Below are 129840 nucleotides of genomic sequence, written 5' to 3'. Positions count from 1 at the left end.
CTCAGAGCCGACGAACCACCCGACAAGAAAGACCCGAACCACCTCCCATGCATACTACTGAACACTCACTCCTCATGTAAGCATGCCGTCGAGCTCTGGGACCTGCTCGACACAACATCCTTGGACGTCGCCTTCCTGACAGAGACCTGGTTTAACAACTCCTCCGCATCCGACATCACCATAGCCATCCCAGACGGCTACAAGATCACCATCAGAGACCGCATCAACGGAGTTGGAGGAGGAATCGCCATCGTCCACAAGAACAGCATCAGGGTCTCGACTATCACCGACGACGCGCTCAGCACCGCCCAACACATGCATTTACAGATCCACACAGACCCTAACTCCACCCTCAGAGGAACCCTCGTCTACGACCCCCCGGACCGAGCCCCCAGTTCAGCGACTCCATCGCCGACTTGATCAGCAAGCACGCCCTGACCTCCATTGACTACATCCTCTTCGGAGACCTGAACTTTCACCTTGAGAAACACAACGACAACAACTCCACAACCCTGATAGATAACCTCGCCAAACTCGGACTAAAGCAACTCGTCACAACGCCTATCCACTCCGCCGGCCACACGCTCGCCCCAGTCTTCTCAAGCCCGCATGTCTCCGTCAGCCACACCACCGAACTCCTCTGGACCGACTACCGCTGCATCCACTTCGCCTTCCAGAAGCCCACCACACACCACCGCACCCAACAGATCCCCCACCGCTGCTGGAGCAAAATCACCGAAGACCAACTACAAGCAAATCTCGCTCTCACCCCCCCCCACCGAACCCTCCAACACCGACGACCCTGCCCACAGCCTCAGACGCTGGATTGAGGACTGCGCCAACACCCTTGCCCCACTGAATAAACCCCCCACAGAGACACCATCAAGAGGGCTAGCTGGTTCACCCCAGAAATCCAACCTCCAAGCAAGCCTGCCGGAAACTAGAGAAGAAATGGCACAGTGAACAAACTCTGGACAGCCACGCAGCACACAAGGACGCCATCCACAACCACCACCACCTCATCAGGGCGGCCCGGAGGACCTCCTTCAAAGACCGCCTCAACAACAATGCACACAATAGCAAGGAGCTCTTCAACATCGTGAAGGAACTCTCCAACACCAGCTCCAACACCAACGACATCCCGCCGTCGCAAGCCCTGTGCGACTCCCTCACCAACTTCTTCCACCACAAGATAGCAGACATCCATGACAGCCCCAACAGACAGCAACACAACAGACCCTCGGTACACCTCCAACCACGACCCCCTGCTAGCCTGGGTCAGCGTGAGCATCGATGACACCATCAAGACCATGCACACAATTCACTCCGGCTCTCCGTCAGACCTATTCCCGCACCACGTCTTCAACAGAGCAAGCAGCTCCATCGCACCCCACCTGCGCAATGTCATCAATCTCTCCTTCGAGACCGCGACCTTCCCAGAGATCTGGAAACACGCCGAGATCAAACCCTACTCAAAAAACCTAGGGCAGACCCAAGAGACCTCAAGAACTTACGGCCCATCTCTCTGCTCCCCTTCCTGGCCAAGAGCTGCCTCCCCCATTCCGTTCCAAAACCTCGGAGATCATCTGCGGCGTACCCCAGGGATCCACCCTCAGCCCGACGCTGTTCAACACTTACATGGCCCTGCTCGCACACGTAGCCCAACAGCAGGAACTCAACATAATCTCCTACGCCGATGACACTCAGCTAATCCGCTCACTCACCAAGGACCCCATCACCGCCAAAGCCAACCTCCAAGAAGGAATGAAGGCCGTCGCCGACTAGATGAAGACAAGCCGTCTGAAGTTGAACTCGGGCAAGACGGAAGTCCTCATCCTCGGCTCCAACCCTGCAGCCTGGGGCGACTCCTGGTGGCAGGCGGCACTGGGGGCAGCCCCGACACCCACCGACCACGCACGCAACCTGGGAATCATCCTCGACTCAACGCTCTCAATGACCAAGCAAGTCAACGCCGTCTCCTCCTCCTGCTTCAACACCCTCCGCATGCTCCACAAGATCTACGGATGGATCCCGACAGATACAAGAAAGACAGTCACCCAGGCCCTCCTCAGCAGCAGACTCGACTACGGAAACGCCCTCTACGCGGGAGCCCCGACCAAGCTCATCAAATGACTACAACGCACCCAAAACGTCTTGGCACGACTGATCCTCGGCATACCACGCAACGGCCACATCACCCCCCACCTGAGAAACCTGCACTGGCTCCCTGTCAACAAGAGGATATCCTTGAAGCTCCTCACCCACGCCCACAAGGCACTCCACAAGACCGGCCCAGCTTACTTCAACAGACGGCCCTCCTTCTACATCCCCAACCGCCAGCTATGCTCCACCGACCTTTCACTCGCCACCGTCCCATGCATTCGAAGAACAACCACAGGTGGGAGATCCTTCTCCCACCTCGCCGCCAAGACATGGAACACCCTCCCACTGAGCCTACAAAAGACCCAAGACCTACTGACCTTCAGAAGGATACTCAAGACCTGGCTGTTCGATCAGTAGCACCCCCCTCAGCCCCCCCCCCCCGCCCAGGCCCTTGAGACCCTTGCGGTTATATAGTGCGCTTTACAAATTACTGATTGATTGATAGAGATTTTGCTATCCTAGGCAAAAAATGCCCAAGTATACCGAGTCACACCTACCACTTTGTGGGAGGGAGGCAGGGCAACACACACACAAATGCTGTTGATTTATGAATGCATTGCTCCCGTAACTAGAATTTTTGGCAATAAAGCACTTTGTAAGGTATATGCTGCCCTTCTGGCTTTTAACAAGAAAATGTGTCACTGCAGCCACCCTACAGCATGTGGGTATTAATTTCAAGCAATAATGAAACATAGATGTATACATCAAGAGATGTTTTGCACCCTTAATATTATAATCTAACATTCAAACTGATAAACATGATGCCAGGGATACATAAAACACTTAGGACATGGATATGAAATTTATAATGTGTGATTTGCAAATAGTGAAGAATGATACTGTGTATGATAGAGGTGCTGATTGCTACATTTTCATTAGTGTTATGGAGCACCTGTCTCTCTTCTTCTATAATAGATATCGCATAAATATGAACATATTTTGATGTAATGTCACCTATTGTAAGTCTTATGTATTTCTTTCATACTCAAATGAATAATTAATCTTAAATCTCACTCGGTAAAAATGTTTTTTTTTAAACGAAAAATACTGTGGTTGGCACGTGTACTTTTCACTAAAATTGAGTAAATAAATATACTGCTTGTATGTTTTTTAAAGATATGTTTTTGTCAGTTAAGAGTGAGAGATTATTAGGGGCACAGCCATATCTGGCACAGCACTATATGTAGCTCTGTAACCGCTATTTACACGCCCTTTGGAATCAGACACACTAGTAATAAAACAAATTTGCTGGAGCTAAGTAGGTTATCTTGGTTGAAAGAATGTTCCCACCCCTTATTTCCTACCACTCAGAGTGGCAGGTTATAGTGAGAACCAGAACCAATGTATAAATTATTCGCCTCTCTTCTAGCTGGGGTTGGCCCAGTTTACTTTCTACCTTTATTCCGCAGAAAGAGTTAGGCATCCAATAACAATTTTGGAGAATCATTGCATAAAACGTTGGCCATATGCCTTAAGAGTTTGGAAAGATTTAGGATTTCAAGGATAAGGATATAAAGCAAATGTATTACATTCGAGTTTTGATAACAGAATGCTGTGCATACCTTACGTTTTTATGCAGAGATGTGAAGACAACATTTGACTTTTTGCATGATTCAAATAGTTGTGATGCTAATAAAGACTCTTTATACATACAGAATTTAACTTCAATTTGTTTCTGGATCTGGGATTAATCAAGACTTATTAAAACCTCTGGTCACAACCAAATGTTGGTAAACTTCTTTCAAATTACCTTGCCCCATTCCTGGTATGTATGTTAAAGATTACGCTAGAAGTGTGTCAGTTCCTACCAGCAGCGAGGAGATGAAATGAGTGAAGTCTGGTTCTGGGAAGTACTAGTCCATGTAGCTGTTAGGCAGTGTTGTGAAGGTTTTTCTAACATTGAATTGGCATGAAAGTAGTTCTGCTTCTTTCTTTCTCTTGCACAAGCTGTTTTTTAAGAAAAGGATATGAACCACTGGGCTTTTATTTAGATACCATTGAATTATATTGAAATAGTTTCGGCAGGTTCTTTACTCATGTTTTTTTTTTATTTAAGCATTTGATGAAATGTATTAATGTCAGTAATTGCGAAACTATGTAACTGAACAACCTCAAAGGATTCTTTCAATGTTTTGTTTTATATAATTTATTTTGGGCAAAGGTGGAACGCTTTGATTTTCTAGGATTACACTATAACAGCAAAGGCTCTTGGTCTGATTATTTACAGAAAGGAAAGGTACGTCTTATATCAGAGACAGCTTCATTTGCCCACTTTAATAAAGTGCATGAAGATTGTGCATTGTCACTTTCTTTAAGCATCTACTCAGACAAGTGCTGTTCTACTATTTTCGTGGAATTAATTGTGGGGATTGGCGGTATTGCTTTCCTGAACGTTTATAGAGAACAAAATGTATAGAAAGCTATCATACCTCCTTCAGACTACACCAATCATATATTGCACACTAAAATATGTGTAATGATGATATCAGACAGAGTCATTAAGCATCTCTTTCGCTGGCTACATATGTCTTCCAAAGACTCTAATCCATCCCAAAGAATCAGCATTTTCTTTCAAAGGTACCATAAATGTGCTATGTCACAAAAGCTGTAATTGATATTCGAATCGCCGCACTCTGGTATACATCAGTAGTGATTCATTAATAAGATACTCTTTGGTTAAATAGCTATATTGGAATCGGATCATGAACTTTTAGCCACAGCAAATAGATCTTAATGCTTTTACTTCATTTTCCAACAAAGTGAGGGAAAACATGCTTGCATTAACCACTGGTGGTTGCCCTCAATACCACTCTAGACAGAGACCTGCTATATTCAAATCAGCCTTAGACTTGCCAAATTGGCGATGCAGCGAGCGCAAGATAAATAGTTTTATTTATTTATTTACTTACCTTACTCCTGGCTGTCGTATGGCCGACTCCACTACCCCCCCACCCTGCCCCTCCCTTGCCACACCCCACTGCCCCGCAGCACTCCCACTGCGAGCCGCCACTGAACACATGGCTGAGGATATGTTGTGGCAAGTAATTAAGCAGCTGCAACAAGATGCAAGGAGGGGTGATCTTACCAGTCCACTTTCCAGGAAAAAACTAAAATGGATAGACCAACTGGATACGATCAACATTGCACAGAATAATTTAGAGGACTGGAGACAAGCAGTCTTTATTTAGGATGCCCTATGTGTACTCTATAACATATAATATATGAGCTTTGTTTGTTTAATATACATCTTTGGAGATGCAGTATCACAGTGTATGTAATTTAGAAGTGGCTTTGAGCAATTATATCTCTATTTTATTGCCTCGTATTCATTCTAGTTCTTTTACGGGCCTATTATGATGGCGGGAAGATTGCCACCGCCCGACCGGCGTTGGCGATCCGCCCGCCATAACTTCCCACCTGACCGCCATTTACTCCCGCAATATTACTACTCCCGCAATATTACTACGCCGCGGTATATATTACTATACCGCGGCGGACGGAAAGTCCGTCCACCGCTTTTCCGCTGGTCGGCAATCCGCACGATTGCCGGCCGGTCAGAAAAGGCCCACAATATGGTGGCGGTACCCCGCAGGCACTGCCATCCATATTGTGATGCCTGCGGTGGGTATGCCTTTCCATGGTGGAGACTCCGCCATGGAAAGGCATACAGTAAATCACTTTGGGGGCCCGTTGCGGGCCCACGTGGGGTGGGTGGCTGCACTACAAAGCCACGGACAAGATGGCAGGCACTGTGCGGTGTCTGTCGCACAACATGCTACTTTAACATTGTGGCGGGTGCTGCTTACAGCACCACCCACCGCAATGATAAAGATGCTGGATGCAACCATCAGGGTGGCAGTCACATCCTAATTGGCCCCACGGGACCGCCGTACCTCTGGCGGTCGGTCCCGTTTTCCGTTATGGTGGCGAGCAGACAAAGTCCACTGGCCATCGTAATGGGGCACCTAGGGGCGATTAGGATTGAGTTGAATCCGCATCCTCCGGGCCGGCGGAAGCCACCGCCGGGCTGGAGGATGCGGATTCACCGCCTTGGTGAGGGAAAACCTCAACCGCCACATTACGATCAGCGGAAGATGGCAAGTCCATCCGCCGCTGATCCGCGGTGGGTGTACGCATATATGGTGGCGGTGTCTGCAAGACACCGCCAGCCATATTACGATGCAGGCGGAAACATGTTTTTGCACGGTGGCTTTTCCGCTGTGGAAAAGCATGTGTTTTTTTGGTTTTGGGGGCCCATTGCGAGCCCCCAGGGTGTTGGGGGGTGCACATGGGCATTTGCATTCACAATGCGGCAGGCACTGCACGGTGCCTGCCGATTTGTGCATGCAAATGCATAGCATGCATATTTGACTTTGCGGCGGGTGCGGCTTAAAGCAGCACCCGCCGCAATGTTAAATATACGGGATGTGACCGCCAGGGTGGCGGTCACATCCTAACTCCAACAGAGGGACTGCCGCTGCCCCTGCGGACGGTCCCTCCACCTCGGGGGTGGCAGACGGACGCAGGTCCGTCCGCCATCCTTATAGGCCTCCTAGATGGGTAGGTCTCTTTTTTTACTGTAAATAGCTGTTTTTTTCCTCAATTTCTATTAAAGTTTTTGGGAGCATATGTTCTAACACTTTTTTATCATTGGTCTTAAAATCACTTTCCAAGCCACCTAAGCTCAACATGCCACAACTTTTATTTAATGGTACAACTCACTTATTTAGACACAAATCAATATTTTTTAACATACTGCCATGTGCATGTAATGGGTATGAAGGCAATCCTGCCAATATTAAGAAGGGTTGCGCGCTTGAGGTCCCACACTAAGCAGACGGGACACTGCTGAAGCGGCCACAAGTAAGCCCTCTGCTTGCCACTGGGTGCCAATGCCTAACTAGTTTCGGTTTTCCTAATTAGTTTTTCCTTTTTTGACAGTATGTGTAATGAGCGCTGATCTTCTGGATGGTGTCTTGGGTTTTTGGGAGAAACATTGTTTCCCAAACGGGTAAGTGGTTTTGCAGGAGTTAAAAGCACTTGGGGGCAGATTTATAAGCCCCCTGTGCCACCAGTATATCACTTTTTGTGAGGTAATGGTGGTTTGTCTTACTGCTCCATATAGACAAGGACAGGAAAAGGCCCCCTGCATGGCTTTTTTATTTATGTCCTTGTAAATATGGCCCCTTTACATGCAGCATTTTGTGTGAAAGGTGTGTTCCATGGGTGTTCTCACTCAATACAAATGGAACCAGAAACATTTACAGATTTACGAGGAATTGTAAATCTGGAAATGCATATGAATGCTACACCTCCCCAGGGGAGGCGCAGCAAAGAGAAATGTTTTGATTTCTCCTTGTTTATTTCTTATTCAATGCATGCTGCATTCTACAGCAAAGTGGAAGATCCATTGATTTAAATTTTTTTTGGGTACTACCAGTCACCAGTCCTGATGAACAACCTGTTAAAGTTATTTTAGGGGCTCAAAACATAGTCGATTTTTCATGTTGCTTGTAATTAATATGGAATGTACAAACAGAATTTTCATTATTGGTGTGTTGTAAATGACTTCGCCAAACAGTCCACAGCGTGTTTATATATCTTTGCTGGTTTTATATCACTAGTGCACCAATTCTCACTTTTTGTCACTAATCAAGTGCATTGCCCCATATTTTGAAGCACCTACCTTTCTTGTTGTTATTATCTTACCACTGTTATTTCAAAACAGTAGAAATACACTTGAAGGAATATAATTAAATCTTTGTTTTTTTCTTTGTTATTGTGTATTGTCAAGCGAGCATAGGCTAATCAGACCCTCCAGGATATCGCGATTTCGCGGTTTGCTGCGAAATCGGCACTTTTGTAAAAATGCAGCAATTTTTACAAAAGTGCCCGCGAAATCGGCACTTTTGTAGAAAATGCAGCATTTTTGCAAAAGATAATGCATGCCGCGAGATCCTGGGGGTCTGATTAATTTCCCGCTAAGTGTTAAATGGCCTCTGGCAGTCGTGGGAAGTTTTGGGTCAGATATGGCGGGCTCAGCCATGCGAGCGATGCATTTGGAGCACGTGGCCCCCCCTGTGATGGTCCATTGCCTGGAAGTTAAGGCCCAGCTCCCCCGCTGCTAATGGGCGGCGGTTTAAAGCACCCTGCTTGTTTAATTCTCATTGTTATGATTACCCGCGCTAAAAGCCTGTTAAATACCACTTCACTTTATTCAGATGAGGATGGAGCGCGCCTCGCCAGGAGCTGTATATTTTAATCCCATTGTAGCCGCCAAGTTTTGCGAGCAAACCGTCCTCCAGCTAGGACCCTCTGAAGGATTTATTGGGCCCTGGGACCTGTTACCTCCAATTTCATATTTCTCATTTTCAAATAATTCAAGCCCTTATGATGACAAACAATAAATGAAAGTGTCAGACCGGAGGGGGTGAGGGGCACGCAGGGGGTTCATGCTGCAGTGTGGAATGGAGTTGTCTGGCATCCAGGAGTGGCTGGGACGGAGGCTTGACGCGCTGGAGATAGATAGCCTATATTCAGGGCCTTCTGCGGGAAGAGGAGAGCGACGAGGACAGTCTGGATGCATTGCAGAGCGTTCTGGGTGCCTTCTTGGAGGAAGTTTCCTCAGACGATGTTTGTCAAGAAATGTTCACAAAATGGTGTGAAGCAGAAAAATCATCACAATCTTAGGAGGAGAATGAAGATGAGATCAAAGCGATTGCAAGCATGATGGAGAAGCAGGCCTAGATTGTAGAGGAACCGAAGGAAATTTCAGAGGAAGAGAAACAGAGGAAGGCTGCTGTCTTGGCACAGTACGCCAAAATAACTGATGAAGAGGATGAAGCGGCTGAAGAGAAAGGAGCAGCTGCCACTATAGCCATACCTTTAGAAAAATCTCTCTTTAAAAATACAAATGTGGAAGACGTCCTTGGTGCAAGGAGGTTGGAAAAAGAATCCCTTCAAGAGGAATCCCAGAAGAAGGAGCAGGACAAGCAACAGAGAGAGAAGGATAAACTGGTTAAGCAAGAGCGTAAGGAAAAGGAAAAAAAGAGCCAGCCAGCCCTCCTCCTCCCAAATCAAGAAAGCTGGTTTCCTCTCGGCAACCACAGATATTTGTTTGTCAGCAAGGGGATTATGTGGCTAAACAATGTATACTGGACGCGTGTTTGCAGATCAAGCCTCTCATTTCGCCTGAGATTACAACCTTCTGTTATTTCTAAAAATGAATGTGGAGAGTGTGGCTTGGGCCCAGAAGCAACACGCAGCCAGCACTTTAAAGAGGCAGTGTGCTATAATAACTCGGCCTAGCAGCTAATGAAGACATCAGAAACACAAGTATGACCTTTTACTTTACAGCTATCATGTTTAAAAGGCCCAGAAGAGTAACATTTGAGAGAATGTGTGCAAACGTTGATGTTTAACCAAAACGTTATCTTCCAGTGGTGTGAGCAGAGCCCTCTAGTTTACAAGCCCATAGGTGAGTGAGTCATACATACCAAGCTTTTTCTTTGGGTTTTGGAACTTGTAGTTCGTTTACCCTATTATAACTACAGAGCTAAGAATCCCAACATGCAAAGTGAAAATCTGGACTAGTTGATAATTCAAGCACGGACCTGGAAACCTTTTGAGCCCTGATGGGACTTGTGGTCCCAGGGTGCACCACCACTGAATAGGGCACAGCTGCTGCATTGGGGAGGCGTTGACACCTTGATATAAAGCACCGCCTTGCCGCACGCAACGCGGGACGCCTGTAATGCTGTTTTGCTGCCCTGGGCTGCTGACGGGCAGTCTTTTGCTTTTCGAGGGAAACAAAGTGTCTACATTGTATATAAACAAAATATACATAGCTTCATGTTGTTAAATAACTAAAACAACTAAGATATCTGTGTTTGTTGTAGGAAAAATGGGCAAATAAAATGCCGCAAAATTGCAGCTAATTTTCCATAGTTGTGCCGCTAAATTTCCATTTTTGTGCCGCTAAATTTGCTAATCCATGCCGCTATATCCTGGGGGGTCTGGCTAATAGCGCTCTCTGAGGGAATCACAATTTTTTTAGATTACATACCCAGGTTCCCAAAAATAAGGGGTTGCCCTTTAGGTAATTCTGACAGAAACGAAGCTAGGCTGAAAACAGTCTGGGGTTGCGTGTGTTCCTGCTCAAAGAAAACCTGGGCTGGAATAGTGGGCAGAAATGCCCCAGTTAGAGCTGGCCCAGCCTGATTTACATATGGCTGGATCTTGTCTCAGGTGGGTGTCGGGCAAAATAAGTGATGTCCTGGAACAAGGCCCTGAGGAAGTACTAATGGCTGTGATTAATTCAAGAATTCTGCCCATCATTATTTATATTTTCCTGTTCTCTGTATTTTGATCACAAAAATAGTTCATTTGATGGAGCTTTTTTTTTAGATACAGCATAGCCTGTAAACATCGAACCTTATGCACGCATTTCCAATTACTGTATTTTCAGTGCCTGACTGCACTAGCAATTCTAACTTTTTTGGGGGTATTTGTGGCAATAGAAAGGAAACAAAAAAAAATGTCCTTATAGTATGTCCAATAAATGTGCCACTAAGGAATAAACTACTTCTTCCTATATTATGACATTGTGGTGTTAGGAAAGTAGCTGAAGCATGTGGCTAGCCACTTTCCTACAGAAAAACGTACATACCGAGTTCCCAGATAGTTTTCTTTGCATGAACCCTTTGGGTTTAAATACTTATTAAAGAGATGTTAGTGCTTCTCATCTTCGTGGTGTAGTTATACAACCTGTCCACTCACCCTACTACATGTTTTCATTTTTAGTGAACCCTTTAATATATTGGATTCAGCTGCTCCCATATAGTAAGGTGGAGAATAATTATAATTCACAAGTTATTAATCTAGTTTGCAACGATGAGTGCCAACTGTGCTAAAGTTAGCCTACAAGGTAGCAAAGTTCTTTTCTACTGTTGTTAAACTTTACAACTACACTTTGTATTCAGTTAACTTAGACCATTTTGATTGCAAAACTGTAAGAAATTCCTCTTGCAATACCAAGTCCTTAAATATTTGAATATGTGTGATCCATGAGAATACTTTCAACATTCGATATGTAGTTTGTAGCAGTTTTATATGCCATGTGTGAAGACAAGCAGCATAAATAGGAGAAATAAGACAAGAAGAATGCATTCCCATAAATACCTAAACTGTTTGCAACATGTAGCCTTTTTTGCCACAAAAGTGTTAACCTATCTGCTTGGGCTTACTTCCACCTTTCTTTCTCATGAGGAGCCTTCCATTATTGTTGGGTTGGTTTTGACAACATGTTAGCTTGACTTCTGGACCCTTACAAATTAATAGGTCGTTTTTTGATTGTTTTATTTTCACTACCTCACTGACCCCCCACATTCATTGGTCTTTTAATACACTAACCCTTAGTCTCACAAGGCATACTGTTCTGCATTTGGATGAGGAGTTCCATCAGGTAAACTAGTCAAGGGCGGTGTATCTTCAAGCTCTATTGACCCGGATACCTACACCAGCAGATGGTCAAACTCCTGTCTGCCTGGAAGGCCTACATATGTACTTCGGCCCACCATAAAATGGTTTTGAAGGAGTATCCCCTTCCCTTGTCCTAACTTCAAATCATAAATATACAGGTCAAAATATCGCCACTGAAATAAACGAAGAGCTTGATGAGTGCTGATTGTTAAGGGGCAGAATAAGGAGTTGACGTTTGCCATATTGGTTTTGAACAGATTATTTACAAGCTCTTATCTATGTATTAAATGTTGTCTTTTTGTTTTGTTATAACCTAACCATCACTGCATATTTAAATATAATTTAGTTCAACTAACTGAAGCTGTATTACGGAAGGGCCCTGGGACGCATCGGGTTTTAGAGCCCGCTTTGTGTGCTCCTGGGGCACTTTGGTATTATAGAAGGGGACGCAGATGCTTGTGCATCCCCTTCTGTAATACTGAAAGCGCTGGCGCAAATACAGTACCAGTGCTTTCTCAAAAGGGTGTTCCCTCATTTGCATGGTGGCGTGGCCCCATGCAAATGAGGGAATCCCTTTGCCTCTGCGCCTCTGCCATATTATAGACACAGGGGCAAAGGCAAAGAAGATGTCAGGAGGCACACTGACAGTGCACCACTTAAAAGGTGGTGCACTCTCAGTGCACCCACTGATAACAGCCCTCTGGAGGGGGGAAAGGATGTCCTATGGACCCCCAAGGCACTCCCTTGCACGTGGGCGCACTCACTCACTGCACCCATCTGCAAGGGGATCTCTAATCCCCCGCAAAAGTGCAGGCGAGTTGCCACCAGCACAGCCAAACACAGAGTGGCTGCTTCAGAGCCGCTTTGTTTTTCGCAAGTTCGCGGCTGCCCTGGGGCAGTGCATTCAATGTGATAGGGTGCACTTTACCTGTTTGCGCATGGTGCACCTGTTTAAAGGAGCGCTGTGGCGCAAACAGGGAAAGTGCGCCCTGTCCATGATACGACCCCTGGTGTGTTTCTTGGAAGTCAATACATTACGTGTCAATGGAACACCTGATCAAAAAGTGAAACTTTGTTGTGAAAACTTATCCCTGACAGAATCATTTTGCACTTATATATACATTTTGATAAAGGCATTCACTGAGTGTGCTTCTGCGAAGGAGCTCGTTGCCATCTGTATAGCATTTGTAGTACTCACTACCTCATTCCATTGATCCACAGTGCACAGACTTGAGCTGGCTACAATGAGCATCCTTGATGCCTTCATATCAATGGTGATAAATATATTTTCAAATTTATTTCCTATTGGTATTTTTGTTGTATAACATGATGTTATTATTTTTGACGAACACTTGAGACTGTGACCAAAACATTACCTTGCTTTAAATTAATATAGAATGCTTTTGAAATATCTGAGTGCCTTGTAGAGTGTCCAGTTGGATTAAACTCATATAGTTGTCTACGAAACAACAGATCTTTCTCTTTATAATGCTAGTTTATAATGCCCACCAGCCTCCTCACTACTCCTTGTCCACTCCTTTCATCTCCTACTCCTTGATAGACCTATCTCCTTTTAGGTCTAAGGTTTACATTCCAGTGGTGCAGAAAAATAAGATCATGTCTCAATTTAGGTAAATATTTGTCTTCTATTTGCACCAATGTATAGTATTATCTTAGATTTCGACTGCCTATTCGGATACTTGCCTTCTGTTCATTGTAACTCTGAAAATTATTAATAAAGATTTTTTTTTAAAAAGAATGAAAAAACACTAACAGCTACAGCACTTCAACTTTTCCTCCATGTCACGAAAAATTCTAATAAAAAAACTTTACACGGAGAGCAAGAAGTGCCATATTCAAGGTAGAGAACTTTATTGAGATAAATTGAAAAAACAGTTCCTGCAAAATAATACCAAATTACATGATTCTTGGATTTTGTAACAAAACTTTGACGCCCTGAATCTTTAAGGAGAGGAATATCTTCCAAAGAAAAGGATGTTTTTTGATGGGTTGTGCCGGATGAAAAACAAGAAGGGGTGGTCAGCCTTGAATTCCTCTTCCCGGAGCATGCAAAACATTGCAATACCTGCCGTTGCAGCAGCTGCTTCAGTGCCTTCTTCGTTTACCTCCACAAAAGATTTGTGCACAACTTTAGATAGAAAAAGGTCACGTGTTCCTGACATTCCTGACAAGTCGGCCACACCATTCTGGAATAAGTCTACAAGACCCAGGCCGGCCAAAGCTGATTTCAGCTCATAGGAGTCCTCTAGCTTGAATTTGGGCAGATGGACGTGAACATCGATAGCATCCATATTTTCAGGTAAAGTCCATTCCTGGAGTGTTTTTAAGGTAAGTTGACTTTCCAACTGTAGTTCAAAACAGAAAAAGAGACATAATATAACTACAAATCATTTCACCATTAAAGGGCAAAGTGACATTCAAAATGTACAATACCTAAATATAAGAATTTAGTAATTCATTTCATCACAATTCATGAGGAGCTACTTAGACAGGAAGTACTAATGAAGATAAAAGATTCTGCACCCTGTCACCACAAACAAAGGATGTCCCTTATGAAACCCCTTAGTGTTGTATGAGAGTATGCTTGAAAACTCAACACCTGATCGATCAAATTTACTCCAATAGAGATTATGGCAATAATTCTCGAGAAGCAGAGCCATTCCTACTCATGGGACTTTTGAGAATCACTCGTCATTACTCACATGTAACATCCATCTCCTGCTTGTTGCACTTTGATGAAATGTCACAAAGGATCCTGTAAGGTTTCCTTGCCCTATTATAATACATAGGAGGCGGAAATCCCTGTATAAAAAATGGTCTCTAGTTTTCTTATTACAATCTAGTTGGGACACAAGTAGCCAACTGTAATAAGAAAAAAATCATAGCTGCTCAATTGTAGTAAGGTATTACAGTTGAGTTGGGATGTCATAGGTAGTGTGAAAGGCAGGTCAAGGAGAAGAATTACAGCATACATTTAAACAGTGAAAACGTGGTCCACCCTTTCAGCCATTCTGAAATGGTTTCCTGAAATGAACACTCTTCAGCAGAAAGGAGCAATTGAGGAGCAACATGCTTATTTTTAGCACAGCTAAATTTTATTAAACAAAAGAAGAAGTTAGAAGTTCCTCTCCGTTACCTCACATTATAAACTAAAGCAGTTTTTTGACAGTGACTAACAAATTAAATTGCTCCCTATATGTTTTTGCAACAAATAACTGGTTGCATATTGATGCAATGTATATTTTGCATATTTGTAATCGCACAAGTTCATATGAAGGAGCAAGCGGCCAGGGATTTTGGTTTTGAAGGGTAAAGTTCCTTTGCTGTTATTGGAAGAAACCTCTTTAAGATCATCTAGAAAGATGGGTTGTATGACGTTTTTACACATGAATTTACAACGCATGCATTTACAACGCGGTCAGTACAAAAACCGTGTTTTTACCACCCGTTCCATTACAACAAAATTCATTACAACGACTTGCTTTAGGGAGCGCTGGAGTTTGGAATAGTATATTTTACTATTCCAACTTCACTCTGTGCAACAGTAGGGAAGGTGTTGGATTTGAAAATCCAACGCCTAAAGCTCCCCAAAGCAAGTCGTTGTAATGATATGCGTTGTAATGGAGCGCATGGTAACACTGTGGTCGTTGTACTGACCAGGTTGTAAAGGCACTGCGTTGTTCTGACAGCGTTGTAAACTCTGTTTCCTGTTCATAATTATCCATGGGAGGTTGTTCAAGAAAGACTCAAGTAGACCTGTGATATAGTGAACTGGGTGCTAGTGAAGGTTCTAGCTACCTCTGAAGCTGGTGCAAGAGGATGCTATATGCATACATTGTTCATTCAGTGTTATCCATTATTCTAGCAAAAGCGACAGATATTACAGCTTTTGCACCAGCTCACTACTGTAGAGACAGTCACAAGGTAAAAGGTATTCAAGGTGGATGCTCTCATACAAAATCATCTCAACTAACCTAATTTTCATGGCGAGAAAAATTAACCCAGCACAAATCCGGTTTTACAATTCTTAGGAGACATTTCTACTACAAAACCAATATCACAAGATAGAATTAAACAATCTAAAAGTAATATCTGTAGCCAAGTAATTTGGATTCATGTGAAACCACGCTAGAGTAATAAACAAATAAAGCATAGCTCTGCTAGAGAGGCGTGCGGTGTGCATTTGTTTATCAACCTGTAACCACAATAAACATGTTTTGTACAACTGTCTCAAATGTCACTGTTAAGAAATGCAGACCTAGAGATAAAAATATTGACAAGTATGCTGCTTGCAGGCACCTGGAATATGGATGTCATAGGGGACTTGTGGTGTTGAGGGACGCATATTGTTAGCCCGTTGCTGCCAGGAAGTGTGTTATGACAACAGTTAGGTCACTATGGGTAAAGGTTGCTACTCCTGGCTTGGTTTGGTTCCACTGGCATTGCCTTTGTGGTCACTGCCATGTTTAGTTTCCAAAGTTCTCAAACACATACATTCTTGTCTGAGCTACAGATGCTTGTTGAAATAAGGGTTTTTGAAAGATCATTAAAGATATATACACACACACACACACACACACACATATATATATATATATATATATATATACTAACCCACCGGAGGGATACATGGTGCAAAAATAAACTGCAGGTCCCAGAACACTCTGCGCAGGGTAATTGATGAAAAGGCACACCTGAGGCCAACTTGTAAAATTTGCATGGGTGTATGGAGGACAGTGCAGGCGCACGCAATGAAGCTGCTCGTGTGTGGTCTCTGAGGAAAGGGAAGGAATCCCTGAAACGCGTCAGACCAAGGGACGAAATTACAGATTGGGAAGTAGCTTGTATTGAAAATGAAGGCTGTTACCTCTCCTTGCCACGGAGTGCGGCTTCATCTCTGGGCAACCTTTGGCATTCATATATATATATATATATATATATTCAATGAAAAAACCATTGGTTTTAGGCCATATATAGTTAGGGATTTGCATTTAGAAAACCTTATTTTACTCGCATAAAACCATTGAAATTCCATATATAGTTAGAAGCGCTAACTATATATCGCGCACCCGCAATCCACTGCTGATGATGTCACATATTACATCATTCATGACATGGTTAGTGACATCACTGATGACATCACTGATGACATCTCAAATGACATCACTGATGACATCACTGATTACAACATCCAGTGACTGTATGTTTCTGTAAAGTTAAAATATGTTTTACATATTGAAGAATGAGTGGATATATAAGTGTCTGGATGAAGGATTTACTAGGTGCATGACTGACTGATTGAGTGAGTGATTAAATGTGTCTCACTGAGTGCATGGGTTAGTGACTAAACTGTTTTAATTTGTGCATCATTATATCTGTTGTTCTACAAACTGCTGCATATGTTGATCAGTAGCTATATGAGTAACTGTATGGGTTATTGATTGGTTGTCCAAGTATTTGTATGGGAAACTGAGTGTGTGTGTATGGGTGGCTGGGAGGTGTGTGACTCTGTACATAGATGTGTGAGTAGTTGATTCACTATATGTATGGATTCAAAAGTGCATGTGGAAACAGCTGTATGGGCGGTTGACTGTGCATGAGTGTATTAGTGAGTGAATGGATATCTCAGTGCTACATGTCAAATTAAGTACATATGTAAAACACAGTACATGTGAGAGTTGACATCTATAAATAACTGTGCATAAGAGCCAGTGAATGTGTGAGTGGCTGTATGGATCATTGTGAACATGTATCAGAGATTGTATAAGAGAGTAAAGTAAATATGTGTTAGTATATGTTTGAATAAGTAAGGTGTGTATAACTGTATAGTTGAGAAAATGGAGGTGTGATTGATTTTTGGCATAACTGACTAGGTGTGTGAGTAACTCCATGGATGAGTGACAGTCTGTGACTGTCTGTTTACACTGATTGTATCTAAGGTTATATTAGAGTCTGAAGAGGTTCATGGTATTATCACATGAATGATATCATCAGTGATGTGATCAGTCATGTCAAATGAGATGTTATCAGTGATTTTATCAGTGATGTCATTTGAGATGTCATCAGTGATGTCACTAACCATGTCATGAATGATGTAATATGTGACATCATCAGCAGTGGATTGCGGGTGCGCGATATATAGTTAGCGCTTCTAACTATATATGGAATTTCAATGGTTTTATGCGAGTAAAATAAGGTTTTCTAAATGCAAATCCCTAACTATATATGGCCTAAAACCAATGGTTTTTTCATTGAATTTTCAAGGTTTTGTAAATGCAAATTCCTAACTATATATCCACTATAACCTATGGTTTTTTCTGTGAATTTCATTGGTTTTTTAATAGCAAATATGAAAAGCTTTAAAATGTCAAGTACGTGATAGATAAAAACATTTTCGTATTTATGCACGCTGATGTGCTTTGAACGCTGCACCCCCCCCCCTCCCCTCTTTTCTCTTAGTAGTACTCTCTCTTTGCAGATAGTGAACGGTAGTTAACGCAGGCCTTTGCCCCCGTTGTAATCCGTCGTGCCTGCTTGTCTCTCCATTTGATTGATTGTTATCCAAGCATTTACTGTTTTAGAATTGGTTCTCTTTGGATCATTCTCTATTTACAAACAAGCACAAAGTCGCAATACTCTGTTTAGTCTTTGCAGATAGTGAAAAATCGTGTAAAAAAATAAAAGTAATCGAGCAAAATCAGTAGGCCACTAATTGGATCTCTTTTTGACCTCGCTAAAATAGAAATATTAGGAACAACCCTTCATGAGAAATACGAAAATAGTGAGATGAACTGAGCTCCACACCATGAGGGCTGCAAGACAGCTCGACTCCGTCACCCACCCCGCCCAAAATAACGACAAACCCTATGCAAATATTAAAAATATAGACAACACACCAGCAAAGAAACAGGGTAAAACATTTTATTAAATAACTATTTACATAACTATTTTATACTTTTTATTGCACGATCCGGCTAGCTCAATCGATCGAGCATGAAACTCATGCACTCTGATAGCAAGCGTTGTTGCTGATGCTATGCAGACCAAAACTGGTTTTCAGTTTGTACATTTTTCTAGATTTTTCAATCCAAGGTTGGTTGACTTTGTAGAACGATGGCTTCAGATTTTCAACATACGGTGTGGTGGCGCGGACTGGGAGGGGGCGCTTCGCTCCTGCCCCCTCCCCAAGTAAGATTTTCATACGTGAAAGTACGTTAATGGTTTTGGTCCCTGAGTTGCTTCAATGTCACTGCCATTCTCAAATGGCATAAGTTCTGGATGTTGGGTGCCATAGTTAAGAGTTCTGAGCAGTGCTTGTAACACTGTCTGAAGCTTATTTCCACCTACTGCAGCTTCACTATTCTCAAAGTAAGTGAGTGTCGTTTGTGGACCTGACTGCATTAGAAAACAATGTGATATGTTACCTTCCTAAACAGCTTGACGGAGGCCCCTGAGGGGCGGTGTGATGGCCATGGACTCGGAGAAGACGCTTGGCTCCGACACCCTCCCCAAGTCTTATAGCACTGGTGTAGCCTGAGATCGCCCCCGACATAGGCGGCCGGCTCCCGGGGTCCGGCGGAACTTTTTGCCTTTTGATGACTCTTCAATTCTGGACCTTGTCCCACAATCCGTTTGACCTGAAGACACGCTGTAGTGGGGCGCCCCTTTACCGTTTCAGTTGCCATTCCGCCCGCTTTTGCTACACTGTGCCTCTTCCGCCATTCAGCTGTTTACCGCCCGCTCTTGCGACTACAGCGTCTCGCTCATCATGTAGTTCAGTTGCTCCCGCTCTTGCGGTGCAGCGATAGGCGGCTGCCACAGGACTCTCAAAATGGCGGCCGGCTCTTCGGTTTTGGGCCTGGTCCACTAAAATGGCCCTGGGACACCTTTGAACTCGGACGCTTCCCTGATAGGGCTTGAGTCCCATTCTCGAAAGCGTCCCCTCAGCCGTGAACATTCTACAAAAGTCTTGGGGGCCTCCGACTCCCGCAGGCTTCTGGTGGGGAGCGGCTGCCATGATTGCTCGTGGAATGGCCACGACGGAGCTACGAGATGGTAGTGCTCTCATGCTGACGCCAGCTTTAGTCTGAAACATCTAGAAACACTGTAGACTACCAATTCGATCAGTTCCGGTAGCGCCCCAACATGACCCGGAAGAGAAGAACTTGCCCTCCCCTCTTTGACTGATGGTTCTTGTTGCCTGTCCCCTCTGTTTTCATTTAACAGAACTTTTTGGACTGCTGAAAGGGGTTGTGTTCCGAACGCTGGTTGGTGGAGACATTTTGACTATATTCTTGACCTACGTTGTCGCGTAATGCGTTATATGACACGCCGCGTTAGCGCACCCGGAAGTGATCCGAGGCGCGGCGCGCAGCGCGTAACGTAAGCATAACAGGTCATGTGACTTGTTAATAAAACTTTTCATTGGTTCATTTTACTTTTGTTATTTTAATGATGAAAAGCTTGGTCATATGACCTAAAAATTACGCTTTTTATTGTTTTCGAACATTATTTTTTATTAAACATATGTTATAATATTCCAGGCTAATGTACTTTCCCGGAAAATTTACAACTGTCCTGCAAGTAAAATATATTCCTTTTTCGAGAAAAAGGGCGTTTCTTCCTTCCATGACGGAGCCGTTGAGTAAAAGAGATTCGGCCTGCTGTCTTAGTCGCCGATACGCCTGATTATCAGATTCTTATCGATCACTTTATGTTGCAGAAATGAAAAACACAACTGCCCTTGACCATTTATCTTTACTGAGTTCCTACATATTATACCTTTTATCCGTCATGTAATTGGACTGCTTTATTTCACTTGCCTTTTACTGATTCGAAAACAGTGACTAAAAGTAAAAACTTTACCAATGTAAATACTACCACCGTGTTTTGTTTTAAAAACCTTTATTGTGAAAATGTCAGTATACAAATACGGGCCTATAACCACGTGGGCCGGCCTCGGAGCAAACTGAAATCGTATATGATGAGGAGACATTTACACTGTAGAGGAACGTAACGAGCGGGCCATTAGGTTGCAAGAACAAAGGTGTCTAACAGTTGCGGAATCGGTGGACGTACATTTTGTAATTAAAATAAGACAGGGCCACTTACAATAACATTTTCTAGATATACATTTGCGGGCAAGGAGTTACGAGTCCCATTTATACCGGCGCCATTTTGGGCGAGGCCGGGCAGGTCCAAGATATAGTCAAAATGTCTCCACCAACCATAGGCCAGACCAGAACCCCTTTCGGCCCTTTATGCTACAAGATGGTGTCTTCCATTCAGAAAATATTGTTGGCAGCATTTTGAAAGGAAACAGAAACAGCCGTTCTCCTAGTGAGTTTCACATTGTTACATTTAGGAAGAATGTTGAAGAGTAGTATGTGGAAAATCTGAAGCCATTTTTCTACAAACTCTCAATCAGACTTGGATGGAAAAAAAAATCCTGAAGAATGTACAAACTGAAAACCAATTTTTGTCTGTATAGCATCAACAGCAACGCTTGAGTCAGCTTTGTGTCAAGCCGCCATTTTCATTCAATCAATAGCGTCCCCCTGCACACATTCAGGGATCTGGTCGTGTCTTCAGATGAAACGGATTGTAGGAAAAGAAGCAGAAAGGAAAAGGAAAAAAGTTCCGCCGGACCTCGGGAGCCGGCCGCCTATGTCATGTGCGACCTTTGGCCACACCAGAGCAATAGTGAAGCTGCAGCAGGTGCAAATAAGCTTCAGACAGTCTTACAAGCACTGCTCAGAACTCTCAACTGAGGCACTCAACATCCAGGACTTGCCATTCGGATCTTGGCGCCTTGTGCTGGTTCCGACCTATTCACACATCGGTCCACTACTGACATCACCTCATAAGCCAACGGGGCACCCCACGCCGACTTTCGGCGCAGCATTGTAGGATGGCCACACCAGTGCGGCAACTTGCTGGACAAAACCTCGGTGCCATCCGGATCTCGGCGCGTTCGACTCACTGTACCGCAAGAGTGACCGCAACTCAGCTGGACACGCCGTCTTTCGGCGCAGCATTGTAGGATGGCCACACCAGTGCGGCAATTTGCTGGACACCACCTCGGTGCCATCCGGATCTCGGCGCGTTCGAGTCACTGTACCGCAAGAGTAACCGCAACTCAGCTGGACACGCCGTCTTTCGGCGCAGCATTGTAGGATGGCCACACCAGTGCGGCAATTTGCTGGACACCACCTCGGTGCCATCCGGATCTCGGTGCGTTGTGCTGCCTTCGGCCTATTCACACATCGGTCCGCTACTGACGCCGCCTCACGTGCCAACGGATTTTCTACGCTTTTTGTAGCCCTATGCCGCATAACAGGTCATGTGACTTGTTTATAAAACTTTTCATTGGTTCATTTTACTTTTGGTTTCCTAAAGATGGAAGGCTTGGTCATATGACCTAAAAATAACACTTTTCATTGGTTTAGAATTTTTTTTTTTCCCAAACGATGAAAGCCCCACCTTGTTTCTGGATCATTCAGACTGAAGCTGGCGTCAGCATGAGAGCACCACCATCTCGTGGCTCCGTCGTGGTCATTCCGCGAGCAATCATGGCAGCCGCTCCCCACCGGAAGCCTGCGGGAGTCGGGGGCCCCCAAGACTTTTGTAGAATCTTCACGGCTGAGGGGACGCTTTTCGAGAATGGAGCCCAAGCCCTAGCAGGCAAGCGTCCGAGTTCCAAGGTGTCCCAGGGCCATTTTAGTGGACCAGGCCCAAAACCGAAGAGCCGGCCGCCATTTTAAGAGTCCTGTGGCAGCCGCCTATCGCTGCACTGCAAGAGTGGGAGCAACTCAACAACATGGTGAGCGAGACGCTGTAGCCGCAAGAGCGGGCGCAACTCAGCTGGATGGCCGCCACCTGGGGAGGCCCGTTCACGCCGCCTCCCCCACGCCCCCCCCCCCCCCCCGGGCCGCCGCACGCCAATTTTCGGAGCAGCATTGTAGGATACCAAAACCAGTGCGGCAGTTTACTGGACATCACCTGGGTGCCATCAACATCTCAGCGCGTTCTGCTGCCTTGGGACTATTCGCACAACAGACCGCTACTGACGAGGCCTCCCCCCGCACCACCCGGGACGCCCCACGCCAATTTTCGGAGCAGCATTGTAGGATCCCAAAACCAGTGCGGCACCCAGGCGACATCACCTGGGTGCCGTCCAGAACTCTGCACGTTGTGCTGCCTTGGGACTATTCGCACAAAAGACAGCTTCTGACCATTGTTGCTTTTTTGGGTGAAAAATGTTTAAATGTTTTTACAGTTTTTGTTCAGTTCATTATAGTTAAAAGTTAATAAAGTTTTAAAATCTAACTTTGTTGGAGTGCTATATATGTTTAAAAAATCGGGTGAATGGGGCCTTGAATCGGGTTATTGTCATGTGTGGGCTTTGCAAGTGTACTGCTACAAGATCGGACATTTCAAACTCAAATGCACGTTCTTTTTCTTACCTTTCCGAAGCATGGAACGCAATAGCAGGCAGAGAAAGGGTGATGCACGTGTTGAACACTGCCTGGCCTGGCAAGTTGCTGGCAGTGCCCCCCCCCCGCCCGCTCCTGAAAGAGGGCACACACACACCGCCGCCCCGAGTACTTCACTAATCTTTAAAAGACCATGCGCTTGTTCATTCTAGAACCCCTGCATCGACCCTCTGACGTTTCCTGGAAGAATTAGCACGTAACACAATACCAAGCCCTGTCAGCTGAAACCCCCGAGAAATCATGGGGCATATTATCAAGGGGGTTTATTTCCGCTTTTTTGGCTTTAAAAGCCAAAAAAAAGAGATAAAATTATCTCCCTATTACCAAGCTGTCGCTAACACCAGTTAGTGACAGCTAAAAGGAGATAGCGACCATCTTGGGCCCCGCTTTGCATATCAGTGATATTTATCACTAATGACATGCAAAGTGGGCGTGCCAAGATTTTAGCGACTGGAAACAGTCCCTAACCATCGCTATCTCCTATTACCAACTTTTGGAGATATTCGCGCTAAGCGCGAATATCTCCAAAACCTAACACCTGCCCTGAGCAGTTTTAGCCATGTTATCCAATGGGAAGTGGATAACATGGCTAAGAGCATTTGCTGGATAATGCATGAATATCGCTGACTTTTCAACGATATTCATGCATTGCGGCCGTTTTTTATCGCATTTGCGATACACCTTGCTAATAGCAAGGTTTATGTGCGATAAAATTCGCCGATGTGCGGCGATAATTTTTGTCTCTAAACAAGTTAGAGACAAAAAGTATCGCTAGTTGTTGGTAATATGCCCCCGGGTTTTTCCTTGCAGGAATCGGGAAGCGAAAGACTAGCACTGAAATCAGTAGTCTCACGCCTGAATCGGGAGGGTTGGCATGTCTGGATACTCTACAGCTGGGGCCATAAACTACATCCGCAGGGCTAGGTGATAGCCTAGGTCCGGCCTGGACAATCGGACACAGAGGAAGAGGAGTGTCAGAGGGTGCGGTAGTGAATAGGGTGAAAGGGAGGTGTCGGGCGGGCACAGGGTGTGATTCTCAGAGAAGAGCAGCGCAGATGGGGGGAAGTATATGGCCCATGCATGAGAGAAAGAGCGGGGGTGACCAGTGCGTGGGGGAGATGCTTGCGAGGGTGGGGAGCCATGCTGAGGATCGGCGGCGTGCAGAGAGTGGCCCTGGTCAAGGCATCTAAAATGGCTGCCGTGCACGACAAAATTGTGGCATTGGACAAAAACGCAAGATGGAGCAGACAATGTTTATCAATAAGGATTCATTTATAACAAAATATTTACTCGCAGTGACAAAATGGTGGTCAACACTTCCTGATTTCCATCGAATCGAACGTTAACAAACGTCACGCAGCAAAAAAAAAAAAAAAAAGCTCACGCACAGAGCAGTTTTTAGCCATGTTATCCAATGGGAGGTGGATAACATGGCTAAGAGCATTTGCTCGATAATACATGAATATCGCTGACTTTTCTGCGATAATAGCAAGGTTTATCTGCGATAAAAATCGCCGATGTGCGGCGATAATTTTTGTCTCTAAACAAGTTAGAGACAAAAATTATCGCTAGTTGTTCGTAATATGCCCCCGGGTTTTTGCTTGCAGAAATCGGGAGGCGGGAGACTAGCACTGAAATCAGTAGTCTCACGCCTGAATCGGGAGGGTTGGCATGTCTGAATTCTCTACAGCTGGGGCCATAAACTACATCCGCAGGGGTAGGTGATAGCCTGGGACCAGCCTGGCATCTAAAATGGCTGCCGTGCACGACAAAATTGTGGCATTGGAAAAAAGGCAAGATGGCGCAGCCGCTGGAAGAGATGTATCAACATATATGAGCCTCCTCAGCCACCCTCAGGAAACATAGGGGATTAGGATACGTCTCCCGCACCCCCTTATACCTAGTAATTTAATTAACGAAGCACAAAATGGCGAATTCCCGTTTCGCTACCAGTTTGCGGCCCAGTTCGCGGCCCGTGAAGCGCTTCTACCGTGAAAAATCATTTTTTTTTTATTTTCCCCACGGGACCCTTTAATAACCCCAACAACATTCCTAGGGGGTCAAGAGGGGTATACCTTGCCCCCTTTCATTAAATTCCCCCTTCGTTTTTCACCTCTTCTTCTCTCTCGATCCTACCGAGAGATAAGATGGCGGCCGCTCCGGACTGTCACGCAGCAAAAAAAAAAAAAGCTCACGCACAGCCGCTGGAAGAGATGTATCAACATATATGAGCCTCCTCAGCCACCCTCAGGAAACATAGGGGATTAGGATACGTCTCCCGCACCCCCTTATACCTAGTAATTTAATTAACGAAGCACAAAATGGCAAATTCCCGTTTCGCTACCAGTTTGCGGCCCAGTTCGCGGCCCGTGAAGCGCTTCTACCGTGAAAAATCATTTCTTTTTTATTTTCCCCACGGGACCCTTTAATAACCCCAACAACATTCCTAGGGGGTCAAGAGGGGTATACCTTGCCCCCTTTCATTAAATTCCCCCTTCGTTTTTCACCTCTTCTCTCTCGATCCTACCGAGAGATAAGATGGCGGCCGCTCCGGACTGTCACGCAGCAAAAAAAAAAAAAAGCTCACGCACAGCCGCTGGAAGAGATGTATCAACATATATGAGCCTCCTCAGCCACCCTCAGGAAACATAGGGGATTAGGATACGTCTCCCGCACCCCCTTATACCTAGTAATTTAATTAACGAAGCACAAAATGGTGAATTCCCGTTTCGCTACCAGTTTGCGGCCCAGTTCGCGGCCCGTGAAGCGCTTCTACCGTGAAAAATCATTTTTTTTTTATTTTCCCCACGGGACCCTTTAATAACCCCAACAACATTCCTAGGGGGTCAAGAAGGGTATACCTTGCCCCCTTTCAATAAATTCCCCCTTCGTTTTTCACCTCTTCTTCTCTCTCGATCCTACCGAGAGATAAGATGGCGGCCGCTCCGGACTGTTTAGAATGTTGACAGACACCGGGGAGCCAATCAGCTTTCTGCGCGCAAAGTTCCGTTTCGCGAAAAGTAAGCGGACCGGATCGCTGCCCGGAGCGCTGTTACAGATATATATCTTGTTTTGAACGTTAATTTCTCAAAATCTACTGGAGCACATATATTAAGACCTAGCAAAGGCACATCGGGCTAACAGTCCCTACAATTTTGCCAAGTTTCGTGCAAATCCATTCAGCCGTTCGAGCTAAAAGTGAGTCCAACCGCCCTATGGAAAAATGAATGGGAAAAACGCGTTTTGGGACCCCCCTTTTTTCTCGGACCCCCTTGACGAAACCCCCCCAAATTTTCAGGGGCTGCTCAGAAACAAAATGTTCCATTTTCCTGAAAATTTCAGCCGATTCCGTCCACAAACGCCAAAGTTATTAGACATAGAATTTTCAAAAATCCCATAGGGAATTAATCCTAACTATATATACCTACTGGCGAACGCCAGTAGGTAATATATATGTGTGTACATACATATATATATACACACATACATATATATATACATATATATATATATGTATATATATATATATATATATACATATATATATATATATATTGTTGGACTTGGCCTTTCTGGCAGGTTCACCCCTGAACTTTTTGCCTTTTAATGTTACATAATTATAATGATTTCTGATCTTTGCGCACTTTGAAACTGTGTCCCAGTGAAAAGTGTGTGCGCTCTCTGAGTGCGTGTGAGAGTTTGGCCTGCCCTCCCATAGGAATGCATGGGGGTCGAGTTTGGTATGTGCAGACTCGTGAGATTGAATGCTGCGCGATGATGTGTGCGGATTTATTGAGTCTAGTGTGGAAGTGCCACTTTTAGAAGTTAGCATTTCTGTGCAGTTAATGTGAATTGACTGTCTGGCTTGTGATTGGCTGGAGCTGGCTGGTGTGCCTGGCTCCAGGAGTCAGGATGGGTCTGCCCCGGTGGTGAATGGAGAGATCTGCATGTTGTTGGGAGGGAGGAGTGCACCTGAATAGGGCTGGACCTTCCCTCCACAATGCTGGCTCCACCCCCTGTGGTGTGTCTGATGTCCCTGACCCACCCTGTGAATAGGCAGAGGGGCTGAGCAAAACACAGTGCTCAAGAACCAGTTGCGTCTGGTTCGCCCCTTGCCTGCACCTTTGGAAACAAAGGAAACGGTGTATAAAAAGAGGCTGTGACCGCAGGTAAAATGTTCTTGTTCCTGACTTGAATCTACCAGGGGCGTGCTGCTGCTGGGGCCAGGGGTAGGCTTGCCTCCCTGGGCCCTGCCCAGCCCCTGGATGCCTGGAGTTCTGGCTTGGATCCAAACAGGAGGGGGCTTGCTGCTAGTGGGGCCCAGGAGGGAACGCCATGGGGGCTGTCTCCTTAATGGAGTGCCCTGTGTGCTGGCCCCTGGGCCCTGCATTGCCCCTCCTGATGCCCAGGACCTCTTGGAAACCCTTTTGCTCCAGTTGCTTTGTGGGGCTAGGGATACTGTCTCCCTTAGCTCCCAGGAAGCGCTTTGTTTTGGAACTGTCCTGCTCGTGTTTACAGCAGGTGCCTACCCTGCATTATGCCCGTGGTGGTGTGGGGTTAATTACGGGTGCCCACCCCGTTTTTATATCAGAGTCCAATTTCGGGTGCCCACCACGCTGATGGCCGCTTCCTGATATTTATTTTTAAAACCGAGGGTGCCCACCCCTCCTTTATGCCCGAAAATCACTGCCGCGGCCCTCGCGCCGAAAACAGGAAGTCAGGCACCGTAGTGCCTGACGCTGGGCGGGACTTACGGTTTGGAAGGGAAGTCCCGCCCGCCGCCATGCTGGGATTGGCTGAAGTCCCGCGCCTAGGAGAGGAGAAGCCGCCCGGTGGAATCGAGGCGGCCGGTGGAGGCAGCGCCGGTTCTTTGTCCCCTCTGGGGCTCCCGCGGTGAAAAGGGAGTCCCGGTGCCTAGAGTGAAGCAGGACACCGGCGAGGAGCGAAGCCGGCCCCCGCCACACTCAAAAGGAGAGCGCGAGGAGAGAAGCCCCCCCCCCCCCTATGCAGGGGCCCGGTAAGTGAGGGCTGGGCATGGCGGAGGCACGGCCGCATTATTTCTTGAGCGGCCCCCGCCTGATAGGGGGCCGCTCCAATGATGGGGGCATCTTCTGTATTAGGGGCCCCGTGGAGGTCCAGGGGGCCTGTGTTCCCCTAGAGCCCGTGCGTGGCTCCACCGATTGGGGGCATGTCTTTCGAAAAAGGGGCCAGAGTGGCCCAGGGCTAGTTCCAGGCCCCACCATTGCTCCCCGAGCCCCGTGGGGCTCCCTTGTTCAACGGGCCTGAGGGGCCCATGCTTTATTGCCCCAGGCAAATTCAGTCTCCAACCTTTGGGGGCATTATGTATTTGAGGAGCCAGAGTGCTCCAGAGGGCACATGTATTGTTTCGGAGCCTGAAAGGCTCCAACGTTAGCGCAACTTGTCCTGAAGGGCCAGTGAGGGCCCCTGTCGCAGATTTTGAGTCACAGCTGCCCAGCAAGTAGTGGGCAGCAGCACCGTTTAGGTTTTTCTTTCGAGGGACATGTTTTTGGACTCAGGAGTGGGACAACTCCTTCGCCCCTACTTTGGCCTTCCACAGCTGTGCAGCACTTAGTGCCAGCTGCAGCGTTTAGGCCCTGTTCTTGTCCTCAGCTGCCCAGCAAGTAGTGGGCAGCTGCTACGTTTAGGTTTTGGCGCAGTGGCGCCACCTTGATCTTGATGTGAATTATGTGCTAATGCTTTGGGTGTTAGGAAATGTACTGTGTGTAGTATGTTTCGCGCACCCTGTGTCTTGATGCCTCTAGATATGATTTCGGCATAGGAGGTTGTTTTACCTGTTTAGGTTTATGTTAGGGAGATTATACTTCCCTGTGTGATTTATGCCCCTAGTGCAAGGTTTAACCAAGGATGGTAATAATTAAGGGAAAGTAATGCTGAATGGTAACGATCCATAAACTTGAAAATGTTAGGGCAAGGGCTATTGATAATTGGGTGCGGCTTAACTGGCTGATATTAATTGGGAGTGGAAATGCAGTGGTAATTGTTTACCTGTTTGAAGCTGTATCAGTACATATAAATAGTTTTGCTTGGGAATTTTAGGCAAATTACTCATAATCAAATTTCACTATACTAATCCTTTTTGGGCTTCGGAGTAGCGTGCTACTTGCCGAAAAGCACTTCGAGGCCTAGTCAGGGGTAATAAGCGCTAAATAAATACAAATACAATAGTATTTGTGCGCCTGGGACCAATGTGGTTGAGTCTGGGCCTGTGATGCTTATGCCTAAGCATTAAAGACTGCACCCAAGCATGTGAAGCTTTGCCAGGATACGTGAGGCTTTGTGTCTATCTGAAGTTTTGTTTTATATCTGACCATTTGAGATAATTCCAGCCACATGAAAGTTGTGCCTAGGCATTCGAGGCTGGTTGTGGGTACACGAAGTTTAAATAGGCATATGACGGTTGCACTTAGGCATAGGATGGTTGCACCTTGGTGTAGCTGTGGCAAGGCAAACAATGACTGTGCTTAGGCGTTTGGGGCTATTCTAAGACATTTATTGACTGTCCAAGCTTTAATTTGGCATTTAAATCTGTAATAGATCATACAGGGGTGTATCCGGACAACTGAGGTGGTGCATGGGCTTTTGGATAGTGGCTGGGCATTTGATGATCAGGCCTGGATTTAAGTGGGCATATGACGACTAGCATTTGAGGCTTACTTTTGGCATTCAAAGCTGTAATTTGTCAGAAAGGTTTACACACAGGCACATGACCCCTGTGGCCTGGGCATAGGCTTGCCGATCCTTGGTTTATCATGACAGCACCCCGCCTGATATATCTGCTAACTGTACTACATTTTATGCTTTAGTAACAATTTTTTTTTAGGCCTGGGCATAGGCTAGCCGATCCTTGGTTTATCATGACAGCACCCCGCCTGACATATCTGCTAACTGTACTATATTTTCTGCTTTAGTAACACATTTTTTCTAATAATCCTAAAAGTATTGCAGTTTTGAAGTTCTGTGATATCACTTGTGGTGATGCAATCAGGATAGAAGTCAGGTGAATTCATTTTTTGGGAATGCCATTATGAGTCAAAGTGTATGTGATGTCATGCCCACCATTTTTGGCACTTTGGTGAAATGACTCCAATTAGCAGCAACCTGGAATGTTGTAGGGCTCTCACTTTACAGATATTTAAATATAACTGTGAGAACCATCCGAAGCTAGTGTGCTGGGAATTTAGGACTGACACGATTCCTGTTTATGAAGACATAGAGCGACTGAAAGTAGACAGCTAGTCAGCACATGTGGCTTTACCTGTTTAAGGCCAGTTGCATCATCGGTGATGTCATCAGGTAACAAGAGGATCATGCTGAGTTCATCACCAACATAGGGAAGCTCCAGAGCACGGCAGTTGGCCTCCATAATGTAGCGGAAAGGAAACTTCTTCTTTTGATACATCATCTTCACTGTCTTTTGTTCATTCTGATAAAAATTACAGATAATAATTGCAACTTTATTTATTGAGAAAACATGAATCCAAATGAAACACAAGGAAAAATCATACAAAATTAAGCATTTTGTGGGCAAAAATAATTTATGATTCTTGGGCAAGCATTCTTAAAAGTGCCAAAAAGGGAGGACTGGTCAGACAGCAATCTCATTGGACATGGGGATCCAGCCAATGCAGCAGTATCAGATAATGCTCCCATCCTGCCTAGATATTCACGATCAGGGTCGTCAGTATTAGGAACAGAATAAGTTGTGGGGTTAATTTGGGGATTTTCCCCAGGGAAAAATATATTGGAAACTGATGAAGCACTCCTGAAAGGTTGGCATTAAGCCATGGGCCTATTTGATGTTCAAGCACCTGAAGGAGGACCGGGTCAATCCTGCAGAAGCCAAAGAGTTAAGCGGTAACCCCTCTGGGTCTGAGAGCTCTTGGAGGTGGAGGAGGCTCTTGGTGGCTCTACAAGGTCATTGTTCTTCTCCTGAAGCCACCGGCAGTGCACCCATAAGGAGAAGGCCTTGCAAGAGGTACACAGCTGATGGATAAGTGTTATGGCTCCCACAAAAGACCCAAGCTGTTGTGTGAGGTGGCAGCTCCGTACAACAGGCCTGCTAAATATGACATTGTCACAGTGACCACCATTATGTTAGCAGGGCAGTCTGGAAATATGGAATATCCACGGGGCAGGTCATGAGGACACCATAAAACAAGCATTGGCAAAGCCAATAGTTCTTGCCTTTGCAAGAGCTATTGCCTTTGCCAACGGGTTTTAGCCATGTTGTATACTAGCATTGCTGCTGTTAAGCCTGGCTTAAAGTTAGTGGCATAGAGGAGAGTTGTGGCTTGTTATAAAGTGGAAATGCAAAGAGTCGAGTAGAGTGTTGTAAAGTGGAGTGGCATAGAGTGTTGTGTATTGGAGTAGCATGGAGTGGAGTGGCATACACTGGAGTGGCACAGGGTACAGTGGACTGATGTAGGGTGCATTGGTGTAGAGAGTTGCAAAGTATAGTGGTGTAGAGTGCAGCAGCATAAAACCCAGGGGTGTACAATGCAGCACTGTACAATGGAGTTGTGCTGAGTGTTGCACAGTAGAGTTCAGTGGCATAGAGTGTTGTGATGCAGAGTGGTGTGGTATAGAGTGGCGTAGAGTTCAGTGATGCAGAGTAGAGTAGAGTACCATAGAGTGCAGTGGTGTAAAGTGGTGAAGATTTGCGTGCTGTAGAGTGCAGTGGCGTAGAGTGGAATGATGCAGAGTAGAGTGGCGTAGAGTGCACTGGCATAGAATGCAGTAGTGCAATGTAGAGTGGGGTAAAGTTCAGTGGGGTAGAGTTCAGTGGCGTAGAGTGCAGTGGCCTACAGAGTGCAGTGGCATAGAGTGCAATAGTGTAGAAGGAAGTGGCGTTGAGTACAGTGGTACAGAGTAGAGTACAGTGGTACAGAGTGCAGTGCAGTGGTGTACAGTGGAGAGTGGTGCAGAGTAGAATGCAGTGGCGTACAGTGGAGAGGAGTAGAGAGGACTAGTGTAGAGTGCATTGGCGTAGAGAGTTGTAGAGTATAGTGGTATACAGTGGAGTGAAGTAGAGTACAGCTGCATAGCATTCAGGGGCATACAATGCAATGCTATAGAATGCAGAGGCGCAGATTAGAATGGTGCACAGTAGAGTGCAGTGGTGCAGAGTAAAGTATAGTGGCATAGAGTGGTGCAGAGTAGAGTGTTACAGAGAAGAGTACAGTGGCATGGAGTGCAGTGCTGCAGATTTCAGTGGGATAGAGTGCAGTAGCAGTGAGTGCAGTAGTGCAGAATAGAGTGGTGTTAAGTGTGGAGTGACGTAGAGATTAGTGGCATAGACTACAGTGATGCAGAGTAGAGTGCATTGGCGCAGAGTTCAATGGATTAGAGTATAGTGTTGTAGAGTGCAGTGGCATAGAGTGCAGTGACATAGAGTGAAGTGGAGTAGAGTGCAATGGTGTATGGTGCGGTGGGGTAGAGTAGATTGTTCCAGAGTAGAGTGAAGTGGTGTAGAGTGGAGTGTTGCAGGGTAGAGTGAAGTGGTGTAGAGTGGAGTTGTGCAGGATAGAGTGTAGTAGCGTAGAGTGGCATAGAGTAATGACGTAAAGTGGTGTAGAGTGCAGTGGCATAAAGTGCAGTAGTGCAGAGTAGATTAGAGTGGCATACAGTGGATTGGCATAAAATGCAGGGGCATAGAGTGGAATGCTACAGATTGGCATAGAGTAAGGCGTACAGCTAAGTTCTGCAGAGCAGAGTGGAGTGGTGTAGAGTAGAGTGGCGTAGAGTGCACTGGCATACAGCAGATTGGTGCAGAGTAGAGAGGTGTAGAGTGCAGTGGCGTAAGTGGCATAGAGTAGAGTGGTACAGAGTGGATTAGAGTGCTGTGGCACAGAGTGCAGTGGCATGGTGTAAAGTGGAGTGGTGCAGTGTAGAATGTAGTTGCATGAAGTGGTACAGAGTAGATTGGAGTGGCGTAGAGTGGAGTATGCATGGTGAGGTAGCACATTGCCATTACAGACGACATATTTTCAATTGAAATGAAGATTACATATGCACAGACATACAGTTTCACTAATAAAACAATACAGCGCAAAAATGATAATGTGTGGAAATGGCATAACACAGTGTATTGTTTTGTTTTGATCATATTAAAGTGTTTGCTTCCAACACACTTCAGAATTAACAACAATTTGCTTAATTTGTGCTTTGCTAATACTGATACATTCTGAAATACTTGCAGAGTCTAATGTGTGTTGTTGTGCCAGAAGAAACCCTTTCCTCTACCCCCAGTATCCAAAATGGTTGTCACATAAAACATCTCACTTTGAAGTCAGAGAAAGAAATGTAAACACAAATCTCCCTTGGAAGGCAGAGCTTGACATTTGACCTCTGTATTTGAATGCACAGCAAATGTGACAACATACAAACAAGATTTACAGGCCTATATACCGAAAGGAGCGCTAGAGGAAGAATGTGAAAAGGCTTTTCTCCTTGGGAAGGACAAACTGAACTTGAACAGCCTAAAACAAATAAAGCCAGCAGATAGTAAGCCAGTAAATTGGAGTTACAAAGCACAAAGCCAATGGTAGGTGTTAGAACTGGCTATTTCTGGTAGGCTAAGGCTGACGCCAAAGCCAGGCAGAAACCACCATTCTAGTCAGGGCAAGGAAGTCACACGCCAAGATAACCTCTGCTCACCCCCTTGGTAGCTTGGCACAAGCAGTAAGGCTAAACTCGGAGGCAATGTGTAAAGCATTTGCGCCAGCGCACAACAGCAACAACATACTAGGCACACCACAGAAGAGACTCCACACAAGGTTATTATAAAAATAACTTTTGTATTGTAAAAACACATCAGATAAAATCACACATATACATGGTGCCAACTGGCACGGGCAATATTCACAGGGATTATGTACACAAGACAGGGCCACAAGGGCCACTGTCATAGTCAGATATAGCACTTCTAGAATAAGAAATAATAAAACATAAAATGGTAATCACAAAGATAACAACCAGTAACCACTGGTAACAGGAACCAGGACCTTACTAGGACCACCTGTACTAATAAAGAAGAACCACCTAAGTATCACACAGCATTAGGGGTCTAAGAAAGAATACATTACTCATGATGCAATAAACCTACATTCAGAGGAGTAGAAAAGACAACCACCTAAGTATCACTCAGCATTTAGGGGTCTAGGAAAAGGACACATTACCCATGGTGCAATAACCTACATTCAGAGGAGTAAGAATAGAGCACATGATGCAATAAACTACATTCAGGGGTGCAGCGCAAGAAGACACATGATGACTAACCATTCAGAGGTGCAGCGCATGGAAAGGAAGACACATGATGCAGTAACACATTCAGAGGTGTTAAGAATAGGGCACATGATGCAATAAAATACATTCAGGGGTGCAGCGCAAGAAGACACATGATGACTAAACATTCAGAGGTGCAGCGCATGGAAAGGAAGACACATAATGCATAAACATTCAGAGGTGCCTAATAAATCAATAGCGCAAAAACACACAGTAGGCAATTACTATTTAAAAGCATAGAAATCACATTGCGCCAACACTACATAAGCCACTACCTGTGGCAGTCCCTAGGCCAACTGGCCTTGTTGGGGCAAGGATGCCCTGGGTCCAAAGTCAGGGCGCGCTGCCATGCAGCGCCAGTCCAAAGTACAAAAGCCTAAACGTGGCAGTTGCCCACAAAGTGCTGGGCAACTGTGTACATCACAGAAAGGCCTAAACGTGGCAGGTGCCCACAAAGTGCTGGGCACCTGAAGAATCAACAAAACGGCGCCAGCTAAGCCACACAGGCTCTGAAGCCAACACTGCGCACGTTGGAGCCACACAGGCTCTGGCCAACACTGGTCAAACGTTGGAGCCACACAGGCTCTTAGAAACACATATGGCCCCTCTGAGCCACACAGGCTCTCTCAAAGCGTTGGGGCGACCCACTGCCAAACGGGGCCGCCCTGACTCTCCATTCACTTCATAGAATGCCCCCAGCGCCTCTCAGGGCACGAAATACAAAAACAAATGGGGCTGGGAGCCTCTCCGGGCTCCGTGCACGTTGGGGCGACCCACTGCCAACCGGGGCCGCCCATGAAGCCTTCATGGCTTCCTTCTCGCACTCTGTGTAATGTTGGGGCGGCCCACTGCCATCTGGGGCCGCCCTTGAAGCCTTCGTGGCTTCTCTCTCTTGAGCGCGAGCTCGCGCTACTGCGGGGGAGGGGCGGACACCGACAACGTGTCCCGGCGCCCCTCCCCTGCTCTGCTCCACTCCGCCCGACCCCAGACCAGACTCACCGGGGCTCTCGTTGCTGCCGGTCTCTCTCTCTCTCGCCGGGGAGCCTCGCGGTGGGGGCAGGCACCGACAAATGTGCCTCGCGCCCCCTCCGCTTCCGTCCTCAGGCCGCTCCTCTCGTGGCAGGGCTCCCTCCGCTCACGGGAGCCCTGCCGACCAGCCGCCATCACTCGCCCTTCTTCTCTCCCCCGGGCAGCTTCTCTCCTCTCAGGCTGCGGGGGCGGGACTTCCGGCCGGCCGCGCTGGGATTGGCCGGCCGGCCATCCACTTCCGGGTCGCTGCGGGCAGCGCAGCGGCCCTTCTCCTTTAGGCAGGCAGGCGGGCAGGCATTAAAGATATCGGCGTGGGCAGCCGAAATTTAAATAAAGTAACAAATAAGCGAGGTGGGCACTCGCCAGGCTGGCAAAGCGCTCCTCAGCGCTAGAATCAAAAATAAAGCGCTCGAAAGCGCTATGAGCAATAAAGCGCTCCCAAAGCGCTAGAACAAAAAGTACAAAGGGTCCTTCCAGAAATGCAGCTCCACCATGCTGCACAAAGGTCCAGAGAGTCCCAGGGGGCAAAGCAAAGTCCCCCCCATCAGCCCAGCAAGGCAGAGGGGTCCCCCAGGAGTCCAGGAAAGTCCATCAGGTGCCCAGGGCTGGGCAGAGCCAGGGATTCCCCTGAGCTCAAGCAGCAGCAGCCCCTGGCAGATTCAAGTTGAAAACAAGAACAATTTGGAAGGGGATACAACCCCTTTTTATACAGTGCAAAACCTTTGAAGTTCTTTGAAGTCCTTTGAAGCAGGCAGTGTGAGAACCAGCTGGACTGGTTTAGAGGGAAGTCCCCTTCAGTATCAGGGACAGAGGTGTCAGTCGCCCAGCGGGAGGTGGAGCCAGCTTTGTAGTTACACAGGAACAGCCCTTCACTATCAGGTGCCATCTCCTCCCACTTCCCTGGCAGCAGATGCTGCCTTTCATCCATGGGCTGACTCAGACAACCTCCTGGGCTCTCCAGCCCCTGTCATCCTCAAACCAGACAGTCAATCCACAAGCAGGCCCATGCACTCTGGGCCAGGCTCACCAGCCAATCACACGCTAGCACCAACTTACACAAATATGCCAACTTCCAAAAGTAGGACTTCTAGACTAGACACAGCCATGTTGCATACATCATTTTGCAGCATTCATTCTCACGAGTTCTCTCATACCAAACTCGCCCCTGCACTCCCCACGCATCAGGAACTATCATGGGCATACATATTCCCCATTCATTCCTATGGGAGGGCAGGTCACTCACCATTCATCCACAGAGAGCTCAAGCACTTTACACTGTACCACAGTGAAAAAGTGCGCAGAGGCCTAAAATCACCAATCCCAGGTTCCATAAATAGGCTAGGAAAACGCAAAAAGTCTAGGGGTGAACCTGCCTAATGGGCCGGGTCCAACACAACCCCCTTCCAGCCAAAACGCAGGGTAGACCAATCACACCACTGATGGGCTTCACTGCTTTGGGCGACAAAACCACGGACACGGCCTCGCACAGCAGGGACACCGTCCAGTTTTTCGCCACTCTGAACCTACATGGTTTCCTCCAAATAATAACTCTCTGACTCAACTAGGGTACCCCACTGGTACACACTAGTCATCCACAGCCAAGACCAGGCCATAGGCCATCCAAATCACAGGTCCTAACTAATCCACAGAGTGGGGGGTAGTAACCCCTGGCACACAATAGCCATTCTCCACTCTCTCTCTCAGTGTAGCTACAACTACCACTGATCCAACAACCTAGGGACCATACCCTCAGGCTGACCAGAGGTCACGGGCAAGAATGCCCCACCCTACCTCTACTTCTGGGTTTCCGCACCCTCACAGAAAAGCACTTCACCAGAACACAATTCTCCTACCAGATCAGGACCTCACTCCATCACTGGTCTACCACCTGGAAACTATTCTACTTCTGAGGTACAAAGCACACAGCACAGTCCCTCTTCAAGCAGGTGGTGGGACACAGCACACAGCAAAGCCCCCTTTCCTCTACCTTAGTGAAAACAACAAACTGCAGGTGAGCCCCAGAACACACAGCAAGGGCAGCCCCCTCAGTCTCTTCAGCTGATCCACTTTGGTAGAGATTCCTCTTGACCTAGAAGTTTCCTAATCTCCCAACCTAAGATCTAAACCCTCAGGTTACACCGGGGTCAGAAGTAAGGACACCGTCCCTCTGCACCCCCTTCCAGTTCCAGTATGTCTCAGGCTAGACAGAGCACACGCCAGCGGCGTATCAGCGACACACTCTCCTCCAGTACTCCTTCCAGGTCAGGCCACACCCCAACCCGGCTTTCCCCCCTCCTCGGGGAACGACCTCCAGAGGCCCCACAAATGGTCAAGCACTCTAGACGGTCAAATGCTCAGCGAGCCAGGACTTCTGCACCCTCCACTTAGGAGCGGTACTGCCCAACACTAGGACCGCCGGAGTTCTGGTTACAGACACTCCCCGTCCTCTAGACACAGGAAGATCCTCCTCAAATGACCTATGTACAGCTTAGGCCCCTGACCTGGCGCTCCCTTAAGGAACCCTCCAGGCCCTGAGATAGGGTTTCAGGCCAACGTGGGACACACCGTCCCACACTCACTCCGCCTCCACTGAGACAGGGCGTGAGCCCCTACACCCCTACCATACTACTGGGACCTAGCTGGGTTACACATGAACCTCTTCCCCTTTACAGGATCATCAGATACACAAGCCACTCCTTTTGGAACCACTCCCTAATGCCTCTGCAAGACATCTAGCACACCGCCAGACATCCACCTTCCTGTCCAGTGCCTCTGCAGGACCTCCTGCACACCACCAGAGGTACACCTCTCATGCAAGCTCTTTAACAAAAAGAAAACTCACACCAACTCCTCCAGTTCAGCACATCACTCATTCGCACACTCCCCCCCCTCGGACTGGTAAGGCAGTTTCCACCACCCCTGATCACTCAACCTGACCACACGTGACACAGGTACCAAACTCTGGGAGCGGGGAATGGGAATTAACACACTGGACACATTAAAGCTGCCACCACTGGATCCTACCACACTGGGGAATCCAGACACACACACTACACTCAGGGAACAACCACCCTCCTGAGCTAGTCATTTCTCCTCACACTCCCTCTCTTCCATCTACCCACACAGGGACAGGATTTGGGATTGGACACGGGACCCAGCAAGGGATTCCTAATCTATGGGAACCTCCCCCCTCTAATGGCGTCCCGCCCTGTCACTTTCTTTTATCTGCCACTAAACATAAAGCGCAGAAACACATTTGAAAATGACACTCTTGAGGAAAAAAATCAAAAACAATAATCCCAAACATGTGACTATCTGAAAAAAACAATTGCAGAGTTTTGTAATGTAGCCAGTTGTTGCTATGGCACTGCGCAAACACAAGTCCAAAATCCGTACCGCTGACCAACAATGTTAGAACTGGCTATTTCTGGTAGGCTAAGGCTGACGCCAAAGCCAGGCAGAAACCACCATTCTAGTCAGGGCAAGGAAGTCACACGCCAAGATAACCTCTGCTCACCCCCTTGGTAGCTTGGCACAAGCAGTAAGGCTAAACTCGGAGGCAATGTGTAAAGCATTTGCGCCAGCGCACAACAGCAACAACATACTAGGCACACCACAGAAGAGACTCCACACAAGGTTATTATAAAAATAACTTTTGTATTGTAAAAACACATCAGATAAAATCACACATATACATGGTGCCAACTGGCACGGGCAATATTCACAGGGATTATGTACACAAGACAGGGCCACAAGGGCCACTGTCATAGTCAGATATAGCACTTCTAGAATAAGAAATAATAAAACATAAAATGGTAATCACAAAGATAACAACCAGTAACCACTGGTAACAGGAACCAGGACCTTACTAGGACCACCTGTACTAATAAAGAAGAACCACCTAAGTATCACACAGCATTAGGGGTCTAAGAAAGAATACATTACTCATGATGCAATAAACCTACATTCAGAGGAGTAGAAAAGACAACCACCTAAGTATCACTCAGCATTTAGGGGTCTAGGAAAAGGACACATTACCCATGATGCAATAACCTACATTCAGAGGAGTAAGAATAGAGCACATGATGCAATAAACTACATTCAGGGGTGCAGCGCAAGAAGACACATGATGACTAACCATTCAGAGGTGCAGCGCATGGAAAGGAAGACACATGATGCAGTAACACATTCAGAGGTGTTAAGAATAGGGCACATGATGCAATAAAATACATTCAGGGGTGCAGCGCAAGAAGACACATGATGACTAAACATTCAGAGGTGCAGCGCATGGAAAGGAAGACACATAATGCATAAACATTCAGAGGTGCCTAATAAATCAATAGCGCAAAAACACACAGTAGGCAATTACTATTTAAAAGCATAGAAATCACATTGCGCCAACACTACATAAGCCACTACCTGTGGCAGTCCCTAGGCCAACTGGCCTTGTTGGGGCAAGGATGCCCTGGGTCCAAAGTCAGGGCGCGCTGCCATGCAGCGCCAGTCCAAAGTACAAAAGCCTAAACGTGGCAGTTGCCCACAAAGTGCTGGGCAACTGTGTACATCACAGAAAGGCCTAAACGTGGCAGGTGCCCACAAAGTGCTGGGCACCTGAAGAATCAACAAAACGGCGCCAGCTAAGCCACACAGGCTCTGAAGCCAACACTGCGCACGTTGGAGCCACACAGGCTCTGGCCAACACTGGTCAAACGTTGGAGCCACACAGGCTCTTAGAAACACATATGGCCCCTCTGAGCCACACAGGCTCTCTCAAAGCGTTGGGGCGACCCACTGCCAAACGGGGCCGCCCTGACTCTCCATTCACTTCATAGAATGCCCCCAGCGCCTCTCAGGGCACGAAATACAAAAACAAATGGGGCTGGGAGCCTCTCCGGGCTCCGTGCACGTTGGGGCGACCCACTGCCAACCGGGGCCGCCCATGAAGCCTTCATGGCTTCCTTCTCGCACTCTGTGTAACGTTGGGGCGGCCCACTGCCATCTGGGGCCGCCCTTGAAGCCTTCGTGGCTTCTCTCTCTTGAGCGCGAGCTCGCGCTACTGCGGGGGAGGGGCGGACACCGACAACGTGTCCCGGCGCCCCTCCCCTGCTCTGCTCCACTCCGCCCGACCCCAGACCAGACTCACCGGGGCTCTCGTTGCTGCCGGTCTCTCTCTCTCTCGCCGGGGAGCCTCGCGGTGGGGGCAGGCACCGACAAATGTGCCTCGCGCCCCCTCCGCTTCCGTCCTCAGGCCGCTCCTCTCGTGGCAGGGCTCCCTCCGCTCACGGGAGCCCTGCCGACCAGCCGCCATCACTCGCCCTTCTTCTCTCCCCCGGGCAGCTTCTCTCCTCTCAGGCTGCGGGGGCGGGACTTCCGGCCGGCCGCGCTGGGATTGGCCGGCCGGCCATCCACTTCCGGGTCGCTGCGGGCAGCGCAGCGGCCCTTCTCCTTTAGGCAGGCAGGCGGGCAGGCATTAAAGATATCGGCGTGGGCAGCCGAAATTTAAATAAAGTAACAAATAAGCGAGGTGGGCACTCGCCAGGCTGGCAAAGCGCTCCTCAGCGCTAGAATCAAAAATAAAGCGCTCGAAAGCGCTATGAGCAATAAAGCGCTCCCAAAGCGCTAGAACAAAAAGTACAAAGGGTCCTTCCAGAAATGCAGCTCCACCATGCTGCACAAAGGTCCAGAGAGTCCCAGGGGGCAAAGCAAAGTCCCCCCCATCAGCCCAGCAAGGCAGAGGGGTCCCCCAGGAGTCCAGGAAAGTCCATCAGGTGCCCAGGGCTGGGCAGAGCCAGGGATTCCCCTGAGCTCAAGCAGCAGCAGCCCCTGGCAGATTCAAGTTGAAAACAAGAACAATTTGGAAGGGGATACAACCCCTTTTTATACAGTGCAAAACCTTTGAAGTTCTTTGAAGTCCTTTGAAGCAGGCAGTGTGAGAACCAGCTGGACTGGTTTAGAGGGAAGTCCCCTTCAGTATCAGGGACAGAGGTGTCAGTCGCCCAGCGGGAGATGGAGCCAGCTTTGTAGTTACACAGGAACAGCCCTTCACTATCAGGTGCCATCTCCTCCCACTTCCCTGGCAGCAGATGCTGCCTTTCATCCATGGGCTGACTCAGACAACCTCCTGGGCTCTCCAGCCCCTGTCATCCTCAAACCAGACAGTCAATCCACAAGCAGGCCCATGCACTCTGGGCCAGGCTCACCAGCCAATCACACGCTAGCACCAACTTACACAAATATGCCAACTTCCAAAAGTAGGACTTCTAGACTAGACACAGCCATGTTGCATACATCATTTTGCAGCATTCATTCTCACGAGTTCTCTCATACCAAACTCGCCCCTGCACTCCCCACGCATCAGGAACTATCATGGGCATACATATTCCCCATTCATTCCTATGGGAGGGCAGGTCACTCACCATTCATCCACAGAGAGCTCAAGCACTTTACACTGTACCACAGTGAAAAAGTGCGCAGAGGCCTAAAATCACCAATCCCAGGTTCCATAAATAGGCTAGGAAAACGCAAAAAGTCTAGGGGTGAACCTGCCTAATGGGCCGGGTCCAACAGTAGGCAACAAGCGGAATACATTCTCAGGGAAGCTTTCTTAATGTCCCCAAGATGTCTAAAAGGGATACTGGAAATGTAAGCAAAATTAATGGTAGCAGTAATTCCCCAAATGCTGAAGCACAGATCAGACAGGAATACAAATACAATGCAAACATTTCCCCCTTACCCAAACCAGTTACATTTATATGAAATAATCAAATCCTTAATTCATCTTTCATTATACAAGATTTCAAATTGTTTGCAGTTCTTCTTTTCGGAACAAGAATTACCTTATTCAGCCTGAATGGCATGTCCACGGTGCTCTCTGCATTAAATTTCTCTGCCCAGTTTCCCTTGAAATATATGGCATTCACCAGCACCAGGATTGTGGAACTATCAATGGTACCTTCAGGCAGTAGATCCAGAATTTTACCTAAAGCCAGGAGTTGAATTTAAAAGGAAATATCAGTGTGTATTTCAGACGTAACATACTTATAGGCAAGTTAAAGAATGGGTTAGCGCAGCAAGGAAACCAACCCTTTCAAGATGGTTTTGGAAAAGTGGAAGGGGAATGAGGGGGAAGATGCAACTTACTGTATTTTTTGGACCATTAGTTGTTACAACGCACATTTCCACAGGTCCACACCCAGGTCATAAATTCACTGCTTCAGCTTCTTCACAAAAACATCATATTTTGTAGTGACTTGCAGGGACTCAATATGGTAAAGGACCCATTTTGGACTATTCCAATGTTCTAGACCCATTGGTCTCTCACTTGGTTCCCCAAAGGCCAAGGAACAGATCTTCGGATACCGCAACACACAGCACACTCTGAATATTCAAATGTTAAGTGATGGGGATCTATGTATCACTCAAAGAACTATTAGGTACCCAGATTGCATTCATGATATGACGATGCAGAGGATCTGGTGCATATCGCCCAAAGGAGGCAATATACCCTTGTAGACCTTCACCTCTAGCCAATGCCTAACACCCACCCACGTCACAGTAAATCAGACACATTCTGGCATGCACCGAAATCACTGACACATTATGACTTCTTCATTGCACATGTATGATGAAGGAGATGGCCACCCTCAAGGTCACAGAAACAACACATTGCTAATAAGAGAAACGCTTAAGCTGGATTCTTTCTACATGTACTCCTGTGCACGCTTTGGCAGAAAAGCAGCAACAATACACATGATTGTGCAAACAATGGAACAAGGCTAGGACACATTGCATGCTTTTCTAACCATGTTAATTTATGTGTATAAACCAGAATAGAGCTGCATGCAGTCACTTCAGAGCATATCACAGAAAAAGACATGGATGTCTGACTTTGAAAACACTACTTTCATCACCAGATTTCAGTCCAAAGTTACAGTGAGAGCATCTTATGAGTATAGTGAGTTTTAAATATTGTTTTACCTAAATATCGTAGCCAGAATATCAACTACCAAAATATGTGAAGGAAAGAATATACAGGTAAGTATAGATTTACTATATTTATTGCCACATGTATGTACCTTGATAATAAATATATATTCAACTCCCTACTCTTTTGTGCTCTTTTGTGCTCTCTGGAGAAGAGTCAGGATGTCTGCCATCTTACTTTTTTTATCCCTCTGAGAGGACATGCCAATGATAAGATGCACAGATAAAAGGTGGTACATTTCTGGACCCACAATAAAACAGAACAGGCTAAAAAGCAAGTCCTGCTCCTGCTGTTTACACCAGATAGAATATGATGATGTGTCATAAAATACGCGCCACATTTTTGTCAAATGTTCCAACCTATGTGAAATGTGAAGGAAGATATTCAACCACACAGAGAGAACAAAGAGCAGCCCATGGATGAAGCACCACACTAAGAAGATGTAAATGACACTAACTTCAGAGGTGATATGATCAGACGTTCTCCTAATGATACGTGAATCTCAAAACAGATTTTTGATCTATTAAAACACAAAAAGAAAACATTTCTTCTAGAAGTAAGCTTTATTTTGCGGATCATTAATCTTGCCCTATTCCTAAGATCTTCCCAATCCTACCCCCTGCGTTCAGCCAACAGAGCTAGAAATGTACCTTCACATGCCTACCCCTTCTTTAATCCACCACCCAGCATCTTCACTTCATAACCTTCAATCTTCTTATCTCAACAACCGTCTAACATCTTTATATTATCATAACCAACCAATTACAATCATGGGTGGTCTTTTCTGAGATAGCATCAGGGTTTGCAGGTGTCTGCATCACTCCTTATGCACCGGTCGGTCGTCTGAGCTTTAGCATGCTAGCCGGTAGTAGCTGCTGCATCATGGACTCCAAACACTTTTTCCATAGCCAGGTCAGGGTTTGTGCGGGTTTGAGTGGCTCTTTACACTGTCCTGCAGAGTTAACTGTATCCTCTGGTACTGTTCTGATCCAATTCACAGAGACTGAGGCACACCTGTGAACAGGGTAGCTTCCTGACCAGGCTAGGAACCCACTTGATACCCTGGCATTATAGAGGACTCAAGAGCAGCTGGGCCTCACTCGAGACTCCGCATAGTAATGTACACCAACTGGAACTGAATTGTGGTCTGCCGTTCTCTCAAATATATTTTTGAAAGCAGGATCACCAGACTCTGCAATCAATTGGGCTGGTAAGCTAGAAAAATATCTCATAGAAAGCAATTGGGAGGGTAAATCCCTATATGCTTCCCGGCCCACCACATATTAGGGAAGAGGACAGATGTGGTATTCAAACTCCCAGTTGGCTCCAAAGTCCTCCTTTCACTGAGACTGACTGCTCAATCTTACATTTATCCTAGGGAGAGGAAGGCACAAGAATGGCATTTACCCAATGTCTCTCTATCTCTTTGCTGCAGGTGAAAGGCAGAAGAACTGGTGTTGTATTGGCAGAATGTGGCTAAGCTGCACAGCTGCAGCACTGTAGGTGAACAGAGCCTTTTGGCAGAGGGAATTTTTCCAGGTACCACTCGCTAAACACTGACACAAAGCCATAGTATGCAAGATTGTAAACCATCTGGTGCACCTCTGCATGCAAAATATCTTGTCTGTGATCAACAGCACCTCGCTACTGCAAAAATCCAAGACTGTCCTTTCCTTTTTATCACAAGGGGGCTCAGATGAGAAACCTCAAGCTTATCTCTATCCAGTGAGGACTGGCTACTTGCCAGACAGTGCTCTACACAAAGCTGTTCCCTAAATTTCCCACAAGTACCTGAACATTTACACATCTATATCAGTTTTTAGGAACATCTCACGTTCCACTCAATGTTGAATTTGCCTGGATTCAGAGTCATGCTGGAGGATTCCTGTGTGAGAACCATCCTCCATATTGAAATTGCTCACCTGAAATCTCCGGGCCCTTAGTCTTGCACTACCCTTCACTCTGCCCCAGCAATGTATTATTTCTCTTGTAGGATTTTCCTTGACCTTTATTATCATTAACAGGATTCCCAATGGCACAATCAAATTGGATCCAATGCATAGCTCAGAGACACTTCTCAACCTACATCACCACCAATGTTCTGAGACATTAGGGAAGGTAGTGCACTCATAGGTAGGGAACTGAGAACTGAGGATATCATGTGTTTGACCACAAAAATATTTGCTATTGTCTCTCTCCATGATTCAGGAAGCCTCTCTCTCTCTTGGAGACAGCATTTACCTAGGATGATGGTGTGGTGGGTTATTCTTTTTGTCCCCAGAAAGTGATCACTAATTACGATTCCTTTCTTTGCCATACATCTATCTCCAAATAACGGATATTACAAGGTATTGAGCCTGGATTAGGAAATAACATACCAACCCTGTATTACCAGGTCAATTTTCGTATGTCAGACCAGATTCCAAGATTCCAGGTCCTTTTCCAATTCTATTTACCAAGCAAGTGGTAAATGGTATTGGGATATTGCTGTGCGTTGGGGAGATGGGAGGGTGGTGGTGGAGATAGATAGATGTCAGGGGACTGGAGGGCATATGTGAAGCCATTGTGCTGGCAAGGGTGGGTGTGTGTTTGGGACTGGGGGTACAGCCCTTGCCACTCTCTAGTTGTGAATCCACACCTGGTAAAGTTGGGTTTGGTGTTTCCGGAGCATTTTAGGTTCAGAAACACTGGACCGCTATTAGTTTGGCAGACTGATATTCCTCAGGGGTATCACTCCACTTGCCCCTTAATGATACCCCTAGAAGGGTCACAGGCCCTGCCACTCAGACATTGTGCCTCGTTCCGTCAGATTGAATTTTTGGCGATAAATCCTAAATGTGTATAGCACAGAGGACACAATACAATGCATTCACAAACGTGTCTTCTCTGACCTCAGTAGGACGTTAATAAGGGTGTTAAATGACTTACTGATACTTTCAGAGATGTCAGTTGTCTTGCTACGGATTACCAGTTTTGAGGCTGTAAGGCGATTCATGGTCCTGCATACTGCCTGTTCCTGTCTCCTGGTTTCCAGTTAGTCATGCTAAAACTTTGCTACCGCCTTCAGAATACAATGCTCGACCCATCAACTGGATAGCCTAAAACCACTCCCCCACAGAAAATAGGAATGACTGATAATGTGATGATAGACCTGCTGAGAGTATTGGCAGTCAATGGCTTGTATAAGGTGCCAAAGAGTAAGTGATTCAGGCAAAGGATTTTGAGGGCTATGGTTCATGTGTCGTCATGTGAGTTGAAATCAGTGTCAAGGACTTGCCTGACTGGAAGTGCAAACCCTTTCTCTTTAAATTCAAATGAATATTCCTCAGCTATCACCCATTGGCCACCAAGCTTCAATTAATGCAGCACAGGATAATCACAAGAGAGGTTTCGAATGTAAGCCATATACAAACATGTACTTATCTCACGAGAACCAGGACACAATCCACAGCAACTTGAATGTATGTACCTACTTATTATGAATGTGTATGCCCAGTTTCACACTTACCAGAGCCTCCACAGTAAAAGACACACAAACATTGCATTGGCACAAAGCAATCTGGACACAATCACAGCTCTGACCAGGGGTCTTGTCTCAGATGTTTCAGGAAAATGCAGTACATTCAGTATATGAAGTACGCATTAACTAATTCAAGGTGGAAATAACATAATCTTTGACAACCTCTGAGATCTTGTTTTTCACAGCGTGCCAGGTCACTCCGTTGTACCCATCATTTCAGGACATCCAAAAGGTTCTGGGCAGTGAACACCTAACCCAAACTAATAACACCTCTGAACTATTCTTGTCTAAATTGCTTTCCTTTATTCAATGAAATAGGGTCCACAAACTGTTTTGCTAACACTGTGGGCCATAACCAGTGCTTACATTGAGCTGATGGTTGCCGGTGGGTCCCATAGCACTTATTTTTGGGGACCATCGCGTATTTTTTCCACATCAGACATTGACCAAGAGTAAAGGAGAGAAAAACACATAAAGCGGAAAAAGCAGGAAGAGAAAGACAGGAAACTGTAGGAACATGCATGAGTGGGATACAGGAGCAAGGAGTTTCTAGAGAGTGGATCGAAGAAGTGTGAGGTCAATTCAAGACTAGGCAGCCCTAGTATTTGGTGTGTCAACCTGCAAAAGCACCTGCCGTGGGTTTCTGATCAGAGCTTGAGGCACCGGCAATCATTTCCAATACAAATTAAGCACTAGCCATGACCTCTCTTCAGCACTTGCAAAGCCAATTAAGCATCATCACCAGGTAAAATACTATTCAACATATATGCTATGACCACCGTAGCAAATTGCAGCATTTAGAGATTGAAGAGAAGTGGTAACACAACTGTGAGATACCACAGCTCAAAAATTAAAGGCTTTGAGAAAAAATGCCTGAGTTTTATCTGACGGACAAAAGGCTTTCCAAGAATGTAGCAAGCCAATACTTGATTACACCTCTCAATCCCTATTGTCTAGCCTGTTAAAAGGTATTTGTGGTCCATCGAGTCAGACAGATCTGACAGTTTCCCATGTCTTTGATCACTGGCTTACAAGAATTGTCCTGGATTTGAACAAGGACTGCAGTCATCCAGAACTCTAACTTGGTTTGGTCCAGCAATGTCTCCTCCAATTCCAAAAAGCTTTTTGCAATTAACCCATTCTATGGCGTTTGCTGTGGTCAGTAAGTTTAAAATATGCCCCAGTTGTGCTCAGTCTCTAAGTACCAAGGTAGGCTTTTTTAAGAGAGGCCTCACAACAGCATATTTAGACATTAGTGCTTCCTTTTCTTACTGGAGGTCCTGATTCATAATATTGTAAATCACAATTCTAGCTGAAAAAGAGTTCTTTTTAAAATAGAGGTGAGGCATGGATATAATGGAAATCCTGAGCACCCATAGGTTGCCCTCTACTCTGCAATTTAGGCATCTGTGATTTGCTGAACTGCTTTGTACCATATAAAACTATTTTACTAGAGTTTGCGTTGTGACAAATAATTATCAGGATTTGGATATTGAATTGTTTGGTGGGCAGGAGGCTCAATCAGCTGCTGCAGTGTACACATCTTTAGCTGAGATGTGAATCATTTCAGTAGGAGCACTGTATTTACTAACAGCCATAATTACATTTGGATTGCAGGAAAATGAAAAGGCCGTATCCAAACTGGATTCTGGCAACATTAAATCAAAAATCATGGACGCCCCTCCACTGAGAGACATGAAAACACACAACACTTTGCTATCAATTTTTGTTTTAGGTGAAATTGATGTTCACAGAGTTGAGGACTGACTTTGGTAATATAAGAACCAAGTATGAAATCTGTACCTAAATAGTTGGCCATATAGATGCCTGGCCGCACAGATATGGCAACAGACTCGCTGAGATTGAACAAAGAATATCAAACCTAAAGATTGTTCCAAGCTAATAACACCTGAGGTATAGAGATCAGAAAACATGCTGAGTAAGTCTCTCTCAAAACAGGCGAATAAGGGCCACCGATGTTAGAACAGTGGGTGCATAAGGTGAATTTCTGAATCTACTGTGACCTGTAAAATAAAGGTTTGTGAAATAGCTAATGTCTGGCTTCTTACACAGGACACACCTTTCTACTCAATGGAGTGTGGTCTTTGACTCTTTGTTTTTAGTAGCGTTCTTGGTCAGAATCCCCTTCCCAGTGAAACTGCTCTATTATAATGTCCGGGACATAATTCTTAGGCTAGCCATGGAGATTTACCCACTGCCACTTTGAAGAGCATGGACTCTGACACTCTACAACTATTAATTAATTAATTGTGGGCTTCTAACGCGCTAGAATCGACTCCCGAAGGAGTATCTCTGCGCAGTAGACCGCTGGGGAACCCGTCCTGGCTTTCCCTGTGAGATGGTCCCTACTGGGTATCTCCAAGGTGAAACCAGGCATCCCCGGCGTATGTGGGGGGCCGTTGTGGCGATGAGGCAAGCTAATGCCCAGAGTTGCCGAGTGTGATCCCTGGTTCGAGTAGGCACTGAGGTGAGAATTATCGAGTCCGCTGACCCTGGTTCACGACCCTGCCGCGTCGGGAATTGAACCCTGGTCCCGGGCCGTCCTCTGCTCTCGGGTCTGCCGCCTCTAACCAGTGAGCCACACCACTCCTCTATGGCCCTGTCTGCACACATATTCTCCTTCAAAGTGATTTTTTTTGCTTGAGCACAGATGGAGTACACAATTTGATGAAAAGCTGCATTTGCTCAACTTCTTAACTGCTACAAGAAAATACATAGATAAAAATTTGAAAAGCACAAAATCTGTGTTCTGAAAAAAGTGTAACACTTGCTTCCTGTTATAGGCCCACCACCTTTGAGAAGTATCATGGCAGCAGGTTTTAGCTCAGTAGCTTTCTTGTCTAACACCAAATGTGTATCCCACAATTTTGTATTTGTGACCAATTACAATTGTTAAGGGATTCATGTGCTACTAGTAATTTCAGGAAGTCAGTGTTGTTAGGGAGTTTGTTTTTATGTTGGTTATTGTGTTGTGTTTCCTCTGACAAATGCAGTTTGATTGGTGCATGAAACGCACCTCTAGGAAAAATATAGTTTAGGTAAGGTAAATAGTTTGTATTCCAAGCAGATTTTGGCATATATGGGTGTAAGTGCCTTTAAAATAAGCACTGATCTCCCCTAACCTTGATTCTATCATCTCACCTAGTCAGTATGTTTTCTGCACAGGATCATTCTGTCTGGAGATCTTTGGCAGTCTGTATGGTATTGTAAGCAAGGTGTTCACGAACCCATTACTTGAGATTAAGTTAATTGAAAAAGTTACACCTGTTAATGTGAGTACCATCCCCATGTCTGGGCTATGAGCTGACGTTTGTGACACTTGATTATTGAGGGCCTCATTCGGAGTGCCCAGGTAACTCTGCCCTGCAGCAGTAATTGATACAATGGGCACCTGTAAGGAGTTACTGCAGATTATGGGGGTCATTAGGATCGCGGACGGACTTGAGTCCGTCCGCGACCCCAGAGTAGGAGGGAACGTCCGCATGGGCTGCGGCGTTCCCTCCGTGCAGATTAGGATGTGACCGCCAGGGTGGCGGTCACATCCTCTATCTTTAACATTGCGGCGGGTGCAGCTTCAAGCTGCACCCACCGCATTGTTAAAAATGCATGCACTGCATTTACGTGCACAAAGCAGCAGGCACCGCGCGGTGCCTGCTGCTTTGTTCACGCAAATGCAGGGGGATACCATAGGTAACCCCCCCCATGTGAACCCCCCCACCCCCCCTTTACCCAGGGGGCCCGCAACGTTCCCCCGAAGTGAAGGTCCGTATGCTTTTCCACGGCGGAAATGCCGCTGCGGAAAAGCATACATTTTACACCATCCTGATATGGATGGCGGTGTCTGATAGACACCGCCAGCCATGTTAAAGCTTTTCCGCCGCAGTCGGAAGGCAACCGCGGTGGAAAGGCTGCGGACAGATTTCAAGACCCACCGCCATCCTAATATGGCGGTGAGTCTTTCGAGGCTCCGCAGCGGTTTTCCCGCATCCTCTGGGCCGGCGGTGGCTTCCGCCGGCCCGGAGGATACGGGAAAACCGCTATCATAATCCGCCCCTATATGTGGGACTCGGATTGTCCCCATGGAAATTATGAATTAATGGAGGAATCAATAACTTCAGGTCCTATTTCCACTGTAATTCCTCATTACCCCTAGAGTTTCACCTAGAGATCTGGACTGCATAAATTTCCGGGTGAAACCAAATGCATCTGGGGTGTTTCAGAAGATCTCATCATTCTGATAGGGCTAGCAGCTACTTTTTGTCTCCCTTTCGGATATATGAGAGAAATCATAAATGAGGCCTTCCAAATGTGGAACAGGCCTCTTACATGCCGGTAAATACGTTGCAGTGCAAAACAACGAATAGGTTCAGATTGTGAAGCTGTGCAAAATCATTGATTGCCTTGTTTCCGATTCTTTGTACACCTGACTCTTAATTGCTTGTATCTGGAACCCCACAGACAGGATTTCTTGCAGTGTACTTTGTATAGGTGCCTGAAATTGATGTATTAAAAGGCGCCATAGCCTTCTGCAGATGACAAAGTCAATAATCAACACAATGCACAATTTAGTGACGCGCATACAATAAAGATTGTCCAACATGAATCTTCATGAAAAGGTAAACCATAATGCATTCCCTTTATATTCTGAAACATAAATGCCAGATTAAAACAAGACAAATGCAAGACGAAATCATGTATTCTTCTTTTCCTGGACTTCACTTACTTTTCTCCCCAGACTATCTTACTACACTTTTTCACCATTGTAGTTCCTGTTTTGTTTCCGCAGGGTTATTTACTATTGGTCTGGTTGAAAATCTACACAATAAGTGTTACTTTGTACAGGAGATAAAAACAGCCTTTCCCTTCATCTCCATGGTACGTTACCATTGGTCTGCTCCTCCACCCATTTGTTAATGCCCTGGCGTTCTACATCGAAGGCACCAATAAAGTCAGCAGTCGATAACTCTGCGCCATATAATTTCAGAGATGAAGCCAAATATTCCTGAAGAAAGACAACAGAAACATTAGTTATTCCAATCCACAGTAAGCACACAAAAAAACAGTTCACAGTCAGTGGGTGTGTCAGAAATAGAGTAGTCAGGAACTAAATGTATCAAGCCATAGCTTTTACTAATCATCTTCTTTTTATTAAGCTACATACAGCTCCAAATTCTGGAAGTAATGTTTAGTCACTTTTACACCCCTAGTTAAGCGTGCGATATCCAAAAGACATAAATTATATCTTTTCCTTTCATTAAGAGTTGATTTAACAACAAAATCCCAAATTGTTTGCAGATGTAGGATGCTTTAGGGGAACAAACATCCTTGGAGAAAAGTGACTATAGGTGTATGTGTTCCTAAGTAGTGAACAGCTGGTTTTGCTTCAATGGGACTTTGAATACTATTGCACTTGATGATTCTCCTCTTTCAGATGTAGCTCGGTTTTGATACACTGGAGACAAGAGACCTTATTTAAAGTTTGTCGGTAGGGCACTTTGTCAAACCCATCGCCTCACTTTGTTGTTCCACCAAGCTCTACATATGACCCTAGTTCTATATTCTAAGGAGAAATGAATGGCAATATAATGATTAAAACATGAGGCATGCAAGAGTCTTAGGTCTTACCTTACTCTAAGATCCTCCAGTGACAAACTATGCTTCTGACGATCCCTCAAGGTTTGACTGCGGTTTAGGAAACTCATAGCCCATCATGGCAAATGATTAGCTGTCCTGCAGCATGAGGACCCATTGCAAATGGGAAAGCTTCATGACTAATGAGATTATTAAGGGCTTTAGTAAACAAAGAGTGCCACAACACCTGGTCTGTCGCCTCTTCATTGTACGCTCACCAGTCTCAGTGTTTGACTTTGTAGGAATTCCCACGCTGAAAGTAAAGTGTTTCTAGTCTTAAAACGTCTTGTTCCTGGTATTAACGAACCAGTAGCTTAAATGTCTTAGATTGCCCCAGACTGCTGCAAATGTCCCTGTTCCGGCACCTCTTGCCTACCACCAGCATCTATACCAGAGGGTCTTCCATTCCTATAACACTAGTATCTAGATTTCCAATGTGCTGCAACCTGCCAAGTAGGAAGAAACAATGGATCTGCTAGCCTCTTTCTTTTCATCTGTGAAAAACTAAAAATGTCAGAAACGTCGGGCACATCCAGATTCACTGATGATTTACCATGCTTGGTGCAGTTTAGATGCCTAATTCTCAATTTCTTTTTTTTTGCAAAATCACCAACATTTCAGAAATAGGTATAGCCCTGAGTAACAAAATTCACGAAGAATTGCCCTGATGCAAATGACGGGATGCTTTACTATATCATTGTTACACCAGGCATCTTTTGTAGTAGTCCCCATCAAGTGCGCGGGTGAACGAATCAAAAGCCTGCAGCATTCAAGATAGGGCAATGAGCAAAGATAATTTGTTTAGCTTTGCCCAGTGGCACCTGAGAAAAGCTATGAGCCCCACAAAGATGTTCTAGGCATTTTAGTATTGGCTTCCTTTTGGCCATAAACCTTTGACAATGCCTGAAAAAGAGTAGTTCTGAAATGGGTTCAAGCTCGGCATTAGTACTTTGATTGAATATCAGCAGGAATATTCTTGAACCTGGCTTTGGTCCCCAGAATATTCCATTGCCGGTAGGGTGGCATCTCTTTCAGGTTCTAAGGGGCACAGGCATGGAATGCACTCCCTGTGTCACTGAGATTAGTGACAGACTTAGCCATATTTAGGAAACTCCTTAAAACCTGGTTATTCAGTCAATGAAGAATCACCCCTTTGCAGCATCCCTTAGCAGCATCTTGTCGCGTTAGCATGGGGGATGTCAGTGAGGTTGCAGAGAAGGGCTTTTGAAGCGCCGGGACACTCTTGTTGAGTAGCTGTGATCAATATAGATGCCTTCATTCATTCATTCATTCATTCATATTGGCATAAACAGTTGCCTTATTTTTAATTGAAAATATTTTCTCATTTTTACTAAATAAAATAGCTACAAAGGGCATGTATCCTGAATGCTTGCGCTGAAGAATTATTTCCACAGACATAATTCTGTAAAATGAAGTGACCAATCTGGATTTAGTTATGTTTCTCGAATATGTGATTTACTTCAAGGTTGATCAAACTAGAGACACAATATTCAAAGAGATCAGTTTAGGCCTTAAGCTACCGTGCATTGTAATTCGGCAGCAGGCCTCCCAAAAACACCTAAGACCCAAGAAGAACTGATTTTTGTGCAAGACATAAACTCAGCTGTCATGTGAACTTACTGGAAGGAAGGTGTAGGTCTTTTCTCCAAAAAGGCGATTGGCCAGATTCAAATGGTAGGAGGCTCCCGCCTTGTTAATATCTGTTGATAGAGCATGAAAGCCTGGATGAAGATCTTCAACGCCATCAAAGTGAAGAGTCTGAATCAAAAATAGATATAGGATTGTACAGCGTCATTTGCTTTTTGAGACACATTTCACAGTATACTACTATTGTATAAACAGACATGAAAGCCGCAGACACATATTTCATTACGCGAGGCCCTGAGTGGTATCCCGTGGGTTAGGATGGGGGAGCACTGTGGGCCATTCTCACTCGTCCAATGTTCCTTTGCCCAGGATTACCCGGTCCGAAAATACTGGATCCAGTAATCCCAGGCATGCAATCATTGGATACAGACCTGTGGGCGATGCTGCGGGGGCAGCAGCAGCACCCACTCAGCTGCTGCATAGCGAGGGAAGATGCAAATGCTCCATCCAAGCTCTAAACTCATCTGCTCTACCCTCCACCTACCTCTCATAATATGGGCCACAACACAGTCTCAGCACCCATTTACCCCCTGCTCCAAGCAAGTGATAAATGGATAAGGATTTAAGACCATTTTTTTCTGAAGAATGGAGTAAAACACATAGAATTTGACTCATAGTATTTGCGGATCAGGGTTTCTAAAGACAGGGAAAATAACTCTTAATTCCCATATTTTGCCGACGGATACCGTCAGGAATTGGTGATGTCGGCCCATGGTATCCTCACACCAAATAAGGAGGCCCAATGGAATAAATAACACTCGGTGTAGAATAAACAGTTCAACATTTGCAGCCTGCAACATTATTGCAATTACTAGACAAGAAATCACAATCTTGACAGGAATATCAAATCCGGAACTTTCAAATAACAAGAGGATACTTAAAGAGTTTAATAAATATCAATACAGGATCTTTAATTCTACAGAATATCTAGCTTTTTTTTGTTTTCAATACATTTCAACAGAATAATATGTTGCGGCTAAATGCTCATTTTAAGAGAACTCCTGTAGAACTCTGTGTAGGTGGTTTCAGTACAAAGTTCAGTGTAATGTGTATGCTTCAGGTTTCTCTAATGGGACTTCTTTAAACAGTTCCTCCTATGTCAAGGCAAAAGCTATAAATCAAGTCATGATTAGGATTACAATGATAAGGATACACTGTGTCTCTTAGCAACGCTATAATTACCAGCAGGACTATAAATAACAGCAGGGAGAAGCAGATCCTTGTCTCAAGGTCTGAGTACAAATTAACCTCAGTGGTTAAACTTTACCTAACTGAAAAGCACTTCAAGTTAGAATAGTTCAAAGCTAGAAATGCAATGCAGGACATGCATTTATTTTACCTTTAAATTCATGGTATCTTCAAGAAACAAGTGTTTAGTGATTGGAATTTGTACCAATCACGGTCTGTTTGACAGAACTAGCATAATTAAACTTGCAAGGCTCAGACACCTTTTTTAAGTTAGATAGCTGTAAATGGCACATTGTAGATCAAATCATATACTTGGAATCCTTGCCCCGTCATCGAGTTGGGTCGCGAGTTTGTATAAGAGAATCTGTAGTGTTTGTGGGCTTTCCTGCCTAGAACTGATGTTGGCAGGGATCTTTAAACATATAACAGTTTGACCTATCATACATTGAGAAGAGTCTGGTAAGCGGAGAATTGTTCCCAGGAGGATTTGGGCGTACGCTGGTATGTTTTGCAGGAATCTGTGGCTGTAGTATTTCTTTTTCTGAGGTTCAAGGAGGAAGCAATCTGTGTCACGCTATATTTTTTAAAAGAGGCCAAGTAGTTCATTGGTACCCAGGTATATACTGCACACTTTGAGCCTTAGTTGATGTTGATTATGTTGTGGAGATGAGGGACAACTTACAGGAGCCCTGGGCAGAATCACCAGGGTGGGGAATATTATAACATGTGTTGCAGCTCTGTTTTGGGTGTTCATACTCGACTGGCTGCAGAGGTTGACTTATTTTTCAGCCCTTGGTCAACCAGACAACTGATGAACATTCAGAAAAAGGAAAAACTCCTGACTGTAGATATGGATTTAGAAATATATCTGAAAAATGTCAACATTTCCAGAGTTGCTCATGGTTTTAAGGCAGGCAAACTGGGCCACAAGCTGATTGGTCACATAAAGAGTCAAAGGGAAATGCTTGCAGTTAGAGGAAAGTGTTAATATGTCAGAATTTTCAGTTTACTCCAGGCATAGCGGGGAAAGGTGGGAGATTAATTATGGATGTGTTATGAGGATCTTTCCCATGCAGTAGTAATTATCCAATGAACATGAAACAAAAACCTTCTGTCTTGAATTCAACATGCATGCACTCGTATTAGCTTACACCTAAACTAAAGGAATCCAAAAAGAAATAAGCTGACACAAACAAAATCCAATCAGATTTTTTTAATGGAGGTGCTTGATGTCCCTGGAGCATTCGTGATATTTTGCCGCAGGGTTTTGTGTTCAACCAATCATAACAAAGGCTGGCGACAACTTGAGAAAAATAAGTATCGATAAAATTGAATTAATCAAATGTGGTCATGATATAACCCAACCGGTGGAAAACATTCCTATCTATGCCTGTGATAGAAACTCAATTGTTATGTTTTCAGAAATGTGGAAGCTTTGGATCAGTAGTGGAGCCAGTGGCAAACAAGCTTTTATCACATTTGAAACAGCGAAATAATTGAGGAAGGTCTCTGTATCCAGTGAAGGATGCTGAGATAGGAAATAAGTGTGCATTCATTGAACATCCTGGGTTTGAGACAGTATGAGTTTATGATACAGACTTGGGGAAGTATTGGAGGTTGATGCATTTTTTTTACATAGTGGTGGAGAGAAGCGACTCAGGGCTCTTGAAAATGTCTTTCCCTTAGCAAGTTGTCCCTAGAAATAGAGAAACCCCAGGTAATTATCTTCTTACAAGATACAACTTTGTGATTACCTCAAATACGAAAACACTCGATAAAAAAAAACATATTTTCCAGACATTGCAATCCCAGGTTCTACACTAATGAATGACAAATACAATCTCATTTACAACATTAAAACCAAAAATCTAGCTATCTGCAAAGTTCTGAATGAAGTGAACTTTGAAAGAAAAAATCGCCATACAAACACAACATAAAAACCTCAGACATAACATAATGCCATCCTTCTCATATCAATGATGCAGTCAACGATCCAAGTTCACAATTGTCATTCAACAAATTCTTCTCTATAATGGTCCATACACAATCCACCAAAGACATTAAACAAATTTAATTTCACCCTCACATTCTATACCATTCAGCTCAACTACCTAAATCCTTAAAAATAGGTATCTGTCTTTATAAAGGTTTTGCTGCCGTGAAGAAAATGCGAGTCTCAACAAGCTGTTCTTACCATTAGTCCTCAAAACATTTGCAGGCCCTTTTCATTTAAAGAAGTCACCCAAGATCCCAAAAGAAACCAAATGTAGAGCACCAAATAATTCCTAACAAATTATTGATGAGCTGGTGATGTATATGAACATCACAAACATCATCAAGTAGAAGAACCAGGGCTGTAACAACCTTTGCAAACATTCAAATCTGAGTACTGAGACAATTGCCATCTGAATCATTCCTCAATGACTACAAACAAAGTGTGATAGACAATATCATTATTTAAGCTTTCTAAGCATCTGAGATATATATAACGATATCGCCCACTTCAATCCCCTACTAAACGAGATTGAGCCGAAGAGCCCGCTGAATTTTCGACTCAATTAATTGAGGGACCGATCACAATGTGCACAATCTACAAGCATCTTTTATGTACTCCTAGAGACCAGCTTCATGTTGTAATGGGCCCTCCAAGGGCTCATATTACCCTTCTAACTGTGTACTACTTTTAACATGGAATTATCAGTTGCTCTGCTAGCCAAATAGGCTGTAATAAACACCAATACGCAGCATTGCATAACATTATCTACCTGGCTCCACTTCCTGATTTCAACCCTTTGCATTATTTATTAAGCACAATTGCAAACTGAATTGTGAGGTTATGTTTTCATTCACCATGTGTACAGTGCTCTGAAACAGACATAGGGCAATTCCACACTGTATGGAACTAAGATAAGTAAACATAAAAATATATACATAAAATATCTCAAACAATAAACTAGAAGGCTGTATTTCCTACACCTTTCATGAGATTTACTAAGGGCAATACTGGATCCCTCTTTCTGACTAATTACAATGCCACTTTTTAGGATTCTGAAATCTTCAATCCTGGAAAAATGTCCACCTTCACGCGAAAAGACAGATCAATCTGGCTCCTTCTGGAATGCTTCCTATTCAAGGAAAAACCTGAACTGGATTAAATTAAAATCGCTAATCCAAACTCCAGTAATCAGACTTCAGACTGGCTACACACATGCTTCAACTATGGGCACTGTCTAATGAAGCGCCTTGCAGATTTCTCTAACTCCCTTGAAAGTTAGGGAGGAGAGAAATACATGCTACAAGTCGTCCATAACTCCCTATCAGTACTTCTGTTGAAATAGCTCTGTAAATAGGTACAAAACTATTATAGGTATTGTAGTAAATCCCCCTTTTCTACATGGCCACCGTGGGCATTTAACCTTTCGCTGGACCCTATGTTTTTTGCTGGCTTTAGAACTCGGGGGACTTTACCCTTGCTAACCAGGAGTGTTTGTAATCCATTTTTAACAGTGGTTAATTTGGCTCATTACTGATTGGCACTTTTCACTTACCTGTACGTCCCTAGGATATGGTGTAAAAAGTGCTCACAGGGCCTGGAAGTTAAATGCTAGTTGTGCACTGCAGCACCTGTTGTACCATCCACTACAGTGGCAGTGTCAACATGGTTACAGGCCTACCCTGTGTAGCCTGACTGTTGCGGTGTAAAACCTGCCGTGCGACCTGTAAAAATAACCCTTTTTGACAGGTAAAAAATATGCCTTTTAAATAGTAGTAAGCCATCCATACAGAATCCTAATAGCCCTTAAGTTAGGGTGCATGGTATCTAAAAGTGGGACATGTAGAACATTTATGTTACCATGTCCCTACAGTGACAAGGCTTAAAAAAACTACATTTACTTTGGCAGGCCTAGCTTTTTTATGTAGAAAATAGTTGAAAATACTGCATCTACTATTGGTGATATTTATTAAAAATCAAATTCAATGGTGAAGTCTGATTTTTAATAATTATTAAGAAAATGTAACCTTCTCCTACCTTATGTGCCTGGAGGCTAATTTGCATTAGCTCTCCTACTTCTCCCAGCCTGTGCTCAGCCTTGAATAGCTGTGAATGAGGTGTGAAATGCCTCCCAAGAGCAGACAATAGGCTGACCTGAATGGTCTGAGATGACCTCTCTGAGCTCAACAGAATATGCAGAGTGAGGGCTGTGGACCTCTAATATCCAAATCCTGCTTGACAGGTCTACTGATCCACATGTAACATTTGAAGCAGCCGCTGCAGGTAAGGGCAGTGGGGTCGGCTGTGGGGATTTCGACAGACGACCACAAGGGAAAATTTATTATTTAACTTTCCCTTGTGGTCATCTCTCGAAATCCCACCTCGGACGGTCCCATAGCTCTTACCAGCAGCGGCTGCGACTGATTTGGAGTGTACTTGAAAGTGAGAGAACAGAATGGCAAGACACTTCTTGTGGATCCTCTATCTGATTGCTGAAGGACCCTACCTTTGTCATACCAGATTCAGGCTCTGGGTTCGCTGTGGGTACAGTGCCTGCTCCAAACTGGATTTTAGTGTCAGATGTGGGAGAACACTAGGTTTACAATAGTACACTCCCCACTCGCACCACCAGCCTCAGAGCCCAATTGTAGGGTGGCAGAAGACTTCACCATCTTGACAGTGACCTCACACATGGCATTTTGGATCCGCTTTACAATAAGGCAAACAGGAACTATTGCAAATGTAGGTAAGTCAGGGCCTGTGAGCCTTTACCTCATCAGTCAGACAGGAGTGTCGTAGGGTATCTCCCACCCACATGGGTGAAACCTACAAAGCTGGGCCCTCACCCAACCTTCCTCAGAACAACTTCCAAACATGCGGAAGAGCAGAACAGGACTATACTTGCTGACTGTCACCTGAGAGAAGTCCTGAAGGACTGGACCTACTACTTCTTCAACCTAGGACAAAGAAGAGAATTCCAAGGGTCAGCTGGTCAACTTCCTGTGTTTCAAAAGGGATACAACTAACTACAAGGCCTTTTCCAGGAGGTACCCAGCTGACAAGTGGCAACTGGTCCTGAACTGCGTCCTGATGTTGGCCTCTGCCTGACACACTGAGAGTATTGAAGTGCTTCCCCTGAGGTCCTGGGCGGCTTTAGAAGTGTAGCCCTATGGTGGATTGAGACTTAAGAGACTAAGGGCCTGATTTAAATGTTGGCAGAAAGGGTAAGCCGCTGCAATGGATTACATTTTCAGCCAACCTGAAGGTCTGCATACCTCCATTGAAGTTGGATGGACCTTTAGTATACACATGGCAGACAAACAGTCAATTTTCAGTGTCCGTCACCGCTGTGAAAATAATTGGCGGTAAGGACGAGTGAAAACATTTAAATGCCCCCCAACCCAAGGGAGAATGCTGCCATGGTGAGAGTGTCATTGCTTTTCCCAAAAAAATCCTGCTTTGGAATTTTCTTTTTGTAAATAAAAAAGAATAGTAAGTTTCATGTACTTCTCTATCATGTTGATGGAGCCGTCCATTAAACTTCAGTGGGAGGCAAAGTAAAGAGTAAAGTACTCTGCCATGGAGATGGTAATCACGTGTCTGCATACATTTAAATCAGCTCCTAAGTCAGAAGGTGAAACCTTTGCCCAAGACGACCCTGGTTTGTGTATCTGACCCACGCTCCATCACGGCTAGCCTCAAACACACCTAGGTTCCAGTCTACCACAATCATTTAATTTTGTATTGTGCTTTAGGCTTCATGGCACTATTTCTACTTAATACCTGCATGCCCATGTTTTTCAGGCCCTTGCAAGCACTAAATAGGAGGCTCTTATACAGGCTGCTGGCTCTTACGTACCTTCAGCATCTGTAACAGGACATGCTCACACACTAATTTCCTTCTGCAGCAAGGCCTATGGCAGCAATACTCTTCACAAACATGTCCTGCAATATCCAACCCTTTAGTCCAAGAGCACTAACTGCTCCTGGACTATTATTTGAAAGTGGTAACAGAAGATCAAGCCCTGGTAGAAGGGAAAATTCTCATTGTTGGAAAAGGAAAACATTAATAACTTCAATTCTAACCTTTGACACCTGCTCAGCAGAGTTGCCCTTGGCTCCTAAAAGCACCATGGCCAACGCAGATGAAATACTGAAGGGAGAGAAGAAGATGTTGCCTGTAGGGTTGGTTTCATTCAACTTTTGGAAGAGATCCAGAGCAAAGTGGGTGTTTGCAGAGCTGAGGTTATCCATGTTTAAAATCTGAAAAGCAAAAGAAACTGTCAGTGCTGTTCCCTGCACAGAAAGGTCCATTTTCAATTCACCAAAAGTTTCGTTGACAAGGCATTAGCTGGCATTTAATAATACTACTGGAAATGTTTTCTCAAACTTTTATAATTTTATTGTAAATCAAGTGACTTCATCATAAATGGAAATCTATTGCAATGTAGTTCCTCACTGAGGGCATTGTAGACCCGGTCTCGACAACGGACAAACTTTCCATGAACCGACAATATTCTCCGACAGATACTAGAATCACAGAATAAAGACTACATAGAGATAAACACACAGGTTCACCCTTCTTGAAGTTACATTGTACAGAAAAATAACCCAAACGATTATGATGGTCTTGGAGAACTGCACCAAGATAGGGGTACATATTACTTCCTACAGAAAAGAGGAGTGTTGGGCATGAGGTATATCAAGGCAACAACATTGCACATGCCTAAATAATAAGATGGTTAGGACACTGATAAGCGTTTCCCCTTATGCGTATAATGGAGCATAAAAGAAGTCTGAAGACTGTCACATATTAGGAAATGTGTGTGAATATATCATGGGCAGGACTGAAGACCATTAAATACCGAGTGGATACAAGAGAGCACAGGATATCACTATTTTTAAATACCAGAAAAATATTAATCTACATTCAAGAAAGTATCAAATATAAACCCTTGCAATTGTTTTCTTAGAATAAGCTAATGAGATGTATTATACATTTTAGTTCAAGAGCAGATTCCTACAGGACTGAATATGCCATTTCCTGTTTTTCATGCTCTAGATAGAAGTAACATTAGAAAAAATATAATGAGTCATCTGCTCCCAGATCCTCCTGACAGAAAGCACTGAGAATGTGTGATTTACTTGTGAGTGCTAGAATACTCGCCAGGTACATCTTGGACTTCTTATCTACAAATATTGACTGTATAACACATTGGGAATTGCATGAACAGTATACACTACAAAGTTTCTGCTTTCTTCTGGTTCAGGACTTCAAAGGCAGCTGTAGACTCACAAGGCTGGATGACTGCTGACCATTGGTTTATTGATGTAAGCCTTTATGCAGGACATTTACAACAATTAAACATTGTCCTACCTGGAATATAAATTCTGTTGTTTGTTGATACTATTACAATAAAAAAATAGTATTGCCTGAATAGAATTGATCCACAGGCTTGAAGCTCGAACAGCATCACCTCCATTTTGTCTCTGTTAAGCTTCAGACAGTAATACCCAAACTATCTGCTACCTCCTTCAGGCATAGTTTCAACTGATCTTTTTTTAAAAGGTTATCCTGAATTAAAGGTTTAATAATCTGTGTGTCATCTGCATATGATACAATTGAAAGACCGTAGGCTTGAACGATCTCTGCCTAAGGACTTGCATACAAATTAAATAGGGTGGGACCGAGTAAGGATCCCTGGGGAACTCCACACTTCAGGGAGAAAACCTCTGAGTAGAAAGGTTTTTCATATACCTAAAAGGCTGTATCCTCCAGAAATGAGGTTAAACAAGTAAGTCATAACTGCTGCAGTCCTTCCTTGGTCCAAGTTCATTTTAATTTCCTCAACCACGGCTAACAAAGCTGTCTTTGTGCTGTGACCGGTGCAAAATCCGGTTTGCATATGATGAAGCACATTATTTTGTTCCAAATATGCTGATAGTTGATTGACATATTTTTCTAGTACCTTACCCACAATAGGTAACAAGGATATTGGCCTGTAGATTTCCACTTGTAGCTTATCAAGGGTAGGTTTTTTGAGTACAGGTTTTACCACTGTGAGATTCCAAATAGATGGCACTATACCAGAATGTAAGGAAAAGTTAAGTAACTCTTAAAGAAGAGGATGGATTGGTTTCTCCTCTGCCTAAGAATATAAGGAGGCGCAGGGTTTTACCATATTCATTAAGGCCATTAAGCCTGTCTCCTTAATCTCCTGAATGAAGGAAAAAGACTCAATTTGTACTTTTGCACTATAGCTTAAAGGTATTTAACCTCTTATTTCCTGGAATGAGGATACCATGGGGATACTTTGTACCCTTGACGGATGATAAGAATTCTCGGCCTTCCAATGTAAGTTCACATTGTATATTTTTTTGCGGCATGTAGATCGATACTGGAGGCGAATACGAGCAACGCCATACTGATTTAGAGGGAGAGTAGGAGGGGTCATTCTAAGGATGACTATGTCGACATTGTGATAGGTATTAATGCGCTGTGTGTACATAGAGAATTCGAGTTTAGTGTTTTGACGCTACATAGGAAGATTATCTCTATGTAAGGGCTATATGCATAATGCTATGTAACGCCTACTAACCCGTAATAACTCAGGTTACCTAATCTGGTTACAGAGTCGCTACAATTTCTACAGATATACTCATACCGAGTATCTTCACGGTCAAGGGCCCGGCTGGGTCGGAATTATCACCAGCTGAGCGGTGAGCTGCAATTTTTCGTCATTTTTACTCTCACAGCCCCATTATAGTGAATTTTTATACCGTTTAATATGCGATATAATATGCAGTGTGACAATTAGTGATGAGACTTTTCCTATTTTCCTTTTGTTCTTTCTTCGTGTGGATCTATTAGACCTTATTTGACCTGGACACAGCCATCTAGGTATGTTGCGTTTCCACGCTGAGAGTCAAAGTTTCACATCACTAAGCATGTTGTATGATTGGGCCGCACACAGATAGACCACTATGTAGTCAGATACTCTCTCTCTTTTGAGAATTATCCGAGTTCCATAGGTGGGTCAACACAAGTTTCACTATTCACTAACACGACTGATAATGATAATTCTCACACTTGCGACCCTGATGTGTTGGGGTGGTACTCAGAAATAATAGATGTATCGCTGTACATTCACTGAAGTAGAGGCACAAACTGAGTAGTCAAAGTCAAAAAGATTTTATTTGTGTTGGTACTCGACAGAGGACCACAAATATGACATATAAAACAAGAAAAAGAACAGGAAAATGTATACATCACAGATTAATATAAAAACAGCATAGTTTTAAAAAATTTGTAAAAATTATAACATACAAATTCGTTCGGAGGCAATTTGCCCACTGTTAATAGTTCTTTTTCCTTTGTTAACCTGCAGGTTCGATATATTGGATCAAGATATAAAGCACGAGCTACTACTGCTTTAGAATTAGGACAAACAAATAATAAATGCTCCACGGTCTGCTCGCCTCCTTAACATAACGAACAAAGATAGGGAAATTCCCCAGCTGACCATTTAGATTTATAGGATTGGACAGGTAAGATCCCTATTCGTAACATCAAGATCACCCTCCTTGCACTATGAGTTAGGGAAAACAAGATGTAAGGCTGAATGTGTTTATACTCTATAAGTTCAATGAATGATTTGAATGTTTTTAGTTTATTGCTATGCGCATAGTCCAGATCAAAACTCAACCTAGGTGTAAAACATTTAAGAAAAAGTTTTAGTTGCGATACAGACCAGGTGAGTAACATATCTGTAGTAATTTCAGCCATTCTAAATGCAGCTGACATATTCACTGAAAAAGTTTGCTTAGCTGCTTCTGTGTCAAAGGTTTCCTTTTGGAGCAGAAATTTAAGTGTTCCCTCCTTTGCATGGAGGAGATTATAGGCCCACCTAATAATGTTGGCCACAGCCGTGGCATAAGCACTTGTTATTGCAAATTCTAACCTTAGAACCTGTACTGGTGTTGCAACTGGGACCTTCATCATTCTTTTCAGAATTTTTCCCTCTTGGCGATCCATGAAGCCCCATTGTTTTATAGGGATATATTCCGTAGCATAAGAGAGGACTGCAGGAATTTTCACTTTATATATTTTTAATAATGAGGAAAAATGCCTGCTCCCCGTGGCACTATATAGTCTTGAAAGTGCTCCGGCATGTAAATCAGATTTCTTTATTAATTTATCTATATGCTTTATGTTTGTTAGGTTCTTTGAGAGAATCCTGCCGAGATATATATATTCTTTTTCTTCATCGATCTTTTCACCTCCAAGCCTCCAGTTGTATTTGACACTTTTTTTTCTCCCAGAGAAGGCTACAACTTTTGTTTTCTTTACATTCGGAATTAAGAAATTTTTATTTGAGTATTGAAACAAAATGTCAAGAGAATTTTGCAAACCGAATGGTGTAAGATCAAACATAACTATATCGTCCGCAAAGAGCAACGAATGAATACTTTGTTTGTTTATTTTTGGAGGCAGGCTTGAGCCCTGCTGTAACTGCTTTGGCAGGTCACTGAGGTATAGCGAGAATAACATAGGGGCTAGTAGACAACCCTGTTTAAGACCATTCTCTGTATTTATTACTTTCGTTAAACCTTTTTCGCCCCCCATTTGGACTTGACACCACGTTGTTGTATGGAGGCTTATTATTACCTGTAGCAAATGTTCGTTGATTCCAAAACTCCTCAGTTTATTCCATAAAGTGGGTCGATCAACACGATCGAATGCGGTCGAATAATCTATAAATGCCATATAGACCGTCTGTTTTCTTCGTGTCACATATTTATCAAGAATAACCTGGATAATTGCAATATTGTCCGTGACAGAGTGCTTAGGTCTGAAACCAGCCTGGAACATCGGTATCAGACCCAGCGAAAAAGCCCAGTTTTTTTAATTGCATTAATACTTCAGCAGCGAAAAATTTTCCGGTAGCATCCATCAATGCTATTTGACGGTAGTTTCCTGCTACCGTTTTGCAACCTTTTTTATAAATAGGGATGATAATGCTCCCCTGCCATGACTTTGGTACTGCTCCAGTGGTCAAGATATAGTTAAATAGTGGGGTTAACAAAAAACTCCATTCCTTGGGATTCATCTGCAGGGCCTTGATAGGAATTTGGTCGGGGTCAAAGGCACCTGTACTTCTTGCCTTTCGAATGTGAGTTTCTACCATTATTGTTGTTGTTTTAGGAATTAATGTTTTTAGTTTTTCCTTTACTTTATCTGCGCAGTTTTCTTCTAGTTTGACCATATTTGATTTATAAAGATCTGTCAGATAAATTTCCCACTCTTTCGGAGGAACCGGTACTGCTAGTAATTTCTTTTTTGTTCCTGTTATTTTAGCTATTAGTGACCAATAAGTTCTCTGGTTTGGTTCTTTTGCAGCAATTTGTAAATCGACCCAGTTGCGATCTTGAAAGGTTTTTTTCTTACTTATTTTTTCTCTTCTCAATTGATTTTTCAGCTTATTTATTTCTTTCTTTTTGGTAGGAGAAGAGTGTAGATATTGAGCTCGTATCAGATTATTTAGTTTTTTCCTTGTCAGAGTATTCCGGATTTTATTTGTATTTTTCTTCATTTTATTACCAGTATTTCCTTGAAGATTCATTTTTATTAGTGCCTCTTTAAGTTCGGTAAGCATACTCTCAAAGTTTTCTATGAGATCTTCAGAGTACTGTTTCTTCAAAAAATGTTTATGCTTAACCAGTATTATTATTTTGTCCATAGAAGATGGATTCCAAAAGATACGTCTCTGGTCGCTGTTTACCAGAGTTTCATTTCTATCAAGGATCATCTGTCCTTCTACTGCAGACTGAGCCGACCAACTGGTACGTAGTTGCATCATGGCGTGATCGCTGTCTAATGTGAAGTTGGAGTGAAGATGAGAAATGGTTTCAAATAGATCCTTGCCACAGATGATATAATCTATTATCGATGGACTCCCGTTTCCCTGTCTTGTATATGATGCCGGGATGTCTCCTTCAATGTTCCCATTCAGGATTACCCCATTTATATTAAATAACGCTGATAACATTATTTTCCCTCTTTTATTAGAGCGAATGTCTCTGGGGAATTGGGGAGTAAAAGATTCCAGGCTTTCCTCTTCAAAGATTCTTCCCCACTTTTTTATTTCGGGATTAGAGATTTTCCCATTGAAGTCACCCATAATCATAAAAAATGGAAACATATGGGCTTCTATTGTTTGTTTGATGATTTCCAGGGTATCTTCGAATAAGGTGTCGTACTTTCTTCCAGGGGGGGCGTATATATTAAAAAGCAACATTGCTCTTCGTGGGGTCGTATTATAGGTATTTAGATAAAGTTTAATACATTGCAAATTGTCACTGTTGGTCTCAACTATCTCTTGTTCCCATGTGTAATCCTCTCTCATTAAAATAGCCAAACCTCCTTTGGCGTGGCCCCGATTAGTAGCTTTTGCAGATATGTTATAAACATAATACCCTTTTTGTGAAAAGGGTTCTGTTGCCCAGGTTTCTTGTAGGGTCAGAATATCAGGCTGGTTATTAAGGACTTCCTTCATTTTATTTGTTGTTCTCCCTGCGATATTCCACGATATAAACTTTAGACCTTGGTTAAACAGGATACTTCAATTGACTAGAACTTTTATTGCAGTTCAGCATCCCCGATAGCCAGGTCCACGACTTCTCGGTATCAATTTCAGTAGCTTTGTTCTCATTTGATTCCAAGTGCCACACTTCCCTTTCCCCTTTATTCACACGAATTTTCAGGATCACTTCTCCTTGTCGCAAATCTCTAAAATAGCTAGCCCCTGAGTCTTCAGACATCAAGGAAGATCTAGGACCATTGTTTGGATATGGATTAGAGATTAGTTGCATGTTGTTGTTTGCGGTTTTATAGTTTTTATTTCCTTTGAGCTCAACCTTCTCAATTACATCATATCCAAATCTGTATATTATTTCTTTTTCCCTAAGTATAATCCCAGGTATTACGGGAGACCAAAAGGAAACCATTGCGATTTTATTATGACCACTTTTGGGGAAAGTCAGTAGGTCTATTTCACTGCTAGTCAATAATTGAAGAGACTTTATGTTTTGCAAGAGGTTGAGTATCCTGCCTCTATTAAGTGGTGTATTATCGGTGGGGAAAAGTTCTTCAAATTGAAGTGCATTTGACTGTATATTAACGCTGCATTCGTTGTCCTTCTTGTTGCTTCTATTGACATCGATACTTTCATGTCTTGTCTTTATAACTGTCCTGGTTGGGAGATATTCTTCCGCCCTTGGGTTCAATGCTGGCTTTGTATCTATACTTATTCCTTTGGGGGATTCTCCTTTTTTACTCCTATATGGCGTACTTTTCTCATCGTTTTTCTCCTGTAAATCTTTTTGGGGTATATTGATTTTTTGGAATTTAAGTTTACGGGTTTTCTTTTTATGAATCCTTCTAAGAGGTTTTTTACTCCTTTTATTTTTTCCCTTTTCCTCAGTTTCCTTGGTTTTATCTGTTGTTATTTCTCCTATTAGAGTTTCTGACTTAGTTTTTGTACAAGAATTTTCATCTTCCTTTACTAAGTCTTTGTCATATATATCCTTTTTCCTATGTTTGTTAAAGATCGGAAATTGCTTTTGTTTTTTTTGCGATTTTTCTCTAAATAATCTTTTTAAGGAATAGAGTGTAGATTCGTTGAAAGATTCCGTTTTTTTTCTTTTGTGAGTTTCTATGAGATCTTCTTCTGATGTCTGAGTAGAAGAGTGACAATTACTTTGTTTATGATCGTTTTCCTTTTGTTTAGTGGTATCCTTTAATTGATTTTCTATGATTTTTGAGGACTCCTTTTTCCTTTTCTCTTCTACTAAAAATTTTAAAATACCAATTTGGACATCCAGAGTTTGATCTGAATTTTCGAGGATGTTTCCTAAAAAGGAGAGAACCGATTCTAATATTGCCTGTAGTGAGAAAAGAGCCTTAGATAGAGGTATTGTGGATGTGTCGAGATTTTTGTTTTCGATTAGGAAAGGGTCCAAAAAGGAATCTTGTTCTTGTGTAGATGTTTTTTTTGTATTAGTATTTAATAGCTTTATTTCGGCGCTATTTTCTTCTACTTTTTGTTTGAATATACTTGAATCCTCTAATTTTTGTAGGCTCCCATTGCCCTTTGTAGGGGATGATTTTAAATTCGGACTATTTTGTTCTGACTTGTGATTAAGTATGCTTAGGTCCTCTGATTTATATAAGCTCTCATAGCCTTTTATAGGAGTCGATGATTTCAAGAGGATAGAGTTGCACTCTTTTGGTTGTTGGCCATTCATTGAGTGAATAGACTTGTTGATGGGCGCCATGTCACTTACGTTGTGAGACAGATAGGGGGATTCAGATAAACTAGTTAAATCCCCTGAACTCCCAAGTGGTTTATTTTCAGTGGTAGATATTATTTTATCAGGTATCTTTTTTGATGGTAAAGTAGAAAAATATTTGTTGATTGCCGGGGTTAACGTACTGCGGCCAGGTTTTATCGCTTTATCTATAGATTTCCTGACTGCTTCCTCAGTTCCCATTCGCTTCATGAATATTGTGCGCGAACGTAATTTTTTTAGACCCATTTGTCTTTCCTATTACAGCTTTTATAGTAACTTTGCTAATAAAATCACAAACTGAGTATGTAGAGACCAGAGAACTAGGTCTCTTTTTGTAAGTATACTCTTACGAGATACATGTTCCATTGTCAACTTTCTGTTCATTTCAGCCCTGAGGAATCGCGAATGCGATGAAACACGTGTCGGCTGGCTGTATACTGCATTAAAGACTCCAAGACTTACCCCTCATGAGAGTTTTTTGTTCAAACACTTCTGTCATTTGTTACCTTTTTGTTGTTGATTGTTACTGAACATTGTATACCATATTGAGTGCATCGGCAACCAAGTCTATTTAATCAGGGGTAGTTTCCTCTACTCTAATTGGGTGGTTTTAGGGTTCTCCACTCCCCGTTTTGCACCTGAATAAGAGTTTAATCTGTATTGTGTGCGTACATACGGGCAGTGCACCCGGAGCTTTACTGATCCAAAAACCTTCAGAATCTATAGCTAATTTGTTTGCAGATGACATGATGCTTGAAGTTGACAAGCCGAAGTCTAAAACATCAATTCTGGTTATTTTGTGAACATAAATAATAAGGGAAGTCAATTGATAAAAAAGCAAAGTCATAGATTCAATTCATGTCACTAACAAGCATTTTTAATCATGATTACAGTCTCTGGCAGTTTAAATGGCACAGCAGTACATTCAATAACAGAAATTGGAATTATGTAAATTCAGATACATTTTTTACACAGATCCACAGAAAGGCTATTTAGTGTGCAGTGGGCAATTTGAAAGATATGACCTTTGGAGTGCTAACATTTGGATATTTCCAGACGTGAACTACACCACTCAGTGGAGAAGGTATAAATTCCAAGCTACCAACAAGTTGTTCATTTTGAAGATCACAGTGTTATTTAGGTTCTATTCTGAGCTCCAGGTGGTCAATGGTGATAGGACACTAGTCTTCATACAAACACAGGTGGCTGATTACTTTCTGATTGCAAAAGAGGAAAGACTGCCTTATCGATATGTGAAAGACTCTTATCGATATGGGAAAGTCTCCAGTGATTGAAATCCCTGTCCGAACACAGCTGCAATGTATGATCAGGCATTTATTTGTTAACTCTCAGACGTGCTGTCTGTGAGGGTGGATTGCAGCTGTGGCAACTCCCTGGTGTTGACAAATGTGTTTAATAGAGTTGATGGGACGAGAGAAGGTACTCAGGCAATACGTGCCCCAGAGGACTTTTTAATAAATTACAAGTGCTGAAGGAAGCGTATTGTTGCAGGAAATCTGTACTCCACCTTTAAACCCCATACTTCATTTGATTCAAATCTACTGGCAGAGAAGGATGGAAAATGGAAAATCCCTACTATAGATATACCTGCTGTCAAATGGTCTCCGAGAGCTGCACAGATACTTGGTCTGATGCTGAACTTCAACCTTAGAGCAACTAACAGCCAGACTATATATGATGCCAACGGTAGACACACTTTTAATTGGCCAGGTGCACTAGCCGTATTGACTATTGTCTAGTTAGCCTGAAGTGCTGGAGACACGTCCAGGATATGGTGGTCCTGGAGAGGTTAGATAGGGATGCCCTCAGTCTAACTTTGATGGGGGTCTCTACTAATGCCTAACCATCTTATCGGGAAGTAGGGAGTAAGGAACTTCCCAACAATGGGAAGGCTATTACATGGGGATGTGTCCAGAGCTCCCGGATGGCCTTGGAGTTAGTTAATACTATGGCCAGGGAACAGGTGGCAATATTGGATACCCTTGCGGTGGAAGACAGGGGCTCGTTCCTGGCCAAGACCCACGAGAATCTTTTCAACACTATAAGGGGGCCCTGTTGCAAGATCTTAAGCGCAACCAAACGAGCCGGGAGGTAAATCCCTGATAAAATAAAGAATGTAGGCTGGCTAAAACACAATTTATATTAGCTGCCAAGAACAGACCACATGTGTGTAGATATAAAAGGGAACTGGATACTGCCAAGAGGGAATCAGATTATTCACTTCAGGATGAGATGACCAATGGTATGAATCTAAAAGACATTGTGCGCTTCTGAGGTGTTCTGGCATCAAAAACCAATGAGGGCAAGAAGCCTGTGAAGAATGTTGTCCAACCACAGGACTGAAGATCTAATTTTAGCAATGTATACTGATGTAATGATACTGAGGCATGACAGTTGGCTGCTAAACTGGATGGTCAAAATCCCCTGGAGATAGACCTGAGGGAGACCGAGGAAGCTATTACTTGTACCTTATTATAGAAAGCACTGGGCCATGACCTGATGCCAAATTAAGTATTTAAATTAAACCTAGTGGTCTGGGGACCCTATATGAATGACCTCTCCAATGCCATCTTATAGGGAATGCAGGTCCCTATGTCCTCGCGCGTTTCAGAGATACTCCCAATCTTCAAGAAGGTCAGCTTAACATCCAAAGCAACTACCAAACCATTAGCTTAATTGATGCTTCACAAAAGGTCTTTTGCAAGCAAGTCCTAAAACATCTCCAAAATTGGATTGACGATAAAAACATATTATCCAAATTCCAGGTAGGATTTAACAGCAGAATGGGTATGGTTAATTAGGCCTTCCGGTTCAACTGTATGAACTGGACGACTGTAGCAGTCAACAGGGGTTGACTTTTTGTCACCTCTGTTGACTTGTGCTCGGCCTTTAATCTTGTTCCTAGGGCTGTCAAGTGATCAACATTGGACAAGATGGGTATCCTGACCAATCTACTGGCGATTTTAGTGTGATTGCATGAAGGGAATCCGGCTACAGTCCGGTGGAGGGAGTGGGGGCATCTCACCCCCCCCCCCGATAAGTATTCGTCAGGGGGTAAGGCAGGGCTATGGCATGGCCCCTTCTCTCTTCTCCCTCTTCATAAATGATGTGGTGAACCGCCTGGGCAGGTGTGGCTGTGATGTACCCCTGGTCGGGGTCAGAAGAGTGCCTGCCCTGCTTTTTGCAGATGACACTCTCCAAATCATTCAGTGGATGATTGATTTGAACTCTTTTTGTAATAGCTCCAAAACAAAATATATGGTCTTCCACCTGGAAAGAAGCTTCGGGGATAGATGCAAGCTGTCTGTTGAGACAGCCACAATACAGCAGATCTCCAACAACGAATATCTAGGAACAAGAGGTGGATTGGTCCATGCAGATTCACAAATCAGATTGCTCATTAAACCTACACACACACACATCGTTACTGTTGAGCTATAACAAAACTCTCTCCAAGCAAGCTGATCCAGCAATAGAAATGTATAACGTAAAGGCTTTGGAAGCTGTTATGCACAAAGCTGAGTTGTGGGGCCACGTTAACTCCTACAGAAAAATGATTCATCAGCCTATTGTTTGCCTTCCCAAAAAGCACACCCTAGAAACCATTATTTCTTGCAGTGGGGTTTAGAAAATAGCATGGAAAGTCACATTTAAGCCCTTGCTTTATTGGTATAGGATATGGTCACCAGACAACCTGGTGCATATAGAGAACCCCTTAAAGACCTACTCGCTCTGTCAAGTGCCCACAAATTACAGCGTTTTTTTGCATGTAAAAATTCTGCTCAGTGAGTTGAGAACGGAAAATGTTTCGCTTGAACCAGAAGCTATCACCTCTACTACTAAAATGTCTGTTAAAGCAACATATCGGGAGAACATTTGTGTTGATACTGTGTGCAATAGCATAGGCACTTTAGCTCTTTATTTTATGATTTTTAAAATGTCTCCCAGTTATGAATGAATGATTGATGAGATTCCTCCGTCATTGGCTCGAAAACTGTTCCTACAATTTGGATATCGGTCCCTCCCTATGAGGACATTCTGTGCAAAATTGGATAATAAAAAATGTAAAAGCACGAGTGCCCAGCATGTAGGGGCCCACCAGAAACTGTAGAACACTTGCTTCTGTCCTGCATATGGCCAACAGCGGAGGAAATGGCTACTGCCTTTATGCAGTATATTGGGTATGAGGAGGCATTTGGATTCCCTCGGGATTTTAAGGTCTGATCTCAAAAGAACAGGGGTTTTTGCTGTCGCAAGATACCTTCAGGCAGTATGGTTTTGAAGATCTAAGTGTATTTGTGCTTTTGGTGATATGTGCCGGGAGGATGAGCACAAATGCGAGCTAAGGTATAGCTGTTACTTCACTTATATAATAACCTTAAACTTAATATCCTCCATGCTTGTTTGTATTTTATTTTATTTTGAACTTTGCCTTTTAAAATGTTTTAATATATTGTACTGATAACTGAGTGAATCCTCTATGAGTGTTTTTTTTAGTGGTTGTGTTGATTTAGTTGCACTGACACTTCATATGAATTATGAATTGCTCTTTCTGTATGAATCTTTTATGAATTTTATAGTGCTGTTGTTGATTTTCGTTCACTGACGCTATACATGAATTATGCATTGTTATTTTTCCAAAGAAACAATGTACGCAAGATACTGTGGAACAAGAGAAGTTATTGCCTCCCCTTCTTATTCCCCTTATTCAGGTCATTTGTTTGGTTTAATTGGAGGGGGGATGTTAATATTGTAAAATGCTTGTACTTGTTGGAAAACAATGTGCAATAACTGTTTTAATCCCTTTGCCGCGGTGCGAATTTCGCCGCGGTACGGGCGGGGCTAGGGGTGGGCGTGGCGCCGCGGTGCTCATAACGGCTCCCGGCCATCATAAATCACGGTGGGCTTGTGCTCATGACGGCCGGGAGCCATCAGAACTCCGCCCACTGATTAATTCTCCCGCACAGGCGAAGAATTAATAGCGCGTGGGCGGAGCGGCAACGTACTGCCGGCTCCCGGCCGTCATGAGCACACGCCTACTGTGACTCATGACGGCCGGAGCCGTCATGAGCACTGAAGTGGCTAAACATTTGTATTTATGCTTTTATGATCTGAGTTGATCAAAATTAAGCTATTGTGATGAATTGGTGAAATCTCTGTTGGATAACAGGAGACCAGTGTGATCCTATATCTAGCATAAAGATGGGGGACACATATATGTGGATTCTAGTCATATTGTTATTGAAGATTTTTATATGTCCGGAATATAAACTTCCGCGGCTTAAATGGATCAGACCAATATGCATACAGAAAGGCATCATGAGTGGTACTGAAGCTTTAAGGATACTAAAAACAGACTGCTCTGATAGCATGGTAATTGCAGTAGCCAAATTCTTAAAATGGATGTGGGCAATACGAAGGGAAAAATTGAAACTATTGTTATGGTTTAATTTGGTTTTAAATTTCGACTCTAAATTATGAATTAATTGTATAGCAAGAGCATACATATATTAGTATATATATTTTTTTTAATGCAGACTCTTCTAATGTGTTTTAAAGTGGAAATATTTATGTTTAATAAATGTGAATGGAACGACCTGTACATATCATCAATTGAATTACAATCATTTGGAATTACCCCGGACACTGTGGATTAAGGGATGTAACCAATAAGAAATGTTGTGTTTTTTATGTGTTTTTATGTGTTTTTAGAATGTTGTCTTTTATGACTTTTGTCGAAATAAAGACTTATTTGAATTGGTTATTGAAGTGTTTAACTTTCCCCAGTGTTTGTCCCATTTTTGGGTCTGGCTTTGACAGCACAAATGTCTATAAAGCCTGTAGGTATTTAATTTTATACATAGAGCATGCTTTTGCTCTACCAAGTGGAAAATTCCCCTTTCACCTCATGCGATTCGCTATTGGGTGTAACATTATGACTTTTCTAGAGAGCATAATTTGAATTACACTGCTTGAGGACCTCTTTTATATCAGAAGTACACTAAATCAGCACACATTAAATGCCTCATCTCACAGATTTATTTTGTACAGAAGACAATACTCTCCTGTTTTTTTTTAGTGAAGCAGGATTTTAATTGTTTGGACCTGATTTATAAGTTGGCGGGGAAGGAACTCTGTTGCAACTGTGACAGAGTTCCCTCCCCTCCAACACAGTGGTCCGCGGGCCCGATTTAGATGCTGACTGACCTTAAGTTTGGCTGTGGTGGTGACTACTTTGTCACCGCTGTAGCAAAACTTTTCTGATGACATGATGGAGTAAGGATCAGCTGTGATTTATTATTATTTATAAAGATTGTAAAGCGCCTGGTTACACTAGCTAGTGTGTCCCCGCGCTGAGCAGAACCAAACTGACTCAATTACTGATGTTCTTTTTGTGCCGGGCAGCCCGCAGTCCCGGATCTAATCTTTGGGGAACAGGATGGTTTTCAGCTCTTTACGGAATGCCGCATCTGACGTCTCCAAGCGGAGCTTCTGCGGCAGTCTGTTCCACTGTGTAGCTGTCATGACACGGAAGGAGTGCCCCCCCCCATTCTTACTCTGTTGTTTAGGGACCTGGACCTGCCCCGTCCTGCTTGATCTCAGCTGTCGGGTAGGGTGGTATGGGTTGAGCAGGTTATGAAGTTATATGGGGCCCTTCCCCTGTAGGATTCGATGGCCCACGCAGAGGGCTTTAAATATCACACATTCCCTGATTGGCAGCCAGTGCAGTGTTTTGAGCGCTTTCTTAGCGGAAGCTCTCTTAGGTAACATCAGGATCAGACGGGCAGCCGCATTTTGTATGCGTTGCAGCCTCTGTATACACGTCGCACTAGCTCTCAAATACAGGACATTCCCATAGTCTAATCTGGAAGTAATTAGGGCATGGACCATGGTTTTCCTGGCAGGGAGTGGCAGAAGGTCCAGTGTTTTCCTGAGGACCCTCAATATTCCAAAACAGATGCCTGCCACTTGTTTGGTCTGGTGCTCGAACAAGATCTTATTATCGAGCCAGACCCCCAGGTTCTTCACTGGGTAACTGGGAGGGGTAGGGGGCCCAGCGTGGGAGGCCACCATGCCGAAGTCCACACTGAAGGAGCCTTACCCACAATCGTGTGAGCAACAGTGGTCCCATGCATAGAGGAATTTCAAAGCAAGATTCAATATAGACACAATGGAAGCTATATTATATATTGACTTGCCCAGCCGGGCAGCGGTCCAATATTTAATTTTCAAAAATAATTTCCAGAAACTGAATAAAGCCTAATTATTATAAGAACAATGTCCCCGTTTTCAGATACCGAAGCTGTTGCAGTCGATTGTGGAGGCTCCCAGTGACACGACCAAGCCAATTGCTGGCGCGTCTTATAGGAAAACGGGGACATTGTTCTCCGCCCCAATTGTTGAAACTACTGCCTGAATTACACGGAACAACGAGCTCCTCCACTGCAATTGCGGTTTCATTTACCCTCTACTGGCCGGCAACACCACGTGCAAGCAGATTATCGCGGCTATCATAGCTAGGAATAATTAGACTTTATTCAGTCCTGATGATGATCCCGGTAACCTTGTAATGGGATCGAAACGCCGTCGACAATTACTACACCATATACTGTGTTGTGTATTAATTACTGTAATTTCAGTAATGGTGTGAATGAAAGTTCTGTTATTGGTATACTTACAGAATATAATAGCTTTTGCCTAAGAATCTTTCTTTACCTTCTGTCCACTCTGCTAACCATGGCAATCTGTAAATGTTTGGGTACAGGCTTGTGCCTATCTCTAAGAAATTGTTGAAGGTATTCTTTCTGGAAATTATTGTTGAAAATTAAATATTGGACCGCTGCCCGGCTGGGCAAGTCAATATATAATATAGCTTCCATTGTGTCTATATTGAATCTTGCTTTGAAATTCCTCTATGCATGGGACCACTGTTGCTCACACTATTATGTTCCCGAGGTCCTGTGCTGACTCGATTGGGTGCCCTTGTTGTGTTTCATAAATACCTTACCCACAATCAGCACCTCTGTCTTGTTTCCATTCAGCTTGAGGCAGTTATCTGCCATCCAGGCTTCAAGTTCCTGCATACAAGCGGTGAAGTTAATGGCACAGTGCTCCTTTGGCTGTGTCAGAGTCACAACCAGTTGCGTGTCGTCTGCATAGGACACTACTTCCGCCCCAAATCGGTCTGTAATATCTGCTACATGTGCAACATACAGATTGAAAAGGGCGGGACTCAAACTAGATCCCTGTGGTACTCCCTGTTTCAGGCTGATCTCTTTGGACCGGAAGGGTCCCTGTGCCACTTGGAAACAGCGGTCTGACAAAAAGGACTCCAGCCAGTCCCAAGCTTTACCCCCTACTCCTCCCCTTTTCAGACACTATAGCAGTGTGTGATGGGCCACAGTGTCGAATGCAGCACTAAGATCGAGTAAGATCAGAGCCGCTGTTTGGCCGTCGTACGCATATTTCCGTAGGGTCTCAGTTGATAATAGTAGTGCTGACTCAGTCGAATGGAGGGCACGGAAACCCAACTGAGTGGGATGAAGCAGGTTATTAGCCTCAATATGAGCTGAAAGCTGATTATTAACTGCCTTTTCCGCGATCTTTGCGAAATACGGTAGGAGTGAAATGGGGCGCACGTTCTCAAGCTGCTCCATGCTAATGTTAGGTTTCTTTCACAAAGGGAGGACCACTGCCTCCTTCCACGTTTTAGGCACTTGTCCCGATTCAAAAGAGAGCTCTAATAAGTGTCTAATATGTGGCTCAAGGATTTCCATACTGCCTTTTAGTACTTTGGGTGACGCCGGGTCTTTAGGGGAGCCTGATTTAATACTACCTGCAATCCGGCATAAGACCTCCCGAGGTGGAACGTTGAATGCTGTAAGACAGTCTCTATCTGGTTTGGTGGGGGTTACTCCTTTACTATAGCCTATCCTGGCCGTATCCGGCAAGGCGGCGTAGATCCTTTCCACCTTGTTCGCGAAAAACTCTGCCACCTGGTTGCAGGATTCCTCTGACCCGGTCATAGGGGTCGCAGTACTAGAGAGGTCCGATATCTCTTTATATACTAAAAACAGTTCCTTCATGGAATTGTCAGCTCCCTCAATTCTACTGCAATAGTAGGTTTTTCGGACCCTCCTAATTAGGGCATGGTATTCCCTAAGGCAAGCTTTAGAAATATTCCTTTCCATCTCAGAGAAGCTTCTCCTCCACAGCCTCTCCAGATGTTTGCATTCCGCTTTCTTACCATGAGTTCATCATTGAACCACGGGGCAGATTTGGATTGCCTCAATGGTGCATTCTGTGCCCATGGCGCAGTACAGTCCAGTGCTTTTAGGATATGCCTGTCTAGTGCCTCACAAGTTAGCTCTATTCCCAAACCTCCGGGGGGCCCGCCCTGAACAAGAGCTTTATTGAACGCCTTTGTGGAGAACTTCGCCCATTTCCTGCGTCTATTCTTGGTTCTCATCTCACCCTGTATTGTGAGTTCAGGTACAATTGCCCTAAATGAGACCAGATAGTGGTCAGACCAGACCACGGGAGTTGGGGGTGTAATGGCCAACATATCCCAATTCTCAAAAATTGGATCCAGAAGGTGGCCTTGGCAATGGGTGGGCAGTTCAGATTTCAGCATCAGTTGGATTGCTGCTAATTCCTGCTGAATTTCCTGCGCCTCCACCTTGGTGGGGTCATCGAAGTGGAGATTCAAATCTTCCAGGAGGAGAAGTCTCTTATACCGCAAAGCTGGTTGAGTTAGGCTTTCAATCAGATTAGCAGCAAACTGCGCCCCTGGCCCTGGGGGTCTATATGTCAAAAATCCCTTAAGAATGTGGTTATGGGATGCAGAGATCGAAAAAAAACCAGTCTCGCTATCCACAATGTCCGCGGCCTCCAGGGTGCACAGAAATTCATGTTTACAGATTATTGCAATCCCTCCACCTCTCCCCGATTGCCTATCCATCCTCCTAATTCCATACCCAGGCGGGAGAGCTGCAACAATTTCTGGTGCCGAGGCATTGCTGAGCCAAGTCTCGGTGAGGAAAAGGACATCCACCTGCCCATCTGTCAGGAGGTCATAGATTTCCACCCTATGTTTACCTAGTGATCGGCAGTTAATGAGGGCGAGGTTAAGTGTCTGACCCATGCCCCTGGCCTTCAGCTGGCGGCTTACGGCGAAAGATCAGTGCATAAATTTTTTATCGCGGTTCTCTAGATTAATGCTGTGCTTACAATTTCCTCCAATCGTTGGGCGCAGTGCACTAAGCTGCAGGGAGCTGAATTGCCTTCTAGGGTAAGTACTTGCAGGGGTTCTGGCCCCTAGCACTGGCTGGGCGTGGCCGGGCGCAGACTGGCTTGCCTTTGGCGCGCCTTTGGCGCTCCCGCTGCGCGTGTCCTCTGCGCGTTCATTTTTCGGCATCGATTTTATTTCCCTGGCCCACCAACAACTAGCCAGCTGCCTACTCCGTTACCCCCAATATGGCGGCCGTCCTCCGTGTAGCTAAAGCGCCACCCGGTCAGCTCCCAGATCGTCTGCCCAGTGGGTGAGGCTCAGTGAGAGTTTAAAAATTATTAGGTGAGTGGGTTTAAAATTACAGGCAATTTCTAACAACAGCAAAGTTAGCAAACAAACATACACGAGCTCCTGGCTTCCACCTCAGGAGTCAATTCGGCAATGGTGAGTCAGTAGCAACAGGGCGTCTTTTATTTCCCTGGCGCACCAACAACTAGCCCGCTGCCTATTCCGTTACCCCCAATATGGCGGCCGTCCTCCGTGTAGCCAAAGCGCCACCCGGTCAGCTCCTAGATCGTCTGCCCAGTGGGTGAGGCTCAGTGCTATATGTCCATCCGCTCAATTAGGATGATCGGACATACAGCTGTTTTTTTACTGTCCGTCACCACAAGGCAAACTGGCATTAAGGGACAGTAAAAAAGAAATAATGCCCTCCTCGCCATGGGAGATGACTCCTATGGCGAGAGGGACACTATCTGTTCATATTTGGAGGAAAAAAATAACTTTATGGATTTTCTTTTTTGTACTAAATAAAGAAAACTGTTTGGTGCAAGGCTCTATCATGTTGACTGAGCCCTGCACCAAACAGTTAAATGGACTGACTGCTGTGATGGTGGTTCCTGCCAATGTTTTACAAATGAGTGCCAGCTTCAAGCTCCACCACCAGTTTTTCCCTTTTTAAAGGGTTATAGTCTTGTTGTGGAGAGATGTTATTAAAGATATGATATCCTATAAATCTGTCTGCCAATTATTCATGTTTTTTTGCTACATAAATTTAAAACAAAAAAGTGTTTCTCAAAGTGGTCCGCCACGTGGGTCAATCAACATATAACAAGAAACTATTAATGTGAAACGTGAACCACTTTGTAAATGTAGACTTTTGGAAACCAAGAACTTACATCTTTTGTGGGACTACATGCTGCATTTAGTCTTAGAAATGATTCCCTTTATAACATTTTGCATAGCAATACGACAGAGAAGAAGCTGCTGAATGTTGTCAGAATACTAAGTCGACCAAGCTAGTAGGCTTCTGCAGTGGATCAGAGGGTTAAGGCTTAACAATGGCTAGCAAGACTTTGCCAGTTACCCTCTGCATGATGGCTGACGTAGTTAAAACACCATTTCACTCTACAGTAATATCTTGAAAGATCAAACTCGGGGTCATAGTAGAATGACAAAGATATGCTGATTAACCTAAAATAAAGCCAGCAACTAGAAAACAAGTAAATGTGAGTTACAAACTCACAAAGCTAATGGTAAGCAATGAACGGAATACATTCCCAGGGAAGCTTTCAGAATGTCTTACGAAGTCTTTAACAACTAGACAGGTGTGCTACCTGGTATGCTTTAGAACTAAAAAACGTAAAACCACAGAAACTCACCAGTTATAATTCAGTGAATTAACTACAACTTGCGCCCCTATCATGCACTGCTTCTGATCTCACATATTGAATCTTTGTGACATGTTAAATGACATCGTTGATTTGGAATGTGTGCTCCAAAATCCACTACTGGCTACATACCACACCCTTACCCTTGGTGAATTTCAGGGTTTTTTGTGCTTACACTAGTTTTTGTCTTATTTTAACACCTATGCATAACATCACTTGAATGTGTTTTAGGTTTTTTTCAGTGGAAATATAGTGGAGAATGTGTAATTCGAGTTAGGTCAGAGTTTCCATTGAAAGAGCACTTTTGTTTCTTTAATAACTGTGTACTGTTTGACGAATCTGGAAAACAATTCCCAAAAAGTTGAACCACCTTTGCTCCTTTAAGAAAGTTTAGCACTGATCCATCAAGCAGGGTCCAAAAAAAAGGAATGATGGAGGAGGGTCTTAAAACTATGATTTCCCATGTTAATTCCTAAGGGAAACTTTGCTCTTCGATAAAAAATACAGCTGAACAAAATAACATCACGTTTGGCAAAATGTTAGAACCTAACTCAGAAAGTGTGCTTTTTATGCTGTGGAGTAAATCCGCTTTGCCACCTTTGAGAAATGTGGTTTTATAGAGGGGTTTGGCTTTAGCATGATGGGGTTAAACCTCACAAAATGTTAAGTACACCTAGACGAATGGTTCCAGGGGAGTCACATGGACTCCTGGGGAAATAAAACAATTTAAAAATAGACCACTGGGATCAGGTGAGGAGCTTGTTCTCCCATGGGTCATTACAGTACTGCAGTACTGGTGCTGGTACTTCAGAATCGAATGAAGAAATTGTTGCAGCTGCCATTACAGAACTCAAGGACTCAGTTCCCAAGTTTTGCAAAGGGAAAGTCCTTTAAGTCAATAAAAAAATATATATTTTGTGTCATCAGAACTACAGCAACCCCTGTGGTACAGTGATTATACTGGTATTGGTACAAAAAACATGGTCAACCCCTACTGAGTATGTTTAAAGGTCATGTGCACCAGGGATTGGCTGCTGCCTGTAAATTGGGAGCAGGCCTGGCTTGTATATTCTGGCTTGTAATCAGCCAATGAAAAGCAAACTATAGCACTTACCGAAAACATAATTTTGAGCTGCCATCTAATTGGTTGATTGCAACTTGGACTTTGCAGTCTAAGATAATGCTCTAAGCAGTCTATCAGAACCCGTGGTGCTGTAACAATTTTCAGAGTGGGGGCCCTGCCATCAATGTTGCATCATTAAGTCATAGGGGTTATGACAAATCCAAGGGCCATCACTGTCATCTCTACAAAGGTTCTAGGAACTTTCTGAGGCAGTGCAGATTGTTGAATATTGCAGAATGTAGGGGTGTCGCATGTAGAGGTGTTTTAGCTCACACTTGGGTTGTAAGCATGGCTTTAAGGAATTATGCCTTTGTGCTCATCTCAGGAAGTTATGTAGTGTATTTTAAACTACGGGGAGTTGTCCATAAGGTCTGGCAGAAAGCATCTGATCAGTACTACTGGCATAACTGCCAATTGTGATTTAAAATAGCAGCTCATGTAAAACTATTAAAAGGGTTCCCACTAATATGAATAGAGTACGAAGCTTTTTGAGGGTGTTTGAGATTTGACAAGAGGGCAGTCGATTAAAAGCTATGTAGGCATTTTGTTTGTTAGGTAGATGAATACCAAACAGTAAAAAGAGGGTAACATCCACTAAATGTGGATGGTTTGACATATCTGCTATGGATCTAGTATGTGGACAATGTTTATGTCCATTACCGCTTGATTTGTGATAGAAAGCGATGCACAAGTGCAAAGTGTTGAATTACTTCAAGTCCACAAACCCTATAAGACAATTGCACAATAACTGCATGATGTTATTAGTGATGCCATCAACGATTTGATTGAAGGTGACATGCATGATGCTATATGGGAGGTCATATGCAGTGCATGACAGCGCACAAATTACAGCTATTTCATTCAACTTGCAACAGTGCAGTACTGTGGGTGAAGCTTGAGCAAAAGGTACCATGGTACCTCACGGAAGGGACACGCTGGGTCCTGCAGGAGTACCAAAGTGCCAGTGGCATGTAAAAACAAACATTTTGGACTCTTACAGCATCCCTCTAGGCCCCTACTCCATAAGCTCCTAGAGATCAGGTGCTGCCTGATACCTTGGACCCTATTATTTAACAGTTTCAGGACACTGGGACTAAATCCCCGAGTACGGTTATGATTGCTGCAACATTTTCTTCTTTGATGCAGCAAGTCAATCAGACCACTTAGTCCCGGGGGATCCGTCCTAGTCCCACAGTGCAAAAATTGGGAGAAAAAGCTCCCATGGGGAATCAGAGAGCCCTATTTTTTTCTAAATTTTGGAACCGAGGGTCTCCCACAGGATGAAGCATCAAAATATTCCTACATTGTTAATCCCTTGAAGCCCAATCCGAGCACCTCTTTAAATAAAAGATGCTGAATGGAGTTACACCAAATTACAAAAAGTTAATTTTTTGAGTAACGTTTCAATTTTCTGCTAATCATACAGCACAGTTTCCTAAGGGAATTAATGGGTAGATGCATCAACGTTGTCATTTGCGATTCCTTATTTGCGAAAAATAAGGAATCGCAAATAAGGAATCGCAAATGGCAATGCATCATTAATTTCGCTATTTTATTGAGATTCGGTAAAAATCGCAATTTTTACCGAATCCCAATAAAATTGCGAGTTTCAAATAGCGAATTCGCAATTCCCATTCATTCCTATGGGCTGAAATGCCCATAGGAATGAATGGGAATTGCGAATTCGCAATTTGAAATCGGAATGCAACAAAGCCTTTCAAGGGTGGAGAGGGGGGTCCAAAGGACCCCCCCCTGCACCCATGAAATGCACTTTTACATGTGAGTTACATACACACATGTCCTAAGGACATGTGTGTCTGTAACGTAGACGTTTAAAAAATGCATTTTTATGCGTTTTTAAACATTTTTGCAAATTACCACGAAGTTCAACTTCGTGGTAATTTGCATTTGCAATTTGTAAAATCGCAAATGTTTTGAGGATGATGCATTGCATTTAAGGAATCGCAAATTTGCGATTCCTTAAAAGCAATCGCATTTTTGGAACTCGCAAAAAATTGCGAATTTCCAAAAATGCTTGATGCATCCCAGAAACCAATTTAGGAAGTGCAAAAGGCCGATTTTTGCGAATCGCACCGTTTGCACTTCCTAAAAAGGTTAATGCATCTAGGCATAAGAGAGTTAACTTGGGAAATAAACCTTTTTCATGCTCCTAGTTGACGGATCGGTGCAAAACGTTCCAGGATGAAGTTGAGATAGTGGAACTTTGTTTTTGGAAAGTTTCATGCAGATTTGTTGATTGGCTCCGAAGTACTACTGATGTAAAGGTTGTAAAACTTACCTCTGATGCTACCCAAGATGTAGTGAATCCTGATGTAAGGCTTGCGATGTAATAGTAGCATACTCAGGAAAACCTAGATTGGATGAGCTACTTATGCTGGGGCTTGAAAAACATAAAAGCTCTAAATGCCGTTCTGGGGAAGGGATTCTGAGCCCACTCAGAACACAGGTGCTCCCAAAGGAAGAGAACAAATGTACAAGTAGAGAGAACTGTTGAATATCTGCCCAAACAGGCATGACACAGAAGGGGAGACAGAATGTTCCCTTAGACAAAAGAGTACTCAGGGTCCAGGAAATAGATGCAATGAGAGCATTGTGACATCTTGTGGTGTGCAAGTAAGAGCAATGGAGCTGGTCCCTGAACATAAATAATTGTTAGAGGGTGACAAAATCAGGGAAACAGTAACCCAGTGCATTACATGTACACAGTGGTCGAAGTGGGTGGGATTGGCAGGTTACGGAGTGCCCCAACTTTTTAAATTTAGCAGAATCCATTCCCCTACTTTTTTCATTTTAAAAATGTGTCCCAGGACGGCAGAAATAGCGAAGGCCTTTAGCCTCTTAAGTGCTGCGTCGGGGCGTTGGCCGACGGCAGCACTACCTCCCCAGTGTTGCGCACGACCATTGGACGTCCATTCAGCACTAGTTCCAATGGACAGCGCAGCACTGGGGAGGGATGTTTGCGCGCATCTAAGGTGTTATATAAGGTTCGGCCGTTTGGGCCCTTCGGGGATGAGCAGGGTGGGCAGAGAAGGAAAAGTACTCGGTCTTTTCCTTCTTTTGACCAGAGAAGACAAGGGCAGAGCCCACTTCTCCTGCTCTGTCGCTGGCAGCTGTGTCACACCCCCTCTTTCATTCTCTTATTTCCTCTCTTTCTGTCTCTGCCTCATTCCTCCTCACTTACTGAAACCCGTGACTTCAAGAAATGGTTGTTTCCCCTTTCTTTTGTATCCTTTACTTCATTCGTTTCCTTGGGAAATGGATCCAATAAGAAGAAACACTTTTGCTGGAAATCTTGTCTTTTTCTGAAATTTTTCTATACCAAATGGCAGCCTCGGGATGGAGAGAAAATGAGGTTTAAAATACGAAAAATAAATAAATAACGAAATAAAGCAAGACAGAGTTGTCGCAAAGTGGACAGATTCAATTTAATCACTCCCAAACACCTTAGCACCACTTTACAGAGTTTGTCAGCAAAGCGCTACTTTCGTTTTCTCGTCTTTCTTATGAACATCATTGTTTTCCCTAAGTGGGGAAGTGCACTGATCCTGGAGGTACTGCAATACCTGGTTGATGCGTGGAGTGACATTTAATGTGGTCCTTAACAGCTGTTTTGTTTTCCTAACTTTGGTTTATAAAATGTGCAACTCTCTTTCATGGATGTGGTGTTTTTAAACTATACTGCTTCTACTTTGTAAGTGTATAAGCAATGGACATTGAAATGGGTCCCTTCGGGCCCTGTAGTCCGACTAATGCCAAACAAATACAAAAAATTGGAATGTTTTGCTCTTTCTGGCCAACACCTTTGACCCCACCCACTGACCCAATCCTTGGGTTATTCTCTCCGTATGATCCTCCTCCCACAGTTCCCCTACTTTTTTCCCCACTTCGGCCACTGCATGTACACCAAGAAAACAACAACAAATGATACATTTTTCTAGCCTTGATGCCTCCTCTTACCAACCAGTGGGATTGTACAGCATGTTACCCCTTTGCCATTAATGCTCATCTGTTTACCATGGAAGAGTATCTTTTCTTATATTGGCTTAACTCATTATTGGTTAAAATAATGGATACATTTTTACACTCATTCCAGTGAGGATATATTCCCCATTACAGCTTCGTATTAAAGGATGTTTCCCACTCAGATCGTGTAACATTGACCGACATATCCTTACAATGGCCCGATGCTTACTCAGAGTCACAAGGCATAACAGGTGAGAGCAGTATGCCTACCTGTTAACTTCACATGTAGCAGTTGCTAAATAGATGCTTATATGGTTTACAGGGCGATTCCATGGCCTATGTGGTATTTTCACATAATCTGAGTGAAATACATGATGTAATAAGTGCCTACTGTTAGATCTGGGGGTCTCCAGTTGGCTGAGGTAGGTACCTTAGACCAAATAGGACCCTTGCTTCTACGTCAGAGTAAGAAAGATATACGTTTGTCGATAACCTCTGCTCACTCCCTTGGTAGCTTGGCTCGAGCAGACAGGCTTATCTTCAAAGGTAATGCGTAAAGTATTTGTACTAACCCTCACAGAAATATATTGAGGACATCACAAACGGACTCCACACTAGTTTAGAAAAAATAAAGTATCTTTACTAAACTTTAACAAGACCAAAACGGCAAAAAGGTTTCACATAAATATGGTTACTTAATTGAAAAGGTTTGTCTTCGAAAGTTCATTACAGATCAAGATTACGTAGTAGCCACCGGTAGCTCCACTGGGGCTACCCCTGCGTCAACAACACACACGGGTCCAAAGTTCAACACAGCCTGTGGGACCCGCAGCGGCTGGGGTAGAGTCACACGGACCCTCGGCAACAGTACCTTGGACAAAGATGGTGATGATGATGCACGGCGTCAGAGGAGAGCGATGTCGTCTCCGGCCACTGATGACGTCAGCAGTTCTCTTGAGAACAGAAAGCGGATTCTGCTCCTCTCGTGCTTGCACAGCTCCTCAATGATGCAAAGGCCTTATTCTCAGCTTCAGGCCCTCCTCACAAAGGGAACTCCCCCCAGCAAGGAAGTTCGGGGGTGCTGGCGGTGAAGTTCTTTTGTGCCTGGGATTTCGTAACAGGAGACCAGCTCTACTCTTGTCCTTGGGGACGCTTTTCCCTTCAGCCAGACACTGCACTTCAGCAAAGTCGTCTTCAAGTAGGGGGTCACAACTGACAGCTGAGTCCCTTCGTCCGCTCCTCAATGGCAACAACAAACTGCAGGCCAACCCCAGAGACACAGCAAGGGCAGTCTTCTCCTGAGTCTCTTCAGCGGTTCCTCGACGGCAGGGATTCCTCTCGATCACGAAGGTAGGGAATTCAGACTTGTCCCATTCTCTGGGGTTTCTGTTGGTGTACTTATACCCCATCAAGGCTTTTATCTCTTTGTGTGAGGGGTCTAGGACCCAGTTCGAACCAGTTTGGGGTGCCCTCGGCCAGAGCCCATCGTCGTCTCTTTGTGCAGGTGTGCCCGTGTCCTCAAACGCACCGCAGGAGGTAGAGCCAGCTCGAGGGGAGGCAGGCACAGCCCTATTCAGGTCCGGGTGCTACACCTCCCACCACTCTAGGTTTCAATCAGCCTATTCAATCCTCCCAGGGGCCACGCACTTCACACCAGACCCTGTCACTCACAAACCCAGACGGTCAATACACACAACAAGCCAAGGACAGCTACTTTCTAAAAGTACTGTCCTCAAACACAGAATTCAAAAATCATCTAGCCTAAAAGATGCGTTATTGAATTCAGAGTTCAGGGGTACCAGACTCCGACTCTATATCTTGCTCCTATGGGAAGATAGGTGGGTAACCATTATACGCAGCCTTCCCCATTCTAACCTATCGGGCAAGATAGCCCCTCCATTGTAAAAGATCACTTGGCGGTCCTTCACTACCAGGACATGTCACCCACACTAGGACATGTCTTGCCTTCCTTATGTACTGCACCCTGCCCAGAGGGTACCTCTGGCCTACTATAGGGGTGACTAAAGTGCACCAGAGGGGAAGGTTAGGCCTGGCCAGGTCGTCGGTGGACACTGGCCAGGTCGTCGGCGCAGTTGAGAGACTGCGCACAAACACAGCGGTGGCCGGCCCGGGACATCGTTTCCGCGCTACTTGTGTGGGTGGCACAACCAGTGCTGCAAGCCCAATAGTAGCATTTAAGTTACCAGCCCTGGCACGCGTAGTGTACTTTACTAGGGTACTGCGGGTAACACAAATCTGCCAATCATGGATAATCAATTACATACAATTTCTCAAGGGAGCACTCGCACTTTGGCACTGGTCAGCAGTGAGAAAGTGCCCCAAGTGTCTAAACAAGCAAAATGTAATCTGGCATAGTGTCAAAAATATAGGGGGTATAGGCAAATAGTCAGGGGTAACCACGCCAAAAGATGCCAAGTCTAACACCTACCATCATCATCTAACCTAACTTCTCAGTGCATGTGCATACTTCTTTTATCATTTTTGCACAATATACTGGCTAAGGACTGTCATAAGGACTGTTTTGTATAATGACATGGTGAGTGTCCCAATGAAACCAATCGTCTGTGTGCCAGCATGCATGGAGAAGCACTTTAATGTAAAAATGGGAATCGTAAGAATGCATTGCGTGTTATGTGGTACCAAAACTTGACCATTTTGACATTTCACACCTTACATCCTGGCATTATAATACAGGCATTGCAAACCAATTAACACCACATGGGATTAGAAATCATGCAATCTACAGGTTTGGGATTCAAAAAGTGTGTACATTACTTACCACTGTGCTGCTGCTGCTTTTTCCAGCTGGAAATGGAGGTATTGATAGATAGTCTATAGCACCCTCATCTGTAGTCCGTTCAGCTGGGGTGACTGGAGTTGGGCTGGGTGGATCATTCTAAAATGTACTGGCCCTTGAGCAAGGTCGAGTACCATATAGCCTCCCAATACTTGTGGCACTCTGACCCAGGACAGTGGTAACCCCATTGTACTGCAACACCTGGCAAGGTCCTCCAAGATGTCCAGATGTGCTTTCTATCTGCCCCTCCCCCATAAATCTCAGATAATGCTCAAAGACCCCGTCCCTGATCAATTTCACTTCTTTCGGAATAAAATTCTGAGCTCTCTCACCTCAGCTGTTTTGAAGGCACTAGAGTCCAGATTTAACAAGATTTTGTGTCGTCCTTGTGCCATGCCATACCTAAGTGGGATTTATCAAGCCAGCCTTGCATGGCCCTGCATGGCTTGATAAATCTGGAGTAATGCAAGGCAGCGCAAATCTCTGCTTTGGGCTGTTCTTCCCCAGGGAGGCGTTCCGTGGGTGGATGGAACATCGGTGTTCCCACTCATCTACCAAGGGATTTTGGCGCATTTCCAGATTTTCCATGATTGGTATACCTGGAAATGCATCAAAATGCTATGTCTCCCCAGGTGAGGCGCAACGAGGACAAATATCTTTATTGCTCCTCGTTTTTTCCTCTATCTCCATATGCTGCATTCTGTAGCACACATAGAAAGAGAAAATGCCTCTGAGGATTGTTTTTGTGCAGGAATGTTCTTTAAATGGCACTTATAAGTACCTATTGTCCTAAATCCTTTGCTTTACAAAGCATGCCACCTGACCAGTATTTAGCTACCTCTCTGAGTTTTGTTATTGTTTCCAGACATGTCACACAACAACAAACACATATACCTAAAACAAGCAAAACTTATTGCCTTTGCCAGTGTTTGTTTGCTGTATACGATAATATTTTTTTAAACTGTGATTTTGTTGTGATTAGTTAGATTTTTTCAATTATGATCACCACGAGACTGTGAATTAAACCTGACTAATGTTTGTAGAAGAAGAAATGGCCATTGGAGTGTCTTAGACACTCTCCCTCTCCCCTTCACACCAACTTGTGATGTGATGTAATGTGAGAGAGATTTATATAGCGCACAAATACCCAAGGGCGTCTAGGCGCTCATAGCAGCAGAAGAGGGCATGATTTCCTAAAAAGGGTCAGTTGGATTGAGTAGGTTAGTTTGAGAAAAGCCATGTCTTTAACAGCTTTCTGAATCCAAGTAATGTTGGACAGCTCATGATATTTATTGGAAGGGAATTCCATAGTTTTACTGTCCCGAAGACAAAGCTTCTTCCGCCCCAGTTGGCTTTCCTGTATTTTGGCGTTTGAAGAAGTTTGCTCTGTGCTGAGATGTCTAGGGGGGGGGGGTGGTACCAGATAAGATGTTGTTTCAGAAAGACTCGGCCCATATCATGTAGTGCCTTTAATGCCAGGCAGAGAGCCTTAAAGTCTATTCTCTTTTTCATGGGGAGCCAATGGAGTTTTTTTAGGCCTTCTGAAAATGGGCTGAAATTTAGAGATGTTTAGTATTACTCTGGCAGCTGCATTTTGGGCCTGCTGGAGCTTGGCCAGATGTTGTTTTTGGATGCCTAAGTATAGAGCATTTCCGTATTCCAGTTTAGCCAGTGCTAAAACTGTACTAGCGTTTTTACTACCTTTGGAGGAATTAAGGTGCGTATTTTTCATATGGATTTTAACGTCAGGAATGTCATTGATATGACTTTATTGACCTGATGTTGAAAGGACAGTTTGTCATCAAAGGTGACGCCCAGGTTCCTCACTTTTTGAATTGGGGTGGGGAGCGCACCCATATTATGTGGCCACCAGTTCTGAGCCCAGAAGGAAGTGTCTGATCCAAATAGCAGATCCTCTGTTTTACAGCTGTTTACCTTCAGACAATTCGATCCCATCCATAGGTTTATGTGGTGCATACATTGTCTAAAGTTATCTGCTGTATCTTTAGGGCTGCTTGAGATTGATACCACAATTTGGGTATCACCGGCATAAGATATTATTTTAAACCCGTGTTTCCTGATGATGTAGGCTAGAGGAGTTACGTAAAGATTGAACAACGTAGGGCTCAGTGCAGAGCCCTGCGGCACTCCACAGGGGAGCGTAAATTCCTCTGAGCGGGAATTGTCGATCTGGACATATTGGTTTCTGTTGTTCAGATAAGATTTGAACAATGTGAAGGCAGAGTTCTTGACTCCTGCTTCTTCGATCCGTTTGATTAGTATAACATGGTTCACGGTGTCGAAAACCGCCGACAAGTCCAATAGGATTAGGGCGGCTCTGGCTCCTGTGTCTAGAATTGCCCGGATTTCTTCAGTTGCCGTGACCAGGGCGGTTTCTGTGCCGTGCCCTTGTCGGAAGCCATACTGGGAGGAGTCCAGTATGTCTGCAGAGGAGATGAAGGCTGTTAATTGAGAGTTGAGCACTTTTTCCAGTTCTTTAGCTGGAAAAGGGATTCTGGCTATCGGCCTGTAGTTACTGGGTTCATTGGGATCTGTGTTGGCCTTTTTTAATAGAGCAAGATTGACACTGTTTTCCATGCATCAGGAATGATGCCAGAGGTTATTACTGCTTTGTAAAGTGGGCTAAGTAGTTCGCTAAAAGTCTCTGGTGCCATGTGAAAAATCATGGTTGGACATGGGTCTGATGGTGCTCCAGATTTAATAGATTTGATAGTTTGAGTGGTTAATTCAATGCTTGGTGGATCAAAGGAGTCTAGGATGAATTTGGAGGGTAGAGTTTTTGAAGCGGAGATGGTTGTTGTGTCATCATCTTCGTCTGAGAGAGACTTATAGATGGTGAGCACCTTGTCCTTGAAATATCCTGCAAGTTGATTGCAGAAAGCCTGACTGGTGTCTGTTACTATTAGTTCTGGGAGTTTGATAAGTTCCTTTAAAGTTGAGAATAGTTCTTTACTGGAATTGCCTGCTTGTTGTATTTTTTCTGAGTAGTATTTACTTTTTTTAGCCATTATTATTTTTTTATAAGTGTTCAGTGATTGGGCATATGTTTCTCTGTCTGCAATAGTATAGTTGCCTATCCATCGCCGCTCGGCTTTTCTACAAATATGCTTCTGTGTGCACAGGGTCTCGCAGAACTTCTTCTGCAGTCTCTCATGTGTTAAGAAACCTGTGCCATCTTTTTGAAATCCTCCATCTGCATAACTTACACTTTCCCACAATTACCAATGGCACCTAAGCGACTATCGCTCTGTGTGAAGACAAGGACTGGATGTGCGTGTAACCTGCACAGACCAGATCTAGCACTGCCTTCAGGGCCGGATTGGCTGTCCCGGGAATTGGGCGTTTGCCCGGGAGGCCTGTTTCAGCGGTGGGGATTGGTTTTGTTACTGGGGGTCAGTTTTGCAGGTGTACTGCAATATCGGCCCCCAGTAACAAGAGCAGCAAACAAGCATTTCCAAGCTCCCGGGGTGAGGCAGTGCTTCCTCAGGGGCTGGTCCTAAAATAATGCCATGGCTGATTTGGGTTCCCAGTCCAGCCCGGACTGCCTTCTGCCTCAAATTCAGACTTCTCAATTGTGGCCGTCATAAACAGCCACCCAACAACCTAACTCCCCCAGATTCCTCAGGTGACTCAGTTCACATTTTGCACTAAACAGGAGTCATGGGTTGCAGGAAAATAAACAACCACCGATATGCATCATCTTGAAAAAAGCAAACACTCCAAGGGAAAACAAGTTGAAGTAAAACGTGAAATGGAAGCAGAGATAGAATTGCTGACATGGAATACCTAAAGGGATTCTGCAGTCATATTGAGAAATAGATCAGTCTTTTTGCCTGTAACTTAGGGACAAGACTACAGAGCCCGACAGGGAACCGTTTCAAAGTCAGTTTATAATTACTGCTAGGTCTGAGACCCAACAGGACCCAGCCCACTTAAAATCCTGCTCTGTGGGAAGTGGTGTGGTGTCCCTTCAAGTACATCTGGCAGATATGTATAGGCCTAGGCTGACTGGATGGATGTCCTGAAGTGAGGCCCCACTCCTGCCCAGCAGGGGATGTAGTGGGCTGCAGTCTGCCCCTGCACATTAATCCTCTACACTATTTCATGAGGAGTCAACCCTATGACTAAACACACAGATCTCTCAAGTAAGTGAATTAACCAGCAGAGTTATTTTTACTGCTGTAAGATCTTCCTGGGAACACCAAGATCTGTTCAACAGATGCCTCAACCCAAAGCTATCTTAAGCCTTTTTTTACCAATTAAATAATCCAAAACAGATATACTATCACAGGGCTCGACAAATCTAAAAAATCTTACTTGACCTGCAGGTCGAGTAAGAACACTTTTCTACTCGATCTAACCTCAATTGAACTCGACCCACAAATTGGCACCTTGCACTGAAGCAGCAGATATCACTCGCCAGGCCGGTCAAGTAGGCCTGAAAACTGGCTCGCCCATGAAGAAATATACTCGCATTTGCGAGCGGTCGAGTACATTTGTCGAGCCCTGTATCACATTGTTGCCAATGTATTTGGAGCTCACAATTTATTTTAAAGTAAATTAATAATTTGGCTGTGAAATTCCGCTCAATATAACTCTACCTCTTAGGACTCCGCCCAGTTATTCCCAATGCATGGGTTTCAGGAGTATTTTTTTTTAATTTTGTTGCAATTTTATATAGCGCGGACATGGCCCGAAGGCATTAGAGTGCTTTGCAACACATATGATACAGGGGTTACAGTAATAAACTCGGATGTTTACATCAGTGGATGTGCACAGGAGTTACCACAAGAGACAGTTACAGCAATTGGGCAGAGGACGTACACAGTTAAAGCATCGATTTGGATGGTCGGACACTATAATTAAGGCTCCCTGTTTTTCATTTTCACTGATTTTTACAGATAAATACAGACAGAAAACCATTTATTTTCCTATAAGTATTTATATGTAAATGTGGATAAAAATGGAAAAATGGGCCAGATGTATCAAAGGGTTTCAACCATTCAGTGTCAATGGGAAAATGTGTTCATACATATGGCCCTTAGTTTCTTTTTTTGAGTAATTCTAAATACTGTCTGTCATGACTGTCAGGCCAATAGCTGTGTAGATTTACAGGTAAGGGGTTACAAAATAAAAAAAAATATTGTTATGAGGCTACAACGTCAGTATATATGCAAAAGGTTGACACTAAAATGTTCATATTTCTTATATGTGCATTGAATTATCATCTGTCAGACTTCATATTATTAAAATCGGTCATACATTCAGAGCAGAGTTTACATTCATTGCTTAAATACATGTGGAAATGTACTATTTTTGCTTCATTTGTCTTACAAAACCTGATATAAAAACGGACAAAATACAGATAAAATTTGTAAAAAACAAATAAGGATAAATACAGCCGGAAATGTCAAGAATATAAATACCATAACACTGGGAGCCCTAACTATAATGAAGGCAGATCCAGGCGCAGTGGAGAAAGGACTAAAGTCTGGTCCACTTCCAGCACAGGTTAGTATGATTTTAACACGAGACAGTGAACGCAGAAGCAGTTACGTGTGCAATATTAGACGTCTTCAAATCCCAGCACTCGGCTGGTTAAACTCGAGGCAGTGTATATTATAGCGAGAGCAGCAGTATAAACAACAGCCTCTGGGAGCGCCGGGGAGGGGAAGAAACGCCCGTCACAGAAGTTCCAGCAGTGGAAGTCGCGCTTCTAGACTCTAATAAATATTGGAATATATTCGTCATCGCAGAGAGTTAAAAAACACTACTAATAGGCAAAATATATTAAACAGGCGATTCACCGCTCCGTTGTCCTACCTGAGGGCTGTTATGTTTCTGTATGAGGGAGGTTTCTGGCTTCCTGCAGGCTCTGCGAGACTGAGAGAGAAACTCAGCCGCAGGCATCGAAGGAGGCGGAGACACTGCTTCTCTTTACCAATAGCAAGAAAAGGTCTGATATGGGCCGTATAGAACGCGATAGGAGGCGGGATCTTTCATTGCAGAGATGTTCATTCATTATCAGCAGACTTTTTGGGAGATATTTCAACACCAAAGAAATGACCCAAACAAAGACGGAAAGATGGAATCTTTTCTTGTGATTGAAAGAAGTGCATCTCCCCTCTGAAAGTTAGGTTGGCTCATATTTTGAGGCATTAAGCTGACCTGGATGTTTTAGTGCATCTGTCCCCAGACTGGACCACCAGGTAGACCCTATCTTCTTCAGCGGTCTCTTTCCCTATACCTCTTAGGGTGACAACTGGCATGGGTGCACATTCAGGACAGCGAGGGTAAAAATTCAGGACAAAGGGTCAAAATAAAAGACAGATATTCGGGACAAAAAGAATGTTTTACAGACACATCAGAGGCGGTCGAGCAATATTACATAAGTAAATAGACAACCAACAGAAGTACAAGTCAAAATAAGTTTATATTAGGTTGAGACAATCTTGCGCTGCATCTGTTGTATGCGCAAGTGAAACTTAAACACCTGCGTTGCATATTCCCCCTCAAAAAATGAAGAAAATATCTCTTCTCAGATCTTACATGCCCCATCTCCCTCATTGAAGAAAAACACCTGATCCGATCAATCATCCAAAGGAGATGTGATGCGTAAAAGCTAAGAGGGCTGTGGGATAATTGCATTTATATAATGCTTACTACCCCTGACAGGCGCCAAAGCGCTTTTTTGGCGAGTAGCATGCTACTCCGGATCCCATAAAAAATTTGTGATGAATTAGTATAGTGAAATATGAAAGTGATTTGAGTGATGGATTTGTTAGTCAGTTATTTGGATTGAGAAGGATAGTGGAGGGATAGAAGAGGGAAAAAGGTTTACATTTATATAATGCGTGCTATCCCTAATTGGGTTTTGAAGTGCTTTTTCGGTGAGTAGCTCTCAATGGAGTGCAAAAGAATTAAAAGACGCAGCAGAAAGTGACGAACAAACATGTAAAACAAGCACACATGGACGAGAGATGAAACACATGCACTCCAACTGAGTGTTAAAAGAGAAAGAAAAAAGTAGCTCCCTAGTTGTAAGCAATGGAAGGATATAACTCATCCAGTCAGAAACACTGTAAAAACCTATGCTCCAGGGGAAGGACATGCACAATAGAAGGAATGAAAGCAATTGAATAAGAAGAAGCAAGGAAATAAGCTTTATAAACAAGCCCACCAATAATAAGCACTGGGCTGACCAGAAGCCCACTCTAAGTTTTGGCCTTGAACACAAGTCTTTTGGTAACAGACAGCTAAAGCAGTCTGCACAAGCGGTCTAATCAGTCATTTTCTGGAGAGAGGCAGGTGTAGCTGTCCATTTTCTTCAGATTGTGACAGTGGCTTGCAGCCAGTCCTGTTTTGCGGCCAGTAGAGACGCATGCTGGGACACATAGTTTAATTTTCCTTAGCCTTGGTGTGGGTCTTTAAGTCTCCTGAGAGGTGGTCAGTTGACTGTAATAGACCAGTGTTTGTTCATTGTATCAGTGTTTGGAATTTATATAGAGCATAATCAGCTGTAAGTATGCCACAGCAGCTCTTTTGGAGGTCTGTGAATGACTTTCACGCAGTTATAGCCAATCTCAGCTGTGTAACAGGAACTCAAGAGTATGAATGCCAACATCAACGTACCCTCCTGCTGCACGTCTTTCTTGTTTTCACCCATGCCAGACATTGTCAGGAAGCATGCCACATGAAAAACATTAATCTTCTGTGGTTCCCTTACTCACTCAGTCATGCAGCATCCAAACCTCCTCCAACCTGAACCGTTTTAGGGATGTTTGTCCTGCATTACTTTTGCACCCGGGAATAATTTTGTTCAGGTAAATATTTGATTGTGAGAGTTGTACAGAGCACAATATGAACTGAATTGACTGAAGGAATTGTGGATAGCGAGCAAGAGATGGACAGAAATGTTTCAATAGTGCAAGCCACTTGTATTTATTAAGGCCAAAATCCACTCTATTGGTCTTTAAGGTAGTGCCTGTGCGTGTTTGTGTATTCATATGTCATGCATTTTGGTATGTCAACTTTAAGCATCCCATAATTAGGGGATGTTCCTTAGGGCACAGCGTTGGAGCCCGATAAGGCTTCTTTGTGTAAACAGAAAAGTTCAAAACCAAAACATTTTTGATGCAAGTTTTAATATATATCTTTGCAAATCTTCAAATAATTGTTAATTCCATAAATTAATCTTAATTCATCCTGAATTCAAAACATTCCCAATGCATTTCGGGCATCAATTTGCCCTTCTTCAGGGGTTTCTCTGTGAATACAACCAAAAAGAAATGCGCTATTTCCATTTCAAAATATAACATATTCAAATTTCAAGAGTAGGGTCTCAATATAGTTGTTAAATAATCTCAAAAGAACAGTGTGAGTGCTCTATACCAAGGATAAAGAAAAACACCAAGCAGAAGCAAAATCGGTAATAGTGAGTGATTTTAAACTGTGTATGTTCATGCTCGCCAACAATTGAAACATGACGATAAATCAAGTCGTGAAGATACAATGTTAAAACAAATGAAGCTCCCAGGTGGTAAGTGCTTGCAAACTAAAAAAACCCCGGTGAGAAAGAATAAAGTCGAAGTGTCTTACTGTCAGGGTTTGAACAGCGCTGGTAAGCGAACAATCGGAACTTGCTACTCCATTTAGATGGTTACGGAAAATCTAAGGTGCAAAAAGGCAAATCCCGTACATGAGTATAGTGCGGCAGTACGCTGTATTTAATGTTACGTACCAGATGATAGTGCAGTGTTACTTACAAAGAAATGAAAGCGGCAACGGCTCAGGTAGCTATCTCGAGGGAAATCACGAACCGGCATGTAATCCAATCGCAGTGTTCAAAACCTGAGGATTTAACACAATATGTGATCGTAAAGAGTGGCGGCGGCCATTTATGTTTGGCAAGTGCTCGGGAGAGCATAAACTAAACTACGGACACATAAAGTCATGTGGTCACGTGTTATACGGCGGCCATCTTAAAATGGTGCAAAATCTGAACCTCAAACGAAATAAACACGATGTTCATGCATAGTGCTGTGTGAAAAAAGAGAGATAAAAAGGACAGTGTTATATAAACCATAAGTGAACGGTCTGGTTAACATGATATCTAGTAGGGTTGGTGCACAAAATGATAATTGTGTTATGTAGACAATAAAAATAATATAAGTGATCATCATATCAATTGTAAAACATAGTGATGTAGTACATCAAGTCTATTATAGATAACAGAGGAATTCCATCCTATTGTTAAGCCCGTTAGGATGCATCGTGTCAAGGTATCGGATCCAAAAGTTCTCTCTTTGTAAAAGTCTATCGTTGGAGCCAGTTCCTTCTTTATTTTCAACATTTTTCAATATCAGAAATTTGAGTTGAGAGATATTATGTTTCTGGGTTGTAAAATGTGCTGCCAAAGCTGATTTGGTATTTTTCAAACGAATGTTACTTTTATGTTCCAGAATTCGAATTCTTATTTTATGTGAAGTCTTCCCCACGTAACAAAGGCCGCAGGGACATTTGATCAGGTAAATCACATTTGTTGAGTTGCAAGTGGCATTAACACGAAGCTTTGTTGGTGTACCTTTAATAGGGTGATTAATTGTAGCTCCACGAATGACATTATTGCAATTGCTGCAATTCAAACAAGGTTGTGGGCCTTTGTAATTGGATGTTGATGGAACCTGATCTGGGTTGTTTAGCATGTCCTTAAGATTGGATCCTCTTGTATAAGCAAACATAGGTGGTTGAGCATAGATATTGTGAAAATCAGGTTCAGTTGTGAGTATTGACCTGTGCTTCATGATAATTCTCTTGTATTGGGAGCTCATTGTAGAGTATTTTGAACTGATCAGTATGCGGTTCTGTGGTGTTTTCATGCTCGGCTTAAGGAGATCTTCACGTTTTTGATTGTTGCTTCTTTCTAGTGCTTTCTGTAACACCTGTAGTGGATATCCGTGTTTCTCAAATCTTGTCATCATATCTTTAATTTGATTTGTACTTTCAATAAGATCAGAAACAATTCTCTTAACTCTAAGAAATTGTGAATATGGAAGGTTGCATTTCAAATTGGGTCTGTGAAAGCTCTGAAAATGTAGGATGCTGTTTCTGCAGTCTCTTTACGGAACATTGTTGTTTGAAGGTGATAATTTTGACGTAGAATATGAACATCAAGAAAATGAATACAATTTCGATGTATCTCATGTGTGAACTGTATACGTTCATCGATGTCGTTGAGTCGTGCAAGTGAGTCCAGTAGTTCATCTCTGCTGCCTGACCAGATAATGAACAGATTGTCAATATATCTTAAGAAAATTCTGCTGTGTATTTTCCAAGGTGCATTGTGTAGAATGTGATTTTCCTCAAAGCGATGCATGAAAATATTCGCGTATGTGGGCGCTGCACAATTTCCCATGGATGTCCCTGAGAGCTGCAAAAACCATTTGTTGTTCCATTTGAAGTAGCTTTGATATAGTGTGAACTGTAACAGTTCCATTAAGAAGATCTGTAGATCCGTGTTCATGTTAGATCTCAATAATACGTACTCCATTGCTTCAATCCCCATGTCATGGGGTATTGATTTATATAGCGATCTTACATCAGCTGTGCACATCCAAATTTCTTCTCCAGGTTGAAACCTCAATTGGCTAATTTTGTCAATGAAATCGGTTGTGTCCGGTATATAGGTATTCATTTTTTTAACAAATTGCTGGAGATGTCTATCTAAGAATTTACCAACGGGTTGATGGATACTGCACTGATGATGCGTTGATGGATGAGACGATGTGTTTAAGAATGATAGAGGCCATATGGATCAATATGCGACCTAGTAAGCAACTATGACGCAAGGTTTAATGTTTGACATCTGTATTGGAAGGGTGGTATTCTCTTTGCATTCTAAATTACGGACATTTGACATGGGAAGGCTATTAGGTATAATCCCTTAGCTGACTATACTTGCATGTGCCTACGTGCTTTTTATGGTAGGTGTGTACATTGATGAGAGTAACACACCCTTTGAACTTTAATGCACCTCACTGTAAATTACGGAGCACACATAATGTTGGGTACATCCATATGTGAAGCTAATTCTTTTGGAGTAAGCAACTTGTGACCAGATGATATGAAATCTTATAAGAATAGATGTGGAGATAGGATATTTATGTGTTACAACTGATTATTTGTGTACATACTACACCTCTAGATTCTCAAGACAAGTTTAAAGGACCTTTTTTGAAGGCAGAGGCAGATGAGGTGTCTAGTTCTGGTGAGATTGTGTTTATAACACAAGAATTTTTTAATATATATTATTATTGTCACGTGTAAAATTCTAATGATATATACACAGGAATTTTTGGGTTATGTTGGTGGGTACGTGGAACCTTGATTTAAAGAATTCTTTCTATCTTTACGGGACACAGGCCAGACTGCAGCTGGATGTGGGTTATGTCCCTCCATTAACGTATGGTAATGTTTAGATTATTTAATTTGCACTAATAATAGCAGAGTGACATGATATGGCCTTGAAGAATGCCACAAACCTTTGTGGTCATCAAGGCAGAAACATGTTGACCTTATAATAGGGAATATCTATACCACTATTCTCACACTGTTTTTTATGTCTATCCTGTGAAGACACAGATTAAAGTTTTTGTCCTCACATGAGATAGTTTTAATTCATTTGTTTATATAGTTTTTGTCACACTCTGCCCCTCACTCTGACCACCATTGGATGATTAAAACACCTCTCACTCCTCTCCTATGGAGAGTTGCAGCCCACACTGTGTACCTTGCAGTCCCAGTGTGTAAGAGGGAACCCAGTGATGAAGCATGTCACCTCTGGGTGATTGAGGGTTCTCATCTTTAAAACAATAATGGTCCCCAAATTCACAATCTCAATTTTGTTTAACTATCCTGTTAGAGTTGGGGATCTTTGGTTGGCACAGGTAGGTACTTGTGACAAACTGAGACCCTCTCGTCTAGTCAGGGAAAGGGGATTACACACCTAAGATAACCCATGCTCACCCTCTAGGTTGAGTGGCGCGAGTAGTCAAGGCTTATTTCAGAGGCGTTGTAAGTTAAGCAGTTGTGACCACATACAGTAACCCAGTGACAACACTACAAATGGACACCACACAGGTTTTATATAAAAAATAGGTAGACTTTATATAGAGTTACCACAAGACCATAAACAACAAAAATACACACTATGATTACTTAAGGATGGTAGATTAACCTTAGTTCAGTTCAGTTCTTAGATGCGACACTCTGCGTCAATGTACCTTAAGTTGCGTTGCGCTTCCACGACAAGCAATGTCGCAGCAATGGAAAATGCGGCAAAAGTCAGGTGCAAAGAAATAAAGACGTGAAGATCTTCCAGATGTGCCGTGCTTCTCGGGGATGCGAGAAACTCTCGGGTCGATGCGTGGACTGCAGCGGGGACACCCTTACGATGCGACGGCAACAGCTTCAGCGGCGACACTCTTCTCCATGATGCTTGAAGCTTCTGCTCGATGCGACAACTACAGCGGCGACATCCAAGATGCGACGGCAGCAGCTCCGACGGCGGCGCACTTCTCAGGGAAGCGAGGTGCTCTTGATCGATCGGTGCAGTGCAACAGTTCCAGTATCGCTTCCAGCTCCTTGCGACACACAGTTCCTCAGAAGGCCCAAAACAGCAGCAGGCACTTCCAAAAGAACTCTGGGGAAATGGGGGGTGGAGTCTGTTGTCCCTGAGACTTCAGCAGGAGGCAAGCTCTTTTCCAAGCCATTGGAGAACCTTCATAAGTTGAAAGCAAAGTACACAAAGTTCCTTTCTCATTCCTTTGGCAGTAAGGCAACCACTGCAGGCCAATCCCCCAAGCAGCACTTCAGCTTGGGAATAGTCTCTCCTCAGTCTCTTCAGGTTCCTCTCCTCAGTAAAGGCTTCTTCTTGTATTCCAAAAGTAATCTAATTTCATGGGATCAGGGTCCCAATATTTATACCCAGAAATTCTTTGTTCTCTCAGGGGAGAGGGGTCTTTGCCCAGTCCAAACCAGTTCTGAAGCCCTCTGTTTACCAGACTTCTCCTTTCCTTTCACAGTGCAGGGCATGCACATCAGACGCCCCACAGGAGGTGGAGCCAGCATTGTGGAAGACAAGTAAAGTCATGGAGCACTCTGTTGACAGGACTCCTTCTCTTCTTTCAGTGTGCAGATCTCTCTATTCACCACTGGGTGTCTCAGCCTGTCTCCTGGAATTCCCCATCCCTGTTACTCACTGAAACCAGACATAGGAATACACAAACTAGTAGAGGCAGGTTTGAATGGTTAGACAAGCAAATACCTACTTTGTAAAAGTGGTATTTGCAAACACAGAATATTAAAATAAACTGTACTAAAAGATGTATTTTATTATTCTGAGTTCAGGCATACTAAACTCTAATTTCTACCATGTTCTCTGAGCCTGTTAGGATTATAAAATGTAACAATTCTAACAGCCCATTCTGGTCTATGGAGAACAGGTAGCCTTGCAATAGTGAAAAACGAAAATGGCTTTTATTCAATATTCGGACATGCCACACACACCAGGGCTTGTCCTACCTTATACTTACAATGCACCCTGCCTTTGGGCCTACCATAGGGGTGACTGATATGAAGAAAAGGGAAGGTTTAGGGACTGGGAAGTGGGTGCACTTGCCCAGTCAGCATGACAGTACCAGACTGCACGCAGGTTCTGCAATGGCAGACCTTAGACACATTTTACAAGGCTGCTTCTGTGGGTGGCACAACCAGTGCTGCAAGCCCACCAGCAGTATTTGGATTACACGCCCTGGCACCCTCAGTGCACTAGACTAGGGTCTGACAAGTAAACCAAAATAGCCAAACATGGAATCACAATACATCGATTTATAATAGGGAGCACTTGCACTGTGGCACTGAATAGCAGTGGCACAGTGCCCAAAGCATCTAACACCAGCAAAAATACATGAGGCAACAGCAAAAAAACGAAGGGAGACCCACGCCAATGGTGTCAGGTCTAACATATCCCATTACTTGTTGTGAGTTTATACACAGGGAACTTTCCATACTAATTTCAGTGCAATGCACAAGCACTTCAATGCCTGGTTTCGATCTGGCTGCCAAGTCTAAAGATGACCGTGGCCACCAAGAGTCCCATTAATGTGGATATGATGTAAGGGTTAGAGCGGCCGACTTTGAAACTGGGGAACTAGTTTCGAGTCTCGGTGGGATGCTCAACATCCTGTGATTATTAAGAAAAGATATGTGACTAAGAGTTTGATATGTTGGAGCGACTGAAAACACGAGCGCTCAAGCAAAGTGCTCCAAAACAACAACAAAAGTAGTTCCTAAAACAGGAGAAGTGGATGGATAGCAGTAACTGGTCCATGCTCTCTGGGTGGGCTAAACACAGGAAAAGGAATGACACATGCATGCCATCGACAAATGGGAAGATAGAATAGGAGAGCGTTGATGGAGCCAGCAAATGGGAAGCCTATGGGTAAGCTGAAGTTCACAAAGTATATACAAAATGTTTCTTTGAGAATGTGAATTCGCTGTCTAGGACGGAGACTAAAAAAACAATCAAAGCAGAGGAGGGGTTCAAGAAACTCAGTAGAGTCTCTGAGCAACGTGGAATGAGGCAGCGTAAAAAAATGGCAAGTGGGGGCAAAAAGTGTGGTAATATACTCTAGGAACACACACTATTTTAGACAACACACTCTGAAGCTTTTATAACATGCTGCTTCTTCCACCTCCGGTCAGCCAAACAGCGTTCGATGCTCTCCTGGGAACAGGATCATTCCTCTTCTTTTCACCGGAATACAATAGTCCACAGGCAGCAATGTTTTTTTGTTGTTGTTTTTTTTTAAGTTCTCATTTCACCATTGGCTAGTGCAAATAAATACTTATAACCCCATTCCGTCCTGGGCACCCAGGGCTGATGTTCTTGCTTTCGCCTGGAGCCGACCCGGCCTGGCCCTTTGTTCCGAGGCATGGTGTAATCATAGGACCTTTTTGGGGCTTTAGACCAGCCTCATTTCTCTTCCCCATTCTATCAAAGGTTTCCAAACTGTGCTATTTACATTATGTGTCATATCAAATCCTAAACGTGCTGTTCTCAGTGCTGCTCGAAGACAGTTTTCGTATAGAGGAGGACTAGCATCTTTCCATAGCTTGCAGATCTCTCTCCGAGCAGTAAGAATAAGACTAAAGAATAAAGCCACTTGTGCCCCCTGAGCCCACTAATAAGATCAGTATCTAAACCAAACAAAAGTCTAACTACATTCAAACTCAGTTTAGTTTTAAAAATACTTTCCAAAGCCTTCTCAACAGTGACCCAGAAAGGACCCAGGATAGGACAATCATAGAAGACATGGATATCGTCTGCCTCAACTAGTCCACATCTAGGGCACAGAGGGGACGGCCTCACAAACTTTGCAATTTTTTTCGGCGTATAATATAGTCTATTGATAGTAAAGAAATGGTTTCTCTTAAGAGAGGCAGACCTAACATACCTATAACACAGACAGCAATGTTAAGTTTGCAACTAAGTTGTATCATGTCAAAGTTCATGTTGTCCATTTTCTCATTCAGATGTGCTTTCCCACATTTAAACTTCACCTCTAACCTTGTAATATATGAAGTTGAATACATTAATAACAACGGTCTATGTAGAAGGTGAAACATTGGTATAAACGAAAAGAAAACATTTAGCACAATAAACATTCAAGTTCTTAAAAAGTGCTGCATCTTTATATATGATCTTCTTCACCTCATTTTTTTCAAAACAAACTTTATTAAGCATTTATAAAATGTGTACTAGCACAGTGCAGTCATTTGCATGACCATGCAAGCTATCATTAATGCGCTCTAGATACATATACTTCTCATTACTGCTACATTGATATCTATATTCGCTCAGTGTGTCCTCAAGAGCTGCAGTATCTGATAGCCCTACATTGCTAAGTGGCAACTCCCATCCCCTCTATCCCTCCCCCTTCAACACCTTATTAATGACAAAAGCTAATCATGAGTTAACAGTGAGCTTTGAACCATTTTGGAGAATTATTTGAAAACATTTATGCAACAATTATTTTTTATGGAAAACCATGTTCATGGAGAGGGCAAGAAAATGTTTTTATGCATATTTAAACATTTCTAGTAAAGGTCAGCTTTTCAAGCAATGCTGCTTTAGCTATTTGAGGCCTTGTGCGAATAAATATGGTTGCCTACTACAATTGGTGCATTTTAAAACACACCAAAGCTTGCACGTTTATCATAACTATATTATTTTCTCAATATTATTAAAATGCACTCTCACGGTCAAATGGTTAGAACCTCAGGCAGCACACACCAGATGTAACCCTTACATCCTCACACGCACAACACAGGACCAATGCCATATAGTTGGCAAAAGCACAACACACCAACAGCACTGTCTTGCACCACAATGACATACACTGTAGAAACACAATAAATCGAACCTGAACTAACAGCCACCTCCATCTCCTGTGTTACACAGGCCCATCAGAATTACCTATAAATATTGTGATGCATATAGAGAACATCTTATTCTGGCCAAACAATGGACAAGCAACAACGCAATGCTGGGAAATAGTATTCCTTCAGCAAACTTACCCATAGACAAATCCCCTTCAAAGATCAAATGCAATTCACCATGCACAATAATCTACACAAACCTCGAAACTAAACACTGAACATACTTTCTACAAATCTCAAAGAAACATCAGACACATGTGGCTAGGGATTTGTCTAGCTCTGCAACATGGCACACAGCTCGGGAAAGCATTACGTTATTAGAATGGAGGTTTAAAATATACAAATTGGAATATCGTACGTGTTGATTCCAGTACCGTGACACAGGAGGGAGGGAGGGTGAAGTATTTCCGGAAACAGGGACCACCCAGTGTATTACCTTATAAGGATGAGATTTATATCCGGATTCCTTTCTCGTTCTCAATTTGTCCTCAACACTTTCTTCCTTCCTTGGTTTACTGCAGACAAATTGGGGAAGTGTCATTGCACTGTGGTATGCAGGGGAATTTAAGTGAAGTGACTTGACATTGTGGTTTTGTTCCCAGTTAGGCGTATGTGCATTGCATTTACAACTTGACACAGTGAAACAAAAAAAGAGTTGTACAGATCACTTTAACATGAATGTTATGGATTCTCTAGATTTTAGGTTTATTTCAAATACTTCAGTTATTATAATTAGAGTAAATTAATGAATCTTTCTCTGAATTTGAAAACAAGTGTAGGAATCCCAGCCATCATTGTTTTCTGGACACATTTCAGGTTTTTGTCTGAAACGCTCAATTTTTTTGATTGATGAATGCATTTTTTGTTGCAGTTTATATCTTTTTAACTAATATCTAAAATAGAAAGGGAAATTAACTTTTAAAATGCAGCAAAACTTTTATGCTTAAGTAGCCGTTTTGCTCTGTAAAAGTTCATTCCACAAAGTAGGCCGATAATCGGTCTTCGGTAGAAATGAACTCTGACACAAATACTGTTATCAACACACTTCTAACCTTTGCACCTCTTTTAACACTTTGTTCACACAATGAGATCACTCAAACTCCACAGATAGTAGTAGTTCCGTGGGTTATTGATTAACCTTGAATGCTCTCAATATTGCCTTAATCATACACTGTTATTTTAACTAGCTTTGCCAGTGCTAGAGGAGTTACTCGGCTAATACAGAAATCTCCCCTCCCGTCAGGGTCCTCGCATTGTATTCGTACTGGACTTTAAAGAGTGAATAATTGAGTATTAAAACAATAGGATCATGGAGCGATTTTGTCAGTGCTTAATTTGTGCCGGTGGCTTCTGGTGCTTGGCACAGCCACTTAATTGTCAACACTGGCACTTATGGCAGTCTGCCACATTGTGGCACTGTTTCTCTGATCTAGAGAAGAGCACAACAGTTGTTTATTAATTCGAAATAAATTAAAAATAACCAATAACTCCCACCCAAGCCATTCTCACAGCTTTGGGGGTCTTGGAATAGTCTGAAATGTCAGACTTGTAGGAGTGTCATAGTTCGTAGTTGTGTTGGTACTGTCGTTTTAAGCGCTGGCAGGGGCAATGGTAGTGAGAGCTGCGGTAGCCTCTTGAAGAGAACCCTGGCACTTACTGTTTTACAAATTAAGCACTGCTGATTCCTCCCCCGTTGGAACATCCTACTCTACAAGCCCCTAATGTCCTCTCCATTCCAGATAGAAGCAGGGGCACCTAGAGGCGTTCTGATTCTTTGTCCTCAGTGCTAGGCACCAGCTTCTATGGAGCATCTAAAGTTCAGAAGGTTTTAGTCAAGTGTCCGCATTACAAACATTTACAATGCTTGACCAGTCCACCTCACTCCAGCTTTAGGACGAATTCACGTATTCAAATAACATTCCTGTCCAAAATGTCTGAAAAAGCAACCTAACGTCTTAGGATTCAAGGCATCCTTGGAAACAGATCCTCGAGCAGGTTAGAAAACGGTTCGGTGGCACCCTGTGCAGGAAGGTTCTGTAAAGATCTGTAAGGTGGGAGTGCTCTTGTTAGGAACACAGCCACTTTTTAAAGCATTGCTGTTTCTGCTAGTGTGGGCATAAAACATCTGCCAACCGTTGGAAAGAGGGAAGGAAATTTTGAAAAGTAAATTTATTTTTCCCATTGTCGCGCTATAATTTGGAGGCAATTTTAAGCAAAAATAAAGCTGGTGTGATTTCGAAATCTGGAGTATGCCGACTGAATCTCATGACTTGGAATGCATGACAGTCACAACCCCTGATCAATCAAATTTTCACATTACATTTTGACTTTTTTGTTACAGCAATGTATCAATACTTTAATCTGATGGGTTTATCAGCCTACTTTTTAACTAAAGGTAAAAACAAGCATGGGCAAAACCAATAGGCCTGGCCTATAATGGGGAGCACCTGGATTCCAACCGATGCAGTCACGCGTACATTTGTCTATACTATAATTCATTCAGCATTCATGCACTTAGTCACTCATCTATGCACTAACACATCTATGCATACACTCATTGACTCATTCTTACATTCACCCACTCACTAATCCAGAACATCACATAACTATGCTCACCAATCAAAGAAGAAGCACTTTTAATTGTCATGCATCACTCTTGGTTTCGATGCTATTCTGGGAGAGTGCTTCTGGTAATCAGTGGCTCTGTTGGGTGTGGGAGTGCTGTCAGAAGTGCAAGACTGCAGGTGCGTGAGTGGGGGTTCAGAATGCTTCCATGTGTCAAAGTGCTTCTTGTATCGTGTGGCTACTGCTGTGAGTACTGTCGACATTTAGGGCGGTTTGTGTTTTCCACCGTAAGGGTTTTAGTAGTTCTTGGTTTTCTCCTTAAGCCCATGGCTGAAGATACTGTGTGTACATATTTAAAGATGGACACATCTTACTCTTAAAGCACGACTGCAACATTCATTCCTTGGAAGAGCCCTCTTCCTGTGCCTGTGAACCGTGATGATTTAATGCTCCCTGTGCTGGCCAATGATAGGGTAGCATTATTCGCCCAGGTTGGCCTTCCTACTGTGACCGTGCCGGTTTAAACAATGTCTCCTTTAGTTATGGGCAATTGAATTACTTCTTAAGAAGACTAACAAAAAATGCTCAAATCTGCCCATAAAAAAGATGATCAGCCCCTCACATTCCCATTTTTCCAGATTCACTTGCAGCAGTTGCAGCACTTAGCCAGTAAAGTAGTGTGAGGTGCATCATTAATGAAATGCCATACATATTCACTCTACTTAACATTGTACATTCCTTAAAACGGCCTCAGTGACTTTGATAGTAACTACAACTATGAGCACCCCACATGTAATCATACAGGGAAATAGGTGCAAAGTGCCAAAGGGTGCTTTTTGGATGTATTCTCAGAAAATTACTTACTACTTAACTACTCTGTCTACCACATACATTTATAACGATATGGTCACCAATGTTATCTTTTCTTTTGATCAGTCATACACTACCCAAGTAAAGTGTCACTTTCAGTACATACATTGAGGACCCACTGCTGTACATTACATGCTACCACTCAATCTCACTCCCTCTCTACACCACAGCAGATCTCAGGCCGAATACCTTTCAAACATCACTTAATTTACCCACCTAGGCGCATCACCAAACAGACCTCTCAGTACAGAGATCTCAACTGCAGGGAACTTACTACGCCTTTCTGCTTGTGGAGTTGTGCAGCTTGTCAGCAAGAAAACATCCTTCGAAACATATCATTATGTTACCTACAAACCCTACTTTACACTTCACTTCCATCTTTAGCGGCATGAATTGACCCAAAGACCTCTCCATAACAATGATGCCTAATTTTCCCTCTCTCTCTCTCTCTCTTACACAGACACACACCCCAACAAGACTGCAAAGGCAGCAGGGTTTTCATTATTAATAATAAACCACTTAAGAGGACGCGCGACGCGGCGGACAAGATGGCCGCTCCCCCCTGAGCTCCCAGATTTCGGAGGCGCTTCACTTTCGAAGGTCCCGTTTCCTGGCAGCAAATTTCGCCGAAAAAGGCTGATTCTGGTGGCGGAAATGCTGCTCTCTGCATGGGTATGCCTCTCCTCCTTTGCGCTGCTCTTTTATAGATAAAGCGAATATGCTGATTTCCTCATTACGGCTGCCATTTTGTTTTTGCTTTTCACCCGTTTTTCACCAAAACTGTTCTTTTGAGCTGGACTTTGGTCTTTTGAACTTATTTTTCCAGTGATTTGTCTCATTTGATGGATCTTTGAGGCTTTTCTGCACCTAGGATGTGGTGGATTCTGGATTTTGCTGTTTTTTTACCTCAGTTTCACCTTTTAAGTGCGTCACTGGTTGTCATGATTTTTACCTTCACTCAGTACTGTGCGCTCTTTCTTCACTGTTGGTGCCTGCCTCTTTGAGCCTTGTACCTCACATCTGGAATTCTTCTTCTTTAACGCTGGGTCTTTTTGAGGCTTTTCTTCTACATTATATTTTGGGCGCTGCCTCATTTTCTGCTTCCCATTGCTTCTCTCAATATTTGTCAACATGGACCACCCTAAGGCATCTAACACTGCTTCCAACACGTGCAAAGACTCTGCTGCCCCTGGTAGGCGCCTTAAAAAGGATCCTCCTTCACCAACTAAATCTCCACTTCCTGTTACTCTCGAGGATATTATGGAGGAATTACGCTTGATACGCCCCTTTATGGCTGACACCACTACCACTCTTCAGAGGCTGGACGATAAATGGTCCAATTTGGATAAGAGGGTTACTGTCATCGAACAACACATTAGTGATGTTCAAGATGTTGCTGCGAAGGTTGTTAGCCTTACTAATGAAGTTGAATCCCTTAAGAAAACCACGGAGGATTTGGAAAATCGTAATAGGCGCAATAATCTATGCATTTATGGTGTTCCGGAAAATTAAGAGGGGTCTGACATTATACCAAATTCTTGAAAACACAATTGCTGCCTGTTACTGGACTGCCAAAACACCTGGATGTGAACATTCAGAGGGCGCATCGTCTTGGGCCTAAATCCTCTACCAACTCTTCGAAACCCAGGGGTATCATTGCGTATTTTCTCCTTTACTCAGACCTCATGACTATCCTTCACTCTGCTAAGCAACATAAGCAGCTTCTTTGGCCTGGTCACAAACTTATTTTCACTCAGGATGTCTCCAAGTTGACCGCTGCTCGTCGCAAGGAATTTCTGGATTTGAGACCCACGCTTCGTTCCATGAATGCAAGATATGGCCTCATACATCCGTGCTTTTACAAGGTTACTTATAAAGAAAGAACTTTCAGCTTCGACGACCCTGCGGATCTTCGGAAATTCATAGATACCCACAAAGAAGATTCCATGGAACACAGCAATTCTTAATGTTTGTTGTCTTTTCTGGTTGATGTATGTTTTTTGGTCTTTTTGTCCATCATTATAATGTGATTTTGTCCCCCCATCTTGTTCTTTCAGGTCTCTTCTCCAAGTGTTGTGGTATTGTTCGCATCCCTCATTGTACTGTGCTGTCGTTCGTCTTATTCGTTCCAGTTTGCTACCCTTCCCTTCAGACATGTTTGGTAAGTTTTCCTTCATTTGTTTTCTTCTTCGTCATGTTTGGTTTCTCTCTCTGTTTTTTTAAATTATTTCCTAACTAAGTATTCTTGAGACCAGGCCTCTGGCGTCTCATTTTATCGTGCGGTCGTCTTTTCCTGTTGCTCCCGCTCTCACTCTATTGTTCTTCATGTTTTCTATTTTGAATGGCTGAAGCCCTTTGGTTTCCCGCCATCCTTCTCTTCTCTCTTCTCAGAGGGGAGTCATGTTCTCCCACTCTCACTTCAATTCTTCTCTACTGTTCCCTTCTCCTTTCTTTCTCCTTTTCTTTAAGGCATCTTTTTTGTGTTTATTTTTCCTTGTCTCCACTCTCAATTGTGTTCTCCTCTTCTCACATTGCGCTATGGGTTTTTGTGTCCTTCCTGGTTTTCTGCTTTTCATTCTTATATCTCCTTTTTATTTTTAAATGAATGGTCTTCGAGTTATTTGTTGGAATGTGAAAGGCCTTCGTAACCCGATTAAAAAACAACGGGTTTTATCTCATTTAGCCAGGCTGAAATGCCAAGTTGCTCTATTGCAAGAAACCCATCTATCTCAAAAAGATCTTTCCTCTTTACGTAAGCAGTGGGTGGGTAATGTTTTCTGTTCACCGTCTGTTGATAATAAGAATGGTGTTATCATTTTGTTTCATAAATCGTTGTCTGTTCAGCTAAAGACTGAGATTTCTGACTCAAATGGTAGATGGTTATATTTGGATGTCAAAGTTAATGATGCTGATTTATCATTTTACAATGTTTATGGTCCGAATGGTATTGATCCTGTTTTTTGGAATGATTTCTCTAAGTTCCTCTCCTTACACACCAATGTTGAGTTAATTGTTGGAGGTGATTGTAAATCTCAGACCAGGTATATTCCTAATAAAATCCAAAAGTCCTTTTATCCTGCAATTTCCTCTAGAGGCTTAATCGACTCCTGGAGGCTCTCACACCCTGACACCTTGGAATTTTCCTTTTTCTCCCCTGTTCATGCTTCACATTCCAGCATAGATTATATCTTTCTCACTCAACACATGTTTCAATTTCTGACTAATGTTGAAATTGGCTCTGTTCTAATTTCTGATCATGCCCCTGTCATTCTTGACATTGACTTGCCTTCCCCTCTTCCCAGTTCTCGTCGTTGGCGCTTCAATAACTCTCTTCTTTTGGACCCTCAGTTTGTTGAACAATTCACCCTTTTGTATGGATGATTTTTTCACACTAATCTTGATTCCACCTCTCAATTCCACTTCGTTTGGGATGCTTTTAAGGCTTAGGCCAGGGGTTTCATTATTGACTTTGTCTCGCGTAAAAAGAAATTGGCCTTATCTAAATCGTCCCTTATTCTTAAACAAATCAAAGATCTTGAACATATTTTCTACACTTCTAATTCCCCCGAGGCCCTTTCTTCTCTTATTAAAGCCAAACTTCAATTCAATAAATTCTCTTGTGACTCTGCATGTAATCATCATTTAAAATTTAATTCCAAAATGTATGGCGGTTTCAATAAAGCGGGCAGGTCGCTTGCCAATTACCTTAAAATCAAAAAACAAAAATCTAATATAGCTGTTATCTCAGATTCTGCCGAGACTCGCCATTGTACTGACGATAAGATCCTTGATTGCTTTGTTCAATATTACTCAACTTTATATATACCTGAATCCACTCCTACCCCTTCTCAAATGGACTCCTTTTTCCACAACATACACAAATCCTCTTCCTCTACTCTTGACCTCCCTTCTCTGGATGCTCCCATCTCCGAGAAAGAGATCTTACAATCAATTACTCTTCTACCCAAAGATAAATCTCCTGGTCCTGCTGGTTTTACTGTTCGTTTTTATTTTCAGGTTAAGTCTTGTTTGATACCTCACCTTTCCTCCTTAATCTCTTCTTTCCTTACTGCTGGCAAGTCCAGGGGCTCCTTTACCCAGGCTATGCTATGTTTACTTCCCAAAAAAGATAAAGAACCTTCCCTTTGTAAGAATTATAGACCCATCTCTTTAATCAATACGGATTGTAAGATTTATGCCAACATTTTAGCTTCTCGTCTATCTACTTTTGTCCCAGACCTCATTAATGTTTATCAGTCAGGTTTTGTTAAGGGTGGATCAATCACATATAACTCTAGAGCTCTCCTTAATATTATTCATCTTGCTTCTAAAATGTCAACTCCTCTTGCAGTTATTACTCTTGACGCTGAGAAAGCTTTTGATAGGGTTAATTGGGATTTTATGTTTGGGGCCCTTCGTTGGCATGGATTAAGCCCTCACATCATTAAACTCATACAATTACTATATTCCTCCCCTTCTACGTCCATTTGGGTCAATGGTTCTCAGTCGTCTTATGTTCCTCTTCACAGGGGTACTCGGCAAGGTTGCCCCTAGTCTCCCCTTCTTTTCATTTTAGCATTAGAATTCCTCCTTGATAAGATTCGCCTTTTTACTTCTTATACTGGCTTTGTTTATAAATCATTAGACATCAAATTCACAGCCTATGCTGATGATATTTTACTTTATATGTCTAACCCTGCTATTTCTTTACCACCTCTTTTTTCTTTACTTGCGGAATATTCTTCTGTTTCCAGCTATAAGTTAATTTATGGATAAATCTGAAGTTTTACCCTTAAATAAATTTTGTCTTCCTCATATGTTTCAAGGCTCCGGTTTTGCATGGAGCTCTACTAGTATCAAATGCTTAGGTATCTTATATTCCTCATCCATTAAAGATTCTGTTAAGATTAATCTTAAAGATATTCTCTCCAAGCTTGATACCCTAATCGAAAGATGGTCCCCTTTATTTCTATTGCGGTGGGGCCATTTGGCAACTGTCAAAATGATGCTTCTTCCTATAATTAATATTTATCTTTCTATGTTACCTATTTCTCCTCCGGCTTATTTTTTCACTCAGATCAATCGTGTTCTCACTCGTTTCCTGTGGAATAATCGCAAGCCCAGGTTATCCCTCTCCCGTCTTCAACTGCCAAAGCATCTAGGTGGTGTAAACTTCCCCAACATTGTTCGCTTTCATTCTTCTTTCACTTTAAAACAAATCTGGCCTTTTCTCTCAGATCTTCCTCCCCTTTCTTCTACTGCTTGGAGTGCTTTAGAGCAAGCCCAATTATCGCCTTTCCCCTTCTCTGCTGCTATTCATTTGTCTCAACCCCCTAAACGTTTTCTTTCCCCCATCTTCAAACTCTCTAGGGCACTCTCTCTTTCATTGTTTCGCTCCACTTTTTCTCAGGCGCATTTACACTCCCTTACCCCGTTATGGTATAATTCCTCCCTAAAGATTAAGAATAAGGCCCTCTTCTGGAAGGAATGGATTGACAAAGGCATTCTTTATCTGGATGATCTCAGTGTCAACGGTACTGTACCGGATTTACCCACTCTTTGCACCACTTCTCATATTTCTAACACTCACTCTTCTCAACTTTCTGACCTTACCATAGCTTTAACTACACTCTCCTCATTTCATACCACCTTATCTGATGTTGTCCCAACTGACTCCACTCCTTTAGATTTCACTTCCCCACTTAAAGCAGCTGCCATTTATAAGATCCTCTCTCGACCTATTCCTGATCGCCCTAAATCAAAACCTGAACTTGCATGGGAAAAGGATCTCGCACAAGATTTCTCTTTTCCTATTTGGGAGTCTATCTGGTCTAAAATCCACACAGTTTCTCGTTCAGCTAGCACCACTCAGTCCCTTTTTTTCTTTTATAATAGACTTTTTTTTACCCCATATGAGCTTTTTAAGTTCAAAGTCCTAGAATCTGGTCACTGCTGGTCTTGCTCTCACTCTGATGGTACCTTGTTTCATATGTTTTTTCAATGTCCCTTGGTAGCTTCTCTTTGGCAACATATTTGGTGCAAGATGAATGAGATTTTTAACTCAAATCATACTTTTGATATTGTTCATATTTTTCTAGGTGGTTCTTCTCCTATTTGGAATGTTTCACGCAATGTTCGCAACTTTATAGATTTGTTTATAGCTATTTCTTTGCAAATTATCACATCTAACTGGAAAGACACTTCAAAGATCTCTTCTACTGCATGGTGGAATTTATTATGTCATCATCATAGACTTGATCGTGCATATGCTACAACTACCTCCCTTTTAATCAAAAGAGATTTGTTATGGTTACCCTTAACTGATTTTCTTTCCAGACGCTCACCCTAATATGCCTTTTCTCCTTTTTCTACCTTTTCTCCCTTCTTTCTATCCTCCTACTCTCTTTCCCCCTTTATTTTCTTGTCTTCCTTTCTCTCCTTTTTCCCCTTTCTTTCTTCTTTCCTTTTCTCTCTCCTTTCCATCTCCAAAAAAATTTTTAAATGCCTTTTCCCTTAGTATATTGCTTATATTCCCCCTTAGGGGGTTTTGCTCCTTTTATATTTCACTTTCTTATTATATAATGCCATTTCCTCTTATTGATTGTGATTTTGTAATGATATTTTACTTGGTTTTATCTGCTCAATAAAGCTTTTTGAACTTAAAATAATAAACCACTTGCAACAATTCCTCCTCCAATCCCTTCTCACCCCCTACATCATTTGAATTCCATTCCAAATCGACCACTGCCTCCTTGCAAACATACTGGCTTTCTACTGTTCACCAGGTGCCATTGGCTTGTTGTCTGAGGACTTGGCCACATTCTCTAACCTCATTGAACTTGTCACTTCCCTGTTGTACTATGGGATTTCAACATAAATCTACCCACCCAATGCAAAAGATCCTCTAATCTCTACTGCTCTTGGAACACTCACTGCTGAACACACTCCACATCTATACCTATTAAGGACAAACCACTGGTCCTCATCCTAATTTCTGACAAGTTATCCTTCTCTCCGACAACCATCAAATGACTTCCCTCTGACCATTACCTTACCAAAAAGCGTTACCCCCATCAGCACTAGACTCTCTCCTTGCCTTCCACTCTAAATCCACAATGATTCTACACCACTCCAGTCAACAAAAACATTTAAACAACCTTCAACAGGCTTTTTGGATGCATTATCCCCTACATACATTTTCTTCAACTACTGAACATACTGAATCCTTTATGATGCCTGACTTTTACATAATAATAACCAAGACGAGAGTACTCTTGTATAAATAGCATAAACATAAAACATAAGACTCTCGAAAATTGTGTGACCTAACTTTCAACAGTGCTAAGCCTAGGCACTGTCAAACCTAATTCCTATTACTCTGTCCATAACCCTACCATCTTGCATATACAATCAATAACTGAACCTACCTACCGCATCCACTATTCATTAACTCCACACTAAGCCTCAGACTTTGTGTCATAATTTTTCTCTGAGATTGCCAACATCAGGTACACTACTTGATGCTCCCTCTGTACCATCCTTCACCACTCTACCCTCAATCCAACACCTCTGATATGTCTCTGCGACATCATCCATGAAATTCATCCCAATTGTCAAATTAGCAAATCTATCAGATGCCCAATCTAATCCTTCAAACCCTCAAACTATTATACCCTTTGTGCTCATCTAAAGTTCTTCTCTGCCTAACTTCAATATTCAGACACTCCCTTGTAATTGGCATCTACCAACAATCTATCACAACAGCTGTGGTATTACCACTACTTAAAAAAACCCACTGATGATCCTTCCTTGGTGTTGGAAACTACCATATTTTGTGTAGTGTACCCCCTTGTTTTGCCCGGACAGAGTTTGCTGGCTGTAGATCTCTGTTCCCTTCACCCCTGCTGACCAGTGGTAAGGTGCCTGTACAGTCACTATCAACATGATTTCTTGGCATAACCCTGATTTTCATATTTAACTTACCAATATGTTGATAGTATGTGGTGCAAAAGTGTACACAGGGCCTGTAAGTTAAATGTCACACATGGACTGCAGCACCCATTGTGCAATCCACTACAGTGGCAGTGTAAATATGATTGCAGGTCTACCCTCTGTAGAATGGTTATGCTGTTTTCACTGCAGTGAGGTTAGCTGCTCCATAGGAATGCACTTGGATGCAATATTACATTTATTAATGGTATCCCCGGCAAAACCCTTAAAAATGTAATTCTTGGACTTTTCAAAATATTTATTACAAGCCCAGTTCACTGATCAAGTCTTACTTGCAACAAATGTTTTTAGAAAGTTAACTTGTCCCAGGTAAAGCATCTGAATGCCCATATGCATGAGCCCAAAAGTGACCTCGCAGCTGAATAACTTCCTTGATGAGGTGTGAACTTGCTCCCAGAACTGAGACAAAGGTACTGGGTTTTGGGAAAGCACACTGTCCCTCTTGCAAGAATTACCATCTTGGCTGTGCCCAGGAACCTAATTAACTTCAAATCGGTCTACCCTGTCACAGGCAAATGGTGACACCTGGGCAGGACCCTCTTTTGTCCCCCAAGCCAGATACGCTCCAATCCTCCTTGGAGAGGGGCTGCCTCCAGAATGGGCTTAGAGTGTGCACAGAGGAGGGGTTATTAATTTCCCTGGCAACACCTCTGGGGGGGACATGAAGGTTCTGCACAAGGGGAGAAGGGTTGTGCCATCTTGGATTTCAGCACAAAGAGGCAATGCTTGCAGTAGGACAGGCATGAAGTGCTGCAAAAGTGGGTACATTTGCCCCAGGGAACTTTGACCCTACTGGTTAAGGAGGGGCCAGGAGTCACCCCCACCCACAGGCTGGTGTCCTGCATAAATCTGGCACTCACAGTACCCTCCTCTAAACACTTTCTGGACTGGTCAAAGAACAGAAGATGACTGGGTGTTCCGCCTGTGACCTGAGAAAAGACTAAGTAACTGGACTGGCTCTCTCTCTTGTACCCAGGACAAAGAATGGAACTCCTAGGGTCATTAAGGCTGACCTCGTGTTCAAGGTACAGGGCTACAACAAGCTACAAGGGGCCTTTTCTGTAACTTCCTAGCTGACCAGTTCAAACTGCACATGTCCTGGGCCCCGCTAGACTGAATCTTGACCCCCAATTGCTGTAGCCAAGATCCTGAACCCCTGGCTAGTGTCAATTGCCAAGCCCCTATTTTTCCTGAACACTGGGACTTAGAAACCTTTTGGTTTCACAGACCTCCAGAGGACCTGGAACAATCTGCCAAGTCAATCTGATGAAGGTGCATTGCCACTGGGCCAAAGATTCAGTTTGCTCCCGCTCAAAGATTTTCTGCAGCAGCAAATCTAATTCAAAGGGACCTCGCAGAGAAGGCATGTGGCCTAGTTGAGCCCTCTTTAACTACAGCCTTGTTCCACTGGAGGAATCCAAGGTACAAAAAAGTGACTTAGTCAAAGATAGAAATCTTCACCTGGAGAAGATGCCAAAAGGATCAAGCATAGCAAGGGACCATCTCTGGGAATGAAATTCTAATTTCTCCCACTCAGAGCATTCCAGCCAAAAGTCAGCTGCTTCCTTGAGATCTCATCCAACCGTTATCCGACGATGTGAAGCATTCTTCGGCACAGCCTCGCTGAGAATTTTTGGCTTTCAGTGTAGAGATTAGGTTTGCAGGTAACATTTTAACCAGGTCAAACCTGGTTTCTGCATCTGATCTGCACTCTATCATTGTTGGACTTAACTTGCATCTAGGTACCGGTCAAGTGCAGCCAGATGACTGCAGTTGGCGCATAACACTTCTTGGTGCTATTTTCACATTTAATATTTTTAAAATTCACAACTCCGGTTTCCCTTATTAGATGTCATCCTATTAATTTCATAGTTATTAAAACTTACTCTATTTTCTTAAATTGGATTGGGATTTGTCTTGCATTGTGTTTTGACTTTATTACTGTCTTGGTCCCGCATAATAATTTATACATTGCCTCTAAGTTAAGCTTGTCCACTCTGTGCCATAGCTATCAGAGAAATGGGCTCAGGTTAATTTAGTGACTTTAGTGGTTAATCCTGGCAAGGATTGCAAGTATTTTTTGAACTGACTACTCACCCTACTCCATTAGTACTTTCAAATTTCTTACAGTCCCCATTTAACTATCGTCCATTGTTACTCCTTCCTTTCATCCCTAGGATACAGGAATGTCTAATCTTCAGTCGACTCATTACATCTCTAAAAAGCTTTTCAACTGCTTCCAGTCTGGCTTCTATGCCCTTCATTCAACCGAAACAGATCTGTTCCATTTCATCAGCTGAACTTCCCCCAAAGACCACAATCACCACATTTATATGCTCATTCTTCTTGACCTATCTTCATTTTTCAAATCTGCAGTCCACGCCATATTAATCTCCTTCCTTCCAGGTGATTGCTACTAGCAACAAGCCTCCATATAGGTTTTCGTGATACCTACTTGAATGCTCTTTCTCAGTGGAATGAATAGGTAAGAGATCCTAACGGAGTGTTTTTCTTGTTGGAGGCTGCCAAGCATCAGGTTTAGGCCTGCTCCTTTTCTCTTTCTACAGCACATCACTTGGTAACATTTCCTTTTTTCATTTCTCCCACCATCTCTATGCCGAAATCCTGCATCTATGGCTCTCACTGCAATATGATATTCTATTGTATTGCTGTCCAGTTCTTCATGCTGCATACTTCCAAAATGAAGGCCATCAATTTCTATATTCTGCTTCCATCTTACACCTCTATCCACTTCCCTCCTGCCAGCCTGACCTTTTACTGTCGAGAAATCATGTTGTACTCTATCATTCAATGCATAGCGAGATGTTCACTGTAGGAGAGTAGAGTCTGCAATCCTATGGTCACTCCAGATTTTTGCTTTTTGCTTCACTGGTTTACGACTTTCCCTGGCTGTGGGCCTGCTAATCAGACCCACAGCCTAGCTGTTCTCTCTCTAAATTGACATCCATGTACCTTAGGTGCATTTACCAATTGGTATTGGGTCAGTCTTGGAAGTCCTTGTACAGTGTACCATAGGTACCCAGGGCATAAGTGCACCCAAGGCCTACCAGGGGCTGCAGCATATATTGTGCCACCCCTGGCTGGCCATCAAAACAGACACAACTGGATGGTAACACAGCTGGGGCAAGGTGGAGTAATCACCCTTTGCTTGTAGGGTAATGAAAACGAATAGGCTTTTATATGTAAATATAGGTTTTAAGAAATGTAATTTTTAGTGGTATTTTAGAATTTTGAAAATGGTGTGTAGATTCTTTTTAACGGATTATCTTTTTAAAAAAAAGGTGTTATGAATTCACTGTGCAAACTCCTTCCTGTATTATGCTCGTTGCATTGTTTAAAGACTATGGTCATAATAAACATATATTTGACTTTGACTTTGGGTCACTCTTGTAAGTCCTTGTACAGTGTACCATAGGTACCCAGGGCATAAGTGTACCCAAGGCCTACCAGGGGCTGCAGCATGTATTGTGCCACCCCTGGCTGGCCATCTAAACAGACACAACTGGATGGTAACACAGCTGGGGCAAGGTGGAGTAATCACCCTTTGCTTTAGATATAGTATACCTATATCTAACCCTAAAATGGACACATATACTCATATAAGTCACTCCTATGACAGGCCTTAACAATCCTGGAGGCAGAGTGCTTGGAATTATGTGAGATGGTGCTCTAGCATGAGCTGAGCCTGTCTGCAGCTTTCGGAACCAAGTCTGTTAGCTGTTTCCATGATAACGCTATACCATATACTCTTAAGAGCATTATAATCCTCGAGGTTATTGCTAACTTTGGCATAGCATTATCAAAACATGTCGAGTAAGGTGTCATACGAATTGGAATACTACCCCCTCGCCAGTTCTGGCGACGGGAGTAGCATTCCACCCTTTTGGAGGGACACAACATGTATGTAACTGTGAACGTTAAAGTACACAGTTAAAGTTAACTCGAGTCTCAGCATCACAAAATGGATGCTGCCACCACAGACACAAGTCTGACCTCCTGCTGCTGGGAGTCCTTCCAGCGAGGGAGGCTTGGACAAAGGGTTACCAGCCTTGGGAGGTGCTAGCACCACCCCAGACAGGATTTTGTGTATTGAGGTAGTACAGGCTGAAAGGAATGAGACATGCCTGGGGCACACAAGATGTCCCTGTGCATACCCCGGTTCAAACCAGTTGCTGGGGCACTCCAGCCCCAGCTCTGGCGCGAAACCGGACAAAGGATAGGGGGTGTAACCACCCCCTTCCTGGTCCCACCCATAGGAGGGACCTAGTCATAGTACAGCCCCCTTTAGGAGAATAAAGGTAGGAGCTGTTCCCATTCCAAATTAGATTAATCCTGATTTGAAACTACAAGAAGAAACTCTGGACTTCGACGTTCTGCTCTACAGAAGACTGAAGAAATGTCCCTTGTGGCCAAGGAGTGACCACCCTGCACAAGCAGGCACCATCAAGCGTCCTAGCGGTTCACTTTGTTGTCCTTCTTGCCAGAACAAGACTTCAGAGCCCGACGAGATCCGGACTTCCAGACCTCTCCGACCTCTACCTACATCTGCAGCACAGTTGAGATCCGTGGGTGTGACGAGACACGTGGGACCGGCCATCTTGGAGAAACTGCACTTCCCTTCCAGCACGACTTCAGAGGCATCCTCGAGAAAGTGCTTTGGGGATTTAGAAGCCCCAGCCCCGAGCAGCTCCTGCACAGAAGATCAGCCTTCCAGCATCCACGAGATCTGCGTGGGGCCCTTTGGTTGATTGCTGCTCTACGCGTTGTCTGGTCATTTGCCGGCTGGCTCGTGACCTCCTAGACGACGATCCACGAAAACTACATTGCTGGTCTGGTTGCTCCAGACTGGCCCTTGCTTCCCAGCAAAGGAGAAGCACCCCGGACCCTCCTGGTCCGCACCAGATGCCTTTTCCACTCACTGCATGGGTTGCCTTTGCCAAGGCCTGTTGACGCCGAATCCGGAACCAACACCGCAGACAGCGAGAGCCTGCATGGGACAGCTCTTGCCTCCATCCTGGTCGTCGAAGACACCACCTGGTCACGTGGCTGCAGAGTCAAGAGTCCACTCTTCACCTGATCGCGACAACAGCATCTGGTTCCTTCCTGGTTCCACTCCGGTCACTGGCTAGTGACTGTGAACATTGTCCCCTCTGCTTTCAGGTCTTCATCTTCCTCGATCCACCCTTGAATCGCTCCGGACATCTTCCTTCTGGCCACCTGCAGCATCTTTTCTTCAAGGCTCCATAGACTTCAACGCGGAAACCTGACACACTTTCACACCTATGCACCCGCAGCCCGTGGGTGAGGTAACAAGAGCATTTCGGTGCTCAAGGGTAGATTGACTCCTAGTGTCCAGGTATCCAGTCGTTTTAGTCCTAGCTAGTCAGAACTGTCTATTACTTACCTTTTCGTAATTTGTACTGTCCATTGACTTTGTCCCGCATCTCACGTGTGAGTTCACACTCTGCACACGCGTCCCGTGGGCCTCCTATTACTTACCTAAGGTTAGGACAGTGTAGTCCAAGCGATCCTACAGCCTCTGGACAGCTCCATTCCTTCTATCGATTTCCTTATACCATTTACTTAGTATCTGGTTTGTCATGCCCCTAGGGCACCATTGTGATTTGTGCAACTTATCGTATTTTTCTTAAGAGTATTGTTATGTGCTTAGCCCTTTGATCTCAAAGAGTTCAGAGGTGTTTGTTAGTAATAAATATATTGCTTATTTTCATAACAACCTGTGTGGTGTCCTTTCATCTGGTATTCAAGGGTTTATATGTGGTAAAACAGCTGGCTTCACATGCCAAAAGAGTTTAGCCTAAGACTGCTTTATCCATGCTACCATTAGGATAGCTGGTCTATAAGGTTGACTTACAACCAATCACCATAAGGGTTGTTTGGACTGATACTAGGTGATCACTAGAACTAGTGAGCATCATATATCAGGCCAACTTCTCCTATTCACTGCTTCTACCACCACCACAGCAGCAGGATATGGAGTAATGAACATGCCTCCCATTTCATACCAATAAGACACAAAAACATGTTCTAGTGCTAAGCAAATTATATGTTTGCAACAGCCTGCTGCTGTGTCTCCTCTAATATCCTTCTTCCCCACTGGATAAGGTGCCTAACTTCAAAACCAGGACTCTATTCAACTGGCCCTAGACTACCACCCACCACTTCTTTTTATTACAAAGTTGGGTGGGTCCCAACTAAAAATAAAGCCATCTACAAGCTGTTGACAACTGTGTTCAAAGTGGTTCTTGATATTGGCCCACTATACCACAAAGATATTAATACCTGCGAGACCCCCACCCCAGGATCTGCAAGCCACAGAGAAGGACTTGAAGGTCACACCTAAACCACGTTGGGCAGCATGAAGATTCAGGTCTCTCCACCTGCACGGCCCCATCACTGGCGCACAATGCTTCCTGATATCCCAGCTTGCCACAAACCAAAAGAAACAGTCTAAGAGACATCTCTTGAGGTCAGGGCACAGGAATTCATAAAGACAATTAGCATATCCGAACTGTAAAGATGTCTAGAATCAAGTGATGCCATGTAATCTGTATTTATACAGTATGTGTTTTGCTGATCAGTCTTCAAAAGTCATGATCTTTGTACAATGTCTTAATCACTTGCTCAGAGCAGGAGCATAGCTTGGTCTTTAAGACTGGGGGAGTGTAAGCTTTAGATTTCCCGATCATCACTCTGGCACATAATGTTAAAATACAATATAGGACAAGCAGGGTGCATGAGGCGGGCCTAAGGGCAGTGGAAAGGGAGAGGAATGTGGATTGGTAGGGTACTAAGAGAGACAGCACAATATTATGTAATATAATCAACATTTTTAGGACTTTCAAAACAGAGATGAAAGATAGAGTGTGTGTTTATGTGTGTGTTTTTGTCAGTGTGTGCACGAAAAAATCTGAAGTGAAATCTGACAAACACCTCACTATAACCGAATGAAAGCACCTGTACCCAACTATTCATCAGAAAATACATTATAAAACATTTTTATTAGCATTTTAATAGAACTCAACAATACAGCATGTCATCATCATTGCACCTCTCCCTCCCTCCCACGTTCTGCCCTCCCTCCACACATCTCCAACTCGTTCCACTTCAACATAGACCAATGTTCACTGTGAAATTATACTGTAGTCCTTTGTAGTCCTCCTCCGATGGCTCCCAGGGTGACGTTGCCATAGACTTGGGTCCTTGTGAATTAAGGAGACATCACAGCCCAGTATCCATCCCATGATCAGAAAATACATTATAGGGCGGTGTAACACCCCAAACACCCCCCTAAAGCTACGCCCCTGACCCTGGTTTGTGTTCCCCACCTTAACTGCATGTCATGCGGTCTACTGCATCTGCATTTATGTATCGCATTTCTGCTCAAAATCCCAGGCTGCTCATATCAATTAAAAAACAGATAAAGTAAGTATTAAGGTGAATTGGTTCACAGTATAGATTGTCGCAAATACGGGAAATCATAGGATTGACAACGTTTTACTACCATTTTTGGTGCATCAACGTAAAGTTGAATTTATTTTTCTTAAATTGCTCCCAGCTATAAAGGAACAAATCGACATTAACCAGATAAAATGCCAAAAACTTTTCCTGAGAAAAACACGAAAAGCATCGGAAACTATTTCCTTCATGTAAAGTCAAACAAACCGACAGGAAGTGTTTTCGATATTACAGGTTTTCTAGTTAGATAGGATTGTCATTCAGGGTTAATTTATAGCCTTGCCACCATACAGTTAAAATATTCAAGGAGGGTCCATTGTAAACGGGTGTGGAAGGAAGGGCGGCTGGAACATAAATGTGGCTTCAGATGACTTCCTTCTGATTCATGAAAAGATACTGCTTTTTTTAATCTTCTTTAGCTCTTTAAAGCATTCTGACAGACTCTCAGGCTCCTCTGAAAGCTTTTTTGCAAAGCTTAAGCAAATATTTATCTCTCACTGTGTGTGGGGTGAGTCAGAGGGAGGCGCGCGCTCTTATCTACAATTTTACAACAGGGCGGCCCTAATCCCTGAGCAGCATCATGCTTAAAAGTATACATTGCTTTGTGAAGGTCTATGTATTCATTAAACGGCGGCATATACTCATTTCTAATCTAAATAACCAGAGTAAAAAGGTCGAACATTAACGATCAAACTTGGATTTCCACAAGCCATAGTACTGCCGCCTATTTACTTAAAAGGCGGGTTTTTGCTCAGAATTGTAAATCAGGCCACTACAGGATTGATGTATTCTTAAGACAGTCAATGGCGACTAGGGAGAAGGACACCCCAGGAGCAGAGACCATCCCATGCAGGTCCTTCCGGTCAGCTGGTAGATGACGTCACTCCTCCTGGCAGGCAAGGCCCAGCTCCTACTGAGGGCAGATAGGCAGAGGCACCCCACGGATAGGAGGATCAGGCTCACTCATGTCAATTTCCAAAGGCAACGGAGCAGCTCCTTGGCCAGTATTTCATTGTTTTATTCCTGGGCAGGACAGAAAATGCACTTTTTTTTTGCTTTTATCCAGTCTCAGTGTGTCACATCACCACCATGCAAGACTTCCTAGTCAGTTGGGCCATGACTTGCTACTCATTGATAAGTTCTCTCCTACTGCTCTGTCCACCCCACCTCCTCTAGCAGGCAGGTAGGTTTCCCTTCTCTCCACGGGTTAAACAAAAAGGGGCTCTAAATGGCTTTCCCTGAATTTGTCCAGGTATGAAGGGGAATAGCTACTTTGCCTCCAATCCTGGATCTTCAGAGAAAGCACACTGCTTAGATACAGTAATTGGCTCGGTGTGATATCTTGTACAGAGGGGGGACCTGAGAGTGACTGAACATTCCCTGGACCAGCCCTGTGTCACTACTGCAGCGTTCAACAGATCTTTGCTTCTGTATGGACTATTAGGCCCTCAATGCCATCATGACAACCAGTGCTACCCTACCTACATGCTGACAAGCTTGTGAACAGATTAGGAGCAACCAAAAGTACTTCACTACTCTAGATTGGCTACTGGTAGAATGACCTGGCACCAGGTGCCAAGTGGAAGACTGCATTCTCCACTCTGGACAGTCTCGATCAGTTTAAAGTTATGCCATTCAGGTTAAAGAATGCTCTTGTCAGCCTCCAGAACCTGGTCAATAAGGTGCTGTCTGGCCCGAGGATTACTCTATGGCCTACATGGATGACAATGCTGTCTTCAGTAGTTCATGGGATGATAGCACAAGGCACCTACAGCAGGTGCTAGGGAGACTGGAGGGGGCCAAACTAACCATCAAGGCTACAAAGTGCCAGGGAATTCAGTCTTCTGTGACCTATTATGGACATCAGGTCAGGAGTGAAAAGATTTGCTATTTAAAGGTGAAATTACAGGCAGGACTGAGGGATTACCATGACTCAGATGAGAGCATTTTAGGCCTCACTTGGTACTATAGAAATTTTGTGACCAACTTTTGGGCCTGATCTGCCTCTTTCACAAGCCTGACCTCGGGGGGAAGCAATAAGCAGCCCAAAATGGTGACTTAGACTGAGGAGTGTCAGTGACTGCACCTGCCTGCAATGGGATGTCTGGGGTGGTCTATGAGACCCCCTTCACCTCCTCCAGAAAATTGCCATCAGACAGCCCACTGACAGTGCGCCTCCTGAGAGCTTTTTTGCCTCTGTGCCCATGTCTGTAATACGTCACGGGCACAGAGGCAAAGGGATTCTCTCATTGAGGGAACATCCTCTGAAAATAGTGCTGTGCTTTATGTGTGCCACGCTATCGGTCTTATAAAAGGGGCCACACAAGCGTCTTCGCCCCCTTCTGGAATACCAAAGTGCCCTAGGGCGCGCAAAGCAGGCGCAAATGCCTGTGGTGCCTCGGGGGTACTTTAATAAAACAGCCCTGGACGTGCAAGTCTTTGCGGTCCTTGGCCAGAAGCAGCACCTTTTGTAATATGGCTCCATATTCCTTACTCTTTACACTCGTCATAAAATGTCAGCTCAAAGAATTGGCTTTTTTTCTTCCATTATTAAATCCAAGTCAATTCCATCCTCACTGTAGGAGGGGTGTGGGTGCACACTGCCTCACACTCCAGCACTCAGTTTGCCCCGATGCATCAAATACATGCAGTGCATGATAACACTTTCTTCGGTGTCCGGCTTTATTTTTTCACCCTTGTTGGTGCTGTCAGTGCTGTGTATCGCTAGATACTTGTTTCAGGATAATTGTCCTTCTTCAGTAGCGAGCAACACTTGCCTGATATTGGACAAAAGTGTTATCATGCACTTCATTTATTATGATGCATCGGGGCAAACTGAGTGCTGGAGTGTGAGGCGTGTGCGCCTACCCCCTTCCTATATGAAGTGGCTCCCTGACGAGCTCTGTTTGATGTACCTGCGCCCAGCGAGTGGTACTGAGACCTGAGAAGACTTCGGGCAGCATCTCCAGCACCCCCCCAAAAAGTGTTGCTCTCTACTGAAGAAGGACAATTATTCTGAAACACGTGTCTAGAGATGCACAGCACTGGCTGCACAAACAAGGGTGAAAAACTAGCCTGACATTGGACAAAAGTGTTATCATGCACTGCATTTATTATGATGCATCTGGGCAAACTGATAGCTGAGTGTGAGGCGGTGTGCGCCCACACTCCTCCTACATGAAAAGGCTCCCTTGAGCTGACGAGCTCTGGTTGATGCACCTGCGCCCAGCGAGTGGTACTGAGACCTGAGAAGACTTCAGGCAGCATCTCCAGCACCCCCCCCCCCCCCAAAAAAAGTTTTACTCTCTACTGAAGAAGGACAATTATCCAGAAACACATGTCTAGAGATAGACAGCACTGGCTGCACCAACAAGGGTGAAAAACTATAGCCTGACATTGGACAAAAGTGTTATCATGCGCTGCATTTATTATGATGCATCGGAGCAAACTGAGTGCTGGAATGTGAGGCAGTGTGTGCCCACCCCACTCCATCCTCACTGTGTTTGGTTGACTAGGTTCCCAAAATACAAAGGCCCATATTCTGAGTTGTGGGGTACATGTAAATTGCAGAACAAATGGGGTTTTGGGCAGAGATCAGAATTCCAAGTAAAATATCACACCACGTCCTTCTTCATTGACAATTGTTGCCGGAAAAAACGGGACAACAATTATCAGAAGAAAAAGCAGAAAGGAAGGTTAGATGTGCACAATTCAGTGCTGTAATCACCTTTTCTGAATGGCATGCACATTCCTGCCTGGAAAACTCAGATACGAAGTATTTACTACACAGTGAATACCATCCCCTAATCCCCAGTACTCAGAATTGAGGCTAATGTAAAACCCTCTACTTTTTCCATGAAGCTGGGGGACCTCTTTATAGCACATCGTTCCATTTTATTCCTGGATTGTGTGTACTGTTCTATCACTTCTTCTGGACCTAACATGCAGCACCGGACTTAAACAACTGGTCACTTCCCCCACCCACATCGCAGGTCACACACTCGACCCCATTTTCACCTCCAGCAATCATGTCTCCTTCAGCCACACTACGGATCTCATCTGGACTGACCACAGCTGCGTTCACTTCACCTACAACAAGCCGAAACCCATCATCCACCTCCAACCAACTCTACAAAGAAACTGGAACAAAATCACCACGGATCAGATCTCCACATCGCTCCTTCAAACCTCCCCAGCCCTCTCTTCTAACGCCAACGAAGCCGCCTCCAACCTCACCCTTTGGCTAACCAACACCGCCGACACCTTAGCACCACTGAAAAAACGTCAACACAAACTTGGCAACAAGAAGGCCTCATGGTTCAACGATGATCTCAAGAAGTCCAAGAAACTCTGCCGCTCCCTTGAAAAGGCCTGGAAAAAAGACCCATCCACCAACAACAAGGACGCCTTCAAAAGCGCCACCCGTACATACCACCAACTGATCCGAAAAGCCAAGAAAACAGCATTCAAGGATCGACTTGACAACAACGCCCACAACAGCAAGGAACTTTTCAACATCGTCAAGGAATTTTCCAACCCCTCGGCCAACTCCAACGACATCACCCCCTCTCAAACCCTCTGCGACTCCCTAGCCTCTTTTTTCCACAACAAGATTGCTGACATCCACAACAGCTTTGACAACCAACCCGGAAGCCAAC

General features: G+C 43.7%; 1 protein-coding gene and 1 pseudogene across 1 annotated transcript; one reads left to right on the top strand and one right to left on the bottom strand.

The window, feature by feature from the left end:
- Positions 1-8630: 8630 nt before the first annotated feature.
- LOC147722545 (coiled-coil domain-containing protein 43 pseudogene) lies at positions 8631-9471 on the top strand (annotated as a pseudogene).
- A 4020-nt stretch (positions 9472-13491) lies between these two features.
- SERPINB1 (serpin family B member 1) lies at positions 13492-95670 on the bottom strand. The gene is made up of 7 exons (XM_086965071.1): positions 95561-95670; positions 61605-61781; positions 54311-54448; positions 51923-52040; positions 42350-42492; positions 30457-30624; positions 13492-14009 (listed from the first exon to the last, which is right to left on the bottom strand). The coding sequence occupies exons 1-7, from the start codon at positions 95645-95647 to the stop codon at positions 13608-13610; spliced, it is 1233 nt and encodes a 410-aa protein (XP_086821197.1). The 5' UTR covers positions 95648-95670; the 3' UTR covers positions 13492-13607.
- Between the last annotated feature and the right edge of the window lie 34170 nt (positions 95671-129840).

Source organism: Lissotriton vulgaris, chromosome 4_1 (genome assembly GCF_964263255.1).
Source record: "Lissotriton vulgaris chromosome 4_1, aLisVul1.2, whole genome shotgun sequence".
Classification (NCBI taxonomy): Eukaryota; Metazoa; Chordata; class Amphibia; order Caudata; family Salamandridae; genus Lissotriton; species Lissotriton vulgaris.
Note: the sequence above shows the minus strand (reverse complement) of the source record. Positions and strands in the feature narration are given on the sequence as shown.

Coding starts and splice junctions, on each gene's coding strand:
- SERPINB1 (XM_086965071.1), bottom strand. CDS start 95,647: ATGCCTGCGGCTGAGTTTCTCTCTCAGTCTCGCAGAGCCTGCAGGAAG. Junction 61,782..95,560: donor AGAAACATAACAGCCCTCAG/GTAGGACAACGG, acceptor TTTGCTTTTCAG/ATTTTAAACATGGATAACCT. Junction 42,493..51,922: donor GGTGGAGGAGCAGACCAATG/GTAACGTACCAT, acceptor TCCTGGCTTTAG/GTAAAATTCTGGATCTACTG.